Source organism: Cherax quadricarinatus, chromosome 1 (assembly GCF_038502225.1).
Source record: "Cherax quadricarinatus isolate ZL_2023a chromosome 1, ASM3850222v1, whole genome shotgun sequence".
In the NCBI taxonomy this organism is placed as follows: Eukaryota; Metazoa; Arthropoda; class Malacostraca; order Decapoda; family Parastacidae; genus Cherax; species Cherax quadricarinatus.
Window position 1 is genome coordinate 65,446,613 of NC_091292.1, and position 141,125 is coordinate 65,587,737.

Below are 141,125 nucleotides of genomic sequence, written 5' to 3' on the forward strand. Positions count from 1 at the left end.
AACCGTGTTGAGATTCATTAATCAATTTATGCCTATCAAGATGGCTACGAATTGCTTCGGCAATTATTGATTCCATAAATTTTCCCACTATGGAGGTAAGGGTTATGGGTGTATAATTCGAAGCTAAGGACCTGTCACCTGCCTTGTAAATAGGTATAACATTTGCCTTTTTCCACTTATCAGGCACTATGCCAGTTTGTAGTGATATGTTGAAAAGATTAGCAAAAGGTATGCTATGTTCCTCTTTACATTCCTTTAACACCCTTGTAAACAGTTCATCAGAGCCTGGGGATTTGTTAGGTTTTAATTTCTCAATTTGTCTGAGGACCATGTCACTAGTTACCGCAATCGTACATAGTTTATTACTGTCCTGTTCTACATTATCTATTATTTCAGGAATTTCGTTAGTATTTTCCTGGGTAAAAACTGAGAGAAAGTAGGCATTGAAAATTTCACACATATCCTTATCACTATCAGTGATCTGACCAGAGTTACTCTTAAGTAGGCCTATCTTGTCCCTAATCTTACTTCTGTATACCTGAAGAACGCTCTTCAGTTATTCTTCGAATCCCTTGCGACCTTAGCCTCATAATCCCTTTTTGATTTTCTTATTCCTTTTTTATTTCTCTCTTTAATTGAATATACTGATTTCTTAACTGCCCATACCCTCTTTTGATATGCCTGTATATGCCTCTCTCTTGACCAATGAGATGTTATGATCTATTGTTCATCCATTTGGGATCATTTTTGTTAGACCTAATTTCCCTACTCGGATCAAAAGTTGTCTGGCCAGCTAAAACTATGCTCTGAAAAACGTCATACTGGCAACCAAGATCACCTACCTGACCCATAGTCAGGCTATCCCAATTTAGCCCACTCCACAAGTCACTCTGGACCTATATTAATTTCAAATGAAATATACATCACCAGGAATTCGGGTAAAAACATTAATATAAATATGTGGACTGTATATTAAATTTAAAATGTGAATACATATACAGTGAAGGAGAATTTATAATAATAATAAGATTCACCAATTAGTCTGGAGATTATGGTGTGTCATACTCAAAACCCCCTTGCCTAAATTATGAAGAAAATACTGGCCAGAGTTTCAACATAAACAGACAACTTAGCTGGGGTTCCAAAGCTGTCCTGTCTATCTGCATAATGCTCATGTTATGCAGGACTGCAAATCCTACAATTTTGGCTCCTATTTGAGAAGTTTCAACCACAATTTAACTTCCAGAGCGACAAAATTTATGCACATTTCACTAGAGTGCCTTTACCCCATTAGAGAAGCAATGGCGTCTCTTCCCCAGCAATGCTCACCCATTGCAGCCAGGCAGAGTTCATTGCTAAATGACTCAAATTACTCCTTCCTTTAGGTGATGATTCCAGCCGGTTCTGGCTTGAGTGGCTGTTCTCCTATTAGGTCTTACTACAATTTCATCTTCCTGCATCTCTTGGTCAGCATTACCTTCAATATCACTCATCTCACTTTCCCTAATTTTTTTCATTTACATTTGACTGAATACCATTTAATTCCAAGGGAATAATTTTTAATTGTGCATAAACTTTCCTGGCCATGACACAACACTTTGACATTCCGGACAATACCTTGTGCATCTGGGTACAATGTCAATCTTTGCCCAGAGGCTACAATGTTCGATGTTGTTCAGTATCAATTAACACAATGTCACCTGGTTGAATGTTCTGTCAATTTACTGCCTCTGTCGCACCATAAAAGTGTTCACATAGTAGTGTAAGAAGATATTCCTTATGCCACACATTAGACCAATGATCAATTACTTCCTTTAACATTTTAAATTTATCACACAACACTGCCACATCATTGTAATCTTCATCACTTTCTTCAGGATTATCTCTATAGACTAGGGCAGCTTCCAATTTCCTTCCACATATTAGGTGAGAAGGTGTTAATACATCTGCATCAGGTGTATCACTCATGTCCGAGAGAGGCCTATTATTTATCCGATTCTCCGCCTCCACCAACACCGCACAAAATTCCTCCAAGTTAATTCTCTTCCATTGTAGTACTTTACAGAGACACCTCTTCACTGTGCCTATCAGTCTTTCGTACAGCCCCCCCTGTCAAGGGGCTCTAGGAGTAATAAATTTTCAGGTACACCCTCATTAGGTTAACAGAGATTGAACATCATTACTCTTATTTAATTCTATCAAGTGTTGAGCACCCGCTACAAAATTTGTGGCATTATCTGAAATCATCAATCTCTGACAGGATCTCCTAGCTGCAAATTTTCGAAACTGCTGTATAAACTGTTCTGCAGACAAGTCCTGAGCCACTTCTAAATGAACTGCCCTAGTAGCAGTACAAGTGAACAAACATATATACACTTTCAGTGGAACACCATCTAAAGTACCTGTTAAAATGATTGGACCACTATAGTCTACACCTGTTATATCAAATGGTTTCACTAATTGTACATGCACCTTTGGCAATGGTGGAACACCTGGGTACATATAGGATCTGGCATCCACACGGCGACATATTACGAAAGATTTAATCACCCTTTTTACACTTTGCCGTCCTTGTGGAATCCAGAAAGTTTCCCTAATACAATTTAAGGTATCTTGTACCCCACCATGCATTACATTTTTATGGGTATTTAAAACAATTAAATTTGTTTTGGGCAGTAAGACAGGGTGTTTAGTATAATCACCCAATTCAGCATTTCGTAACCTACCTCTGCACCTAATTACATTGTTCTCTAAATACAGCCCCAATTTCTCTATTATGGAACCTTTCAAAATTTTTCTTTCCATTATCAATTTCATTTCATTTCCATAAATTTCTTCTTGCACCCTCTGTATCCAATATTCAAGAGGATGTGAAAACTTATATGAGATAGTCATCTTGTTTAGAAATTTAAACACCAACTTAGTTACATTGATTAGTTTGGGTAAAGAAGAATACCTATTTAGAACAATGGCTAAGGAAGGACAAACTATTGGAGTGGTGGTCACCGTAATTTCAACAGGAGCAACATACGCCTTTTGTACAGGCTAGTTAGCTTTATTTACCAACCAGCTCAGTCCTTTAAACCATGATACAGCATTTACAAATTTAGCATAAGGTAAACTTCGAGACAAGAAATCAGCTGGATTCTCCTCACCAGGTATAAGATTAAATGTTAACATATGCTGGCCCAAACTATTATACTTCTCTTGCATCTGATTAATTTCATAGACTCTGTTTTGTATGTACACAATTTTACTGTTTCCATTACGAATTCATTGTAAGGATACCTCATTATCAGACCAAATTACAGTGTCGCTAATATTTATCTCCTGCAACTTATTTCTTATATAATTAGTTAATTTTGCACCTACATAAATGGCTGTTAATTCCAACTGAGGTAAGGTACGTGATTTAATTGGAGACACTTTAGCCTTAGACATAACAAGAGAAATAACACTATTACAATGAAGGTATGCAACTGCTCCATATGCCAATTTTGAAGCATCACAAAAAATGTGGAGTATATTTTTCCCATCTGGATTGGCCACCTGGCGTGGGAACTCCAACATTGGATTTTTTTCATAATCAATTAATTCATCCTACCTGTTAATGAATTCCTCAGGCAGAGTTTCATCCCAAGCACATTTAAGCTTCCATGCTTCTTGTATTAATAATTTCCCTCTTATAGTAAGGGGTGACACTAACCCTAGTGGATCAAAACATTTAGAAAATTCAGCAAGCAAGATTCTCTTAGTTAATTTATTGGGCATACTGTAATTATTAGGTTTTAACATTAACAAATCTCTCTCAGTATCCCAAATTAATCCCAATACATTACAACATTTCTGTACTTCATCTCCAGGGTAATCTTTACTTATTTTGTCCTTTAATTTGGACGAATTACTATTCCATTCTCTCAGAGGCATATTTGTACTTTGCATTATTTTATTAGCCTCTCCATAAGTCATTAACAGTTCCTCTTCAGTTGATGTCACACCCAGGAAATTGTCCAAATATAATTGTTTGCTCATTACTTTACTCAATTGACTTCCCGTACATTAAGGTGTGCATTTATCGTCGCTTGAAGTAGGAATGAACTGGATGTAGCACCAAATAAGACAGTCCTAAAGTGAAAGGTTTTCAGAGGGCTAAGTGGGTCACTAGGATTCTCAGGTCATAAGAAGCGGGTACAATCCCTGTCAGCCTCTTCTAAACCCACTCTTAGGAAAGCTTTACTTATGTCAGCCGTAAAGGCATAATTCTTCACCCTGAAATTTCATATCTCCTAATTTTTCCATCAACGACGGACCTGTCATCAAACAGTCATTCAAACTAGGTACATTTTTGTTACTCCTGGCACTACAATTAAACACAATACTCAGAGGAGTGGTCTTAGAATCCTTCTTCACTCTGTGATGTGGCAAATAGTGATCATAAATTTTGGCTTGCTCAGGAGTTACTTCTTCTATAAATTTATTAATTAATTGTTCAGTAATTATATCATTATAGGCAGTCAACAATTCTGGTATCTTACTCAGTTTGCGGAGCTGAGCCTTTAATTGTCTATATGCCATTCTGTAATTAGTGGGCAATTCTGGATGGTTTAATCTCCACGGAAGTCGTACCCAGTATTGTCCAGATTCAAATTTTACATCTCTCAGGTACTATTCCTGAGTAAAAGAATCGTCTGGACTTTCTTCATTTACATTTGTTCCAATGCTGTCTAATTCCCACAATTTATGCACTGGCTCAACACCATCCACCATGGAAGAATTTTATTGGGGCAAGATTTCATGAGTAAGACACACAGTGATAGTATTTATAGTTTCCTTCAGTCATGCATTATTATTACGAGGAATCCTACCATACATTACATGGCCTCCTGCAGTCTTTAAAATGGTGACACCACATTTCTTTACCATACCCTTTACAAAGGAGACATAATAGTCACTACCTATCAAAATATTTATTGGGCCTACAGAATCATCATTTACACCAGAAGGTGCTAAGTTTACATTATGTGAAAGTCTTTCTGTAGCTTTACTAAGCCATACTGTAGATATTTTCTCTGGATGTCTATCTACAATTACTGCATTAACACGTTTTTTCTCATTGCCCAACCTGACAGTTACATAAACAGTGTCATACAATTGAGCCCTTTTATCCGAGAGAAAACCAGATAATTTTAGAGTTGTAGGATCTCCCATTTGTACTTTCATCCCATTAAGACATTTACGTTTAATGAAAGTACATTGTGATCCCTGGTCTAATAATGCAGTTACAGTTTTTTATTTATGCCTTTGATCATCAATTTTTACCTATAACACAGGTAAGGCTACTTCAGCAAAACCATCATTATTAATTAACATTAGCAATTTTTACATTAGCTACTGTTTTGTGTTAGGATTGTCAACATTATCATTTTTATCAACAACATCATATAGACCCTTACACATGACTGTATGGTGTCTTCCTTTGTGACATTGATAACAGTTGTTTAATTTGGCATGACAATCCTTTACACTGTGATTACCCAGACATCTGATACATCTGTGAAGTTCTTCCAATCTTTCAACTTTATCATTCCATGAATTGTACGCATTGCAATTCTTAGAATAATGAGCACCCTTGCAGAAGAGACAATCTCTCTTTTCTTTACTGGTTTCTTATTAACTGGGATACTCTTAGGAGAGTACTTATTCTTCTTACCTTGTGGAGAATCATTATTTCTGATTCCTGCTACTTGATATGTACCTTTGCAACTCTTATTCAAATCAAATCAAATCAAATCAAAGTTTACTCTCCATAAGGATTACAATGTGGGGTTTACAGATTTTGGTTTTTGTGTTTTTTACATGTAATAAAATACTAATTACAGAGGAGGCTACTAGAACACCTAGCAAGGCTAGGCATTTCGGGCAAACTTAGATTAATTCGTAACCCTAAATTATTACAAATTGTGGAGTAAGTTGACTAAATACTAAGTGACTAAATACTAAGTGACTAATTGAGACACTTATGCAACACATGGGAATCTTTATTGAAGAAACGTTTCGCCACACAGTGGCTTCATCAGTCCAGTGCAAAGTAGAAATGGGTAAGGAGAGGAGAAGTTTGAGGTAATCAGTCCCTCAACCTGGAATCGATGTGCTCAGTCCATCACTTTGGACGATGACCTACTTACACTAGTGGCAGGTCCCACTGTGATCCCGCCTTCTCCTGCTTCAACTCATCTGACTGCAATATATAAGCCACCTCTCTGGCCCTATGCTGCACTTCCTACAAGAGTGATGGACTGAACACATCGATTCCAGGTTGAGGGACTGATTACCTCAAACTTCTCCTCTCCTTACCCATTTCTACTTTGTATTGGACTGATGAAGCCACTGTGTGGCGAAACATTATTTCAGTAAAGATTCCTATGTGTTGCATAAGTGTCTCAATTCTTCACCTTGTCGGTTTTCAAAACCATTCATCACACTAAGTGACTGAATACTAGTTTGTTAATTTAGTAATGTGAATGCTTTTGTTTTGGCACAATACATAGTTTTTATATTGGAGTATCACAAGTAAACTTGTGACTAGTTAGGAATCATTATTTTAAGATTAAGATACGTATTTCTGTGCTTATAGTCAAATGGGTGAGTGAGTGAGTGTAAGTGTGAACCACCAGGTGGTTTTTATTTAGTTGACGGGGTGTATCAGGGAGATAAGATGTTTTCTAACGGTAGTTTTGAAGGTGATGAATGTGTCTGCAGTTCTAGAGTTTTCAGGTAGGGTGTTCCAGATTTTAGGGCCTTTGACATACATTGAATTTTTGTAAAGGTTTAGTCGGACACGGGGAATGTCGTAGAGATGTTTGTGTCTGGTGTTATGCCTGTGGGCTCTGTCACAACTATCAAGAAAGCATTTTAGGTCAAGGTTGATATTAGAGTTTAAGGCCCTGTAGATGTAGATTGCACAGTAGTAAGTGTGGATGTACTGAACTGGGAGTAAGTTTAGATCTATGAAGAGTGGGGGGGTGTGTTGCCAGGGATGGGATTAGTGATTATTCTTACTGCGGCTTTTTGTTGAGTTACTATTGGCTTTAGGTGTATTGCTGCAGTTGAACCCCAAGCGCAAATAGCATAGGTGATGTATGGATAAATGAATGAATGGTATAGTGTGAGAAGGGCATTTTGCGGCACGTAGTATCGTATCTTGGAGAGGATCCCAACTGTTTTGGATACTTTGATGTGTGTTGGATATGGGAGCTGAAATTCAGGTTGTTGTCGAGGTATAGGCCTAGGAATTTGCCCTCATTATGTCTGGCAATTAGAGTGCTGTCAATCTTAATGTTTAGTTGTGCAGCACCTGCTCTGCTGTGTTAAGTGTAAGTTTATTGGCTGTCATCCAAGTTGATATTTTGAGCAGCTCCTCATTAACAATGGTGTTGAGGGTGGCAAGATTAGGGTGAGAGATGACATAAGTCGTGTCGTCAGCAAAGAGAATGGGTTTCAGGTGTTGGGATACATTTGGAAGATCATTGATGTAAATGAGGAACAGCAGGGGTCCAAGGACACTTCCCTGTGGAACTCCAGTATCGAGTGGCCGTGTTGATGATGCTGTGTCTTTAACGGTGACATACTAATATCTATTAGTAAGGTAGGATTTAAAATATGGAAGCGCATGGCCTCTTATACCATAATGGTCAAGTTTGTGGAGTAGGATGCCGTGGTCTACTGTGTCTAAAGCTTTTCTTAGGTCAATAATATTTCCTAGTGGATATTCCTTATATTCCAATGCTGTGTAAAGCAGATCTAGCATTTTTACAATTGCATCATTAGTGCTTTTATTTTTCCTGAAACCAAATTGGCAGGGGTTAAGTATGTTTTGTGCCATTATAAATGAATGCAGTCTCTTGTGCACGAGTTTCTGAAAGATTCTGGATAACAATGGTAAGTTTGATATTGGCCTATAGTTGTTTACATCTCTAGGGTCACCACCTTTATGTATTGGTGTAACTCTTGCTGTCTTGAGTAGTTTCGGGAAGGTGCTAGTTTCTAGTGACTTGTTAAAAAGTAATGAAATAGCATGAATGAGGACATGGGCCGCTCGCTTGTACAATAATGGTGGGACATGAGACAGGTTCCCTGAGTTATTTTTAAGTGACTTTATAATCTCAGTGACTTCGGTGGGCTCAGTTGGTACAAGATGGAAGGAATTTGGGAAATTCCCATCTAGATAGTCCCTGGCATGGGCGTTGGTACGTGGGATTTTACTGGCAAGATTAGATCCTATGGCTGAAAAGCAGTCGTTTATCTTGTTAGCTGTTTCAGTGGGATGCAGTGGTGTTTCATTAGGTTTAGTTAGGACAATATTCTTGTTTTTCTTTTCAGTTTGTGGGTGTCCAGAATCTGAGAGAGTGTTTTCCAGGTCTTTTTTACATCTCCTCTTGTGTCAGTAAATCTGCTGGAGTAGTACAGTTGCTTGGCTTTCTTTATTACTTTGGTGAGAACTGATGAATAGTGTTTAAGAATATCTTTTTGTATTAAGCCCTGTCTATATTGCTTTTCATATTGGTGTTTCTTATCAATGGATTTCAGAATGATGCTGGTTAGTCATGGGTAACCGAGCCGTTTATTTGTGATCTGTTTCGTTTTTATAGGACAATGTTTGTTGTATAGTCTAAGTAATTTGTTAAGAAAAATGTCTGTCCAATCGTCAATACCATTGGCCTTGGAGAATTCTGTAGGCCAGTCAACAATCTCTAGATCTGCTGTGAAATTCCTTATTGAGACCTCGTCATTGAGTCTAAATGAATCTTTGTTGTTTTCCAGTGGTGGTTTACTAATGTTTGTTAAGAGGAAGGTTGGGTAGTGGTCAGTAGTGCTGTCTGTGATTATCCCTGATTTAAGGGGGGCTAGTATACTGGTCCACATGTGGTCTATTATGGTTGCACTTGTCTCAGTGAGCCTGGTTGGTTTAGTTATTGTTGGTATGAGAAGTGTGTTGTTCATATTGTTGATGAAATCAGTTACAGGCTGATCATCTAGTAGGCCAAGGTTGATATTGAAGTCTCCAGCTAAAAGAAGGTGGTGCTTGTTCATTTGTCTGTTTGTTATTAGTGCCTTTAATTTCTCACTGAAATTTGAGATGTTTCTGTGGGGTGTCCGGTAAATGGCACCGATTGTTATAGGCGTCTTAAGGTTTTTTCAGTAAAATTAGCAAAAATGTATTCCCCATATTCATCACTAAAGCAAGTGGTGCTAATACAAGATAGTCGGTTGGAGTAATAGATTGCAATACCACCCCCAACTTGGTATGGTCTGCAGTTGTGGATTGCTGTGTATCCTGGTAGTGGGTAGATATCTATTGTGTCCTGCTTAAGCCAGGTCTCAGTAAGAATAATGCAGGAGAAGGGTGTCTTTAGTGACTCAAGGAGTGCTAGGAGGTCATCATAGTGTTTGCTTGAGGACCTGATGTTGTAGTTAAGAACTGATAGACTTTTAGCACTGTTTAGGATAGTGCTGGCTTGTGATGCTGTGTAATAAAGGCAGTTACTTTCCAGTAGGTTTTGATTGGGTGTTATATTGTGGAGGTTTATATCAGGGTCGACGTGATCATTCATCTTCTAGGTTTAAATAGTGGTTATTTATATCCTGTATTGTGCGGTGAGTTCTAATACTGATATCTGTAGTTGTGGGAAGTTTGGACAAGTATATAGCTAAAGCACTTTGGTCATATAGTCACTAATAAACATAATGAAGTTGATATTGTCTATGTGTTGTGCTAGAATGAGCTAAAGTACAACTAGGTATAAACTAAAAATATAAAAATACAAATTAAAAATAGCACCAGACTCTCACTTGTAATTCCACTAAGATCTAATGTAATGAATTTGGTGTTGTCTATGTATTGAGTTAGAATGAGCTAAAGTACAACTAGGTTTAATCTAAATATAAAAAATACTAGTTTAAAATTGCACAACACTCTCACTTGTAATTGCACTAAGGTCTAATATAAGTTGTTAACAAGAACTAGAGTATAAATAAATTTAATTTGACAAGACAAAATGTACAAATTGAGGTAGCAAAAGAAAATAAAAATAATAAAAAAAACAAAAATGTCAATGACTTGGTTATAATATGATAGTAAGATGGTACGCAGGATAATATTAAAGTTGGAGTTGAATAAACAAGCTTAAAAATTGGTAACAAAAAGTTAAGAAAAGTAAAATAAAGTTGGGTGATAATCTACAATAGAATAGGGCAATTATAAAAAAGTATATAATAAAATTGGGTAAAACTTTACAAATAATAAGGACAATAATAAAAAGTTTAAAATAGATTGGGCAATAAGGTATTGGTAAAATAAGGCAAGTATAAGACTGGGTAATTAACTCAAGACTAGAATGGTGCAATAATAAGATGAAAAGTTTGCAATAAAGTTGGGCACTAAAATATAAAATAAAAATGGGCAAAAATAAAAAGTTTACAATAAGGTTGGGCTATAATAGAGATTTTAAAATAAAAATGGGCGATAGAGTATTTTTTAAAGTGAAATAGAATACTGAGGACAAGCTATGGTTAGTTTAAATTAAAATAAGATAGAACAATAAAGTGGTAGGAAGTAAAAAGGGATCATTTTTCCCTTTGTGAAACTTGACAGATACTTCAGTCATTATGTGTTGTATCTTTAAAATGAGTTAGTTGGCTGATCTGCAACTGAACAATTAATTCTTGTAGACCTAGTCTTATTTCCTCCAGACCAAAATAACCTTTGTGATACTTGTTTGAGAATCATTCCAGTGTTTTACAGCTTAATTTATTCTGTACAATGGCACTCAATAACCAGTCTGATTCCTTCAGATGATATTTATTACTTAAAGTTTTGAGAGTCCTCTCCAGTTTAACTCTAAACTGCTGTAAACCTTTGTAAGTGTGATCTGGAGTTTTTAAATTAACAATGATATTCACTATAGCCAATCTAATTTGTTCTATATTACCATAAGTGACCTTCAACAAGTCAACTGCTTCCTTGTAAGAGTCATCTACATTGGAAAAGGCTTGTATGAGTATGTGAGCATCTCCTCTTATCTGCCCTTTGAGGAAAAATAATTGTTACACATGCTAGATCACTCCTATCATGCTTTAAAAATTGACCAAAACTCCTCTCAATTTTCTCCAGAATTAAATACAGGTAAACATAATTCTGGGAGTTTGGGCAAAGACATCTTATTTGTTGGAATAGATTGATTAACTGCCTGGTTTATATCTTTTAATTTATTCAAAGCTTGACTTTTACAAGAAAGAATTTTTTCATCTAATTCATAATACTGGTTAATCATAAGATCCATTTCTGTCTCATCTCCACAATTTACTAACATATCTCCTTTATATTTTTTATAATATAATTTGTATGAATCATATCTATTCCCTAAAGCATCTAAATACAATTTTAAATCATCAGTATTCACAGTTTCTTGATTCATTAATTCCAAACATTTATTGTATGCCTTTGTTACATGACCCTTTCTAGCCTGCAATGATGATTTTTTTGCTCTAAATTTCATGTGTTTCTCATCTACATTAATTTCCTCATTTTCACCCATGGTGCAAAGCATTAAGTTCAACTTAATTAATAACACTGATTATGTACTTAATTATGCACTTTATAAAAGTAAATATTACAACTTACCTTGAATAAATCCTAGCTACTTAGCAATTACATGTAAGGAAATTATAATATAGACTTTAAACATACATTAATATAAATCTTAGCCAGACTTGGCTTGGCAAAATTAATTATACAAATACACTAATATAAATCCTAGCCAGACTTTGGCTTAGCAAATTTAGTATTGCAATAATTATAATCCACTTCACATTAAGTAAATTTGTGGACCAAATATCCACCTCCTTCTGTCATTTCACATATAATTATTAATTAATTAATTCACTAATTAATGACTTCACTAATTACATCCAGTTTGATCAAGGACCAACGGGCAACTATTGTGGAAAATTAAATTTACCTGGATGTAACTCATAAGATACATACCAGTAAATGGTAACAAAGATAATTTTTCTTTATCAAGGTTACAGAAACAAGTAGGAATTGTAGGACACTTAGGTCACAAAAAAATGTCCTCCTTCGATACCTACGATAATCTATCTCTCCACAAGTCATTCTGGACCTATATTAATTTCAAATGAAATATACATCACCAGGAATTCTGGTAAAAACATTAATATAAATATGTGGACTGTATATTAAATTTAAAATGTGAATGCATATACATTGAAGGAGAATTTATAATAATAAGACTCACCAATTAGTCTGGAGATTATGGTGTGTCATACTCAAAACCCTGTTGCCTAAATTATTAAGAAAATACTGGCCAGAATTTCAACATAAAAAGACAACTTAGCTGGGATTCCAAAGCTGTCCTGTGCATCTGCTTAATGCTCCCGTTATGCAGGACTGCAAATCCAACAATTTCGGCCCATATTTGAGACGTTTCAACCACAATTTAACTTCCAGAGCAATGAAATTTATGCACATTTCACTAGAGTGCCTTTACCCCATTCCAAAGCAATGGCGTCTCGTCCACAGCAACGCTCACCCATCGCTGGTTCTTTATTTATTTACAAATTAATTTTTGTTACCTACAATATATACCCGTGGAAAATACTGTATATTTTCTGGAAATACAGTAATTTATAGGTAAATAGATGGCCTATATTGTATATAATAAAAATTATGTTATCAAAAATGTGAAGAAGCTGTGCCTGCACAGAAGACACTCACCATTTTGGTTTTGAATGAGCCAAGAAAACGCTAGTGTAATGGGAAGAATTTTTCGTGCTCTAGAGGTTAAAATTGGGCTGGCACCCCTCAAATAGGAGACGAAATTGTTGGATATGCATTCCTGCATAAATTGAGATATCAGACGACTGGACAAGACAGCTCCAGGAACCTCAGATAAGCTATTTAGATTTATGTTATAATTCTGGCCAGTATTTTCATAAATTTAGTTAGTAAGGTTTTCTGAGTATGATACACCTTAATCTCCAGTCAAATTGGTGATTGATATTAATTCTCCTTCTGTTATGTATATGTGTATATGTATAATCCTTTATTAATTTAATATACAGTCCACAAACATATATTTACCAGAATTCCTGGTGATGTATTTTTCATTTGTTATTAATAGGTCCAGAGCAACTTGTGGATATGACAGTGGTAGGTATCGAAGGGGGACATTTTTTTGCGACCTAGGTGTCCCAAATTCCTACTTGTCTAACTGATAAATAATAATTATCTTTGTTCATTTACTGTTATGTACATAATGATACATTCAGATAAATGCAATTTTCCATATTTAATTTGCCCGTTGGTCCTTTTTGAACCGGAGGTAATTAGTGAAGCCATTAATTAGTTAATTACTTAATAATTATATGTGAAATGACAGAAGGAGGTGGATGTTAAGTTCACAAATTTACTTAATGTGTAGTGGATTATAATTATTACAATATTAATTTGTATAATGTTAATTTGATAAGACAATTCTGGCCAAGATTTATATCAGTGTATGTGTAATTGATAAGCCAAGTGTAGCTAATTATATTAATGTGTATAATATTAATTTTGCTATGCCAAATTCTGGCAAGGATTTATATTAATTTGTATAATATTAATTTTGATGAGCCAACTCTGGCTAAAGGTTTGTATTAATGTACATTTAAAATTTATATTATAATTTTCTCTATGTGTAATTACTAGCTCAAGTGTAGCTAGCATTATTAATTTGCATTTAAAATTTATATTACAATTTTCTTACATGTAATTGCTAAGCTCAAGTAGCTAGGATTTATTCAAAGGTAAGTAGTAATCAGTGTTATTAATTAAGTTGAATTTAATACATTGCATCATGGCTGAAAATGAGGGAATTAATATAGAAGACAAACATATGGAATTTAGAGCAAAAAGAAAAACATCACTGCAAGCTAGAAAAGGGCATGTAACAAAAGCATGCAATAAATGTTTGGAATTAATGAATCAAGAAACTGTGAATACTGATGATTTAAAATTGTATATAGATGCTTTGGGGAATAGATATGATTCATACAAATTATATTACAACAAATATGAAGGAGATTTATTAGTAAACTGTGTAGATGAGACTGAAGTAGATCTCATGATTAATCAGTATTATGAATTAGAAGAAAAGATTCTTTCTTGTAAAAGTCAGGCCTTGAATAAATTAAAATGTGTAAACCAGGCAGTTAATCAGTCTGCTCCAACAAATGATATGTCTTTGCCAAAACTCCCAGAATTATGTTTACCTGTATTTAATCCAGGAGAAAATTGGGAGGAGTTTCGGTCAATTTTTAAAGCAGCTCTGATTGATAGGAGTCACTTAGCCTGTGTAACTAAATTATTTTACCTCAAAGGACAGGTAAGAGGAGATGCTCACATACTCATACAAGCATTTCCCAATGTAGATGATTCTTACAAGAAAGCAGATGACTTGTTGAAAGTCACTTACGGTAATATAGAACAAAGTAGGTTGGATCTAGTGAATATCATTGTTAATTTAAAATCACCAGATCACACTTACAAAGGTTAACAGCAGTTTAGAGTTAAACTGGAGACCACTCTTAAAACTTTAAGTAATAAATATAATCTGAAGGAATCAGACTGGTTATTGAGTGCCATAGTACAGAACAAATTAAGCTGTAAAACACTTGAATGGATCTCGAACAAATATCAAAAGGGTTATTTTGGTCTGGAGGAAATAAGACTAGGTCTACAACAATTAATTGTGCAGTTGCAGACCAGCCAACTAACTCATCTTAAAGATGCAACACATAATAACTCTGAGGTATCTGTCAAGTTTCACAAAGGGAAAAATTATCCCAGTGGTAATAATCAAATTTCATTTCCTAAAAAGAGTTGCATAGTTGCATATCAATTAGCAGGAATCAGAAATAATGATTCTCCACAAGGTAAGAAGAATAAGTACCCTCCTAAGAGTAGCCCAGTTAATAAGAAACCAGTCAAAGAAAAGAGAGATTGTCTTTTCTGCAAGGGTTCTCATTTTTTCTAAGAATTGCAGTGCACACAGTTCATGGAATGATAAAGTTGGAAGATTGGAGGAACTTGACAGATGTATCAGGTGTTTAGGTAATCACTATGTAAAGGATTGTCATGCCAAATTAAACATCTGTTATCAATGTTACAAAGGAAGACACCATATAGTCATGTGTAAGGGTCTATATGATAATGTTGATAATAATGATAATGTTGACAATCCTGACACAATAGTAGCTAATGTAAAAATTGCTGCTAATGTTAATAATGATAGTTTTGCTGAAGTAGCCTTACCTGTGTTACAGGTAAAAATTGATGATAAAAGTCATAAATAAAAAAATGTAAATGCATTATTGGACCAGGGATACCAGCGTACTTTCATAAAATGTAAATGTCTTGATGGTATGAAAGTACAGATGGGAGATCCCAAAACTTTAAAATTATCTGGTTTTCTCTCGGATAAAAGGGCTCAATTGTATGATATGGAAGAGGGTGGGAGCGCTTGAGGTTTCTAAACCTGTATTCCCTGGAACGCAGGAGGGAGAGATACATGATTATATACACCTGGAAAATCCTAGAGGGACTAGTACCGAACTTGCACACGAAAATCACTCACTACGAAAGCAAAAGACTTGGCAGACGATGCACCATCCCTCCAATGAAAAGCAATGAAAAGCAGGGGTGTCACTAGCACGTTAAGAGACCATACAATAAGTGTCAGGGGCCCGAGACTGTTCAACTGCCTCCCAGCTCACATAAGGGGGATTACCAACAGACCTCTGGCAGTCTTCAAGCTGGCACTGGACAAGCACCTAAAGTCAGTTCCTGATCAGCCGGGCTGTGGCTCGTACGTTGGGTTGCGTGCAGCCAGAAGCAACAGCCTGGTTGATCAGGCGCTGATCCACCAGGAGGCCTGGTCACAGACCGGGCCGCGGGGGCGTTGACCCCCGAAACTCTCTCCAGGTAAACTCCAGGTAAACCTAGGGATTGGCAGAGAGCATGCATAGTTCCTTTGTATAAAGGCAAAGGGGATAAAAGAGAGTGCAAAAATTATAGGGGGATAAGTCTGTTGAGTATACCTGGTAAAGTGTATGGTAGAGTTAAAATTGAAAGAATTAAGAGTAAGACGGAGAATAGGATAGCAGATGAACAAGGAGGCTTTAGGAAAGGTAGGGGGTGTGTGGACCAGGTGTTTACAGTGAAACATATAAGTGAACAGTATTTAGATAAGGCTAAAGAGGTCTTTGTGGCATTTATGGATTTGGAAAAGGCGTATGACAGGGTGGATAGGGGGGCAATGTGGCAGATGTTGCAAGTGTATGGTGTAGGAGGTAGGTTACTGAAAGCAGTGAAGAGTTTTTACGAGGATAGTGAGGCTCAAGTTAGAGTATGTAGGAAAGAGGGAAATTTTTTCCCAGTAAAACTAGGCCTTAGACAAGGATGTGTGATGTCACCATGGTTGTTTAATATATTTATAGATGGGGTTGTAAGAGAAGTAAATGCGAGGGTCTTGGCAAGAGGCGTGGAGTTAAAAGATAAAGAATCACACACAAAGTGGGAGTTGTCACAGCTGCTCTTTGCTGATGACACTGTGCTCTTGTGAGATTCTGAAGAGAAGTTGCAGAGATTGGTGGATGAATTTGGTAGGGTGTGCAAAAGAAGAAAATTAAAGGTGAATACAGGAAAGAGTAAGGTTATGAGGATAACAAAAAGATTAGGTGATGAAAGATTGGATATCAGATTGGAGGGAGAGAGTATGGAGGAGGTGAACGTATTCAGATATTTGGGAGTGGACGTGTCAGCGGATGGGTCTATGAAAGATGAGGTGAATCATAGAATTGATGAGGGAAAAAGAGTGAGTGGTGCACTTAGGAGTCTGTGGAGACAAAGAACTTTGTCCTTGGAGGCAAAGAGGGGAATGTATGAGAGTATAGTTTTACCAACGCTCTTATATGGGTGTGAAGCGTGGGTGATGAATGTTGCAGCGAGGAGAAGGCTGGAGGCAGTGGAGATGTCATGTCTGAGGGCAATGTGTGGTGTGAATATAATGCAGAGAATTCGTAGTTTGGAAGTTAGGAGGAGGTGCGGGATTACCAAAACTGTTGTCCAGAGGGCTGAGGAAGGGTTGTTGAGGTGGTTCGGACATGTAGAGAGAATGAAGCGAAACAGAATGACTTCAAGAGTGTATCAGTCTGTAGTGGAAGGAAGGCGGGGTAGGGGTCGGCCTAGGAAAGGTTGGAGGGAGGGGGTAAAGGAGGTTTTGTGTGCGAGGGGCTTGGACTTCCAGCAGGCATGCGTGAGCGTGTTTGATAGGAGTGAATGGAGACAAATGGTTTTTAATACTTGATGTGCTGTTGGAGTGTGAGCAAAGTAACATTTATGAAGGGATTCAGGGAAACCGGCAGGCCGGACTTGAGTCCTGGAGATGGGAAGTACAGTGCCTGCACTCTGAAGGAGGGGTGTTAATGTTGCAGTTTAAAAACTGTAGTGTAAAGCACCCTTCTGGCAAGACAGTGATGGAGTGAATGATGGTGAAAGTTTTTCTTTTTCGGGCCACCCTGCCTTGGTGGGAATCGGCCAGTGTGATAATAATATAATAATAAATAATTGTATGATACTGTTTATGAAACTGTCAGGTTGGGCAATGAGAAAAAACGTGTTAATGCAGTAATTGTAGATAGACTTCCAGAGAAAATATCTACAGTAGTGCCTAGTAAAGCTACAGAAAGACTTTCACATAATGTAAATTGAGCACCTTCTGGTGTAAGTGATGATTCTGTAGACCCAATAAATATTTTGATAGGTAGTGACTATTATGCTTCCTTTGTAAAGGGTATGGTAAAGAAATGTGGTGTCACCCTTTTGAAGACTGCAGGAGGCCATGCAATGTATGGTAGGATTCCTCGTAATAATAATTCATGACTAGAGGAAACTACAAATACCATAACTGTGTGTCTTACTCATGAAATCGTACCCCAGTATAATTCTTCCATAGAGGATGGTGCTGAACCAGTGCATAAATTGGGGGAATTAGACAGCATTGGAATAAATGTAAATGAACAAAGTCCAGACGATTCTTTTACTCAGGAGCAATACCTGAGAGATGTAAAAGTTGAATCTGGACAATACTGGGTACGACTTCTGTGGAGATTGAACCATCCAGAATTACCCACTAATTACAGAATGGCATATGGACAGTTAAAGGCTCAGCTCAGCGAACTGAGTAAGACACCAGAATTGTTAACTGCCTATAAAGATGTAATTGCTGAACAGTTAATTAATAAATTTATAGAAGAGGTACCTCCTGAGCAAGCCAAAATTTATGGTCACTATTTGCCACATCACAGAGTGAAGAAGGATTCTAAGACCACTCCTCTGAGGATTGTGTTTAATTGTAGTGCCAGGAGTAACAAAAACGTACCTAGTTTGAATGACTGTTTGATGACAGGTCTGTCGTTGACAGAAAAATTAGGAGATATCTTATTAAATTTCAGGATGAAGAATTATGTCTTTACGGCTGACATAAGTAAAGCTTTCCTAAGAGTGGGTTTAGAAGAGGCTGACCTGGACTGTACCCACTTCTTATGGCCTGAGAATCCTAGTGACCCACTTAGCCCTCTGAAAACCTTTCGCTTTAGGAGCGTATTATTTGGTGCCACATCCAGTCCGTTCCTACTTCAAGCGATGATAAATGCACACCTTAAACATATGGGAAGTCCACTGAGTAAAGTAATGAGCAAACAGTTTTATGTGGACAATTTCCTGGGTGTGACGTCAACTGAAGAGGAACTGTTAATGACTTATGGAGAGGCTAATAAAATAATGCAGAGCGCAAATATGCCTCTGAGAGAATGGAATAGTAATTCGCCCAAATTAAAGGACAAAATAAGTAAAGATTACCCTGGAGATGAAGTGCCAAAATGTAATAATGTATTGGGTTTAACTTGGGATACTGAGAGAGATTTGTTAATGTTAAAACCTAATAATTACAGTATGCCCAATAAATTAACTAAGAGAGTTTTGCTTGCTGAAGTTTCCAAATTTTTTGATCCACTAGGTTTAGCATCACCCCTTACTACAAGAGGGAAATTATTATTACAGGAAGCATGGAAACTTAAATGTGCTTGGGATGAAATTCTACCTGAGGAATTAATTAACAGGTGTGATGAATTAATTGGTGATTATGAGAAAATTCCAATGTTGGAGTTCCCACGCCAGGTAGACAATCCAACTGGGAAAAATGTACTCCACATTTTTTGTGATGTTTTAAAATTGGCATATGGAGCAGTTGCTTACCTTCAATGTAATAGTGTTATTTCTCTTGTTATGTCTAAGGCTAAAGTGTCTCCAATTAATGTTGGAATTAACAGCCATTTATGTAGGTGTCAAATTAGCTAATTATGTAAGAAATAAGTTGCAGGAGATAAATATTAGCGACACTGTAATTTGGTCTGATAATGAGGTATCCTTACAATGGATTCGTAATGTAAACAGTAAAATTGTGTACGTACAAAACAGAGTTGCTGAAATTAATCAGATGCAAGAGAAGTACAATAGTTTGGGTCAGCATATGTTAACATTTAATCATATACCTGGAGAGGAGAATCCAGCTGATTTCTTGTCTCGAGGTTTACCTTATGCTAAATTTGTAAATGCTGTATCATGGTTTAAAGAACCGAGCTGGTTGGTAAATAAAGCTAATTAGCCTGTACAAAAGGCGTATATTGCTCCTGTTGAAATTACTGTGACCACCGCTCCAATACTTTGTCCTTCCTTAGCCATTGATATAAATAGGTATTCTTCTTTACCCAAACTAATCAATGTAACTAAGTTGGTGTTTAAATTTCTAAACAAAATGAATATTTCATATAAGTTTTCACATCCTCTTGAATATTGGATAAAGAGGGTACAGGAGGAAATCTATGGAAATGAGATTAAACTGATGATGGAAAGAAAAATTGTGAAAGGTTCCATAATAGAGAAATTGGGGCTGTATTTAGAGAACAATGTAATTAGGTGCAGAGGTAGGTTACAAAATGCTGAATTAGGTGATTATGCTAAACACCCTATCTTACTGCCCAAAACTCATCATCTAACAAATTTAATTGTGCTAAATGCCAATAAAAATGTAATGCATGGTGGGGTACAATATACCTTAAATTGTATTAGGGAAACTTTCTGGATTCCACAAGGACGGCAAAGTGTAAAAAGGGTGATTAAATCTTGTGTAATATGTTGCCGGTTGGATGCCAGATCCTATATGTACCCAGGTCCTCCACCATTGCCAAAGGAGCGTGTACAATTAGTGAAAACATTTGATGTAACAGGTGCAGACTACAGTGGTCCAATAATTTTAACAGGTACTTCAGATGGTGTTCCACTGAAAGTGATGTTTGTTTGTTCACCTGTACTGCAACTAGGGCAGTTCATTTAGAAGTGGCACAGGACTTGCCTGCAGAACAGTTTATACAGCTGTTCCGAAAATTTGTAGCTAGGAGATCCTGTCTGAGATTGATGATTTCGGATAATGCCACAAATTTTTGTAGCAGATGCTCAAGATTTGATAGAGTTAAATATTAGTAACGATGTTCAATTTCTTTTAACCCAGTGAGGGTGTACCTGGAAACTTATTACTCCTAGAGCCCCTTGGCAGGAGGGGCTGTACGAAAGACTTATAGGCACAGTGAAGCGGTGTCTCCGTAAAGTACTACACCGGAAGAAAATTAATTTGGAAGAATTCCATGCAGTGTTAGTGGAGGTGGAAAATCGGATAAATAATAGGCCTCTCTTGTACATGAGTGATACACCTGGTACAGATGTATTAACACCTTCTCACCTAATATGTGGAAGGAAATTGGAAACTGCCCCTGTCTATAGAGATAATCTGGAAGAAAGTGATGAAGATTTCAATAATGTGGCAGTGTTGTGTGATAAATTTAAAATGTTAAATAAAGTAATTGATCATTGGTCTAATGTGTGGCGTAAGGAATATCTTCTTACACTATGTGAACACTTTTATGGTGTGGCAGAGGCAGTAAATTGACAGAACATTCAACCAGGTGACATTGTGTTCATTGATAATGAACAGCATTGAACACTGTGGCCTCTGGGCAAAGTATTGACATTGTACCCAGATGCACAAGGTGTTGTCAGGAATGTCAGTGTTGTGTCATGGCCAGGAAAGTTTATGCACAATTAATAAATTGATTCTCTTGGAATTAATTGGTGTTCAAACAAACGTAAATGAAAATCTGAGGGAAAGTGACACAAGTGATATTGAAGACAACGCTGACCAAGTGATGCCGGAAGATGAAATCGCAGTAAGACCTACTAGGAGAACAGCCACTCAAGCCAGAACCGGCTGGAATCGTCTCCTAAAGGAAGGAGTAATTTGAGCTGTTTAGCAACGAACTCCGTCCGGCCGCAGAGTGGAAAATACTGTATATTTTCTGGAAATACGGTAATTTATAGGTAAATAGATGGCCTATATTGTATATAATAAAAATTATGCTATCGAAAATGGGAAGAAGCTGCGCCTGCACAGAAGACACTCGCCATTTTGGTTTCGAATGAGCCAAGAAAACGTTTACCTGGAGAGTTTACCTGGAGAGAGTTTCGGGGGTCAACGCCCCCGCGGCCCGGTCTGTGACCAGGCCTCCTGGTGGATCAGCGCCTGATCAACCAGGCTGTTGCTGCTGGCTGCACGCAAACCAACGTACGAGCCACAGCCCGGCTGATCAGGAACTGACTTTAGGTGCTTGTCCAGTGCCAGCTTGAAGACTGCCAGGGGTCTGTTGGTAATCCCCCTTATGTGTGCTGGGAGGCAGTTGAACAGTCTCGGGCCCCTGACACTTATTGTATGGTCTCTTAACGTGCTAGTGACACCCCTGCTTTTCATTGGGGGGATGGTGCATCGTCTGCCAAGTCTTTTGCTTTCGTAGTGAGTGATTTTCGTGTGCAAGTTCGGTACTAGTCCCTCTAGGATTTTCCAGGTGTATATAATCATGTATCTCTCCCTCCTGCGTTCCAGGGAATACAGGTTTAGAAACCTCAAGCGCTCCCAGTAATTGAGGTGTTTTATCTCCGTTATGCGCGCCGTGAAAGTTCTCTGTACATTTTCTAGGTCGGCAATTTCACCTGCCTTGAAAGGTGCTGTTAGAGTGCAGCAATATTCCAGCCTAGATAGAACAAGTGACCTGAAGAGTGTCATCATGGGCTTGGCCTCCCTAGTTTTGAAAATTCTCATTATCCATCCTGTCATTTTTCTAGCAGATGTGATTGATACAATGTTATGGTCCTTGAAGGTGAGATCCTCCGACATAATCACTCCCAGGTCTTTGACGTTGGTGTTTCGCTCTATTTTGTGGCCAGAATTTGTTTTGTACTCTGATGAAGATTTAATTTCCTCATGTTTACCATATCTGAGTAATTGAAATTTCTCATCGTTGAACTTCATATTGTTTTCTGCAGCCCACTGAAAGATTTGGTTGATGTCCGCCTGGAGCCTTGCAGTGTCTGCAATGGAAGACACTGTCATGCAGATTCGGGTGTCATCTGCAAAGGAAGACACGGTGCTGTGGCTGACATCCTTGTCTATGTCGGATATGAGGATGAGGAACAAGATGGGAGCTAGTACTGTGCCTTGTGGAACAGAGCTTTTCACCGTAGCTGCCTCGGACTTTACTCTGTTGACGACTACTCTCTGTGTTCTGTTAGTGAGGAAATTATAGATCCATCGACCGACTTTTCCTGTTATTCCTTTAGCGCGCATTTTGTGCGCTATTACGCCATGGTCACACTTGTCGAAGGCTTTTGCAAAGTCTGTATATATTACATCTGCATTCTTTTTGTCTTCTAGTGCATTTAGGAGTTTGTCGTAGTGATCCAGTAGTTGAGACAGACAGGAGCGACCTGTTCTAAACCCATGTTGCCCTGGGTTGTGTAACTGATGGGTTTCTAGATGGGTGGTGATCTTGCTTCTTAGGACCCTTTCAAAGATTTTTATGATATGGGATGTTAGTGCTATTGGTCTGTAGTTCTTTGCTGTTGCTTTACTGCCCCCTTTGTGGAGTGGGGCTATGTCTGTTGTTTTTAGTAACTGAGGGACGACCCCCGTGTCCATGCTCCCTCTCCATAGGATGGAAAAGGCTCGTGATAGGGGCTTCTTGCAGTTCTTGATGAACACAGAGTTCCATGAGTCTGGCCCTGGGGCAGAGTGCATGGGCATGTCATTTATCGCCTGTTCGAAGTCATTTGGCGTCAGGATAACATCGGATAGGGCTTGTGTTAATCAAATTTTGTGGCTCTCTCATAAAAAATTCATTTTGATCTTCGACTCTCAGTCTGGTTAGCGGCTTGCTAAAAACTGAGTCATATTGGGACTTGAGTAGCTCACTCATTTCCTTGCTGTCATCTGTGTAGGACCCATCTTGTTTAAGTAGGGGCCCAATACTGGGCGTTGTTCTCGATTTTGATTTGGCATAGGAGAAGAAATACTTTGGGTTTCTTTCGATTTCATTTATAGCTTTTAGTTCTTCCCGCGATTCCTGACTCCTAAAGGATTCTTTTAGCTTAAGTTCGATGCTTGCTATTTCTCTGACCAGTGTCTCCCTGCGCATTTCAGATATATTGACCTCTTTTAGCCGCTCTGTTATTCTTTTCCGTCGCCTGTAAAGGGAGCGCCTGTCTCTTTCTATTTTACATCTACTCCTCCTTTTTCTTAGAGGAATAAGCCTTGTGCATACATCGAGTGCCACCGAGCTAATCTGTTCTAGGCATAAGTTTGGGTCTGTGTTGCTTAGTATATCTTCCCAGCTTATATCGGTTAGGACTTGGTTTACTTGGTCCCACTTTATGTTTTTGTTATTGAAGTTGAATTTGGTGAATGCTCCCTCGTGACTAGTCTCATTTTGTCGGTCTGGGGCTCCTCGCATACATGTCTGAACCTCAATTATGTTGTGATCTGAGTATATTGTTTTTGATATGGTGACATTTCTTATCAGATCATCATTGTTAGTGAATATGAGGTCTAGTGTATTCTCCAGTCTAGTAGGCTCTATTATTTGCTGGTTTAAATTGAATTTTGTGCAGAGATTTAAAAGCTCGTGTGAGTGTGAGTTTTCATCAGAGCTGCCTCCTTGTGTTATTACTGCAACAATATTATTTGCTATATTCCTCCATTTTAGGTGCCTTAAGTTGAAATCCCCCAGGAGCAAGATGTTGGGTGCAGGAGCTGGAAGATTTTCCAGACAGTGGTCAATTTTTAACAGCTGTTCCTGGAATTGCTGGGATGTTGCATCCGGAGGCTTGTAGACTACCACAATGACTAGGTTTTGGTTCTCGACCTTTACTGCTAAAACTTCCACTACGTCATTTGAGGCATTAAGCAGTTCTGTGCAAACAAGTGACTCTGCAATGTACAGGCCAACCCCCCCCTTTTGCCTGTTCACTCTGTCACATCTGTATAGGTTGTAACCTGGGATCCATATTTCATTGTCCAAGTGATCCTTTATGTGGGTCTCAGTGAAAGCCGCGAACATTGCCTTTGCCTCTGCAAGCAGTCCACGGATGAAAGGTATTTTGTTGTTTGTTGCTGGCTTTAGACCCTGTATATTTGCAAAGAAGAATGTTATCGGACTGGTGGTATTGTTGGTACTGGGGGGGGGGATTTTTTTTCCGGCATTAGTATCTGTATCTGTTGGTTTGGAGTGGAGGCCATCGACTGTGGTTCCACTCCAGGAATGACTGGATTTGGTGTACGATTTCTGCCATTTCCTGCCAGTTTTTTTTCCTTCCTGGCACAAAAAAACCTCTCCCTCTTGAGTGGCTGTGGCTACCCAGGTTTTCCCATGGCCTGGATGTTTTGTATCTTTTTGTCCCCTTTAGATGGTATGCCTGGCAATTTAAGTTATAGCACAGTCTTTCCTGTACTGAAGAGGTACACATTTCAGGGTGAAAAAGCTTACAGGAAGGGAGTTTGCATTTTCCTGTTGTCATATGGGCATGGCATTTTCTAGGGTGGTCATAGTTGCACGTCCCATCTGTTTTTCCAGATTTCCCATGCCAGCAGATACCAAGTGCATAGTATGTGCACAGGCTTGGTTTCCGCTTGCCTTGGGTTTCTGTGACTGTATTCCCTGTTGGTGCATGTTTCCCTGTCTTACTTCTATCCTCCCTAGCACCAACAATGGAGCTCCCACCAGTTGTTTTTGGTAATTTATCCTCACTATTGCTATTGGAGTCCTCTTGTTTGCTATTTCCTGCGGTATTTCTAGTTTGCAATATTGGTTTTATCTTATCTTTGACTACACTTGTTTCCCTACTATGGCTCCTGTCCCGTAGTGTAATGGGAAGAATTTTTCGTGCTCTAGAGGTTAAAACTGGGCTGACACCTCTCAAATAGGAGACAAAATTGTTGGATATGCATTCTTGCATAAATTGAGATATCAGACGACTGGACAAGACAGCTCCAGGAACCTCAGATAAGCTATTTAGATTTATGTTATAATTCTGGCCAGTATTTTCATAAATTTAGTTAGTGAGGTTTTCTGAGTATGATACACCTTAATCTCCAGTCAAATTGGTGATTGATATTAATTCTCCTTCTGTTATGTATATGTGTATATGTATAATCCTTTATTAATTTAATATACAGTCCACAAACATATATTTACCAGAATTCCTGGTGATGTATTTTTCATTTGTTATTAATAGGTCCAGAACAACTTGTGGATATGACAGTGGTAGGTATCGAAGGGGGACATCTTTTGCGACCTAGGTGTCCCAAATTCCTACTTGTCTAACTGATAAATAATAGTTATCTGTGTTCATTTACTGTTATGTACATAATGATACATTCAGATAAATACAATTTTCCACAATACCATCAATTTACATACAATATACACTGATTTTTTTGGGAAAATATACAGTATTTTCTACATATCCAAAATAAAATATACTTATTTGATATTTGTGACTCCCCCTAATTTACACTAATAACTGTCAACATAAAATTCTGAATATAGTTTTTACTACATAATTCTTAAGCTAGTCATAAGTTTGTCTAAACACTCCATTTGTGGAAATTTATTCGGTCCCTAAAGTTCCACAGCAGATCCAGCATGGCCGTATGGGACGGCTGAGCCGGGCGGCCCTTAAACCCTCCCAAACAAACAAAGCATTCTCTGGTTGGCGGTTGTTGGTAAGCTTATTTAATTTATAGGTTTACTCTTCAGGGAAGGAGTAGGTAGTTCTACTGATAGTATATTAATATTAGGTTTACTAAGGCAAATGTAGATAATAATAATGTAGACCTAAGACCTTAACATAGGTAGTAATAGGCCGATAATGTAGGCGAACACTAGGATAAGTTAGCTAGGGAGAACTGGTAGCCCTAGTTTGAACGAAGAGACGAGGGTCTGGAAGGGAGACCAGCTCGTTCTTCTTACGACAGACACCATCAAGACAAGACGTGCCGTGAACAACAGACGGCGCCCCCACGTGTCTTCACATTTGAGACCTGGGGAAATCTGGTAGAGGCACCTCGATGTACCGTAGATGACCTCCTCCATCAGCCCATACAGTAAGACAAAACCTCCACCTTTTTCCTCGTAGATTCTGGCCAGTGTCTTGGGAGATTGTGGGTTGAGTTTTAGCTGTGGGCCCAGTGTGCAACAGAGAGAGCATGCCCAGTAAGTACCAGTGTCTCAGAGCTGTCTGAAGCTAGTGTCTGAGTCTGCATAGTTATACTAGGGGATACATACCCTCTTGGATATAGGAATTTCTGAGGTGCAGGCAGGACACTAATTACGATTGAATATTGCAGGAATTAATGCTCCCAGTTGCACATGGTTTCTGAGGGGGAGTCCAAAGGGGCTAAGGCTAGCTTGGGGAAGTGAAGATCAGGATATATGCTGCAACACCAAGTAAGTTAGTCCTTTATACGTGCATGCAGGCGAGGTTTCTTGCAATACCAATCATTTGTGAAAATCTGTCCTATAAGCCACTTGTGAGGCTGTCAACAGAGTTTGCCAGGGTAGGCAGGGAGGCAGTCCACACAAATTTTCACAAAAGTGGTCCTTCAAACCGGATGTGGAATAGCTTGGTTAAGCTATCATAGCTAGGCCACAGTTAGGAACCAGTTTAACAGAGTTAGGTTAAGCTATCATAGCTAGGCCACAGTTAGGAACCAGTTTAACAGAGTTAGGTTAAGCTATCATAGCTAGGCCACAGTTAGGAACCAGTTTAAAAAAGTTAGGTTAAGTTAGCACACCTAGGTCAAAGTTACACAGAGGCTAGGCCAAGCTGACTATACACAGAAGTTGTTATTTGCAGTAATTTACAGGCAGGCCAGGTAGGCTAGAGAAGCTTGTGAATTTAATTATTTACAGTGATTACAAGTAATCCAGAGTAGGAGACTTGTGTGTTGATTACTTACAGTGGATTTGCAAGGTAGCCACAGTTAGGCTAGGCTTGTGCAAATTTTACAAATGTTATAGTAGCTAGGACAGATTTAACCTAGTTATTATTTACAGGGAGTTATAAAGCCAGGTTTAAGTTATAGCACACTAGCTATGTTAGGATTTACCTTATCCAACCATCCACGCTAGACAGAGTAAGCTGGGCACAGGCCAAGCTGTTTACATACATTATTTATTTACTGTTTCACAAGTTGAATTGTTGAATTTACTTGTGTTAACCAAGTGATTTTAATTTGTATACTGCACTTTTATTGTGTGATTTTCATCGTCTTTGATTCATGTTAATGTGGGATTTGTGAATTATACCTGAGACTAGGTTAAGTCCTGTAATTATTTGCTGGCATTGTACAGTTAAGTGCTAGATTAATCTTTCACATCGATACACATTTTTGATTGGGATTTGAGAGCTAACAGTGTACATTTTTGAGTCATAGTAGAGTCAATATAACAAAGGGAATTGTTAAGCTTGTTGAGAAACCTTAAGACTCGTTCATTCTTACCTAACACCATGACGTGCTGTGGGGTGGACTGGGTAAAGTACAATTAGTGTCACACTCCTCATTAAACTTCGACAATGGCAGATGGGGGTTCAGGAGAGTCTGGTTCAGTGTTAACAAAATTAAAACGATCAGTAGCAGCATACAAAGGGCATCTGAACAGAACGCGTAACAGGTGCAACGCTACTTGCCAACGCAGTAATGTAGACTGCGATGATTTGCAGGACTGCTTGAAGAGCTTGGGGAAAAAATGGGAAGCCTATGAACAAGCATTCTCAGCATATGAGCAACAGGCTATTGAGGATGATGAATCCCAGGGAAGTCTTCAGCAGGCTATGGACGAATTCACTAAGGATGATGTAGATTGTCATCAGGAGATGAATATGTACAAAGATAAGTTAAGTACATTAAAGGCTAGTATTCCAAGGGTGGTGTTGAACACCGCAGGTACCCCAAACAACCACACACCTGTCAATATGTTGCGCAAGTTGCCCCAGTTGAATTTACTAACGTTCGACGGAACCTTAACAGAGTACATTGCTTTCTGGGATCAGTTTAGAGCCCAGATAGATGACAGGAACGATTTGTCAGATGCCGTCAAGTTGCAGTATTTGTGGTCGCAGCTCAAGGGTAAAGCCTTAGACCTGGTCCGGCACTACCAGATTACTGACACTAATTACCAACATGCCAAAGACCAATTAGAAGACATGTTTGGCAACACTGAGGAGATAAAGGTAGCTATACTTTATCGGTTGTTGGATCTAGAGGCTTGCCGACAAAGCCTAGAGAAGTTCCGTATTGAGATTATGAGCTTGACAAACAGTTTCAGAGATTTGCATGATGAGAATGATTCAGAATGGGTCCTTAGCCAGGTGATTCAGAGGAAACTGGCTAGCACGACAGTGCATGAGTTACACTTAAAATATCAGACGAATAGGTTCACGATAAAACAAATTGTTGAGGGGTTGGGAGATCTCATTTCTCATTTGAGTATAGGTGTGAGAGAAGAGTCACCACCATCACCACATAAAAACACAGAAAGTTGCTCAAAGATCTCGAGAGATCAGTCTAAAGCTCGTACGACTAACGTTGGAGTGTACTATAGTAAAGAGGTGTCTAAGGTAAGAACCTCTAAGCAGAGCCTTAGAGGCACTCATGCCAGAATATGCATGTTCTGTGAAGGCGAACACGCTAGCACGAGTTGCCCGGAGTATATAACACTGAGCAGTAGGCAACAGAGACTAAGGGAGTTGAGACTCTGCTTCAAGTGTTGTGGGGAACACTTTGCGAGAGACTGTGGCACCCAGCTCAGTGAGTGTCGAGTCTGTTGCAAAGGTAAGCACCATACTGCACTATGTCCCAATAATTTAAGGGAACCCCAAGCTAGTAGGGATATCTCTCAGGTAGAGATAGAAAGTGAGTCTGAGCCTGAAATGGTAGCCAGCGTGATTAGTGGGAGTGAAGTCTCTAATCCGAGTGAGAATCACGGAGGTGCTGCCCTACCTACAGTCATGGCAAAGGTTGTGAATGGGCACAGGTCCGAAACAACCCGATTATTCTTTGACCCAGGAGCACAAGTATCCTTGATAACAAAGAAGTTGGTGGCTAAATTAAATTTGAAGGCCATGAAGAAAGTGAGTATGATGTTGGGAGGGGCTATAAGTCAGGTCCCACCCAAATCTTATGATGTGGTGGATGTCACAGTCAAATTAGGTGGACATCGCAGAGACATTACAGCCTTGGTGGTAGAGACATTACCCAGGGCAATTACAGCGAGAGGTCTTGCTGCAGCAGCTAAGCGATTGAAAGACCTTGACGTGAAGCTGGCAGACCAGGAAATTACCACTGACACGGTCAGAAATGTAGGTATCCTGGTGGGAGCCAATCATATAGATGACTTCCTGTCTACACGATGGACATTTAAGGAAGGAATTGGTTTATACAGATCCCCAGTAGGATACATCATAGGCGGCAGGATTCCACCTGAATTCCCTGCCATGCCAGATAGAGGAGAAGCTGTCCCCATGATAGCTGGGGGAGTAGTGATAATGAGTACCAGTATACAAGATGAACCGCCAGGGGAGCTGAACCAGGTAGGGAGTGACAAACACTCGGCCACCTTGGGAAAACACTTTTACAGGGTATGTAAAGAGGGAGATAGATTGCCTTTCAATCCAGGGAACCTTGTAACAGTGGGAGGAAAGGCTACCAGGGCATGTGGGCCACTGGGTGGGAAAGTACGGAGCCGCTCAGTCAAGGCTAGACATGCGAAAGATGTTAAAGTTAAGGGAAAGGGTGCTAAGACCACCGGAACCAACAAGTTTACACCCCCAGAGGTCCAAACAGGGGAAACTGGACGGTTGAAGTTAGACCGGAGTCTGCTCGACGAGAGTGGCCGGACGGCACTCGTGTCCAGGGTCCGCGGTGGGGGCTCGCGGAAGGTGAACTTGATCTAGACTTAGCGCCTACCTTTGCCGGCGGGAGGATGTGGAAATTTATTTGGTCCCTAAAGTTCCACAGCAGATCCAGCATGGCCGTATGGGATGGCTGAGCTGGGCAGCCCTTAAACCCTCCCAAACAAACAAAGCATTCTCTGGTTGGCGGTTGTTGGTAAGCTTATTTAATTTATAGATTTACTCTTCAGGGAAGGAGTAGGTAGTTCTACTGATAGTATATTAATATTAGGTTTACTAAGGCAAATGTAGATAATAATAATGTAGACCTAAGACCTTAACATAGGTAGTAATAGGCCGATAATGTAGGCGAACACTAGGATAAGTTAGCTAGGGAGAACTGGCAGCCCTAGTTCGAACGAAGAGACGAGGGTCTGGAAGGGAGACCAGCTCGTTCTTCTTACGACAGACACCATCAAAACAAGACGTGCCGTGAACAACAGACGGCGCCCCCACGTGTCTTCACATTTGAGACCTGGGGAAATCTGGTAGAGGCACCTCGATGTACCGTAGATGACCTCCTCCATCAGCCCATACAGTAAGACAAAACCTCCACCTTTTTCCTCGTAGATTCTGGCCAGTGTCTTGGGAGATTGTGGGTTGAGTTTTAGCTGTGGGCCCGATGTGCAACAGAGAGAGCATGCCCAGTAAGTACCAGTGTCTCAGAGCCGTCTGAAGCTAGTGTCTGAGTCTGCATAGTTATACTAGGGGATACATACCCTCTTGGATATAGGAATTTCTGAGGTGCAGGCAGGACACTAATTATGATTGAATATTGCAGGAATTAATGCTCCCAGTTGCACGTGGTTTCTGAGGGGGAGTCCAAAGGGGCTAAGGCTAGCTTGGGGAAGTGAAGATCAGGATATATGCTGCAACACCAAGTAAGTTAGTCCTTTATACGTGCATGCAGGCGAGGTTTCTTGCAATACCAATCATTTGTGAAAATCTGTCCTATAAGCCACTTGTGAGGCTGAGGTACCCACCTCAGCCAGGGTAGGCGACTCACTTGGAGGCAGTCCACACAAATTTTCACACCATTACAGGAACTTTAATAGAAACTGTATTATCCCAAGATGAGACCATTCCCACTAATAGATAAACTAATTGTTAATTTTTTAAACGTTTTGAACTACCTCACTTTTGTAAATCTAGTTAATCACTACAGCTACCTCACTTGAATACCAGTATGGTCCATAACCTGTCTGCCCTAAATGCCTAGGCATACCTAAGCATACTAGTGGCCTTCTTTGTACTAAACAGTTTATAATATGCAACAATATTTTATAATATGTAAACAACACATTGTAATATCAATAGAGAAATAAAGAATTTTATTTTTTTTAATTTTATGAACAAAAGATGTGGCAGGCAGTCGGGCACAAGTGAGTGCACATCGATATTTTAATGTTACATTCTCTCTGATCGATTACTACCAAAGAAAACGTGACTATGACTCAGTGATAACTGCAGAAAAATACGCAAATAGGAGAGAGGAGCTTACAGCTACGTTTGAGTCAGTCAGTCAGTCAGTAAGTAAGTAAGTAAGTAACTAAGTAAGTAAGTACGTTTATTCAGGTATACACAAATACAGTTACATAGATTATCATACATAGCAGCATATGTGTAGAGCACCTAGGATAACCCAAAAAAGTAAACCGAGTGACTTATTTCCATTGGGTCCTTTTACCTTATTATTATAATATAAAGGTTATAATATTTTCTTAGTATTCTATAATGAACATAACATCTTATTATCATACTAAAAAGACTATCTACTACACGAGGGTCATTAAGACTATCTGTGGAAAATTTTCTAGGGTGATTACCTGTACATACCTCAACATTACATACATACGAGTAATCTCATTGGGAGACAACAACTAGATTGTTTACCGTAGTCACACCGTGTAGACATGTGAGAAAACTTAACCACCTCTGGTCACTGCAGATGGCCCCATCGACCCTCACAATCTTATCCATATATATCCATGACCAATATAAATTGGATAGCACCCACAAGTACGGCACTACTAATTAATTGTGGACTGTATGGATTATATTAGTTTAACTGAATGAAGGGGGGGGGGTAGGTTATACATGGATATATCCATCAAGGAAAAAACATTTGTACATAATCCCACCACTTACCAGATATTCTGTGGTGGTCTCTTGATGTGGCTGGATCACCCATAACCTATCCAATTACAACATACCTAACTGGCCAGTATCAGTCTGCTATAACTAGAAGGGTTACTTAACTGTGGGTGATTGATGCTCCTTATTTCCTCCATTCACCATCTTATTTCGATGTCCTGCTACACCGACATGGTTCTTATTCCAGCAGGATGAGGTATCCATTGGTTTGTCCCGGTTTAGAAGTCGTGACTCCATAAAAACTCCACTATCCTCGGGACGGGAACCACGTGTTCACGCGGAGCAGGGCGATTTATTTCACTTCCCGCATTCTCTTAACCTAATGTTATTATCACTGATTACATTACCATTCACAAGACGATTTAATGTCTCATAATTATTATACACATTAGAGGCCACTCCATTAAGATCTGAGACCGATGAGTGATGATTAAACCACGGGCATGTTAATCCAGGACACACTTCATGGCGACGCACCAGTCACCCCCGGTCCTACTATTATTCACTCATTTTAACACTTTATTACGGTGGTCCCGTAAATCACGTTCCCTCACTCATCACCAGGAACAGTTACGACACTTCCTATTATGAAGTGAGGCCTATATTAATCCTTAGGCCGCCGTGAACGCCAATTTCCTGGTCCCATGTTTTCACAACCTCCTCATTACATTCAAAAACACTGCCGCCTCCTCATGCCCCAGCTCGACCTATCCCCCGCACATCTGCGCAGGCGCAGCAGGAACCCAGTTGGTTCCATTCCATTTTCAAATACATTATGACCCAAATCAACACATTAAGCACTTATTAGGTGCTATAGCTTCGGAAATTAAATAATTTGCACACTGCGGCCGGGCGGAAGTTGTTATTAGACGACTTAAATTGCGTCTTCTTCCAGGAGACAATTCCAGCCCGCTCTAGATTGCGCCGCTGTTTTCCTTGTGGGTCTTACTACAATTTCTTCTTGCATCACTCAGTAAGTGTCTTCAATATCACTCGTGTCACTTTCCCTTAGATTTCCATCTGCACTGAATTGAACACCATTTAATTCTAAGGGAATTAATTTATTAATGGTACACAAACTTTCCTGACCACGACACAACACTTTGACGTTTTTAACAACACCTTGTGCACCTGGGTATAATGTAACTACCTTGCCCAGAGGCCACAATGTTCGATGTTGTTCAGTATCAATTAACACAATGTCACATGGTTGAATGTTCTGTTGGTTCACGTAGTGTAAGAAGATATTCTTTACGCCACACATCGGACCAATGAGTAATTACCTTATTTAATATCTTGAACTTATCACTCAACACGGTCACGTTATTGTAATCCTCATCACTTCCCTCAGGATTATCTCTATAGATAGGTGCAGCTTCTAACCTTCGTCCACATATTAGGTGAGACGGAGTCAGGATCTCCGCGTCATGAGTGTTGCTCATGCATTGCAGAGGGCAATTGTTTACCCGATTCTCTGCCTCCACCAACACTGCACGGAATTCTTCCAAATTAATTCTCTTCCTGTGTAGCACCTTACAAAGACATCTTTTCACTGTACCTATCATTCTTTCGTACAATCCTCCCTGCCAAGGGGCTCTGGGAGTAATATATTTCCAGACACACCCTTGCTGGGTCAACAAAGATTGTACATCATCACTCTTATTTAATTCCATCAAGTGGTGAGCACCCACTACAAAATTGGTGGCATTATCTGAGATCATCAATCTTGGACAGGATCTCCTAGCTGCAAATTTCCGGAACAGCTGAATGAACTGTTCTGCAGACAAGGCCTGAGCCACTTCTAGATGAACAGCCCTAGTAGCTGTACAAGTAAATAGACATACATACACCTTCTGAAGTACCTGTTAAAATGATTGGCCCACTATAGTCCACTCCGGTCACATCAAATGGTTTTACCAACTGCACACGTTCCTTGGGCAATGGTGAAGGACCTGGGTACATGTAGGTTCTGACATATTACACACGACTTGATAACCCTTTTTACACTTTGCCGTCCTTGTGGAATCCAGAAGGTTTCCCGAATACAGTTTAAGGTATCCTGTACCCCACCATGCATCACGTTATTATGAACATTAAAGACAATCATGGTTGTCAGGTGATGAGTTTTAGGCAGCAAGATAGGGTGTTTAGCATATTCCCCCAATTCAGCATTTTGTAACCTGCCTCTGCACCTAATTACATCATCCTCTAAATACAGCCCCAGCTTTTCTGTTATTGAGCCTTTCACAATTTTTCCTTCCATCATTAATTTAATCTCATCCCTGTAGGTTTCTTCTTATACCCTCTGTAGCCAGTATTTCAGAGGATGGGGAAAATTATGAGATATTCATCTTACTTATAAATTTAAACACTAACCTTGTCATGTTAATCAGCTTGGGTAAGGAAGAATACCTATTCATATCAATAGCTAAGGAGGGACTACTGACTGGAGTGGTGCTCACCGTAATTTCGACAGGAGCAATATGTGCCTTTTGCACCAGCCAGTTAATTTTGTCCACCAGCCAACTTGGCCCTTTAAACCACGATGAAGCACACACAAATTTTTCATAAGTCAAGCCTCGAGACAAGAAGTCAGCCGGATTCTCGTCACCAGGGATGTGATTAAAGGTTAACATATGCTGACCCCAACTGTTATATTTCTCCTGTATTTGATTGATTTCAGCGACTCTGTTTTGTACGTACACAATCTTACTGTTACCATTATGAATCCATTGTAAGGATACCTCATTATCAGACCAAATTACGGTGTTGCTGATATTTATCTCTCGCAATTTATTTCTTATATAATTGGCTAATTTAACACCTACATAAATGGCCGTTAATTCCAACTGAGGTAACGTACATGATTTGATTGGAGCCACCTTAGCCTTAGACATAACAAGAGAAATGGTACTATTACATTTAAGGTAAGTGACTGCTCCATATCCCAATTTCAAAGCATCGCAAAAAATATGGAGTACATTTTCTCCATCTTGGCTGGCCACATTACGTGGGAACTCCAACATTGGTAATTTTACATATTCACCTATTAGTTCTTCCCACCTTTCAACAAATTCCTCAGGTAGGGTTTCATCCCAAGCACACTTAAGCTTTCATGCTTCTTGTATCAACAATTTTCCTCTTATTGTAAGTGGTGACACTAAGCCTAGTGGATTGAAGCATTTTGAAACTTCAGCAAGTAAGACTCTCTTGATTAATTTATTGGGCATGCTGTAGTTATTAGGCTTTAACGATAACAAGTCTCTCTCTGTGTCCCAAGTCAGTCCCAGCACATTACTATATTTAGACACTTCAACTTCAGGGTTGTCTTCATTTATTTGAGCCCTTAAACTGGACGAATTACTGTTCCAGTCCCTCAGGGGCATATTTGCACATTGCATTATTTCATTAGCCCCTTCATATATGCTCATTAGTTCCTCTTCAGTAGACGTAACCCCCAGGAAATTGTCCACATAAAATTGTTTACCCATTACTCCACTCAGTGGACCACCCTTACGCTTAAGGTGTGCATTTATCGTTGCCTGGAGTAGGAACGGACTGGAGGTGGCACCAAACAATACACTCCTGAAGCTAAAAGTCTCCAGGGGACTAAGTGGGTCACTAGAATTCTCGGGCCATAAGAACCTTGTGCAATCCTGTTCAGCCTCTTGCAGACCCACTCTCAGGAAAGCTTTACTTATGTCCACTGTAAAGGCATAATTCTTAACCCTGAAGTTTAATAATATGTCTCCAAGTTTTTCCATCAACGACGGACCTGTCATCAAACAGTCATTCAAACTAGGTACATTTTTGTTACTCCTGGCACTACAATTAAACGCAATCCTCAGAGGAGTGGTCTTAGAATCCTTCTTCACCCCGTGATGTGGCAAATAGTGACCATAAATCTGGGCTTGCTCGGGAGGTACCTCCTCTATGAATTTATTAATTAACTGCTCACTAATTATATCATCGTAAGCAGCCAACAGTTCTGGTGTCTTGCTCAGTTCGCGGAGCTGAGCCTTTAATTGCCCATATGCCATCCAGTAATTAGTTGGTAGGTCTGGATGGTTCAGCTTGCGCGGGAGTCTCACCCAGTATTGTCCAAATTCAAATTTAACATCCTTCTGGTATTGTTCTTGAGTAAAGGAATCATCTGGACTTTCTTCATTTACATTGATCCCTATGCTGTCCAATTCCCATAATTTATACACAGGTTCAACTTCATCCTCTATTGAAGAATATTTATACTGGGGTGATATTTCATGAGTAAGACACACCGTAACTGTATTTATGGCTTCCTCCAGTCATTCATTATCAGTACGAGGAAGCCTGCCATACATCACGTGACCTCCTGCGGTCCTTAGAAGGGTGACTCCGCATTTCTTTGTCATACCCTTTACAAAGGTGGCATAATAGTCACTACCTATCAAAATATCTATTGGGCCCACAGAATCATTATTTACACCAGAAGGTGGCAAATTTACCTTACTTGAAAACCTTTCAGTAGCGTTACCAAGCCCTATTGTAGATATTTTCTCTGGGAGCCTATCCACAATTACAGCATTAATACGTTTTCTCTCATTGCCCAGCCTGACAGTTACATAAACAGTGTCATATGACTGGGCCTTCTTATTCGAGAGAAAGCCAGATAACTTGAGTATAGCAGGATCTCCCATTTGTACCTTCATCCCATTAAGGCAATTACGTTTTATGAAGGTACGTTGTGATCCCTGATCCAGTAATGCTGTTACAGTTTTGGATTTACGCCGTTTATCATTAATCACCACATCCAACACGGGTAAAGCTACCTCAGCTAGGCCATCATTACCGACATTAGCTGCAATCTCTACGTTGGCTACTGTTGTGTCCGGGTTATTATCACTATCAGTACTATTGTTACCATCATTACGATTAGATCCGCCCTTACACATAGCTATGTGGTGTCTTCCCTTGTTACATTGATAACAATTCAATTCAAAGTTTATTCTCTATAAGGATTACAATGCTAAGTTTACAGACTTTGGTTATTGTGTGGTTTACATATAGTAAAATAATAATTACAGAGTGTACCACTAGAACACCTAGCATGGCTAGGTATTTCAGACAGACATAGATTAATTCTTAATTTTAAAATATTGCAAATTATGAGGTAAGTTGGTATTATGGCTAAGTGACTAAATACTAGTTTGTGGGTTTAGCAATGTGGATGCTTTTGTTTTGGCACAGTACATAGTTTCAGTATTGGAGTATCACAGGCCAACTTATGACTAGTTAGGATTCATCATTTTAAGATTGAGATTAATATTTCTGATTATGGTCAAATGGGTGAGTGAGTGTAAGTGTGAACCACCAGGTGGTATTCGTGACGGGGTGTATCAGGGAGATAAGATGTTTTCTAATGGTAGTTTTGAAGGTGATGAACGTGTCTGCAGTTCTAGAGTTTTCAGGTAGGGAGTTACAGATTTTAGGGCCTTTGACATACATTGAATTTTTGTAAAGGTTTAGTCGGACACAGGGAATGTCGTAGAGATGTTTGTGTATGGTGTTATGCCTGTGGGTTCTGTCACAACTATCAAGAAAGCGTTTTAGGTCAAGGTTAATATTGAAATTTAAGGTCCTGTAGATGTAGATTGCACAGTAGTAAGTGTGGATGTACTGAACAGGGAGTAAGTTTAGATCTATGAAGAGTGGGGGGGGGTGTTGCCAGGAATGGGATTTAGTGATTATTCTTACTTCGGCTTTTTGTTGGGTTATTATTGGCTTTAGGTGTGTTGCTGCAGTTTATCCCCAAGCACAAATAGCATAGGTGAGGTATGGATAAATAAGTGAGTGGTATAGTGTGAGAAGGCATTTTGCGGCATGTAGTATCGTATCTTGGAGAGGATCCCAACCATTTTGGATACTTTTTTGGTTATGTGTTGGATATATGTGCTGAAATTCAGGTTGTAGTCAAGGTATAGGCCTAGGAATTTGTCCTCATTATGTCTGGTAATTAGAGTGTTGTCGATCTTAATGTTAATTTGCGCATCTCCTGCTCTGCTACCAAACATAATACAGTAGGTTTTGTCAGTGTTAAGCGTAAGTTTATTGGCTGTCATCCAAGTCGATATTTTGATCGGCTCCTCGTTAACAATGGTGTTGAGGGTGGCAAGATTAGGGTGAGAGATGACGTAAGTCGTGTCGTCAGCGAAGAGAATGGGTTTCAGGTGTTGGGATACTTTTGGAAGATCATTGATGTATATGAGGAAGAGCAGGGGACCAAGGACACTTCCTTGTGGAACTCCAGTATCAAGTGGCCGTGTTGTTGATGCTGTGTCTTTAATTGTGACATACTGATACCTATTAGTAAGGTAAGATTTGAAATATGCAAGTGCATGGCCTCTTATACCGTAATGGTCAAGTTTGTGGAGTAGGATGCCGTGGTCAACTGTGTCAAAAGCTTTTCTTAGGTCAATAAAAATTCCTAGTGGATATTCCTTATTTTCCAATGCTATGTAAAGCAGGTCTAGCATTTTTATGATTGCATCATTAGTGCTTTTATTTTTCCTGAATCCAAATTGGCAGGGGTTGAGTATGTTTTGTGCCATTACAAATGAATATAGTCTCCTGTTCACGAGTTTCTCAAAAATTTTGGATAGCAATGGTAAGTTTGATATTGGCCTATAGTTGTTTAAGTCTGTAGGGTCACCATCTTTATGTATTGGTGTAACCCTTGCCATCTTGAGTAGTTTCGGGAAGGTGCTAGTTTCTAGTGACTTGTTAAAAAGTAATGAAATAGCATGCGAAAGGACATGGGCCGCTCGCTTGTACAATAATGGTGGGACATGAGACAGATTCCCTGAGTTAGTTTTAAGTGACTTTATAATCTCGGTGACTTCCGTGGGCTCAGTTGGTGCAAGATAGAAAGAATTTGGGAAATTCCCATCTAGGTAGTCCCCAGCATGGGCATTGGTACGCGGGATTTTATTGGCGAGATTAGATCCTATGGTTGAGAAGAAGTCGTTTATCTTGTTAGCTGTGTCAGTGGGATGTAGTGGTGTTTCATTAGGTTTAGTTAGGACAATATTCTTGTTTTTTTTTCAGTTTGTGAGTCCCTAGAATCTGAGAGAGTGTTTTCCAGGTCTTTTTTATATCTCCTCTTGTGTCTATGAATCTACTGGAGTAGTATAGTTGTTTGGCTTTCTTTATTACTTTGGTGAGAACTGATGAATAGTGTTTAAGAATATCTTTGTGAATTAAGCACTGCCTATATTGCTTTTCATATTGGTGTTTCTTATCAATGGGTTTCAAAATGGTGCTGGTTAGCCATGGGCAACCAAGCCGTTTGTTTGTGATCTGTTTTGTTTTTATAGGGCAATGTTTGTTGTATAGTTTAAGTAATTTGTTAAGAAAAATGTCTGTCCAGTCATCAACACCATTGGCCTTGGAGAATTCTGTAGGCCAGTCAACAGTCTCTAGGTCAGCTGTGAACTTCTTACATTATGATTTCCTAGACACCTGATACATCTTCCAATCTTTCCACTTTAACATCCCATGAATTATAGGCATTACAGCTCTTAGAGAAATGAGTACCGTTGCAGAAGATACAATCTCTCCTTTCTTTGCCTGACCTCTTATCAATTGGGCTACCCTTATTATGGTACTTACTCCTCTTGCTTTGATGCGGAGAACCACTATTACTGGTCCCTGTCACTTGATATGTGCCTATGTAACCCCGTTTAGTAGGTGACTTATGATTATTGATATTGGGACAAATTTTCCTTTTGTGGAACTTGACAGGTGCACTGGGGTCTGTAGACGTGGTATTCGTAGAGGTAATGGGTTGGCTGGTCTGTAGTTGGACAATTAGCTCCTGCAGGCACACTCTTATTTCTTCCAACCCGAAGTAACCCTTGTGATATCTGTTAGATAGCCACTATACTGTCTTGTGGTTCAATTTATTCTGAATCAAGGCACTCAACAACCACTCTGCTCCCTCCAGATCATATTTATTACTCAAGGTCTTAAGAGTGCTTTCTAGTTTGATCCTAAATGGCTGTAAGCTGTTGCGGTTGTGATCTGGAGTCTTCAAACTAGCCAAAATAGCTACTAGATCCAGCCTACTTTGCTTCAAGTTACCATAAGTGACCTCCAACAAGTCAACTGCCTCACTATAGGAGTCCTCTACATTTGGGAATGCTTGTATGGGAACATGCGCATCTCCCCTTACTTGTCCCTTTAAATAGCATAATTTGGTAACTTTTGCAATATCACTCCTATCATATACGACTGCTTTAAAGATAGACCAAAACTCCTGCCAGTTTCCTCCCGGATTAAACACAGGCATGCATAATTCTGGGAGTTTTGGTAGACACCTCTGATTTTCCTTACTAGGTTGACCAGCAACATTGTTTACACCCTTTACCTTCTCCAAAGCCTTAGTTTTGCAGGACACAATGTTGTCCTCCACTTCACAATATTGATCCAGCAGCCTCTCCCTTTCAGCATCATCTGCACAATTCACCAGTAGATCTCACTCAGAGTCCTTATACCACAATTTATATGACTCATATCTATTTTCTAAGGCATCTAGGTGTAACTTTAATTCATCAGGGTTTACCGTTGCTTGTCCCAGTAACTCCATACACTTGTTGTATGATTTAGTAACATGACCCTTCCGAGCTTGTAGTGACACTTTCTTTGCTTTGGCATCCATGGACTTGCCAGCCGCACTAACTTCCTCAGACCCAGCCATGGTTAGGGAATTAATAATCACCAATTATACAACTTAAGTAGACACCTTGAGAGAGTAATTCTTGCCCTTTACTCTTGTATAAATCCTAGCCACCCATGTGCTAGTAATTAATTGGGCTAATTATCATCCACCACACGACCGAATAAATTTGTGTACCCTATACCCACTTCCTTCAATCAGTCACTTAATTATTAAGTAATTAATTAAATTAATTTTTTCACTGATTGCATCCGGTTCAGGAAGGACCAGCGGGCATATATGGAAAATTTTCTAGGGTGATTACCTGTACGTACCTCAACATTACATGCATATGAGTAATCTCATTGGGAGACAACAACTAGATTGTTTACCGTAGTCACTCTGTCTAGACATGTGAGAAAAACCACCTCTGGTCACTGCAGATGGCCCCCTCGACCCTCACAATCTTATCCATATATATCCGAGGCTAGTATAAATTGGATAGCACCCACAAGTACGGCGCTACTAATTAATTGTGGACTGTATAGATTATATTAGTTTAACTGAATAAAGGGAGGGGGGTAGGTTACACATGGATATATCCATCAAGGAAAAAACATTTGTACATAATCCCACCACTTACCAGATGTTCTCTGGTGGTCTCTTGAAGTGGCTGGATCACCCATAACCTATCCAATTACAACATACCTAACTGGCCAGTATCAGTCTGCTATAACTAGAAGGGTTACTTAACTGAGGGTGATTGATGCTCCTTATTTCCTCCATTCACCATCTCATTTCGATGTCCTGCTACACTGACACTGTTCTTATTCCAGCAGGATGAGGTATCCGTTGGTTTGTCCCAGTTTAGAAGTCATGACTCCATAAAAACTCCACTATCCTCGGGACGGGAACCACGTGTTCACTCGGAGCAGGGCGATTTATTTCACTTCCCGCATTCTCTTAACCTAATGTTATTATCACTGATTACATTACGATTCACAAGACGATTTAATGTCTCATAATTATTATACACATTAGAGGCCACTCCATTAAGATCTGAGACTGATGAGTGATGATTAAACCACGGGTATGTTAACCGGGACACTCCATGGCGACGCGCCAGTCACCCCTGGTCCAACCATTATTCACTCATTTTAACACTTTATTACGGTGGTCCCGTAAATCACGTTCCCTCACTCATCACCAGGAACAGTCACGACACTTCCTATTATGAAGTGAGGCCTATATTAATCCTTAGGCCGCCGTGAACGCCAATTTCCTGGTCCCATGTTTTCACAACCTCCTCATTACATTCAAAAACACTGCCGCCTCCTCATGCCCCAGCTCGACCTATCCCCCGCACATCTGCGCAGGCGCAGCGGGAACCCATTTGGTTCCATTCCATTTTCAAATACATTTTGACCCAAATCAACACATTAAACACTTATTAGGCACTGTAGCTTCGGAAATTAAATAATTTCCACGCTATCTACAATACGAGGGTCATTATTAGGAATAAGGTAAAATTACACGTGAGTTAGCTAAAAAAATAAAAAATAATTCCCCTCCCTTTCTGTAGCTACATCCATCAGACACATTTCGGCTCTCTTCTTGAACTGGTTCATGCTATGACTGGCTTTGGCATGTGCGGGCAGTCTGTTCCATTCCTTTATTGCTGTACAATAAAAGGTGTTTGAAGCCTGGCCACTGACTTTGGGTACTACAAAGTTGTGCTCTCTCCTCTTAGTATTATGATTGCTTTGGTTCCCAACCTTGACAAAATTGACAGCAAGATATTCTGGACACTGTGAGCAATTTTATAAACATGATTTAGCTTCAGTTGTTTCACTCTGTCTTCAACATTCAGCATATCCAACTGCTGTAATTCATTCTGGCCTATATGCTCACTTGGACCCAGGCCCAGGATGAATCTTACAATTTTGTTCTGGGTGATTTGCAGTCTATCTTTCAGTTTTTTTTTTTTGTCAAGACAGAGTACCATGAAGAGCAAGCGTAATCCATATGACACTGCATAAGGGCTAGACATACGTAGGGTCCTGCGAGCCTCAGTAGGTAGACACTGTGCTTGTCTATACAGGAACTTCAGTCTGGCATTCGCTTTCTTTACTACACTGTTCCCTATCAATTCTCCTGACACGCATGGGTCAAAGGGGATTCCCGGATATTTTACTGATGAAATCAAAGTGATGGGCTCCCCATTACACTGGACATTAAAATTATTTACCCTTCTCAGTTTGCTTCATGCCAAAGAGAATGGCTTCAGTTTTCCCGAGGTGTAATGATAGTTTGTTGTCTACTAACCATTTGCTGCAGGACACCAGTTCCAGTGTTAATACATTAGATATATCTTGTGGGTCTTTACACTAACAGAGCACTGTCATCTGCAGTCAGTAGGAGTTTGCACTTAAGAACATAAGAACATAAAAAAGAAGGAACACTGCAGCAGGCCTACTGGCCCATGCGAGGCAGGTCCAAGTCTCCTAAAGGCTTAAGCCACTTAAGACACTAATAGGCATGTCATTGACATAACATAAGAATAATAAAAGACCCAGAATACTACCTTGGGGAACTCCACATGCTATCGGCAGGGGTTCTGACTTGGACCATTTACAAAGTCACACTAACAAGAGTTCCGAGTTATGACCAGAACTTTGGTAAGTTGGGGAAGGAAGAAGAATGGAAATATGGGCAAAGGGTGGGTGGGGGGAGGGGTGGTGGGGAACTAACGGTATGTGGCCTCACCACTTTGGTGCATTTTAATATAAGTGTGTGTGTGTGAGATGTGAGATGATCAAGTACTCTGTTGATCTAGATAGACAGCTAATTTTGTACCTACATAGAGCGCTGTCAGTTCCAATTGTGGTGCTGTTCTGATCTTCAAGGGTGCTACCCTGGCCTTTGAAGTAACTAGTGTACTTCCTTCAGCATTACTCATGTAAGCTACAGCGCCATAACCTCTGGCTGACGCATTACAGAACACATGTAATGTGTACTTGTTTCCCTCTTGACCCATTTTTTCTGGGAAATTTAATTTGATGAAGTTGTTTAAACTCCTTGGATATTTCATCCCATGCTTGACTCATTTCTAAAGGCAAGTTCTCATCCCATCCAATTTTGAGTTTCCATGCATCTTGCACAAGTATTTTACCTTTTATGGTAATTGGTGAGACGAGTCCTAGAGGATCAAAACATTGTGATACCTCTGACAGTAAACTACGTTTGGTGAGTGTACTGCATGATTTATTGTTTATCCTTTTGAGACTCAAAGTGTCTTCCTGTGTGTTCCAATTAAGTCCCAGCATATTGTTGCAATCAGAAATTTCAGTTTCAGGGAAATCTTCTTTGATAAGTTTCCTTAATTGCTTTGAATTAGTATTCCACATCCTTAGAGGCATATTTGTTTCTTTCATCTCCTTGTTAGCTTCTCTGTATAAGGATTTCAAATCCTCCTCTTTATTCACATTAACTTGAAGATTGTCCACATAGAAACTTTTCTTCAAGATTTCTTTGAAGGGACTTTCAAATTTCTTCAAATGTGTATTTAGAGTAGCTTCTAATAAGAATGGAGAGGATGTTGCACCAAATAATATTGATTTGAAACGATAAGTTTTCACAGGACTTTGAGGATTATGTGGATTTTCAGGCCACAAGAATCGAGTACAATCTCTATCTATTTCTTGTAGTCCTACTCTTAAGAAAGCTTTGGAAATATCAACCGTGTAGGCATATGGCTTTGTGCGAAATTTCATAAGCACGTCTCCAAGTTTCTCAGTTAGTGAGGGTCCGGTCATCAGACAATCATTAAGACTTGCTACATCTTTATTTCCCCTCAAGGAAGGTTCCTTGATGTTGGTGAGGGGCTCTTGATTTAGGGAATTGGATCTGTGCTCCAGTTCCCCGAATTAAGCCTGAATGCCTTCCACATCCCCCCCAGGCGCTGTATAATCCTCCGGGTTTAGCGCTTCCCCCTTGATTATAATAAATAATAATACATCTTTATTTGCACTTGCGCTGCAATTATATACAACACGTAGTGGAGTGGTTTCAGAATCTTTTCTGACTCCATGGTGCGGAAGATAATGAGCTTCAGTCTTCAACTTATCTTTGACTACTTCCTCAATGAATTTATTGTCCAACTGTTCTTGTATGATATTATCATAGACAGTGAGTAGCTCTGGATTCTTCCTGAGCTCATGTAGTTGTGCTTTCATCTGTCCGAAAGCCATGCGATAATTGCTAGGCAGATGTGGTGGATTTAATTTCCATGGTAACCTAACCCAATACTGTCCATCTTTATATATGACAGTGTCCAAATATTGGTTATAAGTCTGAGACTCTTGTGGGCTTGGTTTATTTACATCAATACCTATCACATCTAAATCCCACAACTTATCAACTGGTTCATTCATTTCTTCCAGTAATGATAATTTTTGCTGTGGTACATGATCAGTGGTTATTCTTGTAACTAGTACATTTTCCACTGAATCAATATCAGCTTCTTTCCCACTTTGAGAGGGAATGGGACCACATATCATGTGGCCTCCTGCTGTTTGCAGCAAGTGAACATCATGTTTACTTACTATATTTTGCACAAAACAGTGATAATAATCACTTCCAATGATTAAATCAATTGGACTAATTGTGTCCGTCTGTATGTCGGGACAGGCTAACTTGACCTTAGCTGCTTTCAGTGCTGCAACTGTTTCTTTTAATCCCTGGATCTGCACAGACTTAGGCAAATCATCTACTACAACAGCTTCTACTGTCGTTTTCCTGTTTCCTAGACTAACAGTGATTCTGGCTAGGTCATATGTCTGTTTACCAGAATTGTGGAAAAAAACAGCTATATCTAACTGTACTTTGGCATAGGGTTGTTTATTCAGTTTCTTTAACACTTTTCTTCTTATGAAGGACCTTTGTGAGCCTTGATCAAATAATGTTAGCACATTGGTTTTGTGTAATTTATTAGATAATTCAACTTGAGCTATCGGGAGAGCTGTTGCTTTAAACTTATCTCTCACATTTAATGCTGTTGCATGTTGACTTTCTGATTCTGTGGAAGCCTTCTGTTGTTAAGCAAAATTATTTGGGCATAATGCTGTATGATGCATACCCTTGCATTTAAAACACTTCTTCAGTGAGCATTTTCCTCCCTTGTGTTCACCTAAACACTTGATGCACCTTTTCAGCTGATGAACACGTTGTTTACGTGCCTCCATTGATGTGTATTGACTACAATACTGTGCCCAATGTGTTCCATCACAAAGTAGACATTTTGGAGTACGTTCAAGTGTGACAGTTTGTTTACTGTCTGTTGTATTTACAGCTTGATAAATGCCTATATGGGATTTCCCATTCTGTGGTTTAATGGGAGTAGGTATACTCTTTTTATACTGAGTTGAAAGTTTATTATCCACGAGATTTGTGGATTTTTCATCTTGTCTCGTTGCTTGCATGCATGAAACTGTTTGTAAACCATTGCTAATTTCTTCACAAGTGAAATAGCGATTATTGAACATAATATTTAATCGTTCAATAGTTTGTGGTGACAACTTATCCTGTACAATACCACTGATAAACCAATCACATTGTCTTAGGTCATATTTAGCACCTAGAGATCTGAGACTATTGTCTATTGTGATTCTAAATGCCTGTAAATCTGAAAAACAATGTTTGGGTGGCTTCAAGCTTGATATTAAGACTGCATGTCTAACTCTGGCCTTGTCAGCATCAAAGTAATTGTCTGCTAAGACACGTAAGGCTATTTGATAATTGCCTTTAACCACCGGAAATGACTTAATCAGTTCATAGGGTTCTCCCTTCACAAGGCATTTAAGATAATTGAACTTAGCAATCTCATTTATGTCAGTTCGTGAATTGACTATGGATTGAAAACCACTAATGAATTCTTCATAATTATGACCTTGGAAAATAGGTAATGACAATGTAGGTAAGCTTGGTAATGGGACACTTGTTGTTGTTACAGGTGTAACAGGTGTTTGACCACTAGTTACAGTAGGTCTCTGTGACAGAGTTTTACAGCAAATAGCTTGTACTCCAGTCCACCTTAATTGTTGATTACTAAAAGTATCCAAAACATTTTTAATTTCATCCTCAGATGGATCTGATTCAAGAAAATCCTTTTCATAATGTGTATAGTCTGAATTAATTATTTCCAGACGTTGTGCAAGTAATTCAAATTTGTCCTCATGATCATCAAAATCTATGTTTGTATCTTGAGTTAATCCTATACAGACTGAAATTAGATTTTCTGATTGTATAATCTTAGTCTGTAAAGACTGAAACTGAGTTTTCAAACAAGCCATTTTAAAGGTATACTGAAAATTCTAGCACCACACTTAGAGAGTTTAAAAAACACTGTACTGTTATAAACAGCTGAGTTTTTGTTGTGTTTAAGTCAGCAAAAATCGAGTCAGACACTACTGACCTACTAAGCTTAACCTCAGGGTCAATGACCATGAAGGGTACAGAGTACATATGGCTGGTGTTTATGGCTTGAGTTTGCTGTGTCAGCCCGACCACGATGATTAATAGTAAATAACAATGTTATACACTTCATTCACCATACACTATAAATGTCACTGTATAACTGTAAATCACACGAGAATATTACTTACACATATATAAATGTCAATGTTGATATAACAGGTATATCTATAAGAAACTTAAACACAATCTCGTCTCTTAATCACTGTCTATAAATATTATAAACACTATGTGTATATACACTTAGAGAAATCGAACATCAGTTGGGTTGTTGTTGTCGTCAGCATTTCTCGAGCTTGGAGTAGTGGATGCCGGGTGCCATCCCCTGTTTTCTTGTTGGGTGAGTCACCCAGCTCCCGTTTTCTTTGGGTGAATGCTGGGTGAGTGCCTGTTTTCTTTTGGCTGCCCATTCTCTGTGATTGACTCTGGAGGGACTCATATATACTGATTGTATTGTAAAACACTAGTTTTACAGCTTTTTTTTGAAGGACTTTGGCTCGTAAGCATATTTCATTCACTGAATGCTGACAAAATTACGTACTTGTGTGGACTCAAAAGTCCGCACCTCACTGCCGACTATAGGTTGATTACAAACTCCTTGGGACACAAGAACTGTGCAGTCCCCCGTACTACAAGAAATCTATAACCCACCTTGCTCTTGAAGCGTGAGCTATGGTGTTCTTTACACCCTCGACAGGTATCGATGACTTGATAGAAGCTGAAGGGTCCTTGGATGTCCACGTCTTCCACAGTATAGGAACACACACACTGGTACACTATGTTCTACAAGATTTGTCTTTATTGTTCACAATCTTATCACTGAAGAAGCTGATCACACTTCTCTGTAAGTGTTTATTGTGTTTTGTGAGACACTTTGTTCACACTAACGCACATATCGTTCTTTGTTGGCTATCCTGGTATCAGTGTCACTCTTGGTAGAGTCAAAAGTAATCTAAAAATGCCACAACGCCCACGCCATCGCCGTCACTGCCCCTAGCATATAAAGGAAAAGCTGACCTAGTACCTTTTGCTTCCTTACCACTTCCTCGATGAAGCAAAGCAGAATGTTTGATTCTTGCTGTCTTAAGCATAGACAACAATGTACACTATCTTTACCATGGTAATAAAGTGGGAGCAGAATTTTCCTTAATTGTCCTGCTAAGGTAAGAGATGGGCTGTCTTTTATTAAAATACACTTTGCAACACTGGAGTCTTGCATGGAGCGGCGGTCGCTTGACCACACGTCGCATACTGGTACTGCATCTGGGATCAATTACTTGCTGTAGCAGTAAACAAGAGGCTTGCCCCTTCTGAGATGGCTGGGCCCCTCTGGGCTGAAAGGGGCTGAAGGGGGCTAATACCCCCCTCCTGGAGAAAATTTCTCCACATATCCTGTGTGATGGAGGTTACCAGGAAACTATCCTTTGTGATGGAGTTTACAAGGAAAACTATCCTGTGTGATGGAGGCTTCCAGGAAAACTATCCTGTGTGGTGCAGTTTATCAGGAAAACCATCCTATGTGAGGGAGGATGCAAGGAAAATTATCCCGTGTGATGGAGTCTACCAGGAAAACTATCCTGGGTGATAGAAGCTATCAGGAAAATTATCCTGTATGATTGAGGCTACCAGGAAAATTATCCTGTGTGATTGAGGCTACCAGGAAACTTATCCTGTGTGATGGAGGCTACCAGGAAAACTATTCTGTGTGATGGAGTATTCCAGGAAAATTATACTGTATGATGGAGGCTCTATCAGGAAAACTATCCTGTGTCATGGAGTATACCAGGAAAACTATTCTGTGTGATGGAGGGTACCAGGAAAACTATCTTTTGTAATGGAGTCCACCAGGAGAACGGTTTTGTGTGAAGGAATCTACCGGGAAAACTATCCTGTGTGATGGTGGCTACCAGGAAAATATCCTGTGATGGAGGCTACCAGAAAAACTATCCTCTATGATGGAAACTACCAGGAAAATTATCCTGTATGATGGAGGCTACCAGGAAAACTATCCTGTGTGTGGAGGCTACCAGGAAAACTATCCTGTGTGATGGAGGCTTCCAGGAAAACTATCTTGTGTGATGGAATCTACAAGGAAAGCTATCCTGTGTGATGGCGGCTACCTGGAAAACCATCCTGTGTGAGATTATTATTATTATAATCAAAAAGAAGCGCTAAGCCACAAGGGCTATACAGCATCCTGTGTGAGAGTCTACCAGGAAAACTATCCTGTGTGATGGAATCTACGAGGAAAACTATCCTTTGTGATGGAGACCACCAGGAAAACTATCCTGTGAGAGTCTACCAGAAAAATTATCCTGTGCAATGGAGTCTACCAGGAAAACTATCCTGTGTGATGGAATCTACGAGGAAAGCTATCCTGTGTGGTGGAGGCTACCAGGAAAACTACCCTGTGTGATGGAGTCTACTAGGAAAACTATCCTGTGTGATGGAATCTACAAGGAAAGCTATCCTGTGTGATGGAGGCTACCAGGAAAACTATCCTGTGTGATGGAGTCTACCGGGAAAACTATCCTGTTGATAGAGTCTACCAGAAAAACTATCATATATGATGGATGCTACCAGGAAAACTATCCTGTGTGAGAGTCTACCATGAAGACTATCCTGTGTGATGGAATCTACCAGGAAAACTATCCTGTGTGATGGAGGCTACCAGGAAAGTTATCCTGTGTGATGGAGTCTACCAGGAAAACTATCCTGTTTGATGGAGGCTACCTGGAAAACTATCCTGTTTGATGGAGGCTACCTGGAAAACTATCCTGTGTGATGGAGGCTACATGGAAAACTATCCTGTGTGTTGGAGGCTACCAGGAAAATTGTCGTGTGATGAAGGCTACCAGGAAAATTATTATGTGATGGAGGCTACCAAGAAAATTATCGTGTGATGGAGACTACCAGGAAATTTATCATGTGATTGAGGCTACCAGGAAAATTATCGTGTGATTGAGGCTACCAGGAAAACCAGTTGTGTGGTTTTAGTGTAAATTAAGATAACACTTGTTCAGTAAGTTTACTCAGGTATTCAGTTTATTCATACATAGTAGTACATGTGAACAATGTTAAATTTATCAGGGTAATAATAGCACTGATGTTGTACTTTGTTTTCATATTTAGATACTACAAACTAATTTCGAAGAAACATATACATGAAAGTAAAGTTGTAGGAATATTCATGTATAAAATGTCTTTGTTTGGTGTGGTGCTTACTGGTATTTCCAGGAATGCTGTACACGAACGATTATTGCTGCACAGGTCCAGAACCTGAACGAGTCCAGACAGACGACTGGAGGTGTCATGTTACGTAATGTCTTTTTAATATAACACAGTATATACGCTTAGTTTTGTACTATGGTGAATAACAACAGTACGTTGGTCATTTTGTATATGCTTAGTAAAGTTGAATATCTTGATGAACACATAACACTGATAGAATATATAACAGTGTAATGCAGTACTTAGCACCCGGGTGAGGCTGGAGCGCTCCTCGACACACAAGGACTGGCAGAAGCAACCTGTACACTAGAAGGGTAACTGGCTGCTGCTGCTGAGTGCTGCTGCCGCCTGCTGCTGCGGCCTGCTGAGCGCTGCTGAGGTTTGGTAAGTGTTGGTGCTGCCTGTTAAGTGCTGTTGCTACCTGGTAAATGTTATTTCTTCCTGGTAGGCGCAGTTGCTCCCAGGTAAGGGCTGTTGTTTCTGGTTCATGGTTTTGCTAAGTGCTGTTGCTGCCTTGTTAAGAGTAGGTCTGAGTGCTCCTGCTGCTAGCTAAATATTGTTGGTTTCTGCATAGTGTTGCTACATTCTAAGTGCTGCTTTTCTAGCAAACAATGATGTTGCCTGGTAAGTACTGTTTTTTATCAAGTATTACTGTTTTATAACAAGAGCTGCTTTTCTTTAAATGGTGCTGTTTTTATACTTAAGTGTTGCAGTTTCTTAACAAATAACTTTTTTAACGTGTGGCTTAATAACAAACATTCCTGTTGTCAGCAAGTATTGATCCTTTAAGTAAGTGATGCTGTTTTTAAGCAAGTGATGCTACTTTTAGCAAATGTTGCTTCTTTTAGCAGGTGTTGCTACTTTAACCCTAAAATTGTCCAAGCATCTAAGTTCACATGCTTAGTGCTCCAAAAGTAGATCTACGTTTTTTTTTACATATTTTCAAATATAACAAAAAAATGTAGATCAAAGTTTTTTTTTACACATTCAGTTAAAAAAAAAAAAGATTACATTTTTTTACATACTTTCAAATGTTGAAAAAACGTAGATCTACGTTTGGACAGTTTAAGCCTTAAGGGTTAAGCAAGTGTTCTACTTTTAACAATTGTTACATTTAAGTGTTGCTACTTTTAACAATTGTTGTTACATTTAAGAAGTGTTGCTACTTTTAACAAGTGTTGTTACTTAAAAAGTATTGCTGCTTAACAAGTATTCCTACTTTAGCAAGTATTCCTACATTTAACAAGTGCTGCTACCTTTAAAAATTTTGCCACTTCTGCTACTTTTAACAAGAGTTGCTTATCTTAATTAAGAAGTGTTCCTTTTAAGAGGTGTTAAAAGATAAGATTTTGTTCGGATCTTTAACCCAGAGGGTTAGCCACCCAGGTCGTTTTCAGAAGAGAAACATGTAAAGTGAACACTAACAAGAAGAAACTCTCTAGCTAGAAGTAACATGTTTGTTTACCCACTACATGTGTTGCTCCTTTTAACAGGTGTTTTAAAAATTGTTGCTTTTAACAAGTGTTATCTTTAACAAGTGTTATCACTTTTAACAAGTGTTATCACTTTTAACAAGTGTTTATCACTTTTAACAAGTGTTGATGTTTTAACAAGTGTTGATACTTTCAACAAGTGTTGCCTTCCTAAGTGTTGTTACTTTTAACAAGTGTTGCATTTTAATGCAAGTGTTGCTGTTTTAAAATATGTTACTTTTATTTTTACTTTTAACAACCTCTTTTAGCAAGTTTTTATGAATGCTTATTATGTGAGTTTGAGGTTTACAGGGTATTACCTGAATTATTATGTGCAAGTAATCTGGGTAACATAAGTAGGATTTAAGTCACAGTAGGTCGCCGAACTGTAACTCCCTCGATGCCCACTTGTTCACCACTCTCACTAAAAGCTAGACCTGACATTAAATTAATTACAATATTAAAACCTGCTTTGGTAAATTAAAATTATGGACTGTATATGATTACACTTGCTGGGTACACAGAAGAAATTTGTATTATCACTTACCATTTAATTACTGGCCAGCTAGAGATCTAAATGCAAGGACTAATGGTGCACTTCAATATGAGTAATGGTTGTATCCCTCATCTTCCGCCATCCAAATTTCCTGTCCCAATTCTTCAGCAAGGGACATTTAATTTAATAATTTTATTTAATATCTTTATTTCTACAAGTACGTGTACAAGGTATACAGGCCTAGCTGACATCAGTGACAAACTACTCTATAGAAAGCCGCTTGTTATGCAGAGCATTTCGGGCAAATTGGGTCAGATTTGTCCCAGGATGCAACACCAGTCGACGAACACCCAGGTACCTATTTTATACTGATGGGTGAACATAGACAACCGGTGTAAAGAAACACACCCAATCTTTCTACCCTCGTTGGGAGTCGAACCCAGACACTTGCCGTGTGAAGTGAAAGCTTTAGCATTCCTATTACAAATTCAGGCCGAAACCACCCAGTTTGGCTCGGAAGACGCAGAATTATTAGCAGAGCTTTTCGTGACAACCAGTGTTCACAAATTTCAAAATGGCGTCCTCACCAGCGTCACTCAGCAGCTGTTCTACAACCCCCTTCACTTAAAATTTCTCGATCGTTTCAAACAGCATTACATTTTAATTTGTAATTACAGTAGACCGTTATTTAACACCGTAGTTACGCTCCTGAAAACACCTTGTTAGGTAAAACCGTGTTAGATGAACTAAAGAACTTATTGAGAGCCCCCAAAAAGACAAACAACTTTTTTTTTAGGCCTCCACATCTTACAAAAATAAAAGTGAATAGGTAGTTATAGTTCATTGTTGTGATGTATTATGTTGTTTTTACTGCTTAAGACTACAAATGTAACAGAAATAATAGTATTTCTTACCTTAAATTGTGGGTGCTGGTGTTTGTGGATGATTGTGAAGAGAGTGTAGAGTTATGCTGTGGCCTTACTGGTTTGAGGTGGATGGTAGAGGTTCTGGTACTGAAGTTGATGGTTGTACTGGAGTGTCTAACTTTGTTATTCAGTCAATCAAGTCATTCAGTAAGTCAGCCAAGTCATTAAGTCAATCAAGTCGTTCAGTAAGTCAGTCAAGTGATTCAGTAAGCCAGTCAAGTGATTCAGTAAGCCAGTCAAGTGATTCAGTAAGTCAGTCAAGTGATTCAGTAAGTCAGTCAATTGATTCAGTCAGTCAAGTCGTTCTGTAATTCAGTCAAGTCCATCAGTAAATCAGTAAAGTTGCTCAGTAAGTCAGTAAAGTTCAGTAAGTCAGTCACGTTATTCAGTAAGTCAAGTCATTCAGTAAGTCAAGACATTCAGTAAGTCAAGTCATTCAGTAAGTCAGTAAAGTTATTCAGTAAGTCATTAAAGTCATTTAGTCAGTCAAGTGACTCAGTAAGTCAGTCAAGTGACTCAGTAAGTCAGTCAAGTGACTCAGTAAGTCAGTCAAGTGACTCAGTAAGTCAGTCAAGTGACTCAGTAAGTCAGTCAAGTGACTCAGTAAGTCAGTCAAGTGATTCAGTAAGTCAGTCAAGTGACTCAGTAAGTCAGTCAAGTGACTCAGTAAGTCAGTCAAGTGATTCAGTAAGTCAGTCAAGTGACTCAGTAAGTCAGTAAAGTCATTTAGTCAGTCAAGTGACTCAGTAAGTCAGTCAAGTGACTCAGTAAGTCAGTCAAGTGATTCAGTAAGTCAGTCAAATGATTCAGTAAGTCAGTCAAGTAGTTCTGTAATTCATTCAAGCCATTCAGTAAATCAGCCAGGTTGTTCAGTAAGTAAAGTTGTTCAGTAAGTCAAGTCATTCAGTAAATCAGTCAAGTCATTCAGTAAGTCAGTCAATTCATTCAATAAGACATTCAGTAAGTCAGTCAAGTCATTCAGTAAGTCAGTCAAGTCATTCAGTAAGTCAGTCAAGTCATTCAGTAAGTCAGTCAAGTCATTCAGTAAGTCAATCAAGTCATTCAGTAAGTCAAGTCGTTCAATAAGTCAGTCAAGTCATTCAGTAAGTCAGTCAAGTCATTTAGTAAGTCAATCAAGTCGTTCAGTAAGTCAAGTGATTCAGTAAGCAAAGTGATTAAGTCAAGTTGTTCTGTAATTCAGTCAAGTCCTTCAGTAAATCAGTCAAGTTGTTCAGTGTCAGTAAAGTTGCTTAGTTAGTCAAGTCAGTAAGTCATTAAGTCAGTCAAGTCATTCAGTAAGTCAGTCAAGTCATTCAGTAAGTCAGTCAAGTCATTCAGTAAGTCAGTCAAGTCATTCAGTAAGTCAGTCAAGTCATTCAGTAAGTCATTCAGTAAGTCAGTCAAGTCGTTCAGTAAATCAGTCAAGTCATTCAGTAAGTCAAGTGATTCAGTAAGTCAGTCAACTGATTCAGTAAGTCAGTCAAGTCGTTCTGTAATTCAGTCAAGTCGTTCAATCAGCCAAGTTCAGTAAGTCAGTCAAGTCATTCAGTAAGTCAGTCAAGACATTCAATAAGTCATTCAGTAAGTCATTCAGTAAGTCAGTCAAGTCATTCAGTAAGTCAGTCAAGTCATTCAGTAAGTCAACTCACTCAGTATGTCAGTCATTCAGTAAGCTGTCAGTCAGTCAGTCACTAAGTCAGTTATACAAACTTATGTTTACCTCCTTTGTGTACAAAATAACACTTCATTATGGCCACAAGATGTCTTGTTTAATATCTTTGTTTCCTTTGTTAATTCTAAGACTTACATGTTTACACCTTTTCTTGCACTTTGAGGGGTAAATCGAGCGGGCTCAGCGCGAACGAAAAATTTTGTCGAAAAATTCACAAATTGAGTTAATCTTATAGAAAAATAGCTTAACTCTCTGGCAACACAATGATACAAGAATCATTGTTCTACGACATTCCTACAAGGAATTATGGTCATTTAAAACACCTAGGGGGACGTCACCACACGCGGCAGGTGTGCTCACCTGTCGTCAAGTTTCTTTTTTTTCGTGTATTTATTGTATTATTCTTTCTAAGATAATAATTGACGATTTAGCATCATAATACAGTGGGTGGGACTTATCCATAGACTTTCAGCCAACCAGGAACCTCCTGGCACCATTTTGCTGACATCATGGAAAATTCCAGTCTCCGGATGGCCGGGGAATATGCTTCAATATAACGCTATTATAGCTTCTACAGCTTATTTATCTATCACAATTGATCTAATATGGCATAATAAACAATATAAACAACAAAGAAATATGGTAAATACTCCAGAATGATAGACTTAAAGCCTTAAATCTCCACTCTCTGGAGAGGCGTAGAATGAGGGGAGATATCATTGAAGTGTATAAGTGGATGACAGGCATAAACAAGGGAGATATTAATAAAGTACTGAGGGTGTCGAACCAGGTAAGAACCAGAAATAATGGATATAAGTTGGATAAATTTAGATTTAGAAAGGACATAGGTAAGTACTGGTTTTCTAACAGAGTTGTAGATGCGTGGAACAGTCTTCCAAGTGGGGTGATAGAGGCTAGGACCTTGGGTAGCTTTGAGAAGAGACTGGACAAATATATGTGTGGAAATTTATTTGGTCCCTAAAGTTCCACAGGACAGATCCAGCATGGCCGTACGGGACGGCTGAGCTGGGCGGCCCTTAAAATCCTCCCAAACAAACAGCATTCTCTCTCGTTGGCATGGATTGTTGGTAAGGTTATTTAATTTATAGATTTACTCTTCAGGGAATGAGTAGGTAGTTTTACTGTTAGTATATTAATATTAGGTTTACTAAGGCAACTGTAGATAATAATGTAGACCTAAGACCTTAACATAGGTAGTAATAGGCCGATAATGTAGGCAAACACTAGGATAAGTTAGCTAGGGAGAACTGGCAGCCCTAGCTTGAATGACGAGGCGTGGGTCACAAAGACAGAATAGCGTCCTTCTTAAGACAGACACCATCTGGACAAGACGTGCCGTGATCAGCAGACGGGTGTCTTCACATCTGAGACCGGGGGAAATCTGGTAGAGGCACCTCGATGTACCATAGATGACCTCCTCCGTCAGGCCCATACAGTAAGACAAGACCTTCACCTCAGGAATTAAGGCTCCCGGTTGCACGTGGTTTCTGAGGGGAAGTCCAAAGGGGCTAAAGCTAAGCTTAGAGAAGTGAAGATCAGGATATATGCTGCAACACCAAGTAAGTTAGTCCTTTATACGTGCATGCAGGCGAGGTTTTCTTGTAACATCAATCATTTGTGAAAATCTGTACTATAAGCCACTTGTGAGGCTGAGGTACCCACCTCAGAGCTCGGTGTCAACAGAGTTTGCCAGGGTAGGCGACTCACTTGGAGGCAGTCCACACAAATTTTCACATGAGTGGGAGGGGCTGGGTTTGATTGGTGTCATGGGATACGGGAGTTATTTCTTGGGTAGCGGGTAGCTTTAGGTAGAGGTCGTTTTGATAAGGACCTGCCTCGTATGGGCCAGTAGGCCTTCTGCAGTGTTCCTACATTCTTATGTTCTTATATACTTCCAGCGCTCCCACTGGAATATAATATTTAACTTGACTCAAGAAATCGTAATGACACGATTGCAAACAAACCATACCCCAAACCATACCCCCGGCCGGGATTGAACCTGCGGTCATAGTCTCAAAACTGTGACCGCGGGTTCAATCCCGGCCGGGGGTATGGTTTATAATATTTACATAGTCAGGGATGGCTTCCATTCTCCTTCTTTCACCTCCAGGGTCCTTATATTAAAGAAAACGAACATGAGTAACTATGATATACACTGGTAATGCTGAGAAAAATGCTATTTTCTCGAAAAAAAAAAAAAAATCGGTGGTCCTGCTGTTTCGCGGATTATCTCAGAAGTAAGTTATTCACATATATAAGACAGTGTTTTCGTTAATAATAGCAGGAATCCAATGAAATTCACAGAGAACATAAAGGAAAGATTGTTTTACAAGCTGGTGAGTAGTCAACTGAGATATCATAATTTGTTTTTTATTTTTGTGAGGGCAAAAGTCAGATATTTGGCTGAATGTCAAAACCATACAAACTTTATTTTTTTTAAGAATGAAGAAAGGATAAATTACAGTTCTGGCAATTGTTATAAATACAGTTTAGCATTGTTTTATGCGTAGATAATGCCAAAACAGCTTCTCCAAGTCCCATTACGAAAATACAGTTCAATATGTATGATTATTAGTAAATAAGTTTTTCTCAGTTTTTTTTTGAGCTATCTTATTGGAACTTGGTCACATTACTATTGAAAGGTGCTTCTTTACGTACAAAAAAAATGAAAGAAATCGAACGAAAAATAAATTATTATTATTATTATTATTATTATTATTATTATTATAATCAAAGTGGAAGTGCTAAACCAGGAGGATTATACAGCGCCTGGGGTGGAGGGAGATGTGAAAGGCATTCAGGCTTAATTTGGGGAACTGGAGCACAGATCCAATTCCCTAAATCAAGAGCCCCTCACCAACATCAAGGAACCTTCCTTGAGGGGACGAAAAATAAAGAAGTTTAGGTGCGAGTGCAACTTTTCCCCTTGAGCAACACTGGTATGCTTACTGGGTGTCATGATTGCTTGGTACATACAAGATATAGCAATTAAAAGATCAAAACACAATTCACAATCACATGCTTGTAGCAGAGAAGTTGGATTGGAAACACATGAAGTACGTATGAATGCGTTAATGATGGGGTGGTGTCGGGGGGGGGGGCTGGGGACGGCTGGAGGTCTCCCCAGCTGAACCACAACAAGGCCGCCGCTTGAGGAATGTGCCAATGTGCCGCAGTTCTTCAGTCTTCAATCATGCTATGCCCAAATCGGGACAAATAATCTTGTGTTAAATAACAGTCTACTGTATAATATTTTTCAAATTTAAGCATGCTAAATTTAGGAAAATTCAAAATTTTCCAGACAAGTAGTACTTAAAACGATAATTTTTATCGTGTTACTTTTAACAGGTGCCATTTGTGGAAAATTTTATAGGGGTGATTACTTGTACATACCTCAACATTGCATGCATACCAGTAATCTCCTTGGGAGACAACTATATTGTTTACTGTAGTCACCCGTGTAGACATGTGAGAAAACTTAACCACCTCTGGTCACTGCAGGTGGCCCCTCGACCCTCACAATCTTATCCATATCTATCCGAGACCAGTACGGCACTACTAATTAATTGTGGACTGTATAGATTATATTAGTTTATCGAAATGAAGGGGGGGGGGTAGGTTACACATGGATATATCCATCAAGGAAAAACACTTGTACATAATCCCACCACTTACCAGATATTCTCTGGTGGTCACTTGATGTGGCTGGATCTCCCATAATCTATACAATGATCGACACCATGCCTAACCCTTCTAGGGTAGGGTAGGTGCCTGAGCCCGAGCCTTTAGCTCATAAGACTGTCGTTCCCATTAGCCCCCTTGGGGCGGGGATGGCAGACCAGAGAGGCCTAGCTTGTGGCTAGGTCTGGGGACAGTTGGTCCCAAAGATGAGGAGGTACTTGTGCCTCCTCCCATGGGAGACTTAGGTCTCAGACACTCCCTAAAGAGGGAGCCAAGGCCGGGCCACCACTTGGAAAAGGCCCGGGCCGGGAAAATACCGGCTAATCTTTAATAATAATAATCTATACAATTAAAACATACCTAACTGGCCAGTATCAGTCTGTTATAACTAGAAAGGTTACTTAACTGTGGGTGATTGATGTTCCTTATTTCCTCCATTCACCATCTCATTTCGATGTCCTACTACACTGACGCGGTTCTTATTCCAGCAGGGTGAGGTATCGGTTGGTTTGTTAGGTTTTAGAAATCGTGACTCAATAAACTTCCTCGGGACAGGAACAACGTGGTCTAGCATGTTCACTCGGAACACGGCGACTTATTTCACTTCACGCATTCTCTTAACTTAGCTTTAGTATCCTTAATTACATTACAATTCACAAGACGATTTAATGTCTCATAATTATTATACACATTAGAGATCACTCCATTAAGATCTGAGACCGATGAGTGATGATTCAACCAAGGGTAATTTTCCCCGGGACACAGTCCATGGCGACGCGCCAGCCACCACCGGTCCAACCCTTATTCACTCATTTTACCACTATTACGGTGGTCCCGTAAATCACCTTCCCTCTCTCTCCACCAGGGACAGTTACGACCCTTCTTATTATGAAATGAGGCCTATATTAATCCTTAGGGACACTTCTTATTATGAAATGAGGGCTATATTAATCCTTAGGCCGCCGTGAACACCAATTTCCTGGTTCCATGCTTTCCCAGCCTCCTCACTACATTCAAAAAACTGTGCCTCCTCGTGCCCCAGCTCGACCTATACCCCCACACATCTGCGCAGGCGCAGCGGGAACCCAGTTGGTTCCATTCAAAATACAAATACATTTTGACCCAAATCAACACATTAAACACTTATTAGGCACTACAGCTTTGGAAATTAAATATTTTCCACACTGCGGCTGGGCGGTGGAAGAAGTCTAACACTGGGCGGAAGTCCTTGTTAGACGGCTGGGCGGAAGTCCTTGTTAGACGACTTAAATTGCATCTTCCTCCAGGAGAGGATTCCAGCCCTCTCTAGATTGCGCTGCTGTTTTCCTAGTGGGTCTTACTACAATTTCTTCTTGCATTACTCGGTCAGTGTCTTCAATATCACTCCTGTCACTTTCACTTATATTTCCATCTGCACTGGATTGAACACCATTTAATTCTAAGGGAATTAATTTATTAATGGTATGCAAACTTTCCTGACCATGACACAACACTTTGACGTTTCTGAAAACACCTTGTGCATCTGGGTATAATGTAACTACCTTGCCCAGAGGCCACAATGTTCGATGTTGTTCAGTATCAATTAACACAATGTCACCTGGTTGAATGTTCTGTCGGTTTACTGCCTCTGGCGCACCATAAAAGTGTTCACGCAGTGTAAGAAGATATTCTTTAAACTCAACATGGTCACATTATTGTAATCCTCATCACTTCCCTCCAGATTATCTCTATAGATAGGTGCAGCTTCTAACCTTTGTCCACATATTAGGTGAGAGGGAGTCAGGATCTCGCTCATGTATGACAGAGAGCGATTGTTTACCCGATTCTCTGCCTCCACCAACACTGCACGGAATTCCTCCAAATAAATTCTCTTCCTGTGTAGCACCTTACGAAGACATCTTTTCACTGTACCTATCATTCTTTCGTACAGTCCTCCCTGCCAAGGGGCTCTGGGAGTAATAAATTTTCAGACACACCCTCGCTGGGTCAACAAAGACTGTACATCATCACTCTTATTTAATTCCATTAAGTGTTGAGCACCCGCTACAAAATTGGTGGCATTATCTGAGATCATCAATCTTGGACAGGATCTCCTAGCTGCAAATTTCCGGAACAGCTGTATGAACTGTTCTGAGCCACTTCTAGATGAACAGCCCTAGTAGCTGTACAAGTAAATAGACATACACCTTCAAGGGAACACCATCTGAAGTACCTGTTAAAATGATTGGCCCACTATAGTCCACTCCGGTCACTGGTTCTGGCGTCCACCCGGCGACATATTACACACAACTTGATAACCCTTTTTACACTTTGCCGTCCTTGTGGAATCCAGAAGGTTTCCCGAATACAGTTTAAGGTATCCTGTACCCCACCATGCATCATGTTATTATGGGCATTAAAGACAATCAAGGTTGTCCGGTGGTGAGTTTTGGGCAGTAAGATAGGGTGCTTAGCATATTCCCCCAATTCAGCATTTTGTAACCTGCCTCTGCACCTAATTACATCATCCTCTAAATACAGCCCCAGCTTTTCTATTATTGAGCCTTTCACAATTTTTCTGTCCATCAGTAATTTAATCTCATCCCTGTAGGTTTCTTCTTGTACCCTCTGTAGCCAGTATTTCAGGGGATGGGGAAAATTATATGAGATATTCATCTTACTTATAAATTTAAACACTAACCTTATCACTCTAATCAGCTTGGGTAAGGAAGAATACCTATTCATGTCAATGGCTAAGGAGGGACTACTGACTGGAGCGGTGCTCACCGTAATTTCGACAGGAGCAATATGTGCCTTTTGCACTGGCCAGTTAATTTTGTCCACCAGCCAACTTGGCCCTTTAAACCACGATGAAGCACTCACAAATTTTTCATAAGTCAAGCCTCGAGACAAGAAGTCAGCCGAATTCTCGCCACCAGGAATGTAATTAAAGGTTAACATATGCTGACACAAACTGTCATATTTATCCTGCATTTGATTGATTTCATTGACTCTGTTTTGTACATACACATGTACATACACAATCTTACTGTTACCATTACGAATCCATTGTAAGGATACCTCGTTGTCAGACCAAATTACGTTGTCGCTGATATTTAACTCTTGCAATTTATTTCTTATATAATTGGCTAATTTGACACCTACATAAATGGCCGTTAATTCCAACTGAGGTAAGGTACGTGATTTGATTGGAGCCAACTTAGCCTTAGACATAAGAGAAATTGCACTATTACATTGAAGAAAAGCGACTGCTCCATATGCTAATTTCGAAGCATCGCAAAAAAATGTGGAGTACATTTTCTCCATTTGACTGGCCACATTACGTGGGAACTCCAACATTGGTAATTTTACATATTCACCTATTAGTTCTTCCCACCTTTCAACAAATTCCTTAGGTAGGTTTTCATCCCAAGCAAACTTAAGCTTCCATGCTTCTTGTATCAACAGTTTTCCTTTTATGGTAAGTGGGGACACAAAGCCTAGTGGATCGAAGCATTTTGAAACTTCCGCAAGTAAGACTCTCTTGGTTAATTTATTGGGCATGCTGTAGTAATTAAACTTTAACGATAACAAGTCTCTCTCTGTGTCCCAAGTCACTCCCAGCACATTACTATATTTAGACACTTCAACTCCAGGGTTGTCTTTATTTATTTGAGCCCTTAAACTGGACGAATTACTGTTCCATTCCCTCAGGGGCATATTTGCACCTTGCATTATTTCATTAGCCCCTTCATATATGCTCATTAGTTCCTCTTCAGTAGACGTCACCCCCAGGAAATTGTCCACATAAAATTGTTTACCCATTACTCCACTCAGTGGACCACCCCTACGCTTAAGGTGTGCATTTATCGTTGCCTGGAGTAGGAACGGACTGGAGGTAGCACCAAACAAAACCTGAAGCGAAAAGTCTTCAGGGGACTAAGTGGGTCACTAGGATTCTCGGGCCATAAGAACCTAGTGCAATCCCGGTCAGCCTCCTGCAGACCCACTCTCAGGAAAGCTTTACTTATGTCTGCCGTGAAGGCATAGTTCTTAACCCTGAAGTTTAATAACATGTCTCCCAGTTTTTCCGTCGACGACGGACCTGACATCAAACAGTCATTCAAACTAGGTACATTTTTGTTATTCCTGTCACTACAATTAAACACAATCCTCAGAGGAGTGGTCTTAGAATCCTTCTTCACTCAGTCATGTGGCAAATAGTGACCATAAATCTGGGCTTGCTCGGGAGGCTCCTCCTCTATGAATTTATTATATAACTGTTCATTAATTATATCATCGTAAGCAGTCAACAGTTCTGGTTTCTTGCTCAGTTCGTGGAGCTGAGCCTTTAATTGTCCACACACCATCAGGTAATTAGTTGGTAGGTCTGGATGGTTCAGCTTCCACAGAAGTCTCACCCAGTATTGTCCAGATTCAAATTTAACATCCTTCTGGTATTGTTCTTGAGTAAAGGAATCATCTGGACTTTCTTCATTTACATTGATCCCTATGCTGTCCAATTCCCATAATTTATACACAGGTTCAACTTCATCCTCTATTGAAGTATATTTATACTGGGGTGATATTTCATGAGTAAGACACACCGTAACTGTATTTATGGCTTCTTCCAGTCATTCATTATCAGTAAGAGGAATCCTGCCATACATCACGTGACCTCCTGCGGTCCTTAGAAGGGTGACTCCGCATTTCTTTGTCATACCCTTTACAAAGGTGGCATAATGGTCGCTACCTATCAAAATATCTATTGGCCCCACAGAATCATTATTTACACCAGAAGGTACCAAATTTACCTTACTTGAAAGCCTTTCAGTAGCGTTACCAAGCCCTATTGTAGATATTTTTTCTGGGAGCCTATCCACAATTACGGCATTAATACGTTTTCTCTCATTGCCCAGCCTGACAGTTACATAAACAGTGTCATATGACTGGGCCTTCTTATTCGAGAGAAAGCCAAATAACTTGAGTATAGCAGGACCTCCCATTTGTACCTTCATCCCATTAAGGCAATTACTTTTATGAAGGTACCTTGTGATCCCTGATCCAGTAATGCTGTTACAGTTTTGGATTTACGCGGTTTATCATTAATCACCACTTCCAACACAGGTAGAGCTACCTCAGCTAGGCCATCATTACCGACATTAGCTGCAATCTTTATGTTGGCTACTGTTGTGTCCCGGTTATTATCACTATCAGTACTATTGTTACCATCAATATGATTAGATCTGCCCTTGCACATAGCTATGTGGTGTCTTCCCTTGTTACACTGATAACAATGGTGCAAGTTAGCATGGCAATCCCTTACATTATGATTTCCTAGACACCTGATACATCTAGCAAGCTCTTCCAATCTTTCTACTTTAACATCCCATGAATTATAGGCATTACAGTTCTTAGAGAAATGAGTACCGTTGCAGAAGATACAATCTCTCCTTTCTTTGCCTGACCTTTTATCAACTGGGCTACCCTTATTGTGGTACTTCCTCCTCTTGCTTTGATGTGGAAGACCACTATTACTGGCCCCTGTCACTTGATATGTGCCTATGTAACCCGTTTAGTAGGTGACTTATGATTATTGATATTGGGATAAAGTTTCCTTTTGTGGAACTTGACAGGTGCACTGGGGTCTGTAGACGTGGTATTCCTAGAGGTAATGGGTTGGCTGGTCTGCAGTTGGACAAGTAGCTCCTGCAGGCCCACTCTTATTTCTTCCAACCCGAAGTAACCCTTGTGATATCTGTTAGATAGCCACTATACTGTCTTGTGGTTCAATTTATTCTGAATCAAGGCACTCAACAACCACTCTGCTCCCTCCAGATCATATTTATTACTCAAGGTCTTAAGAGTGCTTTCTAGTTTGATCCTAAATTGCTGTAAGCTGTTGCTGTTGTGATCTGGAGTCTTCAAACTAGCCAAATTAGCAACTAGATCCAGCCTACTTTGCTCCAAGTTACTGTAAGTGACCTCCAACAAGTCAACTGCCTCACTATAGGAGTCATCTACATTTGGGAATGCTTGTATGAGAACATGCACATCTCCCCTTGTCCCTTTAAATAGCATAATTTGGTAACACTTGCAATATCACTCCTGTCATGTACGACTGCTTTAAAGATAGACCAAAACTCCTCCCAGTTTTCTCCCGGATTAAACACAGGCATGCATAATTCTGGGAGTTTTGGTAGACTCCTCTGATTTTCCTTACTAGGTTGACCAACAACATTGTTTACACCCTTTACCTTCTCTAAAGCCTTAGTTTTGCAGGACACAATGTTGTCCTCCACTTCATAATATTGATCCAGCAGCCGCTCCCTTTCAGCATCTGCACAATTCACCAGAAGATCGCTCTCACAGTCCTTATACCACAATTTATATGACTCATATCTACTTTCTAAGGCATCTAGGTGTAGCTTTAATTCATCAGGGTTTACTGTTTCTTGTCTCATTAACTCCATACACTTGTATGATTTAGTAACATGACCCTTCCGAGCTTGTAGTGACGCTTTCTTTGCTTTGGCATCCATGGACTTGCCAGCCGCACTAACTTCCTCAGACCCAGCCATGGTTAGGGAATTAATAATCACCAATTATACAACTTAAGTAGACACTTTGTGTGAGTAATTCTTGCACTTTACTTTTGTATAAATCCTAGCCACCCATGTGCTAGTAATTAATTGGGCTAATTATCATCCACCACACGACCGATTAAATTTGTGTACCCTATACCCACTTTCTTCAGTCACTTAATTATTAAGTAATTAATTCAATAAATTTTTCACTGATTGCATCTGGTTCGGGAAGGACCAGCAGGCAGATGTGGAAAATTTTATAGGGGTGATTACTTGTACATACCTCAACATTGCATGCATACGAGTAATCTCCTTGGGAGACAACTATATTGTTTACCGTAGTCACCTCCTTGGGAGACAACAACTATATTGTTTACCGTAGTCACCCGTGTAGACATGTGAGAAAACTTAACCACCTCTGGTCACTGCAAGTGGCCCCTCGACCCTCACAATCTTATCCATATCTATCCAAGACCAGTATAAATTGGGTAGCACCCTCAAGTACGGCACTACTAATTAATTGTGGACTCTATAGATTATATTAGTTTAACGGAATGAAGGGGGGGGGGTAGGTTACACATGGATATATCCATCAAGGAAAAACACTTGTACATAATCCCACCACTTACCAGATATTCTCTGGTGGTCACTTGATGTAGCTGGATCACCCATAACCTATCCAATTAAAACATACCTAACTGGCCAGTATCAGTCTGTTATAACTAGAAAGGTTACTTAACTGTGGGTGATTGATGCTCCTTATTTCCTCCATTAACCATCTAATTTTGATGCCCTGCTACACCGACATGGTTCTTATTCCAGCAGGACGAGGTATTCGTTGGTTTGTCTGGTTTAGAAGTCGTGACTCGATAAACTTTACTTTCCTTGGGACGGGAGCAACGTGTTCTAGCGTGTTCTCTCCGAGCAAGGCGACTTATTTCACTTCACGCATTCTCTTAACTTAGCTTTAGTATCATTAATTACATTACAATTCACAAGACGATTTAATGTCTCATAATTATTATACACATTAGAGATCACTCCATTAAGATCTGAGACCGATGAGTGATGATTAAACCAAGGGTAATTTTCCATGGCGACGCGCCAGTCACCACCGGTCCTTTATTCACTCATTTTACCACTTTATTACGGTGGTCCAGTAAATCACGTTCCCTCACTCAACACCAGGGACATTTACAACACTTCTTATTATGAAATGAGGCCTATATTAATCCTTAGGCCGCCGTGAACGCCAATTTCCTGGTTCCATGCTTTCCCAGCCTCCTCGTGCCCCAGCTTGACCTATACCCCCGCACATCTGCTCAGGTGCAGCTGGAACCCAGTTGGTTCCATTCAAAATACAAATACATTTTGACCCAAATCAACACATTAAACACTTATTAGGCACTACAACTTCGGAAATTAAATAGTTTCCACACCATTGTTAAAAATGATAATCCTAACAAATGTTGTTTCTTAAGTGCTTTAACTTTGAACAATTGCTGCTACTTTTAATAAGCATTACTATTATCAAGTGTTGCTATTTTTAACAAGTCTTGTTACTTCTAACAAGTGTTCTAACAAGTGTTATATTTTAACAAGTTATTCTTAAGTGTTTCTACATTCAGCACTTTCCAATTTTAACGAGTGCTGCTACTTTTAACAAGCGTTCCTAGTAAAAAGTGCTACTTTTAACAAGCGATGCTCGTTTAAATAAGTGTTGCTTCTTTTGACATTGGTTGTTCCATTTAACAAGTGTTACTCTTTTTAACTAGAGATGTTCATTATGATGAGGTGTTGCTCTTTTTATCGTGCTGCTTTTTGTAACCAGTTCCTCATTTTGTGTTGCTCTCTTTATCAAGTATTGTTCCTCTGATCAAGTATCACTCCTTTTAGCAAATGTTGCTACTTTTAACAGGAGTTGCACCTTTTAACAAATACTCACTTAGTTTGGGTGTAAAGCCAGCAAATTACAACCTCTAGTAGGACAGACCTAATATCCTTGTGTTTGCCCATGGACTGGAGTTCATTTTTGGTGATACAAATGAGATTAAGCCTTACCTTGCTTGTGTAACGTCAGCTTATGACGTTGACAGCACCATTAAGGCCGACATGGTGATTTGACTGAGAAAGTGTCTCGGGGAATGTTGCATTAATGTTTGCCACCAACGTCGGGAATGTTCATTGCGATCACTCGCAATACCAGTTGTACACTATGTCATTCAGTACCATCATTTGTTCATAGTTTCGAGAATACGGAGACGCAATAAACACTTAACAAATGAAAAAAAAAAATTACTGAAAATGAAATTTGGCAGCATGTACTGGCACTGCCAAAAGTTTATTGGGCGCTCCCTACTGATAAAACAATGCTAATCCGATTTTATCATGATAGGGTATGGTAGAGTTATAATTGAAAGAATTAAGAGTAAGACGGAGAATAGGATAGCAGATGAACAAGGAGGCTTTAGGAAAGGTAGGGGGTGTGTGGACCAGGTGTTTACAGTGAAACATATAAGTGAACAGTATTTAGATAAGGCTAAAGAGGCCTTTGTGGCATTTATGGATTTGGAAAAGGCGTATGACAGGGTGGATAGGGGGGCAATGTGGCAGATGTTGCAAGTGTATGGTGTAGGAGGTAGGTTACTGAAAGCAGTGAAGAGTTTTTACGAGGATAGTGAGGCTCAAGTTAGAGTATGTAGGAAAGAGGGAAATTTTTTCCCAGTAAAAGTAGGCCTTAGACAAGGATGTGTGATGTCACCGTGGTTGTTTAATATATTTATAGATGGGGTTGTAAGAGAAGTAAATGCGAGGGTCTTGGCAAGAGGCGTGGAGTTAAAAGATAAAGAATCACACACAAAGTGGGAGTTGTCACAGCTGCTCTTTGCTGATGACACTGTGCTCTTGGGAGATTCTGAAGAGAAGTTGCAGAGATTGGTGGATGAATTTGGTAGGGTGTGCAAAAGAAGAAAATTAAAGGTGAATACAGGAAAGAGTAAGGTTATGAGGATAACAAAAAGATTAGGTGATGAAAGATTGAATATCAGATTGGAGGGAGAGAGTATGGAGGAGGTGAACGTATTCAGATATTTGGGAGTGGACGTGTCAGCGGATGGGTCTATGAAAGATGAGGTGAATCATAGAATTGATGAGGGAAAAAGAGTGAGTGGTGCACTTAGGAGTCTGTGGAGACAAAGAACTTTGTCCTTGGAGGCAAAGAGGGGAATGTATGAGAGTATAGTTTTACCAACGCTCTTATATGGGTGTGAAGCGTGGGTGATGAATGTTGCAGCGAGGAGAAGGCTGGAGGCAGTGGAGATGTCATGTCTGAGGGCAATGTGTGGTGTGAATATAATGCAGAGAATTCGTAGTTTGGAAGTTAGGAGGAGGTGCGGGATTACCAAAATTGTTGTCCAGAGGGCTGAGGAAGGGTTGTTGAGGTGGTTCGGACATGTAGAGAGAATGGAGCGAAACAGAATGACTTCAAGAGTGTATCAGTCTGTAGTGGAAGGAAGGCGGGGTAGGGGTCGGCCTAGGAAGGGTTGGAGGGAGGGGGTAAAGGAGGTTTTGTGTGCGAGGGGCTTGGACTTCCAGCAGGCATGCTTGAGCGTGTTTGATAGGAGTGAATGGAGACAAATGGTTTTTAATACTTGACGTGCTGTTGGAGTGTGAGCAAAGTAACATTTATGAAGGGATTCAGGGAAACCGGCAGGCCGGACTTGAGTCCTGGAGATGGGAAGTACAGTGCCTGCACTCTGAAGGAGGGGTGTTAATGTTGCAGTTTAAAAACTGTAGTGTAAAGCACCCTTCTGGCAAGACAGTGATGGAGTGAATGATGGTGAAAGTTTTTCTTTTTCGGGCCACCCTGCCTTGGTGGGAATCGGCCGGTGTGATAATAAAAAAAAATAAGGGTATATTACAGCATTTCATATCTTCATTCAGCCCCAAAAACACAGTTTGTAAGTCTTTGACATTTAGTAAAATATCTGCCTCTTACCCCCACACAAATATAAAAATATTTGGGATATTTAAAAAATCTCATCATCAGCATGTAAAAAATTTATTTATTTATGTTTGTTGGAAAAAATACTTTCAAAAGATATCAGATTTTGTTCGGATTTTTAACCTCGCAGGGTTAGCCACCCAGGATAACCCATGAAAGCCAGTGCGTGACCGAGGTACCTACTTACTGCTAGGTGAACAGGACAGCAGGAGTAAAGAAACATACCCAGTGTTTCCACCCCAGCCTGGAATCGAACCTGGGCGCTCAGCATGTTAGTTACCGTTTTGTCCAGGGCACTTGTCACTAACCCACTTGGCCTGTGTGTGTGTGCTAATACAAGATAGTTTGTTAGAGTAATAGATTGCAGTACCACCCCCAATTTGGTATGGTCTGCAGTTGTGGATTGCTGTGTATCCTGGTAGTGGGTAGATATCAATTGTGTCCTGCTTAAGCCAGGTCTCAGTAAGAATAATGCAGAAGGGTGTCTTTAGTGACTCAAGGAGTGCCAGGAGGTCATCATAGTGTTTGCTTAAGGACCTGATGTTGTAGTTAAGAACTAATAGACTTTGAGCAGTGTTCAGGATAGTGCTGGCTTGTGATGCTGTGTAATAAAGGCAGTTACTTTCCAATAAGTTTTGATTGGGTGTTAGATTATGGAGGTTTAGATCAGGGTCAATGTGATCATTCATCTTTTAGGTTTAAATAGTGGTTGTTTATATCCTGTATTATGTGGTGAGTTCTAATACTGATTTCTGTAGTGGTGGGAGGTTTGGATAAGTATACCTCTATGTATTGAGCTAGAATGAGCTAAAGTACAACTAGGTATACTTAGTTTAGGTGTTGTCTATGTATTGAGCTAGAATGAGCTAAAGTACAACTAGGTATAAACTTATAATATAAAAATACAATTTAAAATGGTGCTTGCAATTGCACTAGGGCCTGATATAGGTTGTTAACAAGATCAAGAGTATAACTAGATTTAAATTTACAAAATAAAATTCACGAATTAAAGTACCAAAAGAATAATAAGTAAAAAATAACAATGGCAATGACTTGGTTATAATATGATAGTAAGATGGTAGACAGGTACACAGGTACACAGGTACACAGGTACAAAGGATAATATAAAGGTTGGAGTTGAATATACAAACTTGAAAATTTGGCAACAAAATGTTCTGAAAAGTATAAAATAATGATTAATTTACAAAAGTAAAATTGACTGGTAGTAAATATGGTGTTTAATAAAATTTTGGTAAGTAATAATGATTACAAAGAACATTAATTAGCAAAAAAAAAAAAAAGTGAAAAAGTAATGTTTATTTCAAGTATTAAATTTTAAGAACATTTATTTGGATTCAGTATCGCACTGGTAGTTATACTAGAGGTTATTTGGCAGTACAAGGTATTTAAGAGTACTCTAAGATAGTAAATGTGGTATTAAAACAGGTTATGGTAATTAGACAAGTAATGGTAATTAAATGATGTCAAAAATGTTAAGAGTAAATTGTACTGATAGTAAAAATGGTAATTAATTATTAATTTTAGTAAGTAATATCAGTTAATAGTAGTTAAAAAAATATGAGGTAGTAATATGGACAAAGAAAGCATCAATTCAGCTAATATTTAAGCAAACAATAGTAAATAAGAAAATTACATAAGGTGACATGCTTACTAGTAAATCCACATTCGCTGCCTGACCATGGTAGAGTGCCATTGTGCTCTGCACCCCTCTGCTGTTTGTAGGCGAGCTCCCTTGTCAGTTACCTAGCTGCAGTGGTGTGAAGTAGTGCTGTTACACCTCTGCTAACAACAAAGGTGAACTGTGATTGTCAAGATGGCGGTTAGTCTGAGATGGCGGATAAATACTGTAGGCATTGAGCTACTTAAAGGAACGATAATGTCTAGTTCTGCACAAGTTTTATTGCCAAAGATCATCCGGGAGACATATGACATACAAGATAGTGACTTGTATAGTGTAGCATTGAATGGAGGCCAAAGAATTTTCGTCAAACTGCTATCGACTACGGTTTATGAATCCTTAGTCACCAGGTTTCAGGACGTAAGTCTTAGCGTCACACCAGCTGTCAGTGTAAAAATGATAGATTTTTACGGCATTATATGTGGATCAAGTTACGCAACGTTCCCTTTGAGGCGGAAGAGGCGGATATAAGGAAAGTTTTTGAGACGTATGGGATGGTGCATTATGCTCAACGTGGTACGTGGGCGGCAGGAGCCTATGCTGCTTTTCCAGAGGGTTCTTTCAACCTCAAAATGACTATGAGGGACCCAATACCGTCCTATGTGTATCTACAAGATTTCAGGATGCAGGTAATGGTAATGTACCCAGGACAACGACGTACATACCGCCTATGTGGTGAGTATGATCACATAGCGGCGACCTGTGAAGACGTGTGCCTGGACCTGTGGTGGACGTCTCAGTCCCTGCTTCAAAGGTGGCAGGTGAGTAACAAACATCGGATGGAGGGTGTGGTGTTTTGTGGAGCGAGATAGTGGATCGGGCACACAGGACTGGCTGTGAGTTGGAGTCCAGCCCCCAGCTGCCTGATCAGGTGTCGTCTCCTGTGGATAAGGAGGAGCAGCAATTACAGGAGAAGGTTCTTGAGATTGAGGAGGAATTGGTGGAGGTGTTGAAGACTTAGTCACCGCCAGAGAGGGATGTCACATCTGTGCGTGGTGTCATCGGAGAGTCGTTGCTTCCGACATGATAATTTGGGATGTGGGGATGTGATGGTGGTTTGGAGTCGTCCGTTGAATCATTAAACCATTCTCAGGTGGAGGTGGAGGTTCATCGAGAGGCAACATCTGACCAAGACATGTGTAACATGACTGTCGTGAGAAAAAGGGTGGCTACATCAGATTCTGATGACGTTCTTATGCGTGCACAAAGGCCTGGGAAACCGACTGAGGTGAAGTGTGAAGGTAGTGGTGTAGGTGGTGGTAGCCATGATAGGAGGCACCGGAAGAAGGGGGGAGGGAAAGAGAGCACTCTGAAGGTGTCAAACTTAAATTCAAGCTCTGGAGTTGTAAAGAGTAATGAGAGGAAGTAGGGGTGGAAACTTTAATAGGCCTTAGGTGTATGTCTGTAAAAGTTAATGGGTTATGTAGCGGTATGAAGAGAGATTGGTTTCGTAATTTCCTGAATAAATCTAGAGTGGATGTTGTGTTCCTGCAGGAACACAATTTTAAAGAGGGTAGGGTGTTGGAGGTGGCAGGATTTCGAGTAGTTACCCTGCCATCTCCCTGTCTAAAAGGTGGTGTGGGGAATTTTAATAAGGGATTCAAGCCCATTTGTTTTGCAGAGAAGCGAGGGAGGAGGGGGAGGGAGGGTGTTGTGTGTGGATAGGTGGTGGATGGGTAAGTGTGTGTCTTTTGTGAGTGTGTATGCACGGGCAGAAAATAACATAAAGGTAAAGAATGATTTTGTGTGTGAGGATCTTGTGTTTTTCTTAAGTGCACTGCCAGAGGTGGCAATAGTTGGTGGGGACTGGAATAGTGCAATCAGGGTGGCTGATGTGGACCCAAAAGGGGCTGGATATATGTCTGTGGCTCTTAGGGATTTATTAAGGGATGTTAGGTTACGTGAAGCCTTTGGGGGGGCTGTGTGGGAGACTGAATATACGTTTGTTAGGAGTGGATATGTTACGAGACTAGATAGAGTGTACCTTTCTCAGGGAGTGGATGTGAAATCTTTCAGTACTGTTGAGGCTACAATGTCAGATCATAGGGCAGTGGTGGTGGAGGTTGGGTGTGGGATGCTCGCGGACATATATAGGAGTTATTGGAAATTAAATATAAGTGTGTTAGGTGGTGAGGAGGGGTTGGAGGGGTTTTCAGTCCTATGGAGGGAGCTTAGTGTGGAAGAACAGGGAGTGGATGACATTGTGACATGGTGAGATAATGTTGCAAAGGAAAGGATTAGAAAGTTTTATGTGAGAGAAGGAAAATGTATTAATAATTTAAAATATAGACTGGCTAACTATTTAGAGGATATGTTAAGAGGTTGCTATGAGCAGGGGGTAGGTGGGAATAATTTTCTTATGGATGAAATAGCTGAAATAAAGGGGAGGTTGAGGGTGTTGCAAAATGAAAGGTTTCAAGCTGTAAGGGTGCAGGCAGGGGTGAAAGAAGTGCTTTGGGGCGACAAGCCGTCAGCGTGTTTTGCAGCATCAAAAGCAAAGGCAGGCAGTGACATCTATCCCATGTTTAGAGGTAACGGAGATGTTTGGGAATTATAGAACAGGGCAGGAGATACGAACCACGAAGGGGATGTGTGCGTATGCGGAGGCTTGGTACGAGAAGTACTGGAACAGTGGGGGGTGGGTGACATGGTGTTGGACAAGGTGTGTGCATATGTGAAGTATAATTTAGGAAATAGTGATAGAAAGGCTTTAGGTGGGACTGCAGAGGAAATAGAGAATGCGTTAAGGGGAATGAGGAAGGGGAAAGCTCTGGGTATTGACTGTCTCCCGGTAGAATTTTATCTACAACATTGGACTTTAATAAGGGCATTTATAGTTAGGTTATTTAATCGTATGAAGGAGTAGGGTAAGTTGGGGGAGAAGCAGGTAACAGCAGTTGTAGTGTTGGTCCCGAAGGTCAAGGGACAGCCCACCCTTCGGGAATACCGAGCCATATCGCTGATGTGTGCAGACTATAAGGTGTTTGCAAAAATTTTAGGCAATAGGTTCAAATGTGTTGTGGGGAGGGTGGTGTCAAAATTCAGTTTGGGTTGCCGGGGAAGTCGATGATTGAAGGACATGGGATACTGAGAAGTTTTGTGGAAGCTAAGGATGGGGGTGGAGGGGTGGCTTTGTTGGCTCTAGATTGGCAGGGAGCATATGATAGAGTGGAAAGGGGAGCTTTGCAGGTTATACTTAGGAGACAGAGTTTTGGGGAGGAAATAGTCGAGTGGATAAATATGTTGTACAAGGGGCGAAAATGAGGATACAGATTAATGGATGTATGGGGAGGGAAATTGCAATGGGTAGAGGCCTTAGACAGGGATGTCCCATGTCCCAGATATTGTTTGCATGTTTCCAGGACCCCTTTTATAGAATGGTTGACCGCAGTTTATGTAAGTCATGTGAGGTAAGTGTGGGTGGTGGGAGGGCCGAGGGCCTGGCCGGGTTTAATTGAATATGTTGACGACACCACTTTTCTCATTCGTGAAGGGATGTCAATGGGAGTGTTGGACGAGGTTGTGCAATTATTTGGAAGTGCCATGGGTATGCGGGTAAATAGTCCGAAGTCAAGGTGCATGGGGTTGGGTTCTTGGGTGGGATATGTAATGTTGTTATCTACGTGTTCCGAGACCCCAGCACCTAACTCTTATACAGTGTGTGATAGTCGTAAACATTTTATTGTATAGTAAGATTTGGCATGTTGCAGTTGCAGGGATTCTAAGACGGGTGTACAATTATTTGTGGGGTTTACATTGTGATTGTTTACGGAGGGAAGTTGTAATGTTACCTGTAAGTCAGGGTGGGCAGGGATTGCTGGATTTGAGACAGTGCTAAATGTGTGTTTATTAAATGGAAAGTGTTGCATGAGGGTGTGAACGCAGGGCAGTTGGGAAGGATACACGACAGGATGGGTATGTGGTATCGAGGAATGGAGCTGAGGGAATGCGAAATCGTTTTGAGGGCTGTGATGTTGGTTAGGGAACTGAGAAAGGTTCGTATAAGGGTTTTGTGTAGGTTACTTGTAGGTAGGTGCGTTGTCCCAGTTGAGGGTTTGATTTCCATGTAATTTAGTAAAATGAAGTTAAACCCTCAGGCGCGTGAGGTGATGTTTCGTTTTCTGCATGGGATCCTTCCGTCTGGTGAAATACTACAAAACAGACAGGTTGTAGAGGGTGGGGGGTGTGGTATCTGTGGAGGGGATGAGACAGCATTCCATGTAGTTTACTTTTGTGAAGGGCTAGAGGAGGTTAGGTGCTGGTTAAGTAGGTTGGTACAGAGGGTGGGTGGCCGTGGGGTGTTGGTTTTGCGTGCTTTAAGTCTTGATATGGGTGGGTTAGACGAGGGTGTCATAAGAGCTTTAGATTATATCATGGTAGATTATATATATATATATGTCGTGGGTGATGAGGGGGGAGAGGGGATAGCGAAGAAAAGGAAGGTTCTTGCGGTAATGTTCTATCGTATGATGTGTAGTAACAGATTTTTATGGGAGGAGGTGGGATCAGGCTTTCTCAGAGGGGTATAGAATGCTAATGTTAGGGATTCTCGTAAATCTGTGATTGATGAGTGAGTGAGTGAAGGGGTTTTCATAGGTTGGAGGGAGTCAGGGGGTCACAGCGGGCTCGCCTCCTTGGGGGGGTCGTGAGTGTTGTGAATATGGGTTTGGAATGGTTTCCTGGTTTTCATTGAGACTTTATGGCATCCAAGTGTGGATGTAGAGCTCAAGGTCTCCTTATGATAGATATAACACTTTTCAGAATGTAGGTATAATATAGTAGATTTTTTTATGTATTATTTTGATGACTTGTATGACACTATTCTTGAGTAATAAGTTTTTTGCAACATGAAGTGTGTTATAGTTTGTATTTATGTTACGTGCTGGGTTTTTGCATGATGAGATATACTTATATACTGTTTTTCTGTGTGCATACAGTGCATCTGATTAATGTGATTTTGTGAAACTTTTTGTGTGTATGTGTGTGTGTGTGTATGTATATATATATCCCTTTCTATTGTATTGAGCCTTTGTCATGGGTCAGACGTTATGTAATACTTTATATATGTATGATTCGATTCTTTTTAAAGTTTATAATTATGGTCTGTACCCTGATACCGGTTTGGTGTCATTGCTAAGTTCTTGATGTTAAGTTTTAGTCTGTATGGTATACAGATATAGCTAGACAGTTTAGTGACGTAGTCCATTTGTGTAAGAGATTTTGTATATGGGTTTATTGTAACAGTATTGCGCTTCAGTTTTTGAGTTCTAAGCTGTATTCTTTTTCTGTTTATTCGTATGTTGGTATTCTTTTTCTGTTTATTCGTATGTTGGTATATGTAAAGCTGTATTGTTAGGGATACATATGTAGATGTTCTAGTAAGATTATGATGTTAGGTTTTGGTTTTTTGATTAATGTGAAGGATGGGATTTAACTGATATAACTTCTTTGTATATTTTATGTTCTAGTGTATTGAGCCTTTGTCAGATGTCATGTTATATGTACAATTTATATATATGTAAGGTTTTGCATCAATGAATGTGTATATATGTCAATTCACGACCCTATGAAAGTAATTCTTTTTTTAGCTATGTTCTTGCGGTAAGTTCTTATTGTATGTTTTGCAGCAATATCTTGTGAGCATATAAGTGCAATCTGTTTGTTAGTTAATTTGATTGAGATCCATACTGTTTCTTTATTTTTATGTTGAACTGTATTGGTTTTAAATAAAATATAAAAAAAAGTAAAATCACATAATGAGGTAGTTGATTATTTAATTACTTAGAGATTGTACTGTGAAATTTGAACAATAATGGAGCAAAACATACACTACACTAAGTAGGCTTTTAGGTTGGACATTGTTTAGTTATTCTCTGTAAGATTAGTATCCCTGAAAAATCGTGATAGATCATTCTCGTTCGTGATTGTGTACAGTTGACCTACATTTGTTTTCCTAACTAGAATTTTCCCATCCCGTGTGAAGCATTGGTGTATTGTGTCATTGTTCTCCAGCTTAAGTTGTCTGACTCTATACAGGAGGTTCTGGCGTTTTTTGGTAAGACACTCGTTTATGTATACCCCTTTCTTTACTTTAATAGATGCAATTATTAAGTCTTTTTTCCTGTCATGTGAGTGGAATCTAAGCATAACACTTTTTCTACCATGGGATCCTAGCAACCTGGCTTCCTTTATTTCTGACTCTGGTACTGTAACTTTTGTTTGGTCCTTTATGATCTGGAGAGTAATTTCTTTACTATTCATTTGGTTCATATCACTGGGAAAAAGTGAACTGTTAACTATTACTGCGTCCGATAGTTTATCTTGCTCAGTTTTATCTTTTTGGAGAGCAAAGTAATCACTAAACTGTTTATCTAAGTTGTTCTTCCATTCTTTTACTGCTTCTTCAACCTTTGTATTAAGAGATTTTATTTGTTCTGTATGGCTATCTATGACTGTTTGGATGGTTTTGCAATAGTTAGTCATTCCTGGTGTTGATAACTTTTGTTCAAGACTGAGGATTTTGTTCTCGAGTTGTCATCCTGGTGTCTTGTTTTGTTAGCGTCTCTCGAAGATTCATATTTTCAATAACTAAGGTGGAGATGCATGACTTTAAGGTATCTGGATCATTGGTCATACCTGAGAGACTACTTGGTAGGTTGAATCCGGGGAAGAGAGGGGTGGATGGGCTGGGGGCAGCCATGTTTGTTGTTATTGTTGTGGTGTGGCCTTGAGCTGTGGTGAGAGGCGTGGTAGCTGGGCCGGCGTCCTCCTGGCTACACTTGTTGAATAGTTGATTTTTCGGTGTGAGGTACATACTGGTAACCCCCTATAAAAATTTTCATAAGTAGGTCGATAAATCTGACTGAGTACAAATTCTGGCCACAAAATAAAGCGAAGCACCAACGTCAAAGACCTGGGAGTGATCATGTCGGAGGATCTCACCTTCAAGGACCATAACATTGTATAAATTGCATCTGCTAGAAAAATGACAGGATGGATAATGAGAACCTTCAAAACTAGGGAGGCCAAGCCCATGATGACACTCTTCAGGTCACTTGTTCTATCTAGGCTGGAGTATTGCTGCGCACTAACGGCACCTTTCAAGGCAGGTGAAATTGCCGACCTAGAGAATGTACAGAGAACTTTCATGGCACGCATAACGGAGATAAAACACCTCAATTACTGGGAGCGCTTGAGGTTCCTAAACCTGTATTCTCTGGAACGCAGGAGGGAGAGATACATGATTATATACACCTGGAAAATCCTAGAGGGACTAGTACCGAACTTGCACATGAAAATCACTCACTACGATAGCAAAAGACTTGGCAGACGATGCACCATCCCCCCAATGAAAAGCAGGGGTGTCACTAGCATGTTAAGAGACCATACAATAAGTGTCAGGGGCTCGAGACTGTTCAACTGCCTTCCAGCACACATAAGGGGGATTACCAACAGACCCCTGGCAGTCTTCAAGCTGGCACTGGACAAGCACCTAAAGTCAGTTCCTGATCAGCCGGGCTGTGGCTCATACATTGGTTTGCGTGCAGCCAGCAGCAACAGCCTGGTTGATCAGGCTCTGATCCACCAGGAGGCCTGGTCACAGACCGGGCCGCGGGGGCGTTGACCCCCGGAACTCTCTCCAGGTAAACTCCAGGTATGTATCACGTTCAGGGATTCATGAGCCATACAGGTACAGCAGAGTGTCATGGACGATTGAACGTCTGGTGAAAGTAGTTTGTGTTTTAGCACTAGAAAACTTTAACCCATGAGTAGTGGCCCAGTGGGAAACACTGTTGACAGCATTCTGGAGTGACGCTGCTACTGGGTGAGTCAGCACCTGCACAAACTATAGCAAAGTCATCAACATATTCAAATTCAATTCAAATTCAAAGTTTATTCTCTATAAAGATTACAATGTTGAATTTACAGAATTTGGTTGTTGTGTGGTTTACATGTAGTTAAATAATGATTACAGAGTGTACCACTAGAACGCCTAGCATGGCTAGGCATTTCGGGCTGACTTAGTTTAATTCTTTTTTTTTTTTTTAAATATTACAAATTATGAGGTAAGTTGGTATTATGGCTAAGTGACTAAATACTAGTTTGTGAGTTTAGCAATGTGAATGCTTTTGTTTTGGCACAGTACATAGTTTCAGTATTGGAGTATCATAGGATTCATTATTTTAAGATTGAGATTAATATTTCTGTTTATGGTCAAATGGGTGAGTGAGTGTAAGTGTGAACCACCAGGTGGTATTCGTGTAGTTAGTTGATGGGGTGTATCAGGGAGATAAGATGTTTTCTAATGGTAGTTTTGAAGGTGATGAATGTGTCTGCAGTTCTAGAGTTCTCAGGTAGGGTGTTCCAGATTTTAGGGCCTTTGACATACATTGAATTTTTGTAAAGGTTTAGTCGGACACGGGAAATGTCGTAGAGATATTTGTGTCTGGTGTTATGCCTGTGGCTTCTGTCACTACTATCAAGAAAGCGTTTTAGGTCAAGGTTGATATTGGAGTTTAAGGTCCTATAGATGTAGATTGCACAGTAGTAAGTGTGGATGTACTGAACAGGGAGCAAGTTTAGATCTATGAAGAGTGGGGGGGTGTGTTGCCAGGTATGGGATTTAGTGATTATTCTTACTTCGGCTTATTGTTGGGTTATTATTGGCTTTAGGTGTGTTGCTGCAGTTGATCCCCAAGCACAAATAGCATAGGTGAGGTATGGATAAATAAGTGAGTGGTATAGTGTGAGAAGGGCATTTTGCGGCACGTAGTATCGTATCTTGGAGAGGATCCCAACCGTTTTGGATACTTTTTTGGTTATGTGTTGGATATGGGTGCTGAAATTCAGGTTGTTGTCAAGGTATAGGCCTAGGAATTTGCCCTCATTATGTCTGGTAATTAGAGTGTTGTCGATCTTAATGTTAATTTGTGCATCTCCTGCTCTGCTACCAAACATAATATACAGGAAGGCCCCGCTTTACGGCGTTTCACTCTACGGCATTCCGCTAATAAAGGACATTTCAAATTATGACCAAAACTCGCTATACGGCTCCCCCCACCTGACTTTCTAATAAGGTCACCGTGCCCCACCCTATTTGTTTACATTCTCCATGAGCTCAGTAAGCACTAAGTCTCTCCATTTTGTCTGGAAACTCCAAAATTTCAAATGTTTTTAAAAGTTATTTCATATTTTATATACTCTGATAATTATACTTATGTATACCTGTACCTAAATAAACTTACATACTGTGCTGGCATGCAGGTACACATTAAAATTGTTAAGTGTCTTATGTCTCCAGACGTCATATTAGTAATGATAATAATAATCATCGAGTCATTTAAATGTCGTATATTACGTTAATATACACATTTTCATTAATCCATCTATGATATTTTTTCAAAATTATATAATAAACACGATGCATAACATATAAATAAGATAAATACACCCCACAGTAGAATAAATAAACATAAATGTGAGATGTGGTAGCAGACGACTTGCACAAGTGACGCCATATTAGAAATGATAATAATAATAATAACAATACTCACCGAGTCTCATTAAATGTCGTATATTACGTTAATATACACATTTTCATTAATCCATCCATGATAGTTTTTTCAAAATCATATAAACACGATACATAACATAAAAAGATGATAAATACACCCCACAATAGAATAAATAAACATAAATATAAGATGTGGGAGCCACATAACTTGTACAAGTGACGGCAAGAATAACATTTTCTCTAATCTAATATAAGAGAAAATGTGTTACTGGGGGTAACTGTAGAAAATTATTCCTTTCGTATGTATGTAAGTAAGTTTATTCAGGTATACACAAATACAGTTACATAGATTATCATACATAACAACATATGTGTAGAGAACCTAGGATAACCCAAAAAAGTCAGAGTGACTTATTTCCATTCCCTTCACTCAGAGCTTCATTTCTTCTCAAAATGATGTTACATGAGAATGGGAGTGTTCTTCTTTATTAATTCTACCATATCAATGTAGAGACAACCTGTACACAATGTAACTTGTACACAAACCAGACGTGTACACTTCGTTTGTTTACAAAACTTACGTTCGCCTGGTTTGTTTACATAACTCTGTGCCTGTCCCCTCTCATGTACTCATTCTTTCTCTCTCTCATTTATTCGTTTTATCTCATTTACTTACTCCTGACCCTACATTAAGACAACAAATATTTTAAGGTAAGTAATGAGTGAACTGTATATACATTTTATCGCTCTGGGATGCTTAAATATCATAGAATATATGTGTGGGTGGGTTGGCCTGGTATGGTAGCCCGGCTGACTACCATACATACCACACTTGATTTTTTACAATAAATACTACTCATCTCACCCTATATTTTAAGGTAAGTAATGAGTGAACTGTATATACATTTTATCGCTCTGGGATGCTTAAATATCATAGAATAGTATGTGTGGGTGGGGTGGCCTGGTAAGGTAGCCTGGCTGATTACCATACATACCACATTTGATTTCTTACAATAAATACTGCTTGTCTCACCCTAGATTAAGACTATAAATATTTTAAGGTAAGTAATGAGTGCACTGTGTGTATTGTACTTTTTTCTTGTTTTTTTGATGCCTGGTTCTATTGCTAACTTAATATATGTTAGTGTAAACTTGTTATCTAGTGTTTGTATGCATTTATAAGTGGAAAAAAAGGGTGTTCCACTTTACGGCGGTTTTCGCTTGACGGCGGTAGCCTGGAACCTAACCTGCCGTATAAGTGGGGCCCTGCTGTACTAGGTTTTGTCAGTGTTAAGCGTAAGTTTATTGGCTGTCATCCAAGTCGATATTTTGATCAGCTCCTCGTTAACAATGGTGTTGAGGGTTGCAAGATTAGGGTGAGAGATGACATAAGTCGTGTTGTCAGCAAAGAGAATGGGTTTCAGGTGTTGGGATACGTTTGGAAGATCATTGATGTATATGAGGAAGAGCAGGGAACCAAGGACACTTCCATGCGGAACTCCAGTATCAAGTGGCCGTGTTGTTGATGCTGTGTCTTTAATGGTGACATACTGATACCTATTAGTAAGGTAAGATTTGAAATAAGCAAGGGCATGGCCTCTTATACCGTAATGGTCAAGTTTGTGGAGTAGGATGTTGTGGTCTACTGTGTCAAAAGCTTTTCTTAGGTCAATAAAAATTCCTAGTGGATATTCCTTATTTTCCAATGCTGTGTAAAGCAGATCTAGCATTTTTATGATTGCATCATTAGTGCTCTTATTTTTCCTGAATCCAAATTGGCAGGGGTTGAGTATGTTTTGTGTTGTTATAAATGAATATAGTCTCCTGTGCACGAGTTTCTCAAAGATTTTGGATAGCAATGGTAAGTTTGATATTGGCCTATAGTTGTTTAAGTCTGTAGGGTCACCACCTTTATGTATTGGTGTAACCCTTGCCATCTTAAGTAGTTTCGGGAAGGTGCTAGTTTCTAGTGACTTGTTAAAAAGTAATGAAATAGCATGTGAAAGGATATGGGCCTCTCGCTTGTAGAGTAATGGTGGGACATTAGACAGATTCCCTGAGTTGTTTTTAAGTGACTTTATAATCTTGGTGACTTCCGAGGGCTCAGTTGGTGCAAGATAGAAGGAATTTGGGAAATTCCCATCTAGGTAGTCCCCGGCATGGGCATTGGTATGTGGGATTTTATTGGCGAGATTAGATCCTATGGTTGAGAAGAAGTCGTTTATCTTGTTAGCTGTGTCAGTGGGATGTAGTGGTGTTTCATTAGGTTTAGTTAGGACAATATTCTTGTTTTTTTTCAGTTTGTGGGTCCCTAGAATCTGAGAGAGTGTTTTCCAGGTCTTTTTTATATCTCCTCTAGTGTCTGTGAATCTACTGGAGTATTATAGTTGTTTGGCTTTCTTTATTACTTTGGTGAGAACTGATGAATAGTGTTTAAGAATATCTTTGTGTATTAAACCCTGTCTATATTGCTTTTCATATTGGTGTTTCTTGTCAGTGGATTTCAGAATGGTACTGGTTAGGCATGGGCAACCAAGCTGTTCGTTTGTGATCTGTTTCGTTTTTATAGGACAATGTTTGTTGTATAGTCTAAGTAATTTGTTAAGAAAAATGTCTGTCCAGTCATCAATACCATTGGCCTTGGAGAATTCTGTAGGCCAGTCAACAATCTCTAGGTCAGCTGTGAACTTCCTTATTGAGGCCTCGTCATGGAGTCTAAATGAGACTTTGTTGAATTCAAGTGGTGGTTTACTAATGTTTGTCAGGAGGAAGGTAGGGTAGTGGTCTGTAGTGCTATCTATGATTATCCCTGATTTAAGGGGGGCTAGTATATTAGTCCATATGTGGTCTATTATGGTTGCACTTGTCTCAGTGAGCCTGGTTGGTTTAGTTATTGTTGGTACTAGGGAGGATAGAAGTAAGACAGGGAAACATGCACCAACAGGGAATACAGTCACAGAAACCCAAGGCAAACGGAAACCAAGCCTGTGCACATACTATGCACTTGGTATCTGCTGGCATGGGAAATCTAGAAAAACAGATGGGACGTGCAACTATGACCACCCTAGGAAATGCCATGCCCATATGACAACAGGAAAATGCAAACTCCCTTCCTGTAAGCTTTTTCACCCTGAACTGTGTACCTCTTCAGTACAGGAAAGACTGTGCTATAACTTAAATTGCCAGGCATACCATCTAAAGGGGACAAAAAGATACAAAACATCCAGGCCATGGGAAAACCTGGGTAGCCACAGCCACTCAAGAGGGAGAGGTTTTTTAGTGCCAGGAAGGAAAAAAAACTGGCAGGAAATGGCAGAAATCGTACACCAAATCCAGTCATTCCTGGAGTGGAACCACAGTCGATGGCCTCCACTCCAAACCAACAGATACAGATACTAATGCCGGAAAAAAAATCCCCCCCAGTACCAACAATACCACCAGTCCGATAACATTCTTCTTTGCAAATATACAGGGTCTAAAGCCAGCAACAAACAACAAAATACCTTTCATCCGTGGACTGCTTGCAGAGGCAAAGGCAATGTTCGCGGCTTTCACTGAGACCCACATAAAGGATCACTTGGACAACGAAATATGGATCCCAGGTTACAACCTATACAGATGTGACAGAGTGAACAGGCAAAAGGGGGGGGTTGGCCTGTACATTGCAGAGTCACTTGTTTGCACAAAACTGCTAAATGCCTCAAATGATGTAGTGGAAGTTTTAGCAGTAAAGGTCGAGACCCAAAACCTAGTCATTGTGATAGTCTACAAGCCTCCGGATGCAACATCCCAGCAATTCCAGGAACAGCTGTTAAAAATTGACCACTGTCTGGAAAACCTTCCAGCTCCTGCACCCAACATCTTGCTCCTGGGGGATTTCAACTTAAGGCACCTAAAATGGAGGAATATAGCAAATAATATTGTTGCAGAAATAACACCAGGAGGCAGCTCTGATGAAAACTCACACTCACGCGAGCTTTTAAATCTCTGCACAAAATTCAATTTAAACCAGCAAATAATAGAGCCTACTAGACTGGAGAATACACTAGACCTCATCTTCACTAACAATGATGATCTGATAAGAAATATCACCATATCAAAAACAATATACTCAGATCACAACATAATTGAGGTTCAGTCATGTATGCGCGGAGCCCCAGACCGACATAAGGAGATTAGTCACGAGGGAGCATTCACCAAATTCAACTTCAATAACAAAAACATAAAGTGGGACCAAGTAAACCAAGTCCTAACCGATATAAGCTGGGAAGATATACTAAGCAACACAGACCCCAACTTATGCCTAGAACAGATTAACTCGGTAGCACTCGATGTATGCACAAGGCTTATTCCTCTAAGAAAAAGGAGGAGTAGATGTAAAACAGAAAGAGACAGGCGCTCCCTTTACAGGCGACGGAAAAGAATAACAGAGCGGCTAAAAGATGTCAATATATCTGAAATGCGTAGGGAGACACTGGTCAGAGAAATAGCAAGCATCGAACTTAAGCTAAAAGAATCCTTTAGGAGTCAGGAATCGCGGGAAGAACTATAAGCCATAAATGAAATCGAAAGAAACCCAAAGTATTTCTTCTCCTATGCCAAATCAAAATCGAGAACAACGTCCAGTATTGGGCCCCTACTTAAACAAGATGGGTCCTACACAGATGACAACAAGGAAATGAGTGAGCTACTCAAGTCCCAATATGACTCAGTTTTTAGCAAGCCGCTAACCAGACTGAGAGTCGAAGATCAAAATGAATTTTTTATGAGAGAGCCACAAAATTTGATTAACACAAGCCTTTCCGATGTTATCCTGATGCCAAATGACTTCGAACAGGCGATAAATGACATGCCCATGCACTCTGCCCCAGGGCCAGACTCATGGAACTCTGTGTTCATCAAGAACTGCAAGAAGCCCCTATCACGAGCCTTTTCCATCCTATTGAGAGGGAGCATGGACACGGGGGTCGTCCCACAGTTACTAAAAACAACAGACATAGCCCCACTCCACAAAGGGGGCAGTAAAGCAACAGCAAAGAACTACAGACCAATAGCACTAACATCCCATATCATAAAAATCTTTGAAAGGGTCCTAAGAAGCAAGATCACCACGCATCTAGAAACCCATCAGTTACACAACCCAGGGCAACATGGGTTTAGAACAGGTCGCTCCTGTCTGTCTCAACTATTGGACCACTACGACAAGGTCCTAAATGCACTAGAAGACAAAAAGAATGCAGATGTAATATATACAGACTTTGCAAAAGCCTTCGACAAGTGTGACCATGGCGTAATAGCGCACAAAATGCGTGCTAAAGGAATAACAGGAAAAGTCGGTCGATGGATCTATAATTTCCTCACTAACAGAACACAGAGAGTAGTCGTCAACAGAGTAAAGTCCGAGGCAGCTACGGTGAAAAGCTCTGTTCCACAAGGCACAGTACTCGCTCCCATCTTGTTCCTCATCCTTATATCCGACATAGACAAGGATGTCAGCCACAGCACCGTGTCTTCCTTTGCAGATGACACCCGAATCTGCATGACAGTGTCTTCCATTGCAGACACTGCAAAGCTCCAGGCAGACATCAACCAAATCTTTCAGTGGGCTGCAGAAAACAATATGAAGTTCAACGATGAGAAATTTCAATTACTCAGATATGGTAAACATGAGGAAATTAAATCTTCATCAGAGTACAAAACAAATTCTGGCCACAAAATAGAGCGAAACACCAACGTCAAAGACCTGGGAGTGATCATGTCGGAGGATCTCACCTTCAAGGACCATAACATTGTATCAATCGCATCTGCTAGAAAAATGACAGGATGGATAATGAGAACCTTCAAAACTAGGGAGGCCAAGCCCATGATGACACTCTTCAGGTCACTTGTTCTATCTAGGCTGGAATATTGCTGCACACTAACAGCACCTTTCAAGGCAGGTGAAATTGCCGACCTAGAAAATGTACAGAGAACTTTCACGGCGCGCATAACGGAGATAAAACACCTCAATTATTGGGAGCGCTTGAGGTTCCTAAACCTGTATTCCCTGGAACGCAGGAGGGAGAGATACATGATTATATACACCTGGAAAATCCTAGAGGGACTAGTACCGAACTTGCACACGAAAATCACCCACTACGAAAGCAAAAGACTTGGCAGACGATGCACCATCCCCCCAATGAAAAGCAGGGGTGTCACTAGCACGTTAAGAGACCATACAATAAGTGTCAGGGGCCCGAGACTGTTCAACTGCCTCCCAGCACACATAAGGGGGATTACCAACAGACCCCTGGCAGTCTTCAAGCTGGCACTGGACAAGCACCTAAAGTCAGTTCCGGATCAGCCGGGCTGTGGCTCATATGTTGGTTTGCGTGCAGCCAGCAGCAACAGCCTGGTTGATCAGGCTCTGATCCACCAGGAGGCCTGGTCTCAGACCGGGCCGCGGGGGCGTTGACCCCCGGAACTCTCTCCAGGTAATGAGAAGTGTGTTGTTCATATTGTTGATGAAATCAGTTACAGGCTGATCATCTAGTAAGCCAAGGTTGATGTTGAAGTCTCCAGCTAAGAAAAGGTGGTGCTTATTCATTTGTCTGTTTGTTATTAGTGACTTTAATTTCTCACTGAAATTTGGGATGTTTGTGTTAGGTATCCGGTAAATGGTACCGATTGTTATAGGTGTCTTAAGGTTTTTCACAGTAAAATTAGCAAAAATGTATTCCCCATATTCATCACTAAAGCAAGTGGCGCTAATACAAGATAATTGGTTAGAGTAATAGATTGCAATACCACCCCCAACTTGGTTTGGTCTGCAGTTGTGAATTGCTGTGTATCCTGGTAGAGGGTAGATATCTGTTGTGTCCTGCTTAAGCCAGGTCTCAGTAAGAATAATGCAGGAGAAGGGTGTCTTTAGTGATTCAAGGAGTGCCAGGAGGTCATCATAGTGTTTGCTTAAGGACCTGATGTTGTAGTTAAGTACTGATAGACTTTTAGCATTGTTTAGGATAGTGCTGGCTTGTGTTGCTGTGTAATAAAGGCAGTTACTTTCCAATAGGTTTTGATTGGGTGTCAGATTATGGAGGTTTAGATCAGGGTCAACGTGATCAATCATCTTCTATGTGATGAATGGTTTGAAAAACCGACAAGTTGAAGATTGAGACACTTATGCAGCATATGGGAATCTTTATTCAGGAAACGTTTCGCCACACAGTGGCTTCATCAGTCCAATACAAAGAGGAAGGCGTAAGGAGAGGAGGAGAATGAGGTAATCAGTCCCTCAACCTGGAGTCGATGTGTTCAGTCCATCAATCTTGTAGAAAGTACAGCATAGGGCCGTAGACGTGGCTTATATACTGTAGTGAGGTGACGTGAAGCAGATGGAGGCGGGGTCATAGTGGTACCATCCACTAGTCGAAGTAGGTCTTCGTCCAAAGGTTGAACAAGTGTTGAAGAATTCTTTGTAACAAGATCCCATGATGCTGCAGTGTCTGACAGTTGTGATGAATGGTTTGAAAAACCGACAAGTTGAAGATTGAGACACTTATGCAGCATATGGGAATCTTTATTCAGGAAACGTTTCGCCACACAGTGGCTTCATCAGTCCAATACAAAGAGGAAGGCGTAAGGAGAGGAGGAGAATGAGGTAATCAGTCCCTCAACCTGGGGTCGATGTGTTCAGTCCATCAATCTTGTAGAAAGTACAGCATAGGGCCGTAGACGTGGCTTATATACTGTAGTGAGGTGACGTGAAGCAGATGGAGGCGGGGTCATAGTGGTACCATCCACTAGTCGAAGTAGGTCTTCGTCCAAAGGTTGAACAAGTGTTGAAGAATTCTTTGTAACAAGATCCCATGATGCTGCAGTGTCTGACAGTTGTGATGAATGGTTTGAAAAACCGACAAGTTGAAGATTGAGACACTTATGCAGCATATGGGAATCTTTATTCAGGAAACGTTTCGCCACACAGTGGCTTCATCAGTCCAATACAAAGAGGAAGGCGTAAGGAGAGGAGGAGAATGAGGTAATCAGTCCCTCAACCTGGAGTCGATGTGTACCACTATGACCCCGCCTCCATCTGCTTCACGTCACCTCACTACAGTATATAAGCCACGTCTACGGCCCTATGCTGTACATTCTACAAGATTGATGGACTGTACACATCGACTCCAGGTTGAGGGACTGATTACCTCATTCTCCTCCTCTCCTTACGCCTTCCTCTTTGTATTGGACTGATGAAGCCACTGTGTGGCGAAACGTTTCCTGAATAAAGATTCCCATATGCTGCATAAGTGTCTCAATCTTCAACTTGTCGGTTTTTCAAACCATTCATCACAACTGTCAGACACTGCAGCATCATGGGATCTTGTTACAAAGAATTCTTCAACACTTGTTCAACCTTTGGACGAAGACCTACTTCGACTAGTGGATGGTACCACTATGACCCCGCCTCCATCTGCTTCACGTCACCTCACTACAGTATATAAGCCACGTCTACGGCCCTATGCTGTACTTTCTACAAGATTGATGGACTGAACACATCGACTCCAGGTTGAGGGACTGATTACCTCATTCTCCTCCTCTCCTTACGCCTTCCTCTTTGTATTGGACTGATGAAGCCACTGTGTGGCGAAACGTTTCCTGAATAAAGATTCCCATATGCTGCATAAGTGTCTTAATCTTCAATCATCTTCTAGGTTTAAATTATGGTTATTTATATCCTGAGTTGTGTGTTGAGTTCTAGTACTGATATCTGTAGTGGTGGGAAGTTTGGATAAGTATATAGCTAGAGTATTTTGGTCATATAGAGTATAGTCACTACTACACATAATGAAGTTGATGTTGTCTATGTGTTGTGCTGGAATGAACTAAAGTACAACTAGGTATAAACTAGTAATATAATACAAATTTAAAATAGAACAAGACTCTCATTTGTAATTGCACTAAGGTCTAATATAATGACTTTTGTGGAGTCTATGTTTTGAGCTAGAATGAGCTATAGTACAACTAGATTTAATCTAATAATATAAAAATACAAATTAAAAATAGCACCAGTCTCTCACTAGTAATTGCACTATGGTCTAGTATAATGAATTTGGTATTGACTATAGTACAACTGTGTTTAATCTAATAATATAAAAAAGGCACAAGACTCAATTGTAATTGCACTAAGGTCTTATATAAGTTGTTTACAAGAATTAGAGTCTAACTAGATTTAAATTGACAGGATAAAATACACAAGTTAAGGTAGCAAAAGAATAGTAATAAAAAAAAATGATAAAAATAAAAATGGCAATGACTTGGTTATAATATGCTAGTAAGATGGTAGACAGGATAATATAAAAGTTGTAGTTGAAAATACTAGTTTAAAAAAGTATAGAATAAAATGGTCAATAAAAGAAGTTTACAATAAGTTTGATCCATATAGTTTAAAGCAAAATTGGGCAATAATAGTGATTTTAGAATAAAATTGGGCAATTGAGTATTTCTTAAAGTGAGGTAGAATTATTGAGGACAAGTTATGGCTAGTTTATAATAAAATCAAATGGAACAGTGATGCGGTAAGTTGTAAAAAAAGGAGATAGATTCTGTAGATATTAAACAAATTAAGACTATGAGGTAGAATGGTCGTTGAATACAACAATGACAATCAAAAGTAGTTGAGGTATTAGAATTTTATGGGGGCACAAATTTATGACAATATAACACTAACTGTGGACTGTGGGTATTATCTGCACTTTACACTGATTCTGTTAGTCCAGCCTCACTTAGGAATGTTTTAAGGTCATGTTCTGTAGAGATGAAGTATCTCTTCCCAATGGGCTGTTTCCTAACTGCGATTTTTCCATCCCTCACAAAGCACTGGTGGATTTTTGGGGCATAGCGTAATTTTCTTAGCCGATAAAGAAGGTTTTGTCTTGTTTTGGTAAGGCACTCATTGACGTAAACATCAGTTTTCATAGAAATAGATGTTTTTAGTAGGTTGTTTCTTTGTAGGCTAGTTTGGAATTTTAACAGCACTGTTTTTTTACCTGCTTGGTAGCCCATCAGTTTGCAATCCTTTAGGTCATCACTACGTATGTTAAGGCGAAGGTGGTCCTTGATAAGCTGCAGGGTGGTCTCCATGCAGGTCTCTTGGGTGACTGTGGGTGGGAGATGTTTGCTGTTAACTACAACAGCGTCAGATAGCTGTTGTTGGTCATTATGGTCTTGGAAGTTGGTTATGACATTGGCAAGTTGTTGGTCCACTCTTGATCTTTCCTCTGTAATGTTGGTAGTAAGTAGGGTGACTTGGTCTTTTAGAGTGTTGATAGTGTCTAGGGACTGGGTGTGGGTGTTGCTTTGTTGTTCCAGAGTGTCTAGTTTATGTTCTAGAGCAGTGATCTTGTTGAGGTAATCTGCATTGCTAGCTTTTAGTTCCTGCATTTCTTGAGTTAGTTTGGTGATCGTTTGGTTCTGAATCGTAAGGAGTTTAGCTATTTCTGGGTCGGTGATCTTCTTGACATCAAATACTGGGAAGGAGTTATCTTGGACTGTGACGGCGGCCATGTTTGTTGTTGTCTGTTGTGGTGGTGCCGGTGGGTGATGAGGGTTGTGTCCTGGCTGGCAGTACCACAGGTTTTCCTCGTGTTTTTACTACTCTCACCTTTGATGTTAGGAGTCCTTAGCTGGTTACTGGATCTTCTTTTATTGCTCTGATCCTTGTCCATTGGCTGTGGCTTCGGGTGAATAATAGGCGATGGGTGAATGTTGTGGAGTATCACTTCAGTGGCAGCAGGGTAGGAGGTGGTAGTACGAGTCCTATTAGTTGGTAATTTGTGAACTTTTGGGTGATTTCTGCAGTTGATTTATATCATTCTGGGTATCCACACATGTTAGTGTTATGTGGGTCTTGATTAGGTCATCACTGGGCTGCTGGGAACCTCAGGTAGAAGTAAAAATAGAGGACAAGGTTCCTGTTGCCGCTGCCGTTGCCGGAAAACAGATGCCAGATCATTTATAGCAAGAAGGAAAAGTGTGGTGCTAAGGACACATCCCTGAGGAACACCTTCAGCTTGGACAAAGTCCAAGCAAAGCAAAGTATTAACCCAAGCATGGAAATGTGTCTCAGATTATAGCAAGTAAGTTTATTCAGGTATACACAAATACAGTTACATAGAATTATCATACATAGCAGCATATGTGTAGAGAACCTAGGATAACCCAAAAAAGTCAGACAGAGTGACTTATTTTCATTGGGGTTCTTACTTATTTCCATTAAGACGTTTGCAAGAAAAAATGGTTGATTGCCTCAGTGACCTAAGGAGTGAGCTTGGGCCAAAATGTTACATCTCAAAGTAATGTCATATGCCTTTCCAAGAGCTAAAAACACTGCTATAATGAGGTATCTAAGGGATAGGGGTATCTCAGTGGATAGTGATCTTGCTTCTTAGAAGCCTTTAAGAGATTTTTATGAAGCTATCAGTCTAATTCTTTGCAATTGCTTTACTGCCACCTTTGTGGAGTTTGGCCCCTCAAGGAAGGTTCCTTGATGTTGGTGAGGGGCTCTTGATTTAGGGAATTGGATCTGTGCTCCAGTTCCCCGAATTAAGCCTGAATGCCTTCCACATCCCCCCCCAGGCGCTGTATAATCCTCCGGGTTTAGCGCTTCCACCTTGATTATTATAATATTATTATTATTATGTGGAGTTTGGCTATGTTTGTTGATTTTAGTGAATGTGGAATGACCCATGTCTATGCTCCCTTTCCATAGAATACATAATCATGGAATTTCTTGAAGTTATTTCACAAACAAATGACAGATTCACAGGTAAGGACCCACTAAGGGTGAGGAGGAAGTGGGGACAGACGAAGAATAGCCAGCAAGAGGCATGTCCATCATGTAGGAAAAGAGCCGGGGCTACACGCAGCTGCTGGGCATTGTAAAGCACTTATAGAAGTGGCAGGCAAGCAGGAGGATAAGCTGGGGTGAGGCAAATGCTTTAAGGTGATTGGTCGATGGTTTCAGAAAGGGCAGCTTCGTGGTGAATGGTTAAGTACATTTATTTCTATTTGGTGGTAGATGAACCATTCTTAACCCTTAAACTGTCCAAACGTAGATCTTCGTTTTTTTTCAACATTTGAAAGTATGTAAAAAAATAATTTTTTTTTTTTACATTTGAAAACGTGTAAAATAACTTTGAACTTTTTTTTTTATGTTTGAAAATATATAAAAAACGTAGATCTACTTTTGGAGCACTACGCATATAAACTTGGACAGTTTAAGGGTTAAGGGATTTGAATCAAAATTTGGAGATATGTGTAATTTATATCTTGTTTGTCTTGTTCAATTCTGTTTTGATAGAGAACATAAGAACATAAGAAAGAAGGTACACTGCAATAGGCCTACTGACCCATGCAGAGCAAGTCCATGCCCTCTTCCCCCCAGATTAGTCCAATGACCCACCCCCTGGATTAGCTCAATGACCCACCCAGTCTGGTCACCTCCACTCAAGGATGGAGCACTGTACCAGACCCAGCAGCACAAGCTAGTCAGGTCCAACTCACACCCACCCACACCCACTCGTGTATTTATCTAACCTATTTTTAAAATGACACAATGTTTTAGCCTGAATAACTGTACTCGGGAGTTTGTTCCACTCATCTACAACTCTATTATCAAACCAGTGCTTTCCTATATCCTTCCTGAATCTGAATTTTTCCAACTTGAAACCATTGCTGTGAGTCCTGTCTTGGCTAGAAATTTTCAGCAAGCTATTTGCATCCCCTTTATTTATTCCTGTTTTCCATTTATACACCTCGATCACATCCCCTTTAATTCTACGCCTTCGTAAAGAATGCAGATTCAGGGCCTCAGTCTATCCTCATAGGGAAGATTTCTGATACATGGGATCATCTTTGTCATCCTCCTCTACGTTTTCCAGAACATTTATATCCATTCTGTAATACGGTGACCAGAACTGAGCAGCATAGTCTAAATGAGGCCTAACCAAGGATATATAGAGTTGAAGAACAACCTGAGGACTTCTATTATTTATACTTCTAGATATGAAGCCAAGAATTCTGTTAGCTTTATTGCAAACACTAATGCACTGTTGTCTTGGTTTTAGATTACTGCTAACCAGAACTCCTAAATCCTTTTCGCAATCAGTAGTATTAAGATCTACATTATTTAGTTTATATATGGCATGGTTATTTAACCGTCCAACATTTAGAACTTTGCATTTGTCAATATTAAACTGCATCTGCCACTTCTCCGACCATTGCATCAGTCTATTCAAAGCATCCTGCAGTGCTCTTGTGTCCTCATTAGGATGAATTCGACGGCCTATTTTGGTGTCATCAGCAAATTTACTTATGTCGCTATTTATTCCCTCATCTATGTCGTTTATGTAAATTGTGAACAGCAACGGGCCCAACACTGACCCCTGAGGAACACCACTTGTGATGTGCCTCCATTCTTATTTCTCCCCATTTTTGCAAACTCTCTGCTGTCTATTTGTCAGCCATGCCTCTACCCAGGAAAAAATTTCTCCTCCTATTCCATGTGCCTTAAGTTTCCTCAATAGCCTCTGGTGTGGAACTCTATCGAAAGCCTTACTGAAGTCCATATACACAATATCATATTCATTACCATGATCTACCTCCTCAAACACCTTAGTGAAAAAAGTTAGTAAATTTGTAAGACAGTAATGGCCCTTTGTAAAACAGTAATCCTGTGATTTGCATTTGTTAGCGGGGATGCTTTGAACATGATGGTTCCATCTTGAAGTCAGTAAACAGTTCTTCAGCATACATTGTATCTTTTTGTGGCAGGGAGATGTAGAATGTTATATCTGTCCATCTAAGGTATGGAGGAGTTTCATCTTCTTTTCCCTTTTCAATTTCTATTGTGTCTTCATGTAGTGGTTGAGGCGTGGTTTCTAAGCAGTGGTGGTGGAAGTCGATGGTGGCATATCATTAGTCTCGTCCTTGGTTAGGAGTAATTCCTCTACTGGTTTTGTGATATTGACCATTTTTGTGGTGATCTTGATTATATCAGCAGATGGTGGCGAATCCAGAAATGTAAAACTGGGCATGTTGTTTAGCCTGAAGTTTCCCTTAAAGCCGGAGAGGACGTGCCTATAAAGCCTCAGTCAGTGAGAGTAGTGGTAGCAGCGGTGGTGAGTAGCTTTTCAGCCTTAACGTCATCATTGCACATGACAGTGAAAGCATCCTGGAGCGTCAGAATAGTGTTAAACTTAAGTTGTAAGCCGCCCCTAACTGCAGGTGCAAGTTTTGAGGAGTTGTTCACAGCTCCACTGCAAGGTTTAATCTTTACACAATTAGAGCAGTTCATCTTGAAGATCAAGAACGATGAAGACGAAGGTAAAGATTCCCCTCCCCAATGGAAATCGTAGGGAGACTGTAGAGAAGAGCTGCAGAGTGTCTGTGACTGGCTGTGGCAAAGTCTCGTTTTTAGTTCAAGAGGGTACAGATGGGGTGAGCAAGGAAGTGGGAGTAGTAGATTGGTGACAGGAAGGTTATGAGCGAAAGTCGTTACTTCAAGGTGAAATAAATAACAGGCACGGAAGCAAGACTTACATTTATTATGACAATTGGTACAAAGTGACTGTTTGTCCCTAGCCACGCCCAGGTCATAGGCCATTCAGAGAATGAACGTGACCGAGCATCTATATCTGTCTAGTGAGTTAAGAGTGAAACAGTATGTGCTGCACTAAGTTCTGGTCAGAACCAGGTCTGTGGATGAATGGTTCAGAGAACCGACAAGTTGATAAATTAGACACGTGCAACATTTGGGTATCTTTAATGAGGAAATGTTTTGCCACACTGTGGCTTCAGCAGTCCATACAAAGGAGAGTGCTGAAGAACAGGACGAGTTTGAGGTAATCAATCCCTCAATCTTGAGTTGATGTGGTCAATCCATCAATCTCGAAAAGAATACAGCATATGTGTGAAGAAGTTTCTTATACATGTATACTGTAGGCAGGAGAGGTGCGGCAGTTGTAGGTGGTATCACATTTGACGAAAGTGGAAGCGGACCCATTCATGTACATTCCTGTCTGACACAGCAACATCTGGGATCTTAATACAGGGAGTTCTTCAAATTGCCTAACCCTTGGGCATGACCTACTTACACATTCGTCATGTGTGATACCATCTATGACTCTTGCACCTCTCCTGCCTACAGTATATAAGCCACTTCTTTGCACATCTGCTGTATTCTTTTCAAGATTGACGGACTGGTCACATCAACTCAAGGTTGAGGGACTGATTACTTCAAACTCCTCCTGTTCTTCACCATTCTTCTTCGTATGGACTGATGAAGCCACTGTGTGGCAAAACGTTTCCTCATGAAAGATAATCAAATGTTGCACATGTGGCTAATTTACAGAACCAGGTCTGTTAAGCAGCAGCACATGTGACATGGTGACAAACCACAAAATACGTAGGTTTGACTGGACTTATACTATCTTTGCCTGTGTGACTGTCTCCCTCTCTCTCTTTATGGTTTTACAATTTGGTTTAAAGTTTCTGACACAAGTAAAGAGCTGTTACCTACACCAGCTGATTTTGAAAGTCTTTTTTATTAAGAGATATATTGATAGGAAACAGGATGAAGTTGGAACCATCTGTGAGCCAGTAATTTCATTTGGTCAACCGACTTTATTTCAATGATATCATTATTCTGTACAAACATGTTCCAGTTATGAGTCATCCTAGTAATAAATGATCTCAGATGAAGTGATGTTCTGGAAAAGATACATATAGTCAGTGTTGCTGCTTGCTGCTTGTCATGTGGTGTAGCTCAATTCTTGCTCTCCTCGGAGTGGAGCCAAGTGTGGTATTGTGACACTATTGCTCTTGTACATAACAGTAAGGCTACCCTGATTCCTCCTGTGTTGAAGGCTTTGCTGAAATGATAGAGATGTCCAGGCTGGGTCCAGGTAAGAGATGAGTCATCTTGCTTTGTTCTATATTCTGTCATGATGTCTCAGATGAGACCTTGGGGCAGGCAATCCAAGAAAGTTGAGCATACTCAAAGTGTGAGTGCATTTGTGTCTTTTACAGAATCTTGCAACCTAGCTGTCGAACAAATTCGAGATATATGTAAGTGTTGTAAGTTTCCTGGCAGGTTTGTTTGCAAGATTTACAAAGTGGTTCTTCATAGTCAGTTTGTAGTAAAATTTACCCCAAGGATATCAACACTCTCCCATTCATTCTTACCATTGCTCTGGCATTACCATCATGGTGCCTAGAGGCACTTTCTTTCTTAGATAAGAATGAAATTAAAAGACAACTGTATTCATGCATGAGTTAGGGTTAAGTTTTAATAGAGTTTCTGGTGCATCACTGCATTTTAAGGTTAAAATTGTTAACTCATTGGAACTATTAAGCAGCACCTTGAATTAATTTTCTGATGTTCTGACAATTCTTGTCAGTTATAAGGATTATACTAGCTTTAATATCAGTTATTTCGTTGTAGGGAATTTTTAATTCAAGAATGAAAACATGAATTGCATATTATATACCTGTACATTAAAATCTATTACACACACTTCTGAAAGTTGGCTATAACTGGTATTAAAACAAGAGACTGGATAGTATCCCCCATTTGTTGACACATTTGATCACCCATTTGAAATTAGACTATACTATATTCAGTTTACAATGTATTTTATTCTATATTTTCAGAGAAGACTTCTTCCAGAATGTGAGCAATACATCATATATCACAATGGGTAAGTTGTCATTTTGTTTAACATTCAAAGTTAATTATACAGTAGATCCCCTGTGTCCACTGATTCACTTCCACAATTTCAGTTATACCATGATCTACTGTGGCCTAAAAATACCTCTTAATTTTGCTTAATAATGGTCCCAAAGAAAAAGGATAAGAAGTTTATTTCAGCATGATACATATGTGTACAAAAGAGTACAACAATTGGGTGTACATGCTATAAGCCCCTTTACATGCAGAACATGTAGGGCAAACTTAAGACTAACTTAAGATTAATAAGGCAATAACAGTGCAGTAATTTTCTACATATGGTCATTAGGTGAGTTTACAATGAATACAAGAGAACTGAATATTCTATTAGTTCATGCTATATGGCTTTAATATGTTTGGTAGAGAGAGGAATTACAGTAATGAGTATTTAACTTAAGGTGGACACAATGGAATGATTAACATTTGAGAAGATTACAGATATTGAGATTAAGTACAGTAGGGTCCCCACTTATACCAAGTTTGGTTCCAGACAATCGCCGGAAAGCAGACATCTCCAGAAAGCAGAGCACTATTTTTTCCCCTAATAAATGTATATAAATGCCAGATAACAAGTTTAAACTAATATATATATAAAGCTAGCAATACAACTACGCATCAAAAAACAATAAAAATTAAAATACACACACAGTACACTCATTACATATTTGTAGTCTTAATGTACGGTGAGAGGTGAGTTGCATTTATTGCAAGAAGTGAGGTATGAGAGGTATGGTAGCCCTCCTGGCTACCCATCCACACGTAATATACTTTGACATTTAAAGCAACCCAGAGCAATAAAATGCATATACAGTACACTCATTACTTACCTTAAATTATTTTTAGTCTTAATGTAGGGTGAGAGGTGAGTATACGATATAAAGATATAAAAATGAATAAACAAGAGAGAGAATGAATATATAAGAGACCACAGAACCACACAGTAAGTATGTAAACAGATGAACACGTCTGGTTTTGGTTGATACACATTCATTCCCATGTCTGTGAATCTTATACCATAATACAAATACCTCACATTCTGTATAAGTTGTCTCCATGTTGGAAGATGGAAGGAATATTTTAAGGAATTGTTAAATGGTGATGAAGACGGAAGCTGTGATTCCGTGTATAGGGCAAGGAGGAATAACATCTTGTAGGAGTGAGGAAGAGCTGGTTGTGAGTGTGGGGGAAGTGCCTGGGGCAGTGAGTAAAGTGAAAGGGGGTAAAGCAGCTGGGATTGATGGGTTAAAGACAGATAATTTTAAAAGCACATGGGAATATAGTTTTGGAGAGGTTAGTGTTTTTATTTAATAAATGTATGGAAGAGGGTAAGGTACCTAGGGGACAAAAGAGAGTGTAGAATTATAGGGGAATAAACCTGTTGAGTATACCTGATAATGTGGATGGTAGAGTTGTTATTGAAAGAATTAAGAGTAAGATGCAGAGCAGGAGAGCAGATGAACAAGGAGACTTTAGGAAGGATAGGGGGGGTGTTGACGAAGTGTTTGCACTGAAACATGTAGGTGAACAGTATTTAGATAAGGGCAAAGAAGTTTTTGTGGCATTTATGTATTTGGAAAAGGCATATGACAGGGGGGATAGGGGAGCAATGTGGCAGATGTTGCAAATGTATGAAATAGGAGGTAGGTTATTGGAAGCAGTGAAAAGTTTTCATGAGGATAGTGAGGCTCAGGTTAGAGTATGTAGGCGAGAGGGAGATTATTTCCCAGTAAAAGTAGGCAGTATGGAGGAGGTGAATGTGTTCAGATATTTGGGAAAGGATGTGTCAGCAGATGGGTCTGTGAAGGATGAGGTGAATTATAGAATTGAGGAGGAGAAAAGGTGAGTGTTGCACTGAGGAGTCTGTGGAGACAAAGAACTTTATCCCTGTAGAAAAAGAGGGGAATGTATGAGTTATACCACCACTCTTGTATGTGTGTGAGGCATGGGGTGTGAATGTTGCAATAAGGAGAGCGCTGGAGGCAGTGGAGATGTCATATCTGAGGGCAGAGTTTGGTCTGAATATGATTCAGAAAATCTGTGCTTTGGAGATTAGGAGGTATGGGATTACCAAAACTATTATCCAGAGGACTAAGGAGGGGTTATTGAGATGGTTTGGACATGTGGAGAGGGTGGAACAAAACAGAATAATTTTGAGTGTAAATCTGTAGTGGAAGGAAGACGGGGTAAGGGTTGACCTAGTAAAGGTTGGAGGGAGAGGGTAAAGGAGGTTTTGTGTGCCAGGGGCTTGGACTTCCAGCAAGCATGTGTGAACATGTTAGGAGCAAATGGAGACAAATGGTTTTTAGGACTTGATGTGTTGTTGGAGTGTAAGCAAGGTAACACTTACGAAGGGATTCAGAGAAACCGGTAGCCAGGATTTGATTCCTGTAGATGGGAAATACAGTGCTGGTACTCTGAAGGAGGGGTGTTAATGTTGCAGTTTTATAACTGTAGTGTAAGCATGCCTCTGGGAAGACAGTGATGGAGTGAATGATGATGAAAGTTTTTCTTTTTGGGCAACCCTGCCTTGGTGGGAAATGGCCGATGTGTTAATAAAAAAAAGTCTGTTGAGTAGACCTGGTAAATGTATGGTATTGCTGTTACTGAAAGAATTAGGAGTAAGATGGGGAGTAGGACAGCAGATGAACAAGGAGGCTTTAGGAAAGGTAGGGAATGTGTAGGCCAAGTGTTTACAGTGAAACATATAGGTGAACAGTATTTAGATGAGGGTAAAAAGGTTTTTGTGGCATTTATGGATTTGGAAAAGGCATATGACAGGGTGGATGGGGGGGGGGCAATGTGGCAGATGTTGCAAATGTATGGAATAGGAGGTAGGTTACTGAAAGCATTGACGAGTTTTTATGAGGAGAGTGAGGCTCAGGTTAGAGTATGTAGGAGAGAGGGAGATTATTTTCCAATAGAAGTAGGCTTTGGACAAGGAAATGTGATGTCACTGTGGTTGTTCAATATATTTATAGATGGGGTTGTAAGATAAGTGAATGCTCGGTGTGGGATTAAAAGATAAAGAATCTAACACAAAGTAGGAGTTGTCACAATTGCTCTTGTCTGATGATACTGTGCTTTTAGGAGATTCTGAAGAGAAGTTGCAGAGGTTGGTGGATGAGTTTGGTAGGGAATGTAAAAGAAGAAAATTAAAAGTGAATACTGGAGTAAGAGTAAGGTGATGCGGATAACAAAAAAAAAAAATAGGTGACAAAAGATTGGACATCAGATTGAAGGGAGAAGGTATGAAGGAGGTGTGTGTATTCAGATATTTAGGAGTGGATGTGTCAGCAGATGGGTCCATGAAAGATGAGGTGAATCATTGATTTGATGAGGGGAAAAAGTGAGTGGTGCACTTAGGAATCTGTGGAGATCAGGAACGTTGCCCATGGAAGCAAAGAGGGGAATGTATGAGAGCATAGTTTTACCAACACTCTTATATGGGTGTGACACATGGGTGGTGAATGCTTCAAGGAGAAGGCGGGAGGCAGTGGAGATGGCGTGTCTAAGGGCAATATGTAGTGTAAGTGTAATGTAGGGAATTCATAGTTTAAAATTAGGAGGAGGTGTGAGATTACCAAAACTATTATCTAGAGGGCTGAGAAGGGGTTGTTGAGGTGGTTCAGACATGCAGAGAGGATGGAACAAAATGGAATGAGTTCGAGAGCATATAAATCTGTAGTGGAATGAAGGGGGTATAGGAGGTTTTGTGTGCAAGTGGCTCAGACTTCCAGGGATCATGCATGAGCATGCTAGACCCGAATGGAGACAGTGGTTTTGAGGACTTGATGTGCTGTTGGAGTGTGAGCAGAGTAACATGAAGGGATTCAAGGAAATTGGCAGGCTAGACAGTGTTTGCACTCTGAAGGAGGGGTGTTTATGTTGCAGCTGATGGAGTAAATGTTTTTTCTTTTTCAGGTCACCCTGCCTTGGTGGGAGACGGCCAATGTGTTACTAAATATTATGTTTCCTTTTTTTTTTACTTTGATGGCACAGTTCTCAGTACATGTTCTAGTGTGGGGTAGCTTATATAAGGCCTTATAAAGCCTAGGGGAATACTTTCATGATTGGTCATCCTCAGTCTCTGAAATGTTTTCACCAAGCCTATCAATAGGTTATTTCAGCATCTATTACAAAAATAGGAATATACTCTAGACAGGTATATTCAGAATATGCAAGTTAAGCATTTTCCTATTCATAACAAAAGGATTCACACCCTTACCTGTTCAGCCAGTATAGTCACATGGTCCATCTGAAACAATTAATATGTCTCTGTTCTGATGGCCTTAACCCACTGTTTTGACACTGTAGTCACTCTGTTTATAATGGTTACATCATATTCAAGTACAAATCTTACCTCTGGGGCACTCCCATCTTGGCCAGAAGCAAGAGTGAAGGAGGTCCTGCCATGTTGGCACCACAACAACAAAAGTGAGAGAGACAGCTAGCCTCTCTCATCAATATAACAACAAACATGACTGTGAAAATGCCCAATTCTTTAGCTAATACAATAATTTTTTCCATTACTACATCTTATTTTGCATTAAAAAAACAAATACAAACTTTATAACTACATATTTTAATTGTGCATATTTATAGTACAACCTATTCATATTGAAAAAACAGGCCTAAACTCAACAGAGTTTTTTCCCCATAAGAGTGATCTGCCCTTATGCCAGAATTAAAGCAGTTGTGCCTAAGAAGTTCAATATAATTAGGCATTGCAAGTGCATAACTGCTCCTTAGATACATAAATACATGTTGGGTCCTATAGCCCCATAACAATAAAAATAATAATACAAGTGCTTGCTGGGTACAATAAAATCAACCAATAGTTGGACCACCTGGTGCAATAGTAATACAGTAATACAGCTTCTCGGACTTCATAATTAGTGTGGTTAATATGGATGCATATTTTTGTCTTTGGTCTTTATTAAGCCCAATCTATAACTTATATTGCCAGGCACACCACCGAAAGGGTACAAGAAGATACAAACATCCAGACCATGGGACAACCTGGGTAGCCAGATACTCCAGAGAGGTTTTTTAGTGCCAGGAACGTAAAAAAACTGTCAATAAATGACAAATTGTACACCTGCTCCAATCATTTCTGGAGTGGAATCAAAGTCGATGGTCTCCACTCCAACACAACAGATATTAGTGCCAGGAAAAAAAGGCCTCCCCCATACCACCAATCCAATGACATTTATCTTTGCAAAGATACAAGGTCTAAAGCCAGCAACGATTAACAAAATAGCTTTCAGCTTCACTAACAATGATCTGACGCGAAATGTCATCATATCAACAACAATATACTCAGATCACAACATAATAGAGGTCTAGACATGTATGCTGGGAGCCCCAGACTGAAAAAAAAATATGATCAGTCCCGAGGGAGCCTTCACCAAACTCAACTTCAGCAACACATTAAGGTGGGACCAAATAAACCAAGTCCTAAATGATATAAACTGGGAAGATAGACTAAGCAACACAGACCCTACCCTTGAGGTATGCTCAAGGCACATTCCCTTAAGGAAAAGGAGAAGATGTAAACTAGAAAGAGACGTGCGCTCCCTATACAGGCGAAGGCAAAGAATAACAGAGCAGCTACAAGAGGCCAATATATCTGCAATACATAGGGAGACACTGGTCAGAGAAATAGCAAACATTGAACTAAAGCTAAAGGAATCTCACAGGAGTCAAGAAATGCAAGAAGAACTAAAAGCCATAAATGAAATTTAAAGAAACCTAAAGTATTTCTTTTCTTATGCCAAACCAAACTCTAGAACAACATCCAGTATTGGGCCCCTACTTAAATGGGATAGGTCCTACACAGATGACACCAATATGACTCGGTTTTTAGCGAGCCACTAACTAGACTGAGAGTCGAAGACCTAAATAAATTTTTTGATGAGAGAAACAGAATTTGGTAGACAAACACCTGTCTGATATTATCTTGATGCCAAATGACTTAGAAAAGGCGATAAATGACATGCCTATCACTCTGCCCCAGGCCCAGACTTATTGAACTCCGTGTTCATCAAGAACTGCAAGAAGCCCCTTTCACATGCTTTTAATGTCCTGTGGAGAAGGAGCATAGACACTGGGGGTCGCCTCAGAGTTACTAAAACAACAGACATAGCCCCACTCCAAAAAGGGGACAGTAAAGCAATAGCAAAGAACCACAGACCGATAGTGCTAACGTCCCATATCATAAAAATCTTTGAAAGGGTTAAGATTGAGATGTTTATTTTGACAAATTACATGGTTGTACAGAGGAATATAATAGTTGGGTGTACATGCCAAAAGCCCCTTTGTATGCAGAGCATTTCAGGAAAACTTCAAGATTAACTTAAGATTAGTAAGGCAATAATACATAGTTCATGTGGTCATTAGATGAGTTACAGGAGAACTGAATATTCTATCAATGGTTTTGATGAGTCTAGTAGAGACTTATTACACTATTGATTTAGTTAATAAAGATTACAGTATTGTAATGTAACAATAAACCAATTTACAGTATGATGCATTACAGTTTAGTACTATTTAAAACAATGAAAAAACAGACATCTAATTTCGAAGTAGTAAGTGATTGAGCATTCATCAGCACAATATGAGTAGCTTTTGAGAAACTGGTAGTGATTAGGTACGGTTTTTCTGGTTAGTCTTTGGTGATGAGGTGGTTTCTTATTAGGACCATGAACTAATTTACAGATAGGGGTCCTGTAGTGTGTTCTGGCAATGAATTCCAGATCTTCAGACCTTTTATGTGCATAGCAATCTTGCATAGGGAGAGATGAACATGAGGGATATCGAAGAGTGATCCATGGCTCGTATTATGGTTGTGTTCTGTTATAGTTATCAAGGAGGAGTTTGAGCGGAGGGTTTATATTAGAGTATAGTGTTCTGTGTATGTAGTAGGCACAATAATAAGTGTGGATGTTTTGTATATTTTGCAAGTTAAGACTCTTGAAAAGAGGTGGTGTGTATTGTCTAATGCAAGAGTTAGTAATCAATCACTGCAGCTTTTTGCCAGGTTATTAAAGGCTTAAGGTGATTTCCTGTGGTTGAGCCCCATGCACAAACACCATAAGTGACATAAGGGTAAATGAGAGAGTGGTACAAAGCTAGAAGAACTGATTGGGGTACATAGTACCGTATCTTTGAAAGGATGCCTACTGTTTTGGAGACTTTCTTGGAAATTTGCTGTATGTGTGCCTGAAATTTGAGACTGCAGTCAAGATGCAGACCTAGAAATTTGCCCTCTGCCTGCCTTGAAATAGGTGAACCATTCATCAATATGTTTAGCTGTACATTTGAAGCTCTGTTTCCATAAAGTATGAAGTAGGTTTTGTCTATATTTAGAGTAAGTTTGTTAGTAATCATCCTAGTAGATATTTTTAGCAGTTCAGCATTTACTCTTTCTGTTAGTATGGTTGGGTTTGGGTGAGAAAAGACATAAGTTGTGTCATCTGCAAATATTAGATGCATTTGGTAGGTCATTGATATAAATGAGAAAGAGATGTGGGCCAAGAATGCTTCCCTCTGGGACTCCAACAAGAACTGGTTGTGTAGTGGAGCTGGCTCCTATTGTGTATAAATACTGGGTTCTATTGTTAAAATAAGATTTTAGGTAATCGAGAGTGTGTCCTCTGACCCCGTAATGCTCCAGTTTTTGGTGCAGAAGGTCATGGTCAACTGTATCTAAAGCTTTTCTTAAATCCATGAAAAGTCCCAGGGGAAATTAATTTTTCTGGAGTGCAGAATACATTAGTTCAAGCATATGTATAATAACATAATTAGTACTTATTTTCGGCCTGAGCCCAAACTGACAAGGGTTGAGTATGTTGTGGGATACGAAGTAGGAGTAGACTTGCTTGTGAATTAATTTTTTGAAGATTTTAGATAGGGTGAGGTTTGATAGGCCTATAATTGCTCAATTCAGTTGTATTACCTCCTTTGAGAATCTGGGTGACTCTTGCTGCACACAAATAACCCACATATAGAAGAGAGGAGCTTACAGCGACATTTCGGTCCGACTTGGACCATTTACAAGCCACACAATCTGGGTGAATCCTCCCTAATACACAGCTTTCCTTGTATGAATCTTTGTCCTGGCTTCGTCCCTGAAGATGCCTTCCTTTTTCACTACACTGTAAAATGCTCCAAACTTCAGAATACCTGTGACCTAACCTGATTCCTCCTTTTTTTCTCTCCCTCTTCCCCTTTCCTCTTTCCTTTTTCTCCTTTGAATTTTCTTTCTTCTTGCTTGTGTATTTGTTCCTTCTTTATTTATTTATTTATTTCCCTCCCCTCAGTGTTCTTGCTCTTACCCTCTGTGGGCACGTAGCTCCCTTGCAGTGCTCCTCTTTCTTAGTATTTGACTGACTCCTCCTCCTCTTACTACCTCCCCACTACTACTTCCTTCCACCTCCGCTACTACTAATACTACTACCTCCTGTCTATATATACCCTTCCCTCTCTCCTTTTCGTTAGTGTGACTTTGTAAATGATCCAAGTCAGACCGAGATGTCGTCTTAAGCTCCTCTCTTCTATGTGTGGGTTGATAAATTAGACACATGTGCAACTCTTGGGTATCTTTATTGAGGAAACGTTTCGCCACACAGTAGCTTCATCAGTCCATACATAGGAGAAACTTGAAGAACAGGAGGAGAATGAGGTAATCAGTCCCTCAACCTTGAGTCGATGTGTTCAGTCCATCAATCTTGAGTAGATTGATGGACTGAACACATCGACTCAAGGTTGAGGGACTGATTACCTCATTCTCCTCCTGTTCTTCAAGTTTCTCCTATGTATGGACTGATGAAACTACTGTGTGGCGAAACGTTTCCTGAATAAAGATACCCAAGAGTTGCACATGTGTCTAATTTATCAACATGTCGGTTCTCTGAACCATTCATCTACAAATATGTGTGGGTTATTTGTGTATCGTTCCAGTCACGGTATTGTGCCTTATTTTGTTATATATGGATCCCACAGTTAAGCGTCTTATTTTTTCCAACTTTTTTAATGTTCTTCCTTCTTTCAAACCCCTCTTTCATTCTTAATGAGGCTGCTCTTATTGCTGCCAGGCATCGTAAGAATCGGCTTCGCTTCCTGCACGACTGTCTTGCTGAACAAGTTCTACCACCTTCCTTCTCCCATTTCCTGAAACCCAACCCACTGGGCACTCCCTTTCCTGATCATGCCCGTCTCCTACTTCAACAGCTCATCCTTTCTACTAAGTCTCAGGTTGAAGATACCTTCTTTACTCTCCGTCAGTGTCAACATGCTCTCTTTCCACAAGATCTCTGTAACCTTCTCTCAAGCATTGCTTTTGACACTGCTCACCTGAATTCACAAATTCATTCCTCTAATCTACAGACTAAACTTTTTATCTCAGATAGCCCTTCGTTTGAATTCTCCTTCACTGACTGTGTTACCAACCTGTCTTCTGTCACACTCTCTCAATATGAGCTTGAACTTCTTGGTTTTGGTCTTTCCTTTGCCATTTCACCTACCCCTCATGCTGGTATTGCCCGGATTAGCTGTTTTGATTCTTTTTATCAGTCTCGCTCCTGTAATCTTCTGATTTGCACATCTTTCGTGGTGCTCTCCTCCCTGCTCTTGTTAGTCTCTTTTCTAAGAACCACCACCTTTCTAAGAATAAGCACCTTCCATGCTGTTACCAATTTGCCCTTTTTTCTCTTAAATCCAACACTAACATTGTCATACTATCTTCTGACAAAGGTAATTCGGTAGTTATCCTTGATCGCGAGGATTACCTCCATAAAACCAATGTCTTGCTCTCTGACTCACGTACCTACACTCCTCTCGTTTCCAACCCTCTTGATTGCATCAAGAGATCTTTTAACAAGAAACTAAGGACTCTCTCCGACCTCTGTCCTCCTGACTTTGACCTTGTTCAACATTTTCGTGTCATCTGTCCCTCTCTACCCTACTTCTATGGCCTTCCCAAAACCCATAAACCTGATATTCCTCTACGTTCTATCATATCCTCTAGAGGTTGTGTCTCTTATTCTCTTGCTTCTTGGCTGGCCAAAACCCTCACTCCCTTTCTTGGTACTTTTTCTCCTACCCACCTCCGTCACTCTCAAGACTTCATTGAATGGATTCGCTCTCTCCCGACCTGTAAGATGCTTAGTCTTGACGTTGAGTCCCTCTTCACCAATGTCCCTCTTGATGATGTCCTTGATTTTCTTAGAGTGAAGGCTAATGAAGGGTTTCTTCATCTCCCTATACCTATTGATGTCTTTCTTGATCTTATCCACCTCTGTGTGGACTCTAATTCCTTTTCCTTCCAAGGGAATAATTATTCTCCAACCTTCGGTGTCGCTATGGGCTCTCCTCTCCTGTCCTTGCTAACCTTTCCGTGGAATACTTCAAGACTATTCTTCTTCCTACTATCGATGTGCGCCCTTCACTCTGGCTCTGCTATGTAGATGACATCTTTGCTCTGTGGCCTCATGACTCTTGTCTCTTCCAACCATTTCTTAATAATCTTGTCCCTTCCACTAAGTTTAAAGGTGAATGAGAATCTAATTCCTTGCTTCCTTTTCTTGATGTGCATGTCCACTGCTCAGATACAGGTTTTGCCATTTCTATTTATAGCAGACCTATGCACTTCTTTTCTTATCATTCTTCCTCTGTCAAGAAAAGTGTTCTTATCTCCCTCTTCCTCCGTGCTCTCCGCATTTGTGATCCTCAGTTCCTTCAATCAGAAAGTTCTACTCTTCATAACTCATTTTCCTGTCTTGGCTACCCTTCCCATTTTATATAGACTCATGTGCTAAACATAATTTCTTATGTCCCAAACTCTCTACTCCTAGGAAGTCTTCTGTCCTCTGCCTTCCCTACATTTCCGATCTTTCTAATCTCAACAACTCTCTCTCCGTTCCTTAGACATCAAACTTACTTTCTGCCAGACTAACAGTCTTCGCACTTATCTTGTTCATACCTCTCCTCCCTCTTCAGATGCTCCTGGTGTCTACTCTATTTCGAACTGTCCTCTTCAATACTTTGGAGAAATTGGCCGATCTCTTTCAGAATTAGGGAGCACAAAAGTAGTGTTAGGTTTCCCAACACTAACAATGCTTTCTTCTGTCACGTCAGAGATCACAGCCATCCTATCAACTGGTCTTCTGCTAAAACTGTCTTCCCTACTTTCAACTTTAACAGTTGCATCTGTTTGAATCATCCCTAATACACAATTTTCCTTGTATGAATCTTGGTCCTGGCTTTGTCTCTGTAGATGCCTTCCTTTCTCACTATATTGTAAAATGCTCCAAACTTCGGAACACCTGTGACCTAACCTGATTCCTCCTTTTTCTTCTTCGCCCTCTTCCCCTTTCCTCTTTCCTTTTTCTCCTTTAGGTTGTCTTCTTCCCTGTGTATTTGTTCCTTCTTTATTTATTTATTTCTTCCCCCCAGTGTTCTTGCTCTTACCCTCTGTGGATCCTTAGCTCCCTTGCAGTGCTCCTGTTTTTTTAATATTTGACTGGCTCCTCCTCCTCCTCTTACTATCTCCCCACTACTACTTCCTTCCACCTCCACTACTGTTAATACTACTAACTCCTGCTTATATATACCCTTCCTGCTCTTCTTTGCGTTAGTGTGACTTTGTAAATGGTCCAAGTAGGACCGAAACATCCTCGTAAGCTCCTCTCTTCTATGTGTGGGTTATTTGTGTATAGTTCCAGTCACGGTATTGTGCCTTTTTTTGTTATTTATGACTCTTGCTGTCTTGAGTATGGATGGGAAGATGGAAGATTCAATGGATTTGTTAAAATGAGTTGCAATAATTGATGACAACCCATGAGAAGTTTTTTATACATGAGTGGTGGTAAGTTATTTAGGTCGTCTGTCTTGTTCTTTAGTCTTTTGATGATAAGCGAGATTTCAGTAAGGTTTGTTGGGGCTAGAAACAGAATATTTGGGTAGTTGCCAATGAGGTAGTCTTTTAGTTGAATGTTTGTGCTTGGGATGTTACTTGCTAGTTTTGTTCCTACAGTAGAGAAAAAGACATTATGTTTGTTGGCAGTATCCATTGGCCGAAGGAGAGGTTCGTCTGGTTTAGTTAAGGTAATCATTCTGTTATGTGACAACTTTTTTGACCCTAGAATTTCAGATAAGGTTTTCCAGGTCTTGTTCATATCACCTTTCATGGCATAAAATCTGTTTTCATAATACAGTATTTTGGACCTCCTTATTAGACTGGTTAATACTGACGAGTAACATTTAGTGTGATCCTTTATTATTAGGCCCATTCTGTACGTTTTTTATTAATAGATTGTGGGATGCTGTTTGTAAGCCTGGGACTTTGCTGTGATCTGCTTAGTTTTTATTGGGCAATGCATGTTAAAGAGGTTTTGGATTTTTTCTAAGAAAATATTAACACATTCATCAATATCTAAGTTGTCTGCTATCTCGTTTTGCCAGTCAATGTCACTATCTGTTGAAATAAAGTTATTAACAGATGACTCGTCATTTAGTCGGAATGTGATCTTAGTTGTGTCCTGGGGCACTTTACACGCATTGGTTATGAGAAAGATGGTATAGTGGTCAGTGGTGTTAACTGTGGTATGCCTCCTTTTAACGGGAATATAATGTTTGCTCAGATATGGTGTAGTAATGAGGCATTTGTGTCAATGATTCTTGTTGGTTTTGTTATTGTTGGTAGAAGTAAGCAGCTGTTCATAGTGTTTGTGAATTCAGTCACTTGTGGGTCATGGTCATGGATGAGATTTATGTTGAAGTCCCCTGTAAGTATTAGGTGGTATTTATGCATTTCAGCACTAGTTATTATGTTTCTTAGTTTTTCACTAAAAGATAAATATTGGAGTGAGGAACTCTATAAATTGCTCCGACTGTTAGAGGGTTTTATAAGGTCTTTGGATTTAAATTTAGTAAAGGTATATTCACCATGCTCATCCCTTGTGCAAGTAGAATTTATACACTAGCTCATCAGAGTAGTATATAGCTGTTCCACCTCCTAATTGATCTGGCCTACAATTGTGTATGGCTGTGTAGCCAGGTATGGAATAGATGTTTGAAACATCATGTTTTATCCATGTTTCAGTGAGAATAATGATAGACATACTGACATCTGGAGAATTCACTTGTGCCTGGAGGTCATCATAGTGCTTGCTTAGTGATCTGACATTATAATTAAATACTGTTATGTTATTGTTGGCACTGAATAGTGTCTTAGCCTGACTAGCAGTATAATGAAGGCAATTCTTGTTAGGATCATGTGTGTCATTTAATAAAAGGTTAATGTCAGGATTGATGTTTGCAATCATATGACTGGAGTTTACCTGGAGAGTGTTCCGGGGGTCAACGCCCCCGCGGCCCGGTCTGTGACCAGGCCTCCTGGTGGATCAGAGCCTGATCAACCAGGCTGTTACTGCTGGCTGCATGCAATCCAATGGTCAGGTACCGACTTTAGGTGCTTGTCCAGTGCCTGCTTGAAGACAGCCAGGGGTCTAATAGTAATCTCCCTTATGTGTGCTGGGAGGCAGTTGAACAGTCTTGGGCCCCTGACACTTATTGTGTTGTCTCTTAACGTGCTAGTGACACCCGTGTTTTTCATGGGGGGGATGGTGCATCATCTGCCGAGTCTTTTGCTTTTGTAGTGAATGATTTTCGTGTGCAAGTTCGGTACTAGTCCCTCTAGGATTTTCCAGGTGAATATAATCATGTATCTCTCCTGCCTGCATTCCAGGGAGTATAGGTTCAGGAACTTCAAGTGCTCCCAGTAATTGAGGTGTTTTATCTCCTTTATGCATGCCATGAAGGTTCTCTGTACATTTTCTAGGTCAGCAATTTCACCTGCCTTGAAAGGTGCTGTTAGTGTGCAGCAATATTCCAGCCTAGATACAGCAAGTGGTATGAAGTGTGTCATCATGGGCGTGGCCTCCCTAGTTTTGTAGATTCTCATTATCCATCCTGTTATTTTTATAGCAGATGCCACTGATACAAAGTTGTGGTCCTTGAAGGTGAGATCCTCCGACATAATCACTCCCAGGTCTTTGACGTTAGTTTTTCACTCCATTTTGTGGCTGGAATTTGTTTCATAATCTGATGAAGTTTTAATTCCCTCATGTTTACCATATCGGAGTAATTGAAATTTCTCATCATTGAACTTCATATTGCTTTGTGCAGCCCATTGAAAGATTTGGTTGATGTCCGCCTGGAGCCTTGCAGTGTCTGCAGTGGAAGACACTGTCATGCAGATTTGGGTCTCGTATGCAATAAAATACAAAGTGCTGTGGCTGACATCCTTGCCTGTGTTAGATATATGGATGAGAAACAAGATGGGAACAGAGCTTTTCATCTTTTCATCGTAGCCGCCTCAGACTTTACTCTGTTGACTACTACTCTTTGTGTTCTGTTTGTGAGGAAATTATAGATCCATCTACCAACTTTTCCTGTTATTCCTTTAACATGCATTTTGCGCGTTATCACACTTGTTGAAGGTTTTTTTGCAAAGTCTGTGTATATTACATCTGCATTTTTTGTCTTCTAGTGCATCTAAGTCCTTGTCGTATTGATCCAGTAGTTGGGATAGACAGGAGCGACCTGCTCTAAACCCATGTTTTCCTGGGTTGTGTAACTGATGGGTATCTAGATGGGTGGCAATCTTGCTTCTTAGGGCCCTTTCAAAGATTTTTATGACATGGGATGTTAGTGCTATCGGTCTGTAGTTCTTTGCTATTGCTTTACTGCCCCCTTTGTGGAGTGGGGCTATGTCTGTTGTTTTTAGTAACTGTGGGATGACCCCAGTGTCCATGCTCCCTCTCCATAGGATGTTAAAAGCATGTGATAGTGGCTTCTTGCAGTTCTTGATGAACACAGAGTTCCACGAGTCTGGCCCTGGGGCAGAGTGCATGGGCATGTCATTTATCGCCTGTTCGAAGTCATTTGGCGTCATGATAACATCAGATAGTCTTGTATTTACCAAATTCTGTGGCTCTCTCATAAAAATTCATTTAGATGTTCGACTCTCAGTCTGGTTAGCGGCTTACTAAACTGAGTCATATTGGGACCTGACTAGCTCACTCATTTCCTTGCTGTCATCTGTGCAGGACCCATCTGACCCATCTGTTTAAGTAGGGGCCTAATACTGGATGTTCTCGACTTTGATTTGGCATAAGAAAAGAACTTCTTTGGGTTTCTTTCAATTTCATTTATGGCTTTTATTTCTTCCCGCAATTCCTGACTCCTATAAGATTCCTTTAGCTTAAGTTTGACATTTGCTATTTCTCTGACCAGTGTCTCCCTACGCATTTCAGATATATTGGCCTCTTTTAGCAGCTCTGTTATTCTTTCTTGTCGCCTGTGAAGGGAGCACCTGTCTCTATCTATTTGAGATCTATTCCTCCTTTTTCTTAAAGGAATATGCCTTGAGCATACATCGAGTGCCACAGAGTTTATCTGTTCTAGGCATAAGTTGGAGTCTCTGTTGCTTAGTCAATCTTCCCTGCTTATATCGTTTAGGACTTGGTTTACTTGATCCCACTTTATGTTCTTGTTATTGAAGTTGAATTTGGTGAATGTTCCCTCGTGACTGATCTCATTTTGTCGTTCTGGCATGCATGTCTGAACCTTGATTATGTTGTGATCCTGTGATCCGAGTATATTGTTTTTGATATGGCGACATTACGTATCAGATCGTCGTTGTTAGAGTGAAGATGAGGTCCAATGTATTCTCCAGTCTAGTTGGCTATTTGCTGGTTTAAGTTGAATTTTGTGCCTATATAACAACAGGAAAATGCAAACTCCCTTCCTGTAAGCTTTTTCACCCTGAAATGTGTCCCTCTTCAGTACAGGAAAGACAGTGCTATAACTAAAACTGCCAGGCACACCATCTAAAGAGGACAAAAAGATACAAAACATCCAGACCTTGGGAAAACCTAGGTAGCCACAGCCACTCAAGAGGGAGAGGTTTTTTTTAGTGCCAGTAAGAAAAAAAAAAAACTGGCAGGAAATGGCAGAAATCGTACACCAAATCCAGTCATTACTGGAGTGGAATCACAGTCGATGGCCTCCACTCCAAACCAACAGATACAGATATTAGTGTCGGATAAAACAAAAGTTCCCACCAGTACCACCAATCCATGACATTCTTCTTTGCAAATATACAGGGTCTAAAGCCAGCAACAAACAACAAAATACCTTTCATCTGTGGACTGCTTGCAGAGGCAAATGCAATTTTCACAGCTTTAACAGAGACCCACATCAAGGATCACTTGGACAATGAATTATGGATCCCAGGTTACAACCTATACAGATGATTATCAAATGGTATACAATACCGACAGGTTGGTAGATAAGACACATAGGCAACATTAGGCAACTTTATTCCGAAACGTTTCGCCTACACAGTAGGCTTCTTCGGTCGAGTACAGAAAGTAGGCAGGAGCAGTAGAGATGTAAAGATGATGTAATCAGTCCATCACCCTTGAAGTCGTAGATTTGAGGCTGTCAGTCCCTCAGCCTGGAGAAGTTCTGTTCCAAAGTCTGGAACTAACTGAAGATCAAGCGGCAGTGTTGAGACTTAAATACTGTCGGAAGGAGAGGTGCAGAGTAGTAGTAGTGAGAATGTAGCCACTGAGAGGTCATGTCCCTCTCAGCTCAAACAATTCTCACTTGAAAAAGTTGTCAAAAGTGTTTTCTTTTCTGTACCAAGATGCCATTGTGTTGCAGTGTCTGACAGAGTGATTATCAAATGATATACAATACCGACAGGTTGGTAGATATGACACATAGGCAACATTAGGCAACTTTATTCCGAAACGTTTTGCCTACACTACAACGGCTTCAAGGGTGATGGACTGATTACATCGTCATCACATCTCTACTGCTCCTGCCTACTTTCTGTACTCGACTGAAGAAGCCTACTGTGTAGGTGAAACGTTTCAGAATAAAGTTGCCTAATGTTGCCTATGTGTCTTATCTACCAACCTATACAGATGCCACAGAGTGGACAGGCAAAAAAGGGGGGGGAGAGTTGGCCTGTACATCGCAGAGTCCTTATTTGCACAGAACTGCTTAATGCTTCAAATGATGTAATGGAAGTTTTAGCAGTAAAGATCGAGAACCAAAACCTAGTCATTGTGGTAGTCTACAAGCCTCCAGATGCAACATCCCAACAATTCCAGGAACAGCTGCTGAAAATTGACCACTGTCTGGAAAATCTTCCAGCTCCTGCCCCCAACATCATGCTCTTGGGGGATTTCAACTTAAGGCACCTAAAATGGAGGAATATAGCAAATAATGTTATTGCAGTGATAACACCAGGAGGCAGCTTAGACGAGAATTCACACACACACACACACACACACACACACACACACACACACACACACACACACACACACACACACACACACACACACACACACACATACACACATACACACATACACACATACACACATACACACACATATCCCCCCAATGAAAAGCAGGGGTGCCACTAGCACGATAACAGACAACACTGTAAGTGTCAGGAGCCAAAGGCTGCTCAGCTGCCTCCCAGTATACATCAGGGGGATTACCAATAGACCCCTGGCTGTTTTCAAGCAGGCACTGGACAGGCACCTAAAGTCAGTACCTGACTAGCCGGGCTGAGGTAAGAAGTTGGATTACTTGCGACCAGCAGTAACAGCCTGGTTGATCAGGTCCTGTCCACCATGAGGCCTGGTCACAGACCAGGCCGTGGGGGCATTGACCCCCAGAACTCTCTCCTGGTATTACTGCTTTTTGTATTATGTTTCATATCTGTGGATATGAAGATGCTATTTGTTAGCCATGGGCTAGCTAGTCTCTTTGCAGTGATGTGTTGTGTGTCATTGGTAAATTCTGTCCTCAAGTCAATGTAACTTACTGTTTGCTGTAATGAAGGTATGTATTGATGTCTTGTCATGGAGGCAGAATGAGATCTTGCTAGACTCTAGTAGTAGTTGACTTAAATTGGTTATGAGAAATGATTATCCCTGTTTCGAGAGGAGCAAGTAAAGTGATTTAATGAGAATTTTTACTGGCTCAACATTTTTTTGTTTTGAATGTTCTAGTTATGGATTCTGTCATTTTCCTTGCAAATACAAGAACATTGTTGTGATCCTGAGATATATTATCATTTGACTTTGTCACTACAAAATCTTTACAACTGAACCTCTGCTCTATTGCAACATTAAGCATTTTTATACTATGTTTCATCTTTAGTTCCTCAAATTTTTTCCTTGCATAAGAACTGATTTTTTTTCTCTTTGAACTACATTGTTGTTCACGGCTCAATGGGCCACAAACAACAATGATTTGGGAATGAATCTCCAATTATAACATTGAATCTGCACTCATAAAAATATCGTTATCCCAACTCATCTGCTGGCGTGCAGCCAGCAGCAACAGCCTGGTTGATCAGGCGCTGATCCACCAGGAGGCCTGGTCACAGACCGGGCCGCGGGGGCGTTGACCCCCGAAACTCTCTCCAGGTAAACTCCAGGTCCAGGTATTCACCCACCCTTACCTAAGTACTGAACTACCACCAGTCTGATCACTTTATGATTCCAGTTATTCAATATTATTACCATATTATAATAGGCACAACTGTTTCAGTATAGCAATACCTTTTTATATTTTTTACCAGATGAACTGGATGATCCATTTGATTACACTACCATCGAGATCCCAACAGTGGTGGGTCTATTAAGAAATATTCTTGTCCAGTATCCTGATAATGGTCAGATAATCAAGGTAAGAAAATTAACTAGAAATTACCTTCTTGTAGTGTATAACTTACAAATAATCTCTCATGTTAAGGGGTTATATTAATAGTTTCTGCCACAAAAAATGAACATGACTTAAATATATTTGTGTTAACATATCTTTCTCTGCCTCATAAACACGCTGGATAACAGGTATATCTTGCTACTTCTACTTACACTTAGGTCACACTACACAGGCATCCACATGACTATTTATATATACATAAACACATCTAGGTTTTTCTTCTTTTTTTTAATAGCTCCTATTTTTCTTTATTTTCTCTATTTTCCATGGGGAGTGGAAATGAATCTTTTCTCCGTAAGCCATGCGTGTCGTGCGATTAAAATGCCCGGAGCAATGGGCTAGTAACCCCTTCTCTTGTATACATTACTAAAAAAAGAGAAGAAAAACTTAATAAAACTGGAATGCTTGAATGTTCGTTCATGGATGTAGAGTGGATGATTAGAAAGAGATGATTGCTGATGTTAGGAATGAAAAGAAGTTGGATGTCCTGGCCCTAAGCAAAACAAAGCTGAAGGGGTAGGCGAGTTTCATTGTGGAGGAATAAATGGGATTAGTTATAGCTAAGGAAGGGGTAGCAATAATGTTGAGGGATCAGTTATGGAAGGAGAAGAGGGAATATAAATGTATAAATTCAAGGATTATGTGGATTAAAATAAGAGTCGGATGCAAAAAGTGGGTCATAATAAGCGTGTATGCACCTGGAGAAGAGAAGAGTGTAGAGGAGAGAGAGAGAGAGAGAGAGAGATTTTGGGAGATGTTAAACAAATGTGTAGGAACTTTTGAACCAAGTGAGAGAGTAATTGTGGTAGGGGACATAAATGCTAAAGTAGGAGAAACATTTAGAGATGGTGTGGTAGGTAAGTTTGGGGTGCCAGGTGTAAATGATAATGGGAGCCCTTTGATTGAACTTTGTATAGAATGGGGTTTAGTTATAGGTAATACATATTTTAAGAAAAAGAGGATAATTAGGTATGCAGGATATGATGTAGGGTGTAATGACAGTAGTTTGTTGGACTACATATTGGTAGATAAAAGACTGTTGAGTAGACTTCAGAATGTACATGTGTATAGAGGGGACACAGATATATCAGATCACTTTTCAGCTGTAGCTACAGTGAGAGTAAAAGGTAAATGGGATACAAGGAAAATAGAAACAGCAAGTAAGATAGAGGTGAAGGTTTACAAACTAAAAGAGGAGGCAGTTAGGGTAAGGTATGTACAACTATTGGAGGATAGATGGGCTAGTGAGACTATAGGCAATGGGGTCAAAGATGTATTGGGTAGGTTTAAGAATGTAATGTTAGAGTGTTCAGCAGAAGTTTGTGGTTACAGGAAAGCGGGTGCAGGAGGGAAGAAAAGTGATTGTTGGAATGATGATGTAAAGTGAGTAGTAAGAGAGAAAAAAGTCAGGATTACAAAACTATTATCCAGAGGGCTGAGGAGGGGTTGTTAAGGTGGTTCAGACATGCAGAGAAGACAGAACAAAATAGAATGACTTCGAGAGTGTATAAATCTGTAGTGGAGGGGAGGCGGGGTAGGGGTCGGCCTAGGAAAAGTTGGAGGAAGGGGGTAAAGGAGGTTTTGTGTGTGAGGGGCTTAGACTTCCAGTAAGCATGGGTGAGTGTATTTGATAGGAGTAAATGGAGACAAATGATTTTTAGAACTTGACGTGCTGTTGTAGTGTGAGCGAGGTAACATTTATGAAGGGATTCAGGGAAACAGGCAGGCCACACTTGAGTCCTGGAAATGGGAGGTACACTGCTTGCACTCTGAAGGAGGGGTGTTAATGTTGCAGTTTTTTAACTGTAGTGTAAGCACGCCTCTGACAAGACAGTGATGGAGTGAATGATGATGAAGGTGTTTTTTGGGCCACCCTGCCTTAGTGAAATGGCTGATGTGTTAATAATAATAAAAAACATCTCTACCTGAATTATGTAAGTGACGAGATCTTAATGTCAGGCAAATAAACTACTAGGCAACAAGTGGGCAGTATTAAAGTATATGTACTACTAGATCATTAAGTGGGCACTATTCAGGTAAATACACTACAGTATTAGGCTGTCAAGTGGGGACTATTTAAGCGAATATACTGCCTTTTTGGCAACTGGGCATGATATATACTATTGCTGTGTTGACAATTGGGAATTAATAAATACACTATTAACTTGGTGCTATACAAATAAGTATTCTGCCACCAGTAAATATACAGATGTGTGTGCAACTAGGTAATTATATAAATACATTGCCATGTTAGCAACTGGTTATGATGTATATGTATGCATCATATCTCATTAATAAATAGTGCCATAAAACATAATTTGTGTCATATGATCATCCTGGTGCATCTGGCATCACATTTATTTATGTAAAAAAAAACCTGCATATTATAACTGATAACCCAACACAGAGGGAGCTCAGTAACATTTGAATAGTGAAAGGGACAGGAAGGCTATTTGACAACTAAAACATTGGTTTTATTTTATCAAATACGAGTATGTGTATTTACGTTAATCATTACAGTTATATTAGCAGTTTCTTATTTAACATAACCCTTCATTTTATTTATTAACCACAGCAGCAAAAGGTCCCCTGCTTGTATACAAATTTAGGGCTATGTTTAACATCTTGTTTCTCAATAGTAACCATACCAACTCTGTCCTAAATCATCAAACAAGTTGAAAAAACTCTCCCAAATACTATATGACCTCCTGTCTATTAAAACATTAGTTCATACTTCAAATTGTACCGTTTGTACCATTGTTAATTATACTACCTGTAATTTTCTTCATGCCATCATTAATTTTATAAAGTATATAAGTAATTAAATAAATAAAATTTTATTTCTTTGCTAAAGTTACAATGTGTGTTTACATTTCATATTTTGATTGGAACAAAGAAAGTCACTATCATGCCACCGAGGCACTTCGGGCAGACTTAAATACTTATAGACTACTTAAGTCTAGACAGGTGAGGAGTGGTAAAATACAAATTTTCAATATTTTACTCTATTATTAATATGAAATAGAGCAATTTATGATACAAACATACAATTTTAAGTTTGTAATTAAGTTTGTTTACTTTATTATTAATATGAGGTAGTACAATTAATGATACAAACATAAACTTTTAAGATTGTAATAATGGCTTAATAGTTAAGGGATAATAAAATATTTGGGAGAGTTGCTATAAATTTGGTTAGAGTTTAGTAGAGTGTGGGTATGGCTGTTATTGAAAGATGAGATGATTTTTGAGTATAGTTGTAAATTGATTTGTTGGCAGGGGACCTCCTGCTGTTTTAGGCAGAGAGTTCCAGATCTTTGGGCACTTTATGTGCATTATATTTTTGCAAAGTGTGAGATGGACATGAGGGATGTCAAAAAGTGTTTTGGGCCTCGTTTTATTCCTGTGTGTTATGTGGAAGCTGTCTAGAAGTTTGAGTGGAGGGTGGATACTGGAGTTTAGCATTTCTTATATATAGTAGGCACAATAATAAGTGTGTATATTTTGTATATTAAGTAAGTTCAAGCTTTGGAAGAGTTGTGGGATGTGTTGTCTGGTGCTGGAGTTTGTGAACATCTGCACTGCCACTTTTGTTGGGTTATTAAAGGTTTAAGGGATTTGCCGTGGTAGATCCCCAAGCACAAATACTACCATAGGTGAGAGTAACATAAAGTAAGGAGTGCCCTTTGGGGTACATAGTATTGTATCTTGGAAAGAATACCTCTTGTTATGGAAACCTTCTTAGTTATATGCTCAATGTGGGTCTAAAATTTAAGATTACAATCAAGGTGGAGACCTAGAAATTTGCCCTCAGTGTGTCTTGTAATGGGTGAACCATTTATTGATATGTTTAGCTGGATATTTAATGCTCTGTTTCCAAAAAAACATGAAGTAAGTTTTGTCTATAATGAGAGTAAGTTTGTTGGTCATCATTCAGCTTGCATTTTCAGTAGCACACTTTTTACAGTGTTACTATGTATAGCCGGGATTGGGTGGGGTCATCTGTGAATAGAACTGGCTTAAGGAGTCGCGATGCATTTGGGAGGTCATTGATGTAAATAAGAAAGAGTAGAGGACCTTGGACACTTCCCTGTGGCACTACAACAACTAGAGGCAGAGTATTGGAGGTCACGCCATTTGTGTACACATTCTGGTGTCTATCACTAACATAAGATTTTAGGTAATTGAGTGTCCTCTGACCCCGTAATTCTTTAGTTTTAGGTTCAAGATATTGTGGTGTACTGTATCAAACGCTTTCCGTGGGTCTAGGAAAAGCCCTGGAGGATATTCATTTTTTCAGTTGCTGTATATAGTAATTCTATCATCTGAATAATTGCATCATTCGTGCTTTTTTTTTGGCCTGAACCCAAACTGGCAGGAGTTAAGTAGAAGATTTTAGAGAGCAAAGGCAAGTTAGATATTGATCTTTAGTTATTTAGCTCTGTAAGATCGCCTCCTTTGAGGATCGGGGTGACCCTTGTTGTGTTGAGTATGGATGGGAATGTTGAAGATTCAACAGATTTGCTAAATATTGTTGCAATAATGGGATTTGGATTTTGCCACCGAAGTGGCTAGTTTATTGTGCACCCCATATCCATCCTGTGGACGGTAGCGTGAGAGCATATGGATACACAAAAGGCCTAGGAACTAGGCCCCAAAGGGTTAACAGGAATACATATGGATTTATATCTACATATCTATAGTTCACTTATCTGTTACAAGCAAATTTAGGAAATTTGCTTAGTATATCTGGTATCTTATTTTCATTAATAAGATATCTTGACATGTCACATAGGTTATTATACTGTCTGTCTCTGTATTCCTCAATAAGTGGACAATTAAGCACATAGTGTTCAAGAGAGTGACCATATGCCTGATCACATAATTTACATTTAGTTTGATCATCATCTGTGTGTCTCCCAAACTGCCAGAAGTACTTGTAACCAAGCCTAAGCCTGGCCACTACAACATCAGTCAGTCTGTTCACATTGCAAGTTGCTCCATAAACATACTTATCTACGTTCATGTTATCATAGTGGGTTATAGATCTAGTCAGGCTTCTAACTGCATTCCTATAACAATCATTTTCATTATTTACTTCTCTCCTAATATTATTCCTAATGCTAGACACAGTTATACCAAAGTTATATTCTACATTCTCCTTCTGGGTACTCTTCTTGTCTAACATATCAACTTTATCATGAAGGAGTAATCCAATGTGTGATGGGATCCATAGCAATTGTACATTAATTCCTTTGTCCCTAATTTTTGAGTATCTATACCTGGCTTCACCAATGACCATGTTGTTGGAGTCATTATATGAGTCAAGAGCCTTCAATGATGACATAGAATCAGTAATGATGACAGAGTCAAGCTCAGTGTCATAGGTTAGCTTTAGCGCCATTAGGATTGCAAACAATTCAGTTTGCACTGTAGACGCCCAGTTGTTAATTCTTATGCCTAACTCAACAAATTTATTATCGTTCTTAACTAGGGAGGTGGCAACAAGAGCAGATGCAGCCCTGCCAGAAGACTCCTGTTTAGATCCATAAGTGTATATAACTTGTGATAACTTAATACTACCAGCTAGGTGAGAAATTTCTTCTTGAGCAGTTGCTCTAACAAGAGATTTAAGGAAGGGATTACTAGCAATGAGCTTCTTGGGAGGGACTTGTAGGTATGTGATATTAAATGAACACATCTTCCATGGAGGGGTGAAATGCTCTTGTTGCCTACAGTGATACAGTTCATGCAGGTTATAAAACTTAATGCAATTGCACGTTTTCACAATCCATTTAGATCTGTGTGTATTTACCTCTAGATACTTGGTAAGATTCACTGTGACAGTGTCTGGTTCGTTTCTCAACATTCTAATACCGAGTACAGTGTTAATTTCAACAATCCTATCACTGATACTAGAAATACCAAGCTCCTTCCTCATGTTAAGAACTTTTGTAGATCTGGGACAGCCAAGAATAATCCTGAGAGCTTCATTTTGCATTAACTCCAAGGGTCGGAGAGAACTTTCTCTAGCTAATATCAACATGGGAGCAGCATAATCAATTAAGGACCTAACATAGGCTATGTACATCATTCTCACGATTCTCACATTAGCACCATAGTTGGGATTGTAGCCAGCAACAGCTTTGAGAGCATTTAGCCTAGCTTTACATTTCTTGTTTAGTTGTGGTATAGTGGATTTGTTAAAGGGTACATCTACACCAAGATATCTGTAAGTTTTAACGTAGCTAATGATTTCACCCTGCAAATAGATGGGTGGGGGATGTCGTTTGCTTGTTAATATCTTTGTTTTAGAGGAAGATATTATGAGGCCTAGTCGATTACAAATCGCTTGAACTTCATTAAGAATGGTATTCATCTTCTTATGCCCTGTTGTATGGATCATGATATCATCAGCATAGCTTATAGCTATATGTTTAGGTGAGGCAGGTAGAGCATTTAGGAGAGCATTAATCAGAATATTAAATAGCATGGGACTAAGAACTCCTCCCTGCGGTGTACCTAAAGACATTTTTTTAGAATCACTTCTGAAGCCTTGGTAAAGGACAGAGGATACTCTATTTGACAGGTATCCTATTATCCAGCAGAGTAAGCTACCACCAATATTCATTTTGGCTAATTCATGTAGTATAATGGTTCTGTTCGCAATATCAAATGCAGATTTTAGATCAAGAAAAGTGGTAAAACTAGTAGAGGTGTGTGCAGTGAGAAAGGTGGAAATACAGTTCTGCACACTTTTACCTTTCATGAACCCATAGAGGTAGGGGGAAAGTTGATGTCTGATTCTGTAGTACAGTCTGTTAAGCATCATTCTTTCAAAAGTTTTACAAACACAACTAGTTAAGGAGATCGGCCTAAATGTATCAGGCTGTTGGGGCTTAGGGATAGGCACAATGAGACTATTGGTCCAGGAAGTAGGAAGAACGCCCTCAATGTAACTGAGATTATACAGTGCCAACAAAGGGTTATCAGGCACGTGCCTTAGAGTTCTGAGAATATCATAGGTTATACCATCCTCTCCAGCAGCAGTTGATCGACCTTTGATTAATGCATTATCTAATTCATACTCGGTAAAGAGGCAATCACTCTCATCAATATTTTGGCTCATAAAATTAATCAGTTTCAACATTTCTTCAGAAGTACTCTCTAATTTTTTTCTAATATGAAATGGAAGGCTTTCATGCCTGGATGTTTTGGACCAGTCATTTATGAGGTCATTTGCTTTTTCAAGAGGAAAGGGATGAGTAACATTGCCAGTCTTTTTCCTGGTTATTTTATTTATACCTTTCCAAGCCAAACTCAAAGGGGTGGACCTATTTAATCCACTAACAAACTGTTCCCATTCCTGTTGCCTAAGTTCTTCCTTTCTATTCCTTGCATTTCTTAGTGCAGCTTGGAACGTTCTGAGCAGGTCTGGGGTTCTACATTCACGGTATGCTTTACCAATCCTCCTAGCTGCATGTGTTAGATTGTGCAGCTGTGGATCATTATAGTATTTACATTGGTTTTTATTGTTATTTATAGTGGAGGGTCTTTGTTTCCTATTCCTGCCCACTTGATCTGTGAGAACACTCTCAATAGTGGTAATTAAATCATCATTAAATTTTTGTGTGCCAATGGGCTCGTAATTCTTATACCATTGATCCAAGTGGTTAATAAAGTTGTCTCTGTGTTCTGGTTTGAGAATAAGTTTCCTCCTTCTGTATTTAGCTCCTTGATTGCTGGAGATGTGATCAAGATTGACAGTTGCTAGTCTTGGGAAGTGATCAGATAGAAGATCATCAACTATGACAGAGTCATGCATCGTATATGATGTATTAAATCCAAGACACAGATCTAGTATGCCACCATATATTTGAGTAGGCTCAGTAGTGCCCACAATTCGAACATTATAAGAACATAAGAACATAAGAATGTAGGAACACTGCAGAAGGCCTACTGGCCCATACGAGGCAGGTCCTTATCAAAACGACATCTACCTAAAGCTACTCAAGAAATAACTCCCGTACCCATTGACACCAATCAAACCCAGCCCCTCCCACTCATATATTTGTCCAGTCTCTTCTTAAAGCTACCCAAGGTCCTAACCTCTATCAGCCCACTGGGAAGACTGTTCCACGCATCTACAACTCTGTTAGAAAACCAGTACTTACCTATATCCTTTCTAAATCTAAATTTATCCAACTTAAATCCATTATTCCTGGTTCTTACCTGGTTCGACACCCTCAGTACTTTATTAATGTCTCCCTTGTTTATGCCCGTCATCCACTTATACACTTCAATGATATCTCCCCCTCATTCTACGCCTCTCCAGAGAGTGGAGATTTAAGGCTTTAAGTCTATCTTCATACGGGAGGTTCCTTACACAGTAAATCATTTTAGTCATTCTTCTCTGTATGTTCTCTAATGAGTCTATGTTCAACCTGTAGTAAGGGGACCAAAACTGAGCAGCATAATCCAAATGAGGCCTCACTAGTGATGTATAGAGCTGCAAAATAACTTTTGGACTTCTGTTACTTATACTTCTTGAGATAAATCCAAGTAATCTGTTGGCCTTGTTGCGCACACTGAGGCACTGCTGTCTTGGCTTTAGATTTCTGCTTACCATGACTCCCAAGTCTTTTTCACATTCTGTATGGCCAAGCTCTACTTCACCTAGATTATAGCTTCGAGGGTTATTTTCATTACCAAGGGCAAGTACCTTACACTTATCCACATTAAACTTCATCTGCCATTTCTCAGACCAAGACATTAATTTGTTCAAATCGTCCTGGAGTTCATTGATATCCTCCTCAGAGTGAATTATACGGCCTATCTTTGTATCATCAGCAAACTTACTCATGTCACTAGTAATCCCTTCATCAAGGTCATTAATGTAAATTATGAACAAGAGAGGGCCTAAAACTGATCCTTGTGGAACGCCACTAGTGACTAATCCCCATTCAGATTTCACTCCATTAATGGTAACTCTCTGCTTTCTATTGGTAAGCCATGCCTCAATCCATGCTAGAACTTTACCTCCTATACCATGAGCTGCCACTTTTCTTAAGAGTCTCTTGTGAGGTACTCTGTCGACGGCTTTACTAAAATCCAAATAAACAATATCATATTCCTTATCACTGTCAACTGCCTCAAATGTTCTATTGAAGAACGTCAGTAAGTTTGTCAGGCAGGAACGACCTCTCGTGAATCCATGCTGAGATTCATTTATCAAGTTATGCTCTTCAAGGTGACTTCTGATAATGTCAGCTATAACTGATTCTAATAACTTGCCCACTATAGATGTCAGGCTTATTGGACGGTAATTTGAAGGAGTGGACTTATCCCCTGATTTGAATATAGGAACCACATTAGCCATCTTCCACATCTCTGGCACAACACTGGTAAGGATGGACGCATTGAATAGACTCGTTAATGGCTGACTAAGCTCCATCTTGCATTCCTTAAGTACCCTTGAAAACAACTCATCGGGTCCCGGGGACTTATTTTGTTTCAGTTTGTCTATCTGTTTAATAACCATGTCCCTCGTGACAGTAATATTAGTTAACTTAAATTCATCAGGAACTAAATAATTGTTAATTACTGGAATCTCATTTACATCTTCCTGTGTAAAAACTGACAAAAATTAGTCATTAAATAAGGAACACATTTCCAGTTCATTATCCGTCAGCTGTCCATTCCCAGATTTCAGAGGTCCTACCTTTTCCTTCACCTTCGTCCTATACACTTGAAAGAACCCCTTTGGATTAGACTTTGATTCATTAGCAACTCTAATTTCATAGTCACGTTTAGCCTTTCTAATCGCCTTTTTTACTTCTCTTTTAAGCTGAACATATTGGTCAGTAAGGTTAACCTCTCCTCTTCTGATGCGCCTATAAATTCCCCTTTTCTTCCCTAATAGATGCTTTAGCCTCCTGTTAACCCATTTGGGATCGTTATTATTAGACCTAATTTCTCTCTGGGGAATGTATATACTCTGGGCACTGTGTACATTATTAAGAAAACAATCATAAAAGCAGATCCCTTCATATTCATAAGTATGATTATCGTCAATAAAATCATTAGCTAGATAACCCCAATCACTAGTTTAGTTCCATAGGTGTTTGTTATAGACCCACCAATATTCTTATGTCTGGCATTAAAATCTCCAAGAATGATGGTAGGTTCACTATTGATGCGATCTGGTGAAGCATCAGGTCGAAGCTGGTTCGCTGGGGCATAGAGATTAAAAATGTTTATGGAAAAATCGCCTGCATATACTTTGACACCATGATACTGCATGTTAACTCGACTCTGCAAGGAAAGGAGTGAATGTGGCAAGTTCTTTCTGACATACATCACACAACAGTTGGTTGACCTTAGGTTATAAGCTGCATATCCAGGCAAGTTTGGTGGAGGTGCTCCATCTTTCAATCTACATTCCTGCAAACAGATGACATCAATATTCTTGGTTGCACTAATATGATGTAAGTCAGGCAACCGCTTCCTGATGGAAGCAATGTTCCATGAAAAGATTTGTAATGTATCCATTGTAGTGAGTTATTACAATCTCTTGCTCATAAGATGGTAAAACTATTATGCTTTGACTACAGTGTGCAGACACTTAAGAGCAAATAGCATAGTTTGTACGTCTTTATCTTCAGGACCTTTATTTTTAAGCATTTTTCGGCATTTTGGCGGCCAGTTAAAAGGCAAGTCTTGAAGGCAAGAGTTATGGGCTTCTTTCTCACAAATTGCTGGAAGCTGAACGGAGATTGCTGCACTTTTGACATCATCACCATGCTCAAGAGCATCATCCTGATTACATATATTTATTAAACTTGTCAGGATCTGTTCAAGATGCTCAATTTTTTTCTGGAAATTTGTTATAATATGAGGAAGGTCAGGCGAATCCAATGCCTCTCCGGAGGATGGCACTTCTGGGTTAGTGCTTTCTTTAACACTTATCACCTTAACAGGTACCATGGTTACATTAGTGTTCTCTGTTTCATCATTCATTGCAGGTAGGTCCTGTGCATCTGACTCATCTCCAATTTCCAGGGAGGTTACCTGTGTGGTGTCTGTCTGACTGTTGTAGTTGTGTGTATTGGGAGAAATGACAAACTCATCCCCATATTCAGGTGTAGCCATAGGTATCTGTAGTGGCAGACCAGTAGTTCCATATGTGCTAGCAGGGATGGCTAGCTCCTCCACAGCTGGTGTGTGTGATGGCATTCTGGTATCACCAGAATCCTTTGCAGTGAGGTGGGGTTCTTGCACACTTTGCAGAGGTTCGGTCTCAGATCTGGCTGTGGTAGACTGGATGGCCTCATCCTCAGTTACCATTAGAGGACTGTTATCAGGTTTACATCGAAGGTTGTTTGGGTTCTGACTGCAGTCCTTGTGGGAAACTGTAACCCCAACTTCTTTACAGTTAATACACTTAAATTTTTGGCTGTCAGGGCCTACTGTGCATTCTCTAGTGAAATGTTTCCCAGCACACTTACCACACCAAGAATGTAGTATTCCACAGTCTACTGCAACATGGCCATAGTGCTGGCATTTGTAACACCTACGTTTAGGGGGTAGGTACACTTCGATGTTTAGGAAACGTAAACCATGCACCCAGATATTCCGGGGGAGGGGCACAGGACCCACCCAACTGGCAATAATTTGGGATTTTCCTTTAAGTCTTTTAGGCTTGATGATATGCTCACTTAGAGTCAGATGGGATGGGTCCATGCAGTGAGGGTATCCAAAGATTATGATACTGACCCATTTTTTAAAGTGGTGAGTGTCTGATGGAGGTCGGAGCAGCTTAATATCCCCATAAGGTGTACTAAGTAGATCATTGATCAGTTCTTCATTCTGTTCCACAAACACAAAGTTGTGTGTGTTTTTCCTAAATTGGATCCTTGAGTTAGGATGCTTGTTTACAGCTGCCATTAGCCATGCACACTTAGCAGGCAGCGGGGTGTTGTCAGGGAAGTTCAGCTTAACACATTCTTCCTTTGAAGAAAGACTTCTTGCAGCCTCTGTGCACCAAGGACGTTTAGTATCACATTGTGTACGAGTCAAGTGAGTCTGACTACGTCGACGCTCTAGCCCTTTCTCACTTTTTCTCTTTTGTTTACTTTTAAAGGTCTGGAAGCTATCATCAGGTTCCTCTTTGACAGTTGCCATGTTTGCCAGTGATGATATCTGGTGTAAGACTCACAACACAAGAATTCCTCGCTTATCTTTCCCTTATAGCAAGAGCAAATATTCACTACAAAGTCAGAAGTCCAAAATAGATCACAAGACACAAGTGCGCAAGTTCAATGAACACCTCCAACCATACTCAACCCAGACCACCACCACTCAATACGACACACACCCCACCAAAAACACACTCAAGAGACCTCTTGTATGTGTGTTAATAATATGGTACATATAATGATATAATGGATGGTACAGGCGAGGTCTTACACCTTATCACAAATTACAAAGATGAAAAGAGAGAGAGAGAAAGAGAGAGAGAGACAAAGTAGGTAATATTGAACATAAAATTAGAATTCTGTCATACATCACATTAAACAAGAGGTTCAAATTCAATGATAACTTCCACTTGAGTTAGTTCAGGCTACTGCCACCTAATGTACCTCACTGAAATAATAATATAGCAGACATCAAAATGAATGCTGAAGACAACCTCTTACCCCAACCATAGATTGTAAACAGTATTACTAAAAAAAAAAAAACTAGGTAATGTTACAATGACAATGAGATAAATCACTCTGGTCGACTTCCTTGGTCCATCCTGGGTAACTCACACATTACTATGTTATATATGTATGCAAGCATAAGTATGCAGCTGTAGATAGATGAACCAGTACCAAAACAATCTCACACACGCGTTACTATGTATGACAAGTGTTACCAAGTACACCAAGTGTACACTTTATCACTTAGAATATACTTGTGTTGATGTAAATATAAGAGAGTGGTACACCGCTGGTCGTAATAAACACACTCAACTTCTCAAAGTCACACACTAGGCCCAGCTTCTGTAGAGGTACCAGCGTTTTAATATGTGTATTATGTGTCAGTGCGTGTCTGCAGTCATTAAATTGGTGTATCAGAAGTTAAACACTACAATCCAGTTGATCAAATAGTCTAAAACAATTTACACAATGTATAACTAGAAGTATAATGATTGCAAATTGTTACTATTGGATCACTACGACAAGGTCCTAAATGCACTAGAAGACAAAAAGAATGCAGATGTAATATATACAGACTTTGCAAAAGACTTCGACAAGTGTGACCATGGCGTAATAGCGCACAAAATGCGTGCTAAAGGAATAACAGGAAAAGTCGGTCGATGGATCTATAATTTCCTCACTAACAGAACACAGAGAGTAGTCGTCAACAGAGTAAAGTCCGAGGCAGCTATGGTGAAAAGCTCTGTTCCACAAGGCACAGTACTCGCTCCCATCTTGTTCCTCATCCTCATATCCGACACAGACAAGGATGTCAGCCACAGCACGGTGTCTTCCTTTGCAGATGACACCCGAATCTGCATGACAGTGTCTTCCATTGCAGACACTGCAAGGCTCCAGGCGGACATCAACCAAATCTTTCAGTGGGCTGCAGAAAACAATATGAAGTTCAATGATGAGAAATTTCAATTACTCAGATATGGTAAACATGAGGAAATTAAATCTTCATCAGAGTACAAAACAAATTCTGGCCACAAAATAGAGCGAAACACCAACGTCAAAGACCTGGGAGTGATCATGTCGGAGGATCTCACCTTCAAGGACCATAACATTGTATCAATCGCATCTGCTAGAAAAATGACAGGATGGATAATGAGAACCTTCAAAACTAGGGAGGCCAAGCCCATGATGACACTCTTCAGGTCACTTGTTCTATCTAGGCTGGAATATTGCTGCACACTAACAGCACCTTTCAAGGCAGGTGAAATTGCCGACCTAGAAAATGTACAGAGAACTTTCGCGGTGCGCATAACGGAGATAAAACACCTCAATTACTGGGAGCGCTTGAGGTTCCTAAACCTGTATTCCCTGGAACGCAGGAGGGAGAGATACATGATTATATACACCTGGAAAATCCTAGAGGGACTAGTACCGAACTTGCACACGAAAATCACTCACTACGAAAGCAAAAGACTTGGCAGACGATGCACCATCCCCCCAATGAAAAGCAGGGGTGTCACTAGCACGTTAAGAGACCATACAATAAGTGTCAGGGGCCCAAGACTGTTCAACTGCCTCCCAGCACACATAAGGGGGATTACGAACAGACCCCTGGCAGTCTTCAAGCTGGCACTGGACAAGCACCTAAAGTCAGTTCCTGATCAGCCGGGCTGTGGCTCGTACGTTGGTTTGCGTGCAGCCAGCAGCAACAGCCTGGTTGATCAGGCTCTGATCCACCAGGAGGCCTGGTCACAGACTGGGCCATGGGGGCGTTGACCCCCGGAACTCTCTCCAGGTAAACTCCAGGTAATTACAATTTTAACTAGGCGCTAGACCCACTAGATGAGATGGCAAGGAACATAGATGTTAACAGGCTGACTCTTGCTTAACACAGTTGAAAGGTAACCGAATTACTCAAGTAAGAAAGTATTCATGAAACTGAACATTATGCAGCAGTAAGCTTGTTCACAGCAAAAATACAAAGCATAAGTTACACACTCACACCACAGATGAACACTGCAATTTGAAATAGTACTGGGAATTTAGCAGTAAAGTTTCAGTCTGAACGAGAAAATGTATGTTAAAACACAGCAATACACTAGGACAAGCAACTTAATTATGTAACCGTGTTTAATAGTTCAGTTACACTGAGCAGAGCATGTATTACACTGATTTATCAAATGTAAGGAGTCGCTACACTGAAGCACACTCTGAGCCTTTCAAAGTCTTAATACAGGCTTACAAATGACAATTAACTGTTGGGGAAAGCAGCACTTAACTAGCACAAGTATGACAGATGAATGTTCACTGTGTACAAGCCAATCACCACAAACTTACTATGTTTATAAGTGAACCTCTGGCATGTCCCACTCAAAATGTCAGCACTGCAATGCTCGTCAAATTGTTCTCAAGCCACTACAGGAAACACTGGTATGCCAGCAGCACTGCAGAACATAATACACAGACATGCTGGGCCCTAGGACAGCTATAACTGCAGGCTGCCTTAGCTTGTTCTGGCTAGCTTTTAGTGCTGCCCTCAAGCTTGCTTGACTGTGCTCGCCAAGCCCGCGCCAACCACCTGGACACCTGCTTGCAGCAGGCAGGCAGGCACACAGGAGACACTCGCAAGATGAGCGGAGTGCCGCACGGAGGACACGGGCACTCAAGCACCCATGTGGTCTGGCAAAAACCGCCTCTAGACCACAAGCAAGTAGAGGCGAACGGCTGAGTTCCAAATCGAGGAAGGAGAAGGGACAAGGAAGGGATATTCACCTCGCTAGACACAGGCAATATGGGTGTAGTGGCCTGCAGGTCGCAGTGCAATTTTCAAGGTCATTCACTGGGCCCACAGTCGTCTCGAGAGTTACCAATCCTGTACTACTTGTTAATTACTCCAAACCCGCAGCACTTAACACATTTAGCACACGTGTCTTGGAATGACAGACAAATTTTCACTACATAAGAACTAGTTCTCACAACACCGAAGGTACGGCCGGAACACTGTAGAAAGTTCACAAAGGCATTCTGGGATTCAGAACAGATGTAGCCTTGGCCTTCACTGGCTGGCTTGGAGCGCTGTTTGGCCTGGATCAGCTAAACTCGCCCTTATCCCATATGTAGATAATGATGACGAGTTAAGGGATACCGGTGAATAGGAAAGTCGAGGAAGGGACATTCATCTCACTAGACACGCAATAATGGGGGACAGCACATTAGCTGCTTTTTCTATACGTGATTGGTGGCTAGTTATTTAGGTCTCCTGCCTTGTTATTTAATGATTTAATTATTAGTGAGACTACAGTAGGATTTGTTAGTGCTGTATTTACAGTATGTGGGTAATTACCAGTGAGGTAGTCTTGTGGCTGAATATTTGCTTTTGGGATTTTGATTGCTAATTTTGATCCTATAGTGAAAAAGTAGACATTAAGTTTGTTGGCATTGTCTATAGGCTGTATGTGTGGTTTGTATGGTTTTGCTTACTTAACCTCTATTGTGTAATGTATAATTGTACTACTTGAAATATTGTTTCTCGTTATATACAATGTCAAAATTATTAATCTTAAAAACTTTCAGATTTTGGCTACCTCTCTTTAAATATTGTATAATTAAAAATTAACCACTTTTATTCTGATGAATTAGACACATGTGCAACTCTTGGGTATCTGAACCATTCATTTACACTTTTATTCTGTCTAGACTTAAGTCTCTTTAAGTATTAGGATTAGTCTGCATGAAATACCTCAGCATGATAGTGGCTTTCTTTGTACCTAACAAATCAAAAATGTAATTACACATTGTAAGCTTTGCAAAGAAGTAAATCTCTCTTTGTCTATCTGCCATATGCTGGCATGAAGGATTTTGTTAGTAGATTCAGTGGTATCCTGTCAGAAAGTAGGAATGATCCTATCATTTGCCTAAGTGCTGCAGGTAAAAAGGTTTAGAAAGGCTGTTGAAATTGTTAAACTGACAGATTTCAAGAACCACAGAATTAATTTTTTCAAGGCAAATGCTCAGATCCGTGTTGTTTAGGATATCATTTAGGACATAGTTTTGTATGTTTTTTTGTTTTGAAATTGAATTTCGTGAAGGGACCTTCATGACTGCTCACATTTTGCTGGTCAGGAGCCCTGTGCACATGTCTGTACCTCTATTATGTTGTGATTTGAATGCATTGTCTTTGATGTGGTTATATTAAGTATGAGATCATCGTTGTTAGTGAAGATGAGGTCCAGTGCATTTTCTAGTCTTGTAGGCTTTACTATTTGCCAGTTTTAAGGTGAATCAGGTGCAGAGATTTAGTAGTTCGAGTGCGTGTGAATTTTCATCTGAGCTGCCTCCTGGGCTCTGCTAAAACATTGTTTGCTATACTCCTACATTTTGGGTGTCTCAAGATGAAATCTCCTAGTAGTAAGACAGTGGTGAATTTTCACAAGCTGCTCCTGGAATTGCTGGGAAGTTGCATCTGGAGGCTTGTATACCACCACAGTGACAAGGTTTTGGTTTTCAGTCTTTACTGCCAAAACTTTAACTTCATCATTTGAGGTGTTTAGTAGGTGTGTGCAAATGAGCGACTCTGTGATGTATAGGCCAACCACTCTCCCCTTGTTGCCTGTTTAGTCTGTTGCATCGGAATAAGTTATAACCTGGGATCCATATTTCGTTGTCATAAATATCCTTTATGTGGGTCTCTGTGAATGCTGTAAATATTGCATTTGACTCCATGAGTAGGCCCTTGATGTAAGGAATTTTGTTGTTTTTTGACGGCTTTAGACCCTGTATGTTTGCAAAGACAAATGTCATTATATTGGTGGAATTTAGGGAGGTTTTATTTGCTGGCTCTAATATTTGTTGTTCTGGGGTAGAGGCCAATGTCCGTGCCTCTGCTTCAGAAGTGTTTTCAGGTGGTGTAGGATTAGTTTCATTTCTTGCCAGTCTTTTTTTTCCTTCTGGCCCTAAAAAATCTCTGTCCCTGGAGAAGTTGTGCTGTCCCTCTTTTATTTTCCATAGTTTGGCTGGTCTGTGTCTTCTAGTCCCATTTAGGTGATGCGCCTGGCAGTATGCACTGTAGCATTTTCTTTCATGGATTGATGAGTGACACATTTCTGGGTGAAATAAGTTACAGGAGGGGAAGTTGCACTCTCTCTTTTGTTGTGTGGGTGTGGCATTTTTTGGGATGGTCAAAGGTACATGTCCCACCTGTTTTTCCAGATATACCGTGCCTGCAGATACATAGATTGTAATTCTGTTTCCTAGAATTTATTGTAGCTGAGTATGCTGCTGGTGCATTTATTTTTCCTGTTTCCTCTCTATATTTCACCCCTGCATGGACATCAGTGTTTCCATCAGGTTTTGCTGGTAGTGTGTCGACACTCTTCCTTGAGTCATCATCCCCTTTTGGTCCATCTCCAGCAGTGGACTGTGGATCGAATAACATTGTCTTCACTGTCCTCCAGGACAACACTAGTAACCTCACGAGCACTGTCTTCCAGGACATCATCAGAACCCTCTGGAGAACTTTTCTCCAGGACAGCACTAGCACCCTGAGGAGCACTGTCCAAGACAGCCCTGTCCCTACCACCCATAGTGTGTATTTTCCCAGCTGTCATACCATGCTGGCATGTTTTTCAAGAAGGATCTTTTTTTGGTGTTCTTATCTTATAATTTAGATGTAATTTTCTCATACAGCTCTATCTCATTTGGGAAGACCCAAAAACATCTCTTTGAGTTTGTCAAGTGTGGTCACTGGTTTAAAATCCCTGCATATACTGTGGGACCATTGACCACAGAGATTGCAAGCAATCCAGGCCTGTTTTCGTCGCTTACTCTTTCTGCAGACTACACAGATCTTCATGATGGTGATCATCTTACAATACTTGACAACTCTCCTAGCTAGCTAGTGTATAATTCTTCAAAGTATTTAATTTTTTTTAACAGTTCTTCCGATTTGGCTTTATTTCCAATACCTCTAACTCTCCATTTAATAACTCTCCTCTCCTATTCTTAACTGACAAGTCCATTTGTTCTCTAGGCTTCCTTAACTTGTTAATCTCACTCCAAAACTTTTCTTATTTTCAACAAAATTTGTTGATAACATCTCACCCACTCTCTCATTTGCTCTATTTTTTCATTGCTTCACCACTCTCTTAACCTCTCTCTTTTTCTCCATATACTCTTCCCTCCTTGCATCACTTCTACTTTGCAAAAACTTCTCATATGCTAACTTTTTCTCCCTTACTACTCTCTTTACGTCATCACTCCACCAGTCGCTCCTCTTCCCTCCTGCACCCACTTTCCTGTAACCACAAACTTCTGCTGAACATTCTAACACTGCATTTTTAAATCTTCCCCATACCTCTTCGACCCCATTGCCTATGCTTTTATTAGCCCATCTATCCTCCAATAGCTGTTTATATCTTACCCTAACTGCCTCCTCTTTTAGTTTATAAACCTTCACCTCTCTCTTCCCTGATGCTTTTATTCTCCTTGTATCCCATCTACCTTTTACTCTCAGTGTAGCTACAACTAAAAAGTGATCTGATATAACTGTGGCCCCTCTATAAACATGTACATCCTGAAGTCTACTCAACAGTCTTCTATTTACCAATACATAATGCAACAAACTTCTGTCATTTCGCCCTACATCATATCTTGTATACTTATCCTCTTTTTCTTAAAATATGTATTACCTATAACTAAACCCCTTTCTATACAAAGTTCAATCAAAGGGCTCCCATTATCATTTACATTTGGCACCCCAAACTTACCTACCACACCCTTTCCATAAGTTTCTCCTACTTTAGCATTCAGGTCCCCTACCACAATTACTCTCTCACTTGGTTCAAAAGTTCCTATACATTCACTTAACATTTCCCAAAATCTCTCTCTCTCTCTCTCTACATTCCTCTCTTCTCCATGTGCATACAAGCTTATTATGACCCACTTTTCGCATCCAACCTTTTCTTTAATCCACATAATCCTTGAATTTACACATTCATATTCTCTTTTCTCCTTCCATAACTGATCCTTCGACATTATTGGTACCCCTTCCTTAGCTCTAACTCTCTCAGATACTCCAGATTTAATCCCATTTATTTCTCCCCACCGAAACTCCCCTACCCCTTTCAGCTTTGTTTCGCTTAGGGTCAGGACATCCAACTTCTTTTCATATTTAGATATTGGCCTATAACTGTTTACATCTGTTGGGTCTACACTTTTGTGTATTGTAGTTAGTAACCCATACTATCTTGAGTAATGTCCAGAAAGTGCTCGTTCCTAGTGATTTGTTAAAATGTAATGTAAAGGTGAGTGAGAGGATTTGAACCCCTTATTTGAATAGTGGTGGAATGTGAACTAGTTTTCCTGGTTTGATTTTTAATGAATTAATAACCTGGGTGACTTCAGTGAGTTTGGTGGAAGTAAGATAGAGGGACGTTTCCTTTTAAGTAATCACTTACTCAGGTATTAGTGCTTGGAATTTTACTAGCAAGGCTTGATTTTTATGGTTAAGAAGAAATAATTTATCTTATTGGCTGTTTCACTAGGCTGGAGCTGTGGTTTTTTTGGTTTTGTTAGGACAGTATCTTTAGTTCTGTTCAGTTTTTTGGGTGTTCAGTATCTCATCTCGTATCAGTGAATCTATTAGTATAATACAGTTGCTTGGACTTTCTTATTAGTTTTGTGAGGACAGTTGTATAGTTTTTGCTAAATTCTTTAGTTATTGTGTTCTGTCTATATGGTTTTTCTTAGTGATGTTTTGTATGTTGATCTAAGGATGCTTATTATAAGCCACAGGCAACCTAGTAGTTTAGTAAAGTCAGAGGCGGCTACAGTTAAAAACTGTTACAACAAGGTACAGTACTCGCTCCCATCCAGTTTCTCATCCTCATATCTGATACAGACAGAGATGTAAGCCAAAGCACCATGTCCTCCTTTGTGAATGACACTCATCCATCAAAGACGCTGAATCTCCAAGTAGACATCAACCAAATCTTCAAATTGGCAGCAGAAAAAAAATATGAAATTCATGGAAAACTTGAGGAAATTAACCCTTTGAGAGGTCCAAACCCTCTATTTATTAGTTTCCAGACTTTACAGATGAATCTCATTTTGGTTTTTTGTTCACATAAAGAATTTTTATTCACAAAAAAATGGAAGATTTGCTGTTATGCAATACTGTAATAATTGTGTAAATAATATCAGTGCATTCATGAATGCACATTAGACCCACCAGCTGACGTGTATTGGACACGTGATGTGATTTGTCGAATCTTGAACATCGGCAAAAATTGAACTTTTCCGCTACTTTCAGCTCAGTTTCAAGCAATTTTCACTAATAAAACCAATAAAAATCATCTCTATTTCTGTAATATATCCTCCATTCTTTCAATTGAGACCAAGAAACCGCGAATTCAACATTAAAACCATACGAAAATAAAGTCGCTGCTTTAATCCAAAAACACAGTCTCAGTTTTTTTCTCATATACACTGCTTGCTGCAGAATTTGTTTTATATGGTGTGCACTTACCACATAAATGCATTATCTCATATCTAGACCCAAATTTACTGCTTGCAGCTTATATAGGTGAGCTGAGCTTATGAAGTAGTACTACAGCTTAGACCCAGAATTCAAAGCTGTAGAAAAACGGGATGGACCTTCAAAGCATTAAAACTATAGTCGAGTATTAAAAAAAATCCAAACCACACAATACAGCAAAAAACTAATGTGAAGGACCAGGGAGTGATAATGTCAGAAAATCTCACTTTCAAAGTTCACAACAATGTATCTGACACATCTGGTAGGAAAATAATAGGATGGATAATGAGAACCTTCAAAAGTAAGGATGCCAAGTTCATGGTGATTCTCTTCAAATTGCTTGTTCTCTCTAGGTTAGAATATTTCTGTACATTAATGGCTCCTTTCAAGGCAGGCAAAAATGCAGACCTGGATAATGTACAGAGAACTTTTAAGGCACCTAAAATGGAGGAATATAGCAAATAATATTGTTGCAGTAATAACACCAGGAGGCAGCTCTGATGAAAAATCACACTCACACGAGCTTTTAAATCTCTGCACAAAATTCAATTTAAACCAGCAAATAATAGAGCCTACTAGACTGGAGAATACACTAGACCTCATCTTCACTAACAATGATGATTTGATAAGAAATGTCACCATATCAAAAACAATATACTCAGATCACAACATAATTGAGGTTCAGACATGTATGCATGGAGCCCCAGACCGACATAATGAGACTAGTCACGAGGGAGCATTCACCAAATTCAACTTCAATAACAAAAACATAAAGTGGGACCAAGTAAACCAAGTCCTAACCGATATAAGCTGGGAAGATATACTAAGCAACACAGACTCCAACTTATGCCTAGAACAGATTAACTTGGTGGCACTCGATGTATGCACAAGGCTTATTTCTCTAAGAAAAAGGAGGAGTAGATGTAAAATAGAAAGAGACAGGCGCTCCCTTTACAGGCGACGGAAAAGAATAACAGAGCGGCTAAAAGAGGTCAATATATCTGAAATGCGTAGACAGACACTGGTCAGAGAAATAGCAAGCATTGAACTCAAGCTAAAGGAATCTTATAGGATTCAGGAATCGTGGGAAGAACTAAAAGCCATAAATGAAATCGAAAGAAACCCAAAGTATTTCTTCTATGCCAAATCAAAGTCGAGAACAACGTCCAGTATTGGGCCCCTACTTAAACAAGATGGGTTCTACACAGATGACAGCAAGGAAATGAGTGAGCTACTCAAGTCCCAATATGACTCAGTTTTTAGCAAGCCGCTAACCAGACTGAGAGTCGAAGATCAAAATGAATTTTTTATGAGAGAGCCACAAAATTTGGTTAACACAAGCCTATCCGATGTTATCCTGACGCCAAATGACTTCGAACAGGCGATAAATGACATGCCCATGCACTCTGCCCCAGGGCCAGACTCATGGAACTCCGTGTTCATCAAGAACTGCAAGAAGCCCCTATCACGAGCCTTTTCCATCCTATGGAGAGGGAGCATGGACACGGGGGTCGTCCCACAGTTACTAAAAACAACAGACATAGCCCCACTCCACAAAGGGGGCAGTAAAGCAACAGCAAAGAACTACAGACCGATAGCACTAACATCCCATATCATAAAAATCTTTGAAAGGGTCCTAAGAAGCAAGATCACCACACATCTAGAAACCCATCAGTTACACAACCCAGGGCAACATGGGTTTAGAACAGGTCGCTCCTGTCTGTCTCAACTATTGGATCACTACAACAAGGTCCTAAATGCACTAGAAGATAAAAAGAATGCAGATGTAATATATACAGACTTTGCAAAAGCCTTCGACAAGTGTGACCATGGCGTAATAGCACACAAAATGCGTGCTAAAGGAATAACAGGAAAAGTCGGTGGATGGATCTATAATTTACTCGCTAACAGAACACAGAGAGTAGTCGTCAACAGAGTAAAGTCCGAGGCAGCTACGGTGAAAAGCTCTGTTCCACAAGGCACAGTACTCGCTCCCATCTTGATCCTCATCCTCATATCCGACATAGACAAGGATGTCAGCCACAGCACTGTGTCTTCCTTTGCAGATGACACCCGAATCTTCCATTGCAGACACTGCAAGGCTCCAGGCGGACATCAACCAAATCTTTCAGTGGGCTGCAGAAAACAATATGAAGTTCAACGATGAGAAATTTCAATTACTCAGATATGGTAAACACGAGGAAATTAAATCTTCATCAGAGTACAAAACAAATTCTGGCCACAAAATAGAGCGAAACACCAACGTCAAAGACCTGGGAGTGATCATGTCGGAGGATCTCACCTTCAAGGACCATAACATTGTATCAACCGCATCTGCTAGAAAAATGACAGCATGGATAATGAGAACCTTCAGAACTAGGGAGGCCAAGCCCATGATGACACTCTTCAGGTCACTTGTTCTATCTAGGCTGGAATATTGCTGCACACTAACAGCACCTTTCAAGGCAGGTGAAATTGCTGACCTAGAAAATGTACAGAGAACCTTCATGGCGTGCATAACTGAGATAAAACACCTCAATTACTGGGAGGGCTTGAGGTTCCTAAAACTGTATTCCCTGGAATGCAGGCGGCAGAGATACATGATTATATACACCTGGAAAATCCTAGAGGTACTAGTACCGAACTTGCACAAGAAAATCTCTCACTACGAAAGCAAAAGACTTGGCAGACGATGCAACATCCCCCCAATGAAAAGCAGGGGTGTCACTAGCACGTTAAGAGACCATACAATAAGTGTCAGGGGCCCGAGACTGTTCAACTGCCTCCCAGCATACATAAGAGGGATTACCAACAGACCCCTGGCAGTCTTCAAGCTGGCACTGGACAAGCACCTAAAGTCGGTTCCTGACCAGCCAGGCTGTGGCTTGTACGTTGGTTTGCGTGCAGCCAGCAGCAACAGCCTGGTTGATCAGGCTCTGATCCACCAGGAGGCCTGGTCACAGACCGGGCCGCGGGGGCGTTGACCCCCGGAACTCTCTCCAGGTAAACTCCAGGTAAACATATAAGTATGATAGAGTACCTAAATTACTGGGAATGGTTGTCCCTTGATCTGTACTCCATGAAATGCAAGCAAGAAAGATACCTGAAAATATGCACTTGGAAAATTGTAGAGACACT

The 141,125-nt window shown here is 40.0% G+C and overlaps 1 long non-coding RNA gene across 1 annotated transcript; it reads left to right on the top strand.

The window, feature by feature from the left end:
• Positions 1-51,295: 51,295 nt before the first annotated feature.
• On the top strand, positions 51,296-117,321 carry LOC138852872 (uncharacterized). The gene is made up of 3 exons (XR_011392147.1): positions 51,296-51,503; positions 97,859-97,905; positions 116,611-117,321. It is a non-coding gene; the product is annotated as an uncharacterized lncRNA (long non-coding RNA).
• Positions 117,322-141,125: the final 23,804 nt, after the last annotated feature.